Source organism: Manis pentadactyla, chromosome 7 (genome assembly GCF_030020395.1).
Source record: "Manis pentadactyla isolate mManPen7 chromosome 7, mManPen7.hap1, whole genome shotgun sequence".
In the NCBI taxonomy this organism is placed as follows: Eukaryota; Metazoa; Chordata; class Mammalia; order Pholidota; family Manidae; genus Manis; species Manis pentadactyla.
In genome coordinates this window covers 28,169,349-28,313,527 of record NC_080025.1, presented here as the reverse complement: position 1 = coordinate 28,313,527, position 144,179 = coordinate 28,169,349, and positions in this window count along the sequence as shown.

Genomic DNA, 144,179 nt, shown 5'->3' with positions numbered 1-144,179 from the left:
TTTTTTCTTATACCATGTGGCTTTGCTGGAATCATACTTTAAGTCCAGCCCTGACACTAAATCTAGTGCTCTGTCCATTATGCCACAACACCTCCCCAGACATAAGAAAAATGAAAAGCTTAAAATGCAGCTGCTTCATGGCACATAATTAACAAACCCAGTTGAGTGATCTGTGTCCAGTTTTAATCCAATGTAAAGGCATATCCAGACATGAATGAAGGACTGAGAACAAGTCCCTCAGGTATTTGCTTACTTAGGGGAGAACAGAAGAGGCCTCCTGGTAAAAATATGACTAAATGTAAATGGTGATGCAGGGAAATCAGACCTATTAAGCCATCATTGGAAGGAGTAGGTAAAGCTGGGAATACTAGGTGTCACTAAGGCAATGTGGACCTTATCGCTAAGGATCTTCCATTTCTAACATCCTATTGTGCTATAATACAGAGGTCACACTCTGTACATAAACATTATTCTTGGGATTTCAGCTATGAATATCATACTTCCTTGGGAATCAGAAGTATGAATGTGTTAGTACTATTGGGAGAACACTGGAAAGGGGAGGTTTAAGGTCAGTTCTTTACCTCCCAAACTACCTCCCAAAGCTTTTATAACAATCCATTTCCTGAAAATATAACCGATATGGAACATCAGATTCTCACCATTAAGCTCATTGTTATGTGGGTGATTTGGGTTACAGTGTTGCTTCCCTGGCAAATCCAAACACATCTTCAACCATTCAGGTTCTCCTGATTGGCACAATACTTCCACTGCCATTCCCCCATTCTTCAGATGCAAATAATTTTTCATCACTTGTGTCTGTAAACATATTCTTGAAAATATTCATTGGGTGGGTACTTAGGTATTATATTGGGGGTCCTACCCTAGGAATTGAGGCTTGCTCATTTTGGGGACCCCTATGTTTAGCACAGTGCCTGACACATACTAAATACTTACTGAATAGATGAAGATTCCTTCTATTAATAAAAGGGTCATAGACTATTGCTTTATAGACTCCACAAACTTTCTGTTACCAATTCATAATTAGAAAGGTAAATAACTGAGAATAAGTGATAGCATCTGTTCTCACAATCTGACATTGCTGCAGTATAAAAATATGTGATCATTACACTTCCCTCACTGAATACAATATACAATACATATTGTATGCTACAAAGTTACTGAAATCACTTATTTCTAGTTGCTTTTTGGTAGATTCATTAGGGTACTACATACTCAGTCATGTTATTGGCAAATAAAGAGTTTGTTTTCTCTCTTTCCAATCAGTGTGCTTTTTATTTTAGTTTTTTTTTCTCTTTTCTCACTAAGACCTCCAGGCTAATGTTGAATAGAAGTGGCAAGATGGGATACCTTTGCCATATTCTTGATCGAGAGAGAAAGCATTTAGTCTTCCATTGTTAATTATGATGTTATCTATTGGTTTTACCATAGATGAGCTTTGTCAGATTGAGGACATTCCCTGTGTTCCCTGTTACTAAGAATTATAATTGTTGGGTATTGAATTTTGTCAAGTGATTTTACATGTAATTATCATGTAGCTCTTTTTTTTTTTTTTTTTTTTTTTTTTTAGATAATTATTTTTTATTGAAGGGTAGTTGACACACAGTATTAAATTACATTAGTTTCAGGTGTACAACACAGTGATTCAACATTTATATACATGATAATTCTAAGTACCAGCTATCACCATACCAAGTTGTTACAATATTTTGACTATATTCCTTATGCTATACATTACATCCCGGTTGCTTATTTATTTTACAATTGGAAGTGTGTACTTTTTCTTGGTTGTTGTTGTTAGGGCATCTCTCATATTTATTGATCAAATGGTTGTTAACAACAATAAAATTCTGTATAGGGGAGTCAATGCTCAATGCACAATCATTAATCCACCCCAAGCCTAATTTTCGTCAGTCTCCAATCTTCTGAAGCATAACGAACAAGTTCTTACATGGAGAACAAATTCTTACATAGTGAATAAGTTACATGGTGAACAGTACAAGGGCAGTCATCACAGAAACTTTTGGTTTTGCTCATGCATTATGAACTATAAACAGTCAGTTCAAATATGAATACACATTTGATTTTTATACTTGATTTATATGTGGATACCACATTTCTCTCTTTATTATTTTTAATAAGATGCTGAAGTGGTAGGTAGATACAACATAAAGGTAGAAAACATAGTTTAGTGTTGTAAGAGAGCAAATGTAGATGATCAGGTGTGTGCCTGTAGACTATGTGTTAATCCAAGCTAGACAAGGGCAATAAAACATCCACATATGCAGAAGATTTCTCTCAGAACAGGGGGGGTGAGGTTCTAAGCCTCACCTCTGTTGATCCCCAATTTCTCACCTGATGACCCCCCTGCGACTGTGCCTGTCTTAGGTTGTTCCTCCCTTGAGGAATCTTACCCATCTCTGGCTAACCAGTCATCTTCCGGGGCCATACAGGGAAATGTTAAGTTGGTAAGTGAGAGAGAAGCCTTATTGTTTGAAATGGTTAGCTTTTTATTTCTTTGCATATTTATGCCCTGTGGCTTCTATGCCCAGCATTTGTCTTGAGGTATCTTTACCACTTGGAGGAGTTATGATACTCGGTAAATTTGATATGAGGCACGAATTCTATTTAAGAATTCGTTGTAATTAGGAAGGAAGAAGAAAAGCTATAGAAGTAGCAGGCGGGAGAAAACATGGGAAGATTGATTATTTCTTTGACATATCTTCTTGTAGAGTAACTTCAGCATGTATATATTTTAAGCTACTACTTAAATTGCGCACACACATTAACATAATAGGAGTATAGTTACATAACCAAAGCATACCTGTAATTACCAGCCATCTCCAGTGAAACCAAGAAAACCAGTTAGGCACCCTAGGCATTTGTGAAAACTTATCAATGATATGATGGTTATTATCTAACTGAATTTGAATAGTTTGAGAAAAATCAGACAAATTAAAACAACCCATTCCTGGGCACTGTTCACATCCCATATATTCTTTTAACAGTAAATAGTCTGTAGTTGTAAGATTTTGGAGCGCTACAATTTGCACTTCTCCTAATTCTTGGTTGAGTTCCAACAGTATAGATCCAGTCAAATTTGTTGTTTTACTGTATGCACAGGCCAGCTTAGATATCTCCTTCATTCCCATGGCAAGTCCAGGAGCTGGTGGGATGAGTGCATCTACAGCTGTAGCAGTGCGTGGATCTTTGTTGGGGTTTTTTGATGATCATCTTCTGGCATGAGTCTTCCCGAGAGTGCTGATGTTGGAAGTTCTCTTTCATATCGTTTCTTAGTTCATTTTCGGGGTAGCCAAATTAGGCTTTGATCCTCTGTATAAACACAAACAGACCCTTTGCCTACACTTTTATATGTCCTTTATATCATTGTGTAGAACTCATTAGAGGTCACCACATAGGAACTGCATTTTTTTTTTTTAATCATTAATCTACACTTACATGACGAATACTTACGAATACTTTGTTTACTAGGCTCTCCCCTATACCAGGTCCCCCCTATATACTCCTTTACAGTCACTGTCCATCAGCGTAGCAACCTGTTGTAGAATCACTACTTGTCTTCTCTGTGTTGTACAGCCCTCCCCTTTCTCCCACCCCGCTATGGATGCTAATCTTAATACCCCCCTACTTCTCCCCCCCTTATCCCTCCCTACCCACCCATCCTCCCCAGTCCCTTTCCCTTTGGTACCTGTTAGTCCATTCTTGAGTTCTGTGATTCTGGTGCTGTTTTGTTCCTTCAGTTTTTCCTTTGTTCTTATATTCCACAGATGAGTGAAATCATTTGGTATTTCTCTTTCTCTGCTTGGCTTGTTTCACTGAGCAAAATACCCTCCAGCTCCATTCATGTTGCTGCAAATGGTTGGATTTGCCCTTTTCTTATGGCTGAGTAGTATTCCATTGTGTATATGTACCACCTCTTCTTTATCCATTCATCTATCGATGGACATTTAGGTTGCTTCCAATTCTTGGCTATTGTAAATAGTGCTGCGATAAACATAGGGGTGCACTGATCTTTCTCATACTTGATTGCTGCATTCTTAGGGTAAATTCCTAGGAGTGCAATTCCTGGGTGAAATGGTAAGTCTGTTTTGAGCATTTTGATGTACCTCCATACTGCTTTCCACAATGGTTGAACAAGTTTACATTCCCACCAGCAGTGTAGGAGGGTTCCCCTTTCTCCACAGCCTCGCCAACATTTGTTGTTGTTTGTCTTTTGGATGGCAGCCATCCTTACTGGTGTGAGGTGATACCTCATTGTAGTTTTAATTTGCATTTCTCTGATAATTAGCGATGTGGAGCATCTTTTCATGTGTCTGTTGGCCATCTGTATTTCTTTTTTGGAGAACCATCTGTTCAGTTCCTTTGCCCATTTTTTAATTGGGTTATTTGTTTTTTGTTTGTTGAGGCGTGTGAGCTCTTTATATATTCTGGACGTCAAGCCTTTATCGGATGTGTCATTTTCAAAGATATTCTCCCATACTGTAGGGTTTCTTTTTGTTCTATTGATGGTGTCTTTTGCTGTACAGAAGCTTTTCAGCTTAATATAGTCCCACTTGTTCATTTTTGCTGTTGTTTTCCTTGCCCGGGGAGATATGTTCAAGAAGAGGTCACTCATGTTTATGTCTAAGAGGTTTGTGCCTATGTTTTCTTCCAAGAGTTTAATGGTTTCATGACTTACATTCAGGTCTTTGATCCATTTTGAGTTTACTTTTGTATATGGGGTTAGACAATGGTCCAGTTTCATTGTCCTACATGTAGCTGTCCAGTTTTGCCAGCACCATCTGTTGAAGAGACTGTCATTTCGCCATTGTATGTCCATGGCTCCTTTATCAAATATTAATTGACCATATATGTCTGAGTTAATGTCTGGATTCTCTAGTCTGTTCCATTGGTCTGTGGCTCTGTTCTTGTGCCAGTACCAAATTGTCTTGATTACTATGGCTTTATAATAGAGCTTGAAGTTGGGGAGTGAGATCCCCCCTACTTTATTCTTCTTTCTCAGGATTGCTTTGGCTATTCGGGGTCTTTGGTGGTTCCATATGAATTTTTGAATTATTTGATCCAGTTCATTGAAGAATGTTGCTGGTAGTTTCATAGGGATTGCATCAAATCTGTATATTGCTTTGGGCAGGATGGCCATTTTGACGATATTAATTCTTCCTAGCCATGAGCATGGGATGCGTTTCCATCTGTTAGTGTCCCCTTTAATTTCTTTTAAGAGTGACTTGTAGTTTTCAGAATATAAGTCTTTCACTTCTTTGGTTAGGTTTATTCCTAGGTATTTTATTTTTTTTGATGCAATTGTGAATGGAGTTGTTTTCCTGATTTCTCTTTCTGTTGTTTCATTGTTGGTATATAGGAAAGCCACAGATTTCTGTGTGTTGATTTTGTATCCTGCAACTTTGCTGTATTCCGATATCAGTTCTAGTAGTTCTGGGGTGGAGTCTTTAGGGTTTTTTATGTACAGTATCATGTCATCTGCAAATAGTGACAGTTTGACTTCTTCTTTGCCAATCTGGATTCCTTGTATTTTTTTGTTTTGTCTGATTGCCGTGGCTAGGACCTCTAGTACAATGTTAAATAACAGTGGGGAGAGTGGGCATCCCTGTCTAGTTCCCGATCTCAGCGGAAATGCTTTCAGCTTCTCGCTATTCAATATAATGTTGGCTGTGGGTTTTTCATAGATGGCCTTTATTATGTTGAGGTACTTGCCCTCTATTCCCATTTTGCTGAGAGTTTTTATCATGAATGGATGTTGAACTTTGTCAAATGCTTTTTCAGCATCTATGGAGATGATCATGTGGTTTTTGTCTTTCTTTTTGTTGATGTGGTGGATGATATTGATGGACTTTCGAATGTTGTGCCATCCTTGCATCCCTGGGATGAATCCCACTTGGTCATGGTGTATGATGGTTTTGATGTATTTTTGAATTCGGTTTGCTAAAATTTTGTTGAGTATTTTTGCGTCTACGTTCATCAGGGATATTGGTCTATAGTTTTCTTTTTTGGTGGTGTCTTTGCCTGGTTTTGGTATTAGGGTGATGTTAGCTTCATAGAATGAGTTTGGGAGTATCCCCTCCTCTTCTATTTCTTGGAAAACTTTAAGGAGAATGGGTATTATGTCTTCCCTGTATGTCTGATAAAATTCCGAGGTAAATCCATCTGGCCCGGGGGTTTTGTTCTTTGGTAGTTTTTTGATTACCGCTTCAATTTCGTTGCTGGTAATTGGTCTGTTTAGATTTTCTGTTTCTTTTTGGGTCAGTCTTGGAAGGTTGTATTTTTCTAAGAAGTTGTCCATTTCTCCTAGGTTTCCCAGCTTGTTAGCATATAGGTTTTCATAGTAGTCTCTAATAATTCTTTGTATTTCTGCGGGATCTGTTGTGATTTTTCCTTTCTCATTTCTGATACTGTTGATTTGTGTTGACTCTCTTTTCCTCTTAATAAGTCTGGCTAGAGGCTTATCTATTTTGTTTATTTTCTCGAAGAACCAGCTCTTGGTTTCATTGATTTTTGCTATTGTTTTATTCTTCTCAATTTTATTTATTTCTTCTCTGATCTTTATTATGTCCCTCCTTCTGCTGACCTTAGGCCTCATTTGTTCTTCTTTTTCCAATTTTGATAGTTGTGACATTAGACCGTTCATTTGGGATTGCTCTTCCTTTTTTAAATATGCTTGGAGTGCTATATACTTTCCTCTTAAGACTGCTTTTGCTGCGTCCCACAGAAGTTGGGGCTTAGTGTTGTTGTTGTCATTTGTTTCCATATATTGCTGGATCTCCATTTTGATTTGGTCATTGATCCATTGATTATTTAGGAGCGTGTTGTTTAGCCTCCATGTGTTTGTGAGCCTTTTTGCTTTCTTTGGACAGTTTATTTCTAGTTTAATGCCTTTGTGGTCTGAAAAGTTGGTTGGTAGGATTTCAATCTTTTGGAATTTACTGAGGCTCTTTTTGTGTCCTAGTATGTGGTCTATTCTGGAGAATGTTCCATGTGCACTTGAGAAGAACGTGTATCCTGTTGCTTTTGCATGTAGAGTTCTGTAGATGTCTATTAGGTCCATCTGTTCTAGTGTGTTGTTCAGTGCCTCTGTGTCCTTACTTATTTTCTGTCTGGTGGATCTGTCCTTTGGAGTGAGTGGTGTGTTGAAGTCTCCTAGAATGAATGCGTTGCATTCTATTTCCTCCTTTAGTTCTGTTAATATTTTTTTCAGGTATGTTGGTGCTCCTGTATTGGGTGCATATATATTTATAATGGTTATATCCTCTTGATGGACTGAGCCCTTTATCATTATGTAATGTCCTTCTTTGTCTTTTTTTACTTTCTTTATTTTGAAGTCTGTTTTGTCTGATACCAGAATTGCAACACCTGCTTTCTTCTCTCTGTTGTTTGCTTGAAATATCTTTTTCCATCCCTTGACTTTAAGTCTGTGCGCGTCTTTGGGTTTGAGGTGAGTCTCTTGTAAGCAGCATATGGATGGATCTTGCTTTTTTATCCATTCTATTACTCTGTGTCTTTTGATTGGTGCATTCAGTCCATTTACATTTAGGGTGATTATTGAAAGGTATGAATTTATTGCCATTGCAGGCTTTAAGTTTGTGGTTACCAAAGGTTTAGGGTTAGCTTCTTTACTGTCTTACTGTCTAACTTAACTCGCTTGTTGAGCTATTATAAACACAATCTGATGATTCTTTATTTCTCTCCCTTCTTATTCCTCCTCCTCCCTTCTTCATATGTTGGGTGTTTTGTTGTGTGCTCTTTTTAGGAGTGCTCCCATCTAGAGAAGTCCCTGTAGGATGCCCTGTAGAGGTGGTTTGTGGGAGGCAAATTCCCTCAACTTTTGCTTGTCTGGGAATTGTTTAATCCCTCCTTCATATTTAAATGATATTCGTGCTGGATACAGTAGTCTTGGTTCTAGGCCCTTCTGTTTCATTGCATTAAGTATATCATGCCATTCTCTTCTGGCCTGTAGGGTTTCTGTTGAGAAGTCTGATGATAGCCTGATGGGTTTTCCTTTGTAGGTAACCTTTTTTTTCTCTCTGGCTGCTTGTAATACTTTGTCCTTGTCTTTGATCTTTGCCATTTTAATTATTATGTGTCTTGGTGTTGCCCTCCTTGGATCCCTTGTCATGGGAGTTCTGTGTACCTCTGTGGTCTGAGAGGCCATTTCTTCCCCTAGTTTGGGGAAATTTTCAGCAATTATTTCTTCAAAGACATTTTCTATCCCCTTTTCTCTCTCTACTTCTTCTGGAATGCCTATGATTCTTATATTATTTCTTTTATATTGATCACTCAGCTCTCTTAAAATTCTTTCATTCCTGGAGATCCTTTTATCTCTCTCTGCATCAGCTTCTCTGCGTTCCTGTTCTCTGTTTTCTAGTCCATTAATGGTCTCTTGCATCTCGTCCATTCTGTTTTGAAGTCCTTCCAGAGCTTGTTTTATTTCTGAATTCTCCTTCCTTAGTTCTTGCATATTTCTCTGCAAGTCCATCAACATGGTTATGACTTTTGTTTTGAATTCTTTTTCAGGTAGACTGGCTAAATCTATCTCCCCAGATTCCTTCTCAGGGGAAGATGTAGCAGATGCCGAAGCTGTCTGGGTTAGTCTTGTCTGAATCATATTTTTTTGCCTTTTCATGTTGACAGGTGCTATTGACTGTCAGCTGGGAGGGCCAAAATTTTCACTTGCTACTGGCCTTTCTTTACTGGGGCAACTGCGACCCCTAGTGGCTTGTGTTGGGTAATTGCGTGTAGAGTGGGTCTTTGTGTCTTGCCTGGCTGGGAGGGAGAAATTTCCCTTTCTGTGGGCGGAATTTGTGTCAGGCTGCTTCTCTGCTTTCGCAGCGCCCGGTGGGGCGATGGATGGGGGGGCTGCTTGACTGTTTGCCTCCGTGAGGGGTCTCAGAGCTGTTGCCCAGGGGGTTAGTGCACCCGGTTTTCCCTGTAATTTCCAGCTGCTGTACTGTGACCTGGGTTGTTTCCGTCAAGCTGTTAAGTCCCTGTCCCTTTAAGACTTTCAAAAAGCCCCCGCTTTTCTTTGTCACAGGGGCATCAGCTTCAGCACCCGCTCTGAGGTCTTACCCCCTGTTCTCCCAGTATCCAGGGCCCCCTGGGCATATACTGTGTCTGCGCTCTGGCCCGGATGGCTGGGACTGGGTGTTCGGCAGTCCTGGGCTCCGTCTCCCTCCCGCTCTGCCTATTGTTCTCCCACCGGGAGCTGGGGGGAGGGGCGCTCGGGTCCCACAGGGCCGGGGCTTGTATCTTACCCCTTTCACCAGTCGCTGGGTTCTCGCTGGTGTAGCTGCAGTCTGGCCACTGTCCTGCGTCTTCTGGTCTCTCTTTTAGGGCTAGTTGTGTTTGTTGTATTTTCAAAAGTATATATGTTTTTGGGAGGAGATTCCCACTGTCCTACTCACGCCGCCATGTTGGCTCCGCCCCCCCTGTAGCTCTTTTTTTTTGCATTACTGTGATGTATGTCAGTGCATACATTGCTGGATTTGATTTGCTAAAACTGTCAGGAATTTTCACATATATGTTCATGAGGTATATTGGTTTATAGTTTCTCTTACCACAATATCTGTGTCAGGTTTTGGAATCAGGGTAACACTAGCCTCATAAACTCACTTGAAGTGCTCACCATTTTCTATGGTATAGAATAGTTTTTATTTAATTGGTAATATTTCTTCCTTAAATGTTGAATAAAATTCACTAATGAAACTATCTTGGTCTGGAGTAGTCTTTGGAATTTTTAGTCTATGATTTCAATTTTAGAAGTTACATGTAGAACTTGTTCATCTATTTCTTAGTATTGGTAGTTGTGTCTTTTACACCTTACCAATGATGTTTACTTCTTTCATAAAGTTATTCATAAGTTTCGTATATTTTCAATATTTTTAGGATGTGTAGTGATGATCCTTCTTACATTCCTGATTTTGATTATTTGTGTCATCCCTATTTTCTTAATTAGTCTGGCTGGTATTTTCAGTTTTGCTAATCTTTTCCAAGAAATCGCATATGGTTTAATTGATATTCATTATTGTGTTTGTGTTTCTTATTTCATTGATTCTGCTATTAGCTTTATTATTTCCTTTCTCTATTATTGTCTCATTTGCTATAACTTTTTTTTAGTGTTTGCTTTAGTGTTTACAATATGCATCTTGAACTTATCACAGTTTACTTTCAAATAAAATTATGCCACTTTGTGTACAATCACAAACCTTAAAACTGTAAGCTTCCATATGCTCTGTTTTTATGTTAATATATTATAAATCCTATGATATATTATTATTTTTAAGGGTGTCAATTACCTTTTGAAGATATTTAAATTTTTGAGAAATATTATTATTTTTAAAATATTTACCCCCATTTCTAGAACTCTATTCTGTTGAGTAGATGTGAATTTGTATCTGGCATTATTTTCCTTTTGCCTGAAGAAATTCGTTTCATTTCTTGTAGTATAGATTTGCTAGATATTTTCTCAACTTTTTTTTTTGTCTGTAAAGTCTTGATTTCACCTTTGTTTTTCTAAGATATTTTCTAGGTAGACTTTTATCATTTCAGCCTTTAAAGATGTTGCTGCATTTTCTGCTAGTTTGCATTTTTTCAAGAGAAGTTTAATAAAATTCTTCTTCTTTTTTCTTTATACTAATGTTCTTTTTTATCCTCAAAAGCCTTTAGGATTTTCTGTTTATCACAGGTTGTCAGGAGTTTGGCTATCATGTGTATTGGTGTGGTCTTATTTTGTTTATTCTTCTTGAATATTACTGAGATTTTGGTTCAGTAGGTTCTAAATGTTTATTCATCTAATTTGAAAAAAAAAAAAGACTTTTTTTTCTATTTTTTTTTTTTTGCCTGAAACTGGATACGTGTATTAGATGATGATATTGTCCCACATGTCATTAATCTTTTATTTATTTTGTTCATTCAGTCATTTTTCTCCTGTTGGATTTGGATAATTTCTATTGCTATGTCTTCAAATTCACTAATCTTCTGTAGCATACAGCCTGCTATTAATTCCATCCAATGTGTGTTTTTCATTTTAGATATTTCATTTATAATCTCTAGAGGGTTCATTTGGGGTTAATTTTGTATATTCCTTTTCTTTCTGCCTCATATTCATGTTTTCTCGTACCTTATTGTTCTTCTAGAGCCTATTTATTTAGCTGTTAGGAGCCTTTATCTGCTGATTCCATTATCTGTCATTTGGTGGTCTGTTTCAGTTGACTTTCTCCTGGTTTTGGGTCCTATTTTCATGTTTCTTGGCATATGTATTCATTTTTTTATTGGATGCCCAATTTGTGAATGTTGTGATTTGGGGAGCCAGATTTTCTTGAGTTTCTTTAAATAGTGTAAGTTGTTCTGGCCCTCAGTGAAGTTATTCAGGAGGAGGCAGATCCTTTTAAAGATTGCTTTTAAGCTTTGCTAGAGTGACCCTGGAGAGTTCTTTAGTCTTGGGCTAACTTATACCCACTACTAAGTTGATATCCTTCTCTGGATTTGACCTGATGTGTATTAAGTAGTTTTTTTCCACTTCTAGCTAGTGGAAACAAAACCTATGCCCAGCCCTCTTTGGGAATTATTTTTTAGTCTATTGTTTCCAGTGGTTCTTTTTCCATCCCTGGGTAGTTCTCTGTTATTAATTCTTTGTATATTAATCAGTCAAATATGTGACGGGACCTCTCTATAAACATCTGAATTTCTATCTCTCTGTATGTTATGTAGTCACTTCTCTTGGTGCTCCACCTCATTCATTCCGGATTGTTGACTTCCCTTCACTCTAATACCTGTCTTCTCTACAGAGACTGATGGAAATTCCCAGGCTCTGTTTAGGCTGCTCTTCTCTTAGGCTTAGGAGCTGTCACCCAGCATAAGTTGGGTCAGTCATAGAACTTACTTTCTTTGTTTCACTTTTTTCAGAGATCAGGTTCTGTGCTACCTCTTTTCCAATGCCTAAACACTCAAATATGCTGCGTGTAATTTTTCCCAGTTTTCTGGCTATGTAAGACCAAAGGATAAATATGACCTGTTAGCCTATTATAGCTTGAAGAGAAATTCCTGAATAGGTTATAGATAAAAGGTGAATTTATGATAGATCAATAACACAAAACAATGACCACATCAACAATACCTGGTCTTTTACCGTAGAGCAGCATTGCTCAATGGGACTTTCTGAGTTGATGGAAACATTCTATGTTTACACCATCATTTACAATAACCATTAACAGACGTGCAGCTATTTGAAGACATACTGAGAACTTGAAAATGTGGCTAATGTGTCTGAGCAATTGAACTAGTCATTGTATTTGGTTTTTGTAAATTTGAATAGTAACATGTGGCTGGTGTCCACCCTGTTGAATAACTCAGATCTAGAGCCTTTAGAAAACTGTTAGCAAGGCTGGAACAGAAAGAATCATTGAAGGAGAACAAGGCTAAATTGAAGACACGGGATAGGTGTTGATCTTTTTAGGTGGTGTGAAGTTGGGTAATGTGTGCTTAAAGCTTGTGCTAAAGCAGAGGATAGGACAATTAGAAAAGACATGACATAATAAGTGAGTGTTAAATTAACTAATGTTTCAAAAATACTTTGGAAAATATAATGAGGGACCGATATGTTGGTCTTGCTGCTAATATTATTTCCCTGGTCATCTGACGTTAAGATAAGCAACTGGATAACAGATACCACAAACAAATAGGGACATCTGTCTAAATTCCAGGCTTCCCTGCCATGTAGCATGCTTAGGGATTTCTAATCCCAAAAAGACAGTTTACAATGTCTCTGCTGTGCCCCAAAGTATATGAGGAAGTAGCAGTTAAGTTGATCAAGGATAGCTTCTTTTCAGGATGTTAAGAGACCTGGCACTTTGCCAACATGAAGCATAGAAGAAAAGGGGTAGCTGCCATTGAGCCTGCCTTCCATAGTTCCATACTATCCAGAGTGATCACCCTAAGGGCCTTAATCCCTGGAAGTCCTATTACTGAAGCTCAAATACTGAGAGTCCAGCATGTCAGGAACTGTTCCTTGTGTGCAGTCCTTATGATAACTGATGGCCTCTGGATGTGAAAAATGTACAGGATCTTCCCAATAAGTTGTTCATGGCTGCAGTAATGTCAGGCTAAATCAGAGTCAAGGGGTCCGTCCTCTCAGGATGAGGAATTACATTTAAGTGTCTATGGAAGTTTTATTTCAAGGTTATCATTCCAAGAAGGCCTCATCATGACTGACCTCTTTTTATGGGACAGACCATTAAAGAAAATAGGCGATAAATTGCATTGCTTGCCCTCCGTATTTACAGTGCAGCATATACAATTCACTAAAAGATATATAATCACACAAGCTTCTATTAGTCACTGTCAGGATGTCTGACAGTTTTGCTTGCTTGTACCCAGTCCACCAGAAGTTTTAATCAGAAGTAATGGTGTAGCTGCATTTTTCCTTAGGAAATGCTTGTCTTTAACATACAATAAGCCAGACAGTAGATATCAGCTGCTGGATTGTAAGAGAACATCAGAGACTCTAGAGTTGTCCCAAGTAGGCCACAGGAGTGATGTAGGTAGGATAAAAACACTGCGATAAATTCATTCACAGAAGGAACAGATAAAATCACAAGGAGCTCTTAAATAAGGAAAGCCGGGAACAGGCTCAGCGGAAGGAGGCACAGTAGAGGACCGTGGTCAAGAGATGGAGAGTGGGGTCTTCCTCAAGTCCTGTAGGAGGCACCGTAGCCTAGTGCCAAGGATGTGAGCTCAGACAGAGGGTCAGCTCCTTGCTCTGATTCTTGGCTTGGATGCCTTTGTTCTATGACCTTGAGCTGGCATCTAAAAAATAGAAACAATGCTTCCTACTTCCAACAGCTTTGCAGAAATCAAATGAATTAAAGTTTGTGCAAGCACAGCCTGTAAATTTAGATTAGTGCTCAGATGTGGCTGGGCAGGCAATCCTGCTGCCCAGGATTGACTTTTTCTGTGAAAATGGAGCCTCGGGAGGGGCGGAGGGGTAACTCATTCTGGGGCAAGGAAGAAGCTTAGACGACCAATTTTAAGGACCTGATGGAAGTGTAGGAGTACAGATGTGATTTGGGGACCATCCATTGCCTACCAGAGCCCATGCACATCTATTTCTGAGTCTTAGGAGACCAGCTGCAATGAACAAAGAAAAGCCTTGTTTTGCTACATGAATACTGAGAATAAGAGACTGGTTTTGTCATAACTACGTGTGGTCTGTGCCAATGTACAGCATTACCCTCTTTTTGGATTCCTACTGGACTGTGCTGCGCTGCAGAAAAACATAGCAGCTTGATTCCTGAGGTACTTCAATGCATGTACAGAAAAGCAGGGAGAGTCGTGCTGTGGTGGCTTCACAGTCTGCCTCAGATCAGTTGAATTAGTCTTGCAAAAAAGGTAATTTTCAATGCCTGTAGCAAGAGAAGAGGTAAATGGTGGGCATTGTGAGGAGATTCACAGCAGAAGTGAGACATCCCCACCGGGTTTCCAGATTTCATTTAGGGGAGGAACTGTGAGGACGTCTGGTTTGATCATTATGTTAGGAAAGGGCATTTATTTTCCTCAGCTTTTAGATCTAGGCTGGTGAAGCTTGGAGAATGTGAGGCCATAGAGGGACATGGCAGCCTGGTGTTGGCTGCAAAATAAGGGTTCAATACCTGTTACCTCCTTTCTCTTTTCTTTCTGGAGACAGACACTTATAAATGTATAGTAAAGACAGACACAAAGACATTTTCCTCTAATTCCCGTTTTTCTGCTTAAGCTGCCCCCCAAAATCTCCCTGTAGAGAATGTTAAGTAGCTATTCAGAGTGCCTAAGAAGTTGCCAAATTGACACAAACCAGGAAGCCATGGCAGCTGAGGAAGATAGTTAAACAGGGATCAGGAGTCCTGAATCTTTGCTCTGTGTCACCTACTTGTATGACTGTGAGCAAGTTATTTAATCTTTCAGGACTCAGTTTTCTTGTTGTAAAAGAGGGCTAAATGAACCCCAAGCCCTTTCTTTCTCTTTCATTCAAGTTCCTCTGATTTCTAAATCATCTGGTTCTGTCAGGAGTTCTTCAGTGAGTAGCAGAGGGAGTTAGGATGAGGGTTGACGTGGTCACAACAGGCTTAAGTGAGGTGCCGGGGGGCTCATGGACACTAAGGAAACCAGCTGACTGAAATCGAGTGTTCTTTGGGAATGACTAAAAGACAAGATTAAAATTATGGACCAGGGTCCAAAGGTGGTTCAGGCCAAGCTAAAAACCTCTCCTCATCTTGATTTCTTTCACATTTATCTGACTTAATTGGGATCGGGCCTCCTCCCAAGAAATCTGTACCACTGTCAGGCAAGGCAAGCAATGATTTTGTGTATTTTACTCCCATGTATAGTAGATAGTTAGCATTTCTGCAGAATAATAGTGATAGTAATAATTACCATTTATTGAGTGCTTGGCTAAGCTAGTCGCAAGTCCAAAATGCTTTGCATTCATTTTCTCATCCTGTTCTCCTAACACCCTATGAGGTCGGATCATTGTCTAACGCACTTTATAAATGGCGAGACCGTAGCTCAGAGATATTTCCTGTCAAAGTCCACACAGCAGGTAAGTAATGGAGCCAGGATTTGAATCTGCATCTGTTCTAACCCCCACTGCTGGGCTTTACATTGACTCCTTTGAGGCTGGGACTGTATAGCTGACATCCCAGCAAGCCATGCAGTACAGAACATATCAAAGTCTTTGAGCACTTTAATGGTAAATGAATTAATCAAAAATAATTAAACGTCTCAAGCATATTAAACACAAAATAACTAGGACATGGTTGGGTCTCCACATGAGTTCCTCCTGATGAAGCACTTTTTTTTTCACTGTGACAGAAATAAAGTTTTTCCGTAATTTGAAGCATATACAGCAATTAATTCTACATTTATATGGCCGGATTTTTTTAGAACTGTATTTTAATTTTTTAAAGTGCCATTTTAGTACCCGTGCTGTAACTGATAATTATTTTGGGAAGGGGGCAGGAGCAAGAGGATTTCAGTGGCCGCACACACAGTTTTTAATGCAGCAGCTGCAAGGCTTAAATCAACCCTGTGCCGAGAGCCCTGCAGCCTCTCAGAGGAGGGATAGTCTGGAGCTAGTGCTTCCCACTTCAAGGCCTCTGGTTTGGATCTAGTCACAGGTGACTGTGGCTGAAGGTCACCTTCACTTGACAGCTCCTTGGTGGCTTCAGTGAGTGACATAGTGGACTTGCTCAGTTTCCTTCCGGGCGGCCACCCAGACTCATTCTGAAGGCTCTTCTGCAAATGTGGGGCCAACCCTGGCATAGTACTCATCATCATGTCCCCTCAAGGTGTAGGTCACGGCTAATTCTGACTGTTATTATTATTATTATTATTATTATTATTATTATTACTATATTCACTGAGAGGCATCTAGCAAAATGCCAGTTTGGAAAAAAATAAGCACCATTAGCGTGAGTTGCTGTTGGCCAGGATGGCTGGAGGTGAGCACATGGTATGAAATTCATCTCCCTTGTTCCACCCGGCTCCTCCCCACACCTCAAAGTCCGTTGCAGACCCCAGCCCACCACACCCTCCTCAGGAACAGTGAGCCCGGGAGCTCCACGAGTTCCGATCTCCTCTCCTGTCTGTGGACAGTCTTACAGCTCATTACCATTCATGATTTCAAATTATCATGTGCTCTCTTTTTGGATGCTCAAGTAGGAAAAACAGGCAGGACATTAAGATCTTCCACAGGCTCCTTGACTCATGAACCTTGGTTTAATATAACCTCTCAGATGCTCTCATTTGAACAACCTGGTTTCCTCCAAGCAGTCCTTCCCTGAGGCCCTCATTAACATATCAAGTATAGAAGTTACCCCTAGCAGCCACACAGCACCTCTAGCAGCCACAAAGCACCGCACCGTGACTCCTAGCATGTAGAAAGCACCATGTAAGAGGCAGGTATGCTTTCTCTCGGGCCTCCTCCTTAATGATTTTATGCTGCTTACACCTCAAATGCTTATGATCCTTTAAGAGACCATTAATCCATTAATTAGATGTTAGCTTAATATTTAAATCTGTGATCTCCTAGACACTTTTCCATCAGAGCTCTACTTCAGTCATTTAATTCTGAATGGCCATGTGTTTTTAATTATTATAACTTTGACTCTTCCTTTGTTTTAACCTTTCTGTCTCAGATAGGAACCCTGGGCCCATGGAGTCCTGTGTTTTACTTGAGCCCGAAAACCTCTCCTGTTCATGTATCTCTCCCATGGGTGACTTCATTTTGAGACAATGTGTGCTTGTAGGAGGGACCTGGGCATAGCCTACGGAATCCATGGGCAAGAGATAAGGTGCTCCATGACTGCCATAGTAGGGTAATAGTGCTTAATAATAAATATATGTGGGATCAACTGAATAAACTAATGACCATGCCGTGCTTCCATGAGCGATTCCCTCCATTCTTTCCCATTCAGCTCACTCGGCCCTGAGGCAATCCCTGGCCACTGAGAACTTGACCTCACATACTTTCTGAAGGAGACAAAGCCTCCTGATTCAACCACCTGGTCCAACACATAACTGCCGCCTGTACACCACTTACCTTAGTGATACAGGCAGAAGTTCTTAGCTGCTTGTGTAGTGCTTATGATATTCTACCTTTGCACCTGGCTGTAAGAAATACTGCATAGTTTAATTTTTCTGAATCAAATTAGTTCTGAGTTTGTGCCCACACTAGTCATGGTTGGGAGAAATTCAACTCAGTAATAGTTTTGGAGACAGGTGGCTTATCTGAGTGTCCAGACACTGAAGAAATGTTCTCTAATCTTCAGTCTACTATGGTTGTTTCTGATACGTACATTGCTCAAGTCCACATGATCCAGCCACAGTATGTAGACCTGTTGTTACACCAGCATGGATGCAGAGGTCTTGATGTGTTCACATCTTTAATACCTGGCATCCGACCTCAGTAAACATACAGTCCAGGGTGCTGTAAGGGAATTGGTCCAAGCTCTCATTCCTTTCCAGTCAATCCCTTCCTTCTCTAGGACCAGCTGTTTTTGTCTTTAACTGTTAGAGTATTTTTCTCTCTATTCCTTTGTTTTGGGGAAGATCTTGATAGCTAGTGTGACCATATATCATTTAAATCAGGACCCTTCTAGGGATAAAAGGGGACATCAGTGATAACCATACCAGGAAAACAGCTATAAGTTAGGGTGTATGATGATCATATGTGTAGGCCTTCCTCAGTGAATCTTTAGGAGCTCAATGTTGATTTCTTTTTCCTGAAGGTGACAATAGGTCAAGAAGGAGCTGCCATTGGTTAGCCTTTCCTGTCAACTCAGAGGATAGAACAATTTATGTTCCCCACATCAAACAACAATGCTCTCTGGGAAGGTTAATCTCCCTGGCAGTGCATGTGTGTGAACAGAGAGAGAATGTCAGCACCCTCTTGGTCACCAAGATCTACCAAAACTACCTTAGAGGGCATTGGGATAAAGTGTCTCTGAACAGACTACCAAGGAGCAAATATTCATGAGCCTGTAGTGTCCATTTATCTTGCCTAATGGCTGCAATTTCCCTTTGCTTTATGCTCTGAAGAAGGAGTAGAGGTTGTTGCATTGTGTGGTGAAGCTGCTCCTCAAATGCAAGTGTAGATAAAAGCTCGGTTGAGATGGTCTCAGATTCAGAGTCTTCCAAGGCAGGAAATGAACAAGGCCTCTATTTCCAAAAGCCATTAAGGGCGAGTCGTAGGCACTCAAGCTTTCACTTTTACAGCAAAAAGCCTCCATCTCAGGAGCACAAATGTGTCTCCAAGGTGAACCTCGGAGGGTGGCAGAGTGTAGCGATTACTATAGCCATTTGTTTCCTACACACAGCAGCCCCCAGGTGGAGAAATGTGAGTAAGCTTGCTTTTTTTCCTCTAGATAATTTTTTTCCTCAGTCTGCACGATGCCACCGCAGAGGAGGCTGAGTGGCATTTTCCTGTCCTGCTGTCATGCTGAGTACAGCCCAACATCTATTGGTTGCTGTGGAAGCCTAGTCTCCCCAATGGACAATTAGACATTTTGAGAACATAGAATGTCAATCCTCAATCAAAAGACACAGAGAAACCCAATTATCCTACAAAGAGAAGAGAAGAAAAAATCAGCACCCTGCCCTTCTTCCACAGGGTTATAGAGGAACAATTTCTCATTCACTGTGGTAATGCTTTTGAGGTGAAGAGTTGGTTCTGTTGCTTTTGTGAAAGTAGATTTTATTTTTATCTTTTAGGTCTCTGAAAATATGGCTATACTTCTTTTGTTTACATGGTGAAAAAAATAAGACATCTTCCCATATTGCCTGAGAGATGAAAAATATATTTTGTTTTTGCTTTTAATATCCAGGCTTCCAAAATCATATTTTGTCAGATTCTTATTCAGGGCTTTCCTTTTTCTCTTTTTCCCTTCTCATCTCTAACAGGAAAAAAGGTAAAGCATCCTAAGAGGAAAATTTTACTCCCTTGTAATTAAATATATTCAAGAGGAATTTTCCATATTTGAAGGAAAGAATGTTAAATCTGAGCTGGGGGCTGGGGTGTGGGCTTTATTTCCCTCATCTGTAGCAAGGAGAATGAAAAATATTGATTTGCTCCTGAGAGATGCTGGAGCAACTTAATTAAAGTTGTTTAAATACTTTGGAATCTTTTGATGGAAAGGAGCATATAAAAGTGTGATGTGCTTTAATTTAACATAGACTTGAGAAGTCAGAAGGAAGCCTTTCCACACCCCATCCCGTTTCAGAGCAATATACTGGCAAAGATACCTTTTCAATATCCATGTATATTTGGTTGTGATAAATGTAGTCTCTGACCTTTAACAGATGTAAAAGTGAAAACACAGAGAAACTGGACATGCTGTGAGGGCTATCGCCTCTTTTACAGAGCCTCTCAGCATATTGATTGGTTGCAAGTGACTTCTGAGAGCTGACATGTGACTCTTTATATATCCATTCCACTGGGAAAGGAGTGTGTGGGCTTCTAAGATCCTGCACAGGACAAGTCACAGTGAGGATTGGAAGAGTCAATAAACCTGACCTTCTGACAGGAGGCTGGCAGGAAGCTCTGCATGACTTTTGTCAGGGGGTAGCCACTTCCTCCCTCTTGATTCTCCATGCAGGATGAAGCAAATATGTCCTCCTAATAGGAGGCTCTGAATCCATATTCCCAGCTGATGCCTCCAGGATCACGTTGGTCTTCTGTCAACAGAGTCCATAGGAAATTCAGCTGCAAGGCCTTGAAATCTCATGCTGCCAAGGACTTGATGGTTCCACTTTTCCTCCTACAGCCTCCCAGAGTTCTCTCTCTGGCAAGACTGCTTAATAAAATTGTTGAAGCTCTGTCTTTTAACCTTTACCCATGGGAGTCTGGTACACATTTCCATACTAATAGGTTCCTTTCTTGCAGACCAGGCTCTACGACTTATGGATTGGGTTATAGTAGAAAATTATGCTTGGAGCTTTATCAGAGCTTCTTGTGAGACACCCTGTATCATCACATTTGTGCTATCGGGAAAATGGTGTAGAATTTGGCAGACAGGAGGAGGTTTTACTTGAGTACTCTTGACATTGAGTTGACCTCAAAGGGGCTCTAGTGAGTAGAGTCACACACTGGGCTGAAGACAGAATAAGGAAAGTGAATCCTGCCATTCTTTTGAGTCCTTTCTTTCCTTGGCCTCTCTCCTAATGAAGGGAAACTTCAACTGTAGGCTCAACCACCCTCCTTATTTTTGAGGCAACCTCAATTAGGCTCAAATCTGCTTGTCTGATGGGATTTGCTCAGTTCATGGCCCTTTTAACTGGCCCTGGCCACCTTTATGAACTCATTGACCATTGTAACTCTTATCTGCTGTCTTTATCTCTCAGCACAATTTTGGCTTCTGTCCTAATTTTGGAGTTTGAATTTAGCTGTTTAGTATTTGAATCTTGGCTTTCTCCACTGAAAGGGATTTGGCTCTTCCTCTAGCCTTGGTGCCCCCTGCTTATTTCTCATGAGTATTTCATACCAGTTTTTATTCATGGAACCACAGACTGATCAAAGACCCTGGACTAACCTCCCAAGTGGGCTATCTATGGAAAAGTCACTGTGGAAAGAAACTAATGTGAGCAGGTGAGATTTGGAATTAATGTTACTGTGATAGACCCTGGACACTTCATCTCGATCAGTATGTTTAATCAACATGTCATCTCCTCACATAGTTACTTTTTTTGGTGATTAGTGCATCTGAAGTCTGCTCTTCTAACATATTTCCAGGATTCAGTACATGATGCCGGTACATTAGTTCTCTAGAATTCATCCTTCATAACTGCAACTATGTATCCTTTGGCCAACATCTCCCCATTCCCAGCAACCCCCATCAACACTGCTCTACTGTCTGCTGCTGTGAGTTTTTTTTTTTTTTAATCTATGCTCATCAAGGATATCAGCTTGCAATTTTCTTTTCTTGTTTTCTGGCTTTGGTGTCACAGTAATGCTAGTCTTATGAGTTTGGGAGTGTTTTTGGAAGAGTTTGAGGACTGTGATACATTTTTTTAAGCATTTGGTATACTTCACCAGTGAAGCCATCAGGTCCTGGCATTTTTCTTTATTAGGAGGTTTTTGATTACTGTTTGCTTACTGGTTATTGATATGTTCAGGTTTTCCATTTTTCCTGTTTCCATCTTGTTAAGTTGTGTATTTCCAGGAACTTCTCCATTTTTCTAGGTCATTCAATTTGTTGGCATGTAAATGTTCATAAGTCTCTTATGATCCTTTAGTTTCAGTGGTTTCAGCTGTAATGTCTCTTCTATCATGTATAATTTTATTTGTCTTTGTCATTTTTTAGGATAGCTAAAGGTTTATTGATTTTGATTATCTTTTAAAAATGCCAGCTCAGATCAATTGTTTTCTAGTCTCTCTTTCATTTATTTCTGTTCCAATGTTTATTATTTCCTTCCTTCTGCTAACTTTAGGTTCGGTTTGTTCTTCTTTTTCTAGTTCCTTGAGGTTAAAGTCAGGTTGTATACTGAAGATCTTTCTTTTTTCTTTATGTAGGAATTTATCATTATAAACATCTCTTTTGGGACTGCTTTTCCTGAATCCTATAAGTTCTGGTATGTTGTATTTCCATTTTCATTTGTTTCAAGATATTTTAAAATTTCCTTTAACTCATTGGTTGTTCTTTGACTCACTCGTTCAGGAGTGTGTTAATTTCCAGATAGTTGTGAATTTTCCAGCTCTCCTCATATTACTGATTTCTAGCTTCATACCACTGTGCTCAGAAAAGATACTTGATATGATTTTAATATTCTTAAATTTGTTAAGACTTGTTTTGTGGTCTAACATATAATCGACCCTGGAGGATGTCCCATGTGCACTTGAAAAGAATGTTTATTTGTTGCTTTAGGGTAGAATACTCTGTATATGTCTGTTGGTCCATTAATCTGTATGTAGTATTATTCCTTCTGTTTCTTTATTGATTCTCTTTCTGGGTGATTCTTCTAATGTTAAATGTCAGGTATTGACCTTTCCTACTATTATTTTATTGCTGTCTATTTCTCCCTTCAGTTCTGACAGTAAATTTGCTTTATATATTTACATGTTCTGATGTTGGGTGCATATATACTTAAAATTGTTATAGCCTCTTGATGAACTGACCCCTTTATCTTTATATACTAACATTTTTTTGTCTCTGTGAGTTTTTCTCTCAAAGTCTATTTTGTCTGATATAAGTATAGCCACCCTTGTTGTCTTTGGTTATCATTTGCATGAGATACCTTTTTCCATATCTTCACTTTCAGCCTTTTTGTGTCCTAAAAGCTAAAATGAGTCTGTACAGAGCATATTTTTGGATCATTTTAAAAATATATATACTTAGCTACCATATGTATTTTGTGGAGAATTTAAAACATTTGCCTTTAAAGTAATTACACATAAGAATTTACTCTTACCATTAAAAGAATTGCTTTCTGAGTACTTTGTAGTTCCTTTGTTCCTTTCCTTCTCTCTTTCTTTATGATTTGATGTGTGTGTGTGTGTGCATGTGTGTTGATATGTTTTGATTCCTTTACCTTTTGTGTATCTACTACAGGTTTTTTATTTGTAGTTACCATGAAGCTCACATAAAACATCTTATTATTATGAGTCTATTTTAAGCTGATAACTTAATTTGACCATATATAAAATCTCCACATTTTAACTTCTTTCCCCATATTTTATGTTATTGATGTCACTATTTATGTCTTCATATATATGGTGTTACCATTAAAAAATTATGGTAGCTATGGTCATTTTTTTTGTTTTGCTTTTTCCCTCAGACTTCTTTTTTTTTTTATTAAGGTATTATTGATACACACTCTTATGAAGAGCTATGGTCATTTTCAATACTTTTTTCTTTTAATGTTTATACTAGTTAAAAGTGATGTATGCACCACCAGGGCAGTATTAGAGTGCTCTGAATTTGACTATATTTTTACTTTTAAAGTTAGTCTTTAGTTTCATGTTTTCACATTTGTTGTGTCCATTCATTTCAACTTGAAGAACTCTCATTAGCATTTCTTGTAAGGGCAAGTTTAGTGGTAATGACCTTCCACAAGCTTTTGTTTTATATGAGAAAATCTTTCCTGTTTTTGAATCACAGCCTTACTGGATACAGTATTCTTGGTTGGTAGATTTTTTCTTTCAGCACTTTGAACATCATCCGACTTTCTCCTGGCCTGCAAGGTTTCTGTTGGGAAGTCTGCTGATGGTCTTATGGGGGTTTCCTTGTATTTGCTGAGTTAATTTTCTCTTACTGATTTTAGAATTCCTTATCTTTTACTTTTGAAAATTTGTATTGTGTCTGTGTTAAAAATCTGTTTATATTTCATCTACTTGGGGTCTTTGGGCTCCATGAATCTAGATGGTTATTTCTTTCCCTCCAGATTAGGGAAATTTTCTGTCATTTCTTAAAATAAGCTTTCTGTTTATTTCTCTTTCCCCATTCCTTTTGGGTTCCCATAATGCATAAATATATTTTTCCTTAACAATGTCCCATAAGTTATGTAGGACTTTTTCATTCTTTATCATTCCTTGTTCTTTTTATTCCTCTGATGGGGTTATTTCACACTAGTTGTCTTCAGGCTCACTGATTCTTTCCTGGGCTTGAGTCTACTGTGGAAAAGCACAGCTCATAGAGAGAAGCTATACCAAAAGACCTGCTGGAATACTGATTAAGTGTGGAGAGGTCATTAGGTCCTGACAGAGCCAAGGAAGAAGAGACCACAGTTCTGTGAGTGCAAATGCAGGCACTAACAGAATGTACATACCTCAGATGGCAGACAGTGCATATCCACAGGCTTATAGGAAGCCAGAAGTTCCCTTCTCCACAATGTCACAGTTATTAAGGCCCTCTCCATATCTCAGATGCCATCTGAAGGGCTGGGAAGAAGGGGAGGAAAGTAAAAAGTTGAGTAAACATATCATAGAATATATAATTGTCCCTACAGAAACTGTTTACATTATTGGGTCATATTATATGTATGTTAAATTGGACTGAACTAAGGCCTTCAGTTCCTGCTGCTTATTAATTGGAGTCTTAAATAGAGGTCAAAGGAGTTTTGGAGAAATGAAAAAACATACAAAAATTTGCTATTTCGCTATATTGGGAATTTTTCTCTGTTTTCAAAATAAAGAATAATGCTTACTATAGGAAGCATTAAGTGAAATTTTTTACTTTTAAGTGAATTAGGGCTGAATTCTTCTATTCCCAGCTTGTTTTGATTTGAATATTTATAGAGAATGAAAATTGAATTTTTATTTATTTTTTAGTTTCTACTGTTTTCCTCTTCAGAAATTTCTTTTGTGAGATGTATCGGTAGATTGACTAATGTCAAATCATCCTTCAATTCCTGGATTCCTTATATTCCCGGATATTTTCCAAATATCAACTTTAATTCTTAATTGGTTGACCCAAAGCCATGCTCTTTTCTTCTAGGAAGTTCTCAGAATTGCTATTGGCACACTTTCTTGATTTCCAATGCTGGTAGAAGTTTTAAACTTTTTATATCTCTTGGTCACTTCTGTAAGTTTTCAGTAGAAATGAAATTAGGCATATTTACAAAATCTACCATCTTGCTCAGTATCATCTGTTTTAATATAAATAACATTTTTTCCCTGTAAAATATCTAGTAGTGTTGACATTCCATGAAGCTGCACCACATTTATCTAAGTAACTGATATTTATTGGTGCATTTTCTTTGCTCATAATTTCTTTTTACAAAACTTTGTCCTCCATTCCCACCAACAGAATAGAAGAGGTGGGTTTCTCTGCTTTGATTCTCTAATCCAACCTTTACTGAATAATTGGATTTTGAGTAAATAGCTGACTCAGGATTCTAATCCTCTTCCTCTTGAGCATTTTAATCAGGAATTGGTTTGTGGTTGTTTTGAAGATAGGAGATCCTGGGTCCAGAGTGGCCATTTTTGGGTCATGTATGCTGGTGAGCAAACAGGGCAAGCTTCTCTGCAAACAGAAGTCCTGTAAAGCAGTGGACAGATCCCCACCCTTTGTGACCCTTTTGTGTTAGGATAAATAGCTAACCTTAAAAAAATCCTACCTTGCTTTTCTGATAAAAGAGCCACCTCCAGCATTCCTCAATGATTCTCTTGTTTCATAAAATCCCATTTTCAACATCTTTCTTTAAGATAAGCCGCACTAATGAATGTTCTTCCTATGGCAATATACTAAATAAAATCATGTGAATTGTCCAGTGTGTTTTGTCCTTCACATAGGAAAACAGAGCAAAAGTGTAGATAAAAGTGGCCTTGAGATTGATCTAGTGAAATCAGAGATAGGGAGATGGAGAGAAACAGTCCTGGTCCCTGACAGCTTTCAAAGGCTTCCCAGGTCTAATCCTACTTTTTCATCAAGCCCTTCTGAGTTTCCTGCTTTCCTCTTTTATGACTTAACTTCTGTACCCTTAGAACAATTCCCCCTATACTTCAGTAGTTTAAGATGATTTCTGTTCTGTGACCAGATCACTCCTTGATAAGATTCCACAGCTGTGCATATTCCTGGTGCATTGCTTCTGAAAAGCATGAGTGTAATAGATCAATGAAAAACTAGGTAGAATACCTGTGTTAAGTTCTAATTATTATGCTTCACTTTAGAAAGTAAAATCAGCCCTGAAAACTATATCTATTAGGTTATTTTATAATTGTTGAGGACAAAGAATAGCTTTTTCATGTTTTTAGTCCAAGCACCTGGAGTGTACCAGGAATATAAAAGGCTCTTCTAAGCCTTGGTGGGATAAACAGTGACTGATGTGGTATAAAGAAGAATTCTGTGTTCATTTCTGCTGTGCCTTAAGTTACCCTCATGACCTTAAGTAGGTCCCTTTGTATCACTCAGCTTGTTTTGCATGTCTGTTTGTCTCGTGGGTTCCTGTAAGGTTTAAGATAAATATGAGGTAAAGGACCCCCAAACATTTAAAAAACTTTGTGCCATAGAAACATGGGTAAAAACTATTGGCATAAAAACTTGCCAGATTCTTTAAACAATCTTGTCTAAGTCTATTATAAGACAAGTAGAACCGTAATATAATACAAAACCAAATTGCAATTTGGGGGAAAAATAAGACTTTCTATGATGGTCAGTATTTAGAATAAGGAGTTCTCAATTGCCATTGTAGGGATTGAAAAATTCCTGGCCCCACCTGTAAATGGGAAGCAGTAGGGGAAAGGATGTTCCTAGCTGCACCAGCATTTGAGATTCCCCAGATCTTTTCAGTGCATAGGAATTAACACATAGACTGGCCTTTATATGACTTTGAAGTTTCAACAAACACACATGGGTGGAGGGCGGGGTCAGGCTCTGTCAGCAAATGTTCTCAATTCTGATGTGAATTGATGTAAGCTGTTAATTTAAAAAATGCAAAATATGGCAAGGAAAGCAAGTTATTACCTGTTTTTTTTTCATTAAGTTGTTGCTGTTAAAGCTATAATTAAATTTCTTTTTTGCAGAATAGTTCTGGTTTGTTTCATAGTTGATGTCATAAGTAAATAGAACAATTGTTATCTCCTGGGGTTTTACAATGTATAAACAACATTAGGCTTACCTTGAGTTAAGAAAAGAGAAGGAAAACAAAATAATAAACAAAATTCAGGAACTTTCAGATAAGCAAATGGGATTTTATTTGTATGCGGTGTGATAATTTGATTTTCTAAACAAAGTAGTCAGATATTTGGAAAAAAGGTAGGCAGTTATCAGTCATGAAAATACATACAGACATTTCTATATTATAGTATATAAGGGCAAATATGTTTGTAAATTGAATTTATTTTGAATCTCATCCACTTACATGTACCCCTGTTTATTGAGTATAGACCGCTTAGCACAGGCTGTATTATATGCCCACAATGCAAAAATAAGATGATTAGAGTATATGAATTTCAATACACAAACCCAAGTGGACAAAAAATAGGACTTTATTTTTATTTTCTCTGAATCAGTTTCTCTTTTGGGTTCCATTCCTGCTGTGTTGGCATGAAGTTCCAGGTCAGTGTGTCTGGGTTTTTCCCTATCCTGTCTCCGGGTTCAGGGTTTTCCTCTATCCCACCCCACAGGTCATGCCATTTTCAAGTCCAAGGCATCCATGATGAGGGGGTGCTGGAGGGAGCCCCCATTTATTAGGTATCCGTGATGATGAGATGTATCTCTCTGTGTTTGCATGCTTTCTTGGGCCCTGCCTTAGGTCCTGAGAGGAAAGAATCTTATGAGGCTGGGGCCTTTGGTGCTTATGTGCTTGTCTTGGACCTTGCTAGCAGGCTTCCTGGGGTCCTAGTTCCTTAGTTCTATGAGCCACAGACCTCTCTTTCCCTTACAGTCCAGCAAAACACCTTTTACAGTCTGGACAAGTATTTCTTTCCCTCTTACTTCTTCAGGCACACTCTGCTTCCCCATCCCATTTGGTTCCTACAAGCTTTATAAGGTATTTTGTGGGGCTAAGTGATGGGAAAGGAAGCCCAAGATGAGATACGGGCTGCCTGTGCTCCTTGGTCCCGCCACACCTCCCTGGAGGCGATGGTGATGAGTCCCCTCTTTCCTGTGGTCCTTGTCTAGGTCAGCACAGTGCCTCAGGAACTGTTATACTTACCTTCTCCCTGATTTTCTTCCTCTCTATCCTTGTATTCTAAAGCATTCCATACAGAATTACCAAATTACTCTTCCCTGAGAGGATCTCTGATCTTGGGCTTGCTCATTCAAAATTCTTTCCTCTTTTCCCATTCCAAGTCCTTATGCCTTAGATATTTGAAATCTTCCATGTGAATGTTAACATTACTATTAAAATTTCATCTCCCATGTGTCACCTTTATTCCCCTTGTGCTCCAGCCAAGTGAGATGACCAAATACCAGGCTGTTCCCTTTCCTCTTGGCTCATGACACTCCTGCAGGACGGCCGTCTCCCTTCATACCTGTTTCCACATGACCAAAATGTCTCTGTCCTTCAAGGGCTGGGTGCTGTACTGGTCTCTTCATGAGGTCTTCCCTTACTCACAGAGAACCTAGCTGCAGGAAAGGGAATAATGAAACCAAAAATAGAGATAAGTTTATGGCTGGTACTGAAAGAGCAGAATGGAAAGTGAGTCTGGGAATAAAGGTGAACATGTGAGTGAAGTCAAAATCCCATAAGAGTTATTGGGTGTGAGTGAATGGGACCTGAGTGAGGGGTTACCTGGGACTGAGTGGCAGTATCCTGTCCGGGGCCTAGAGTGGGACTACTTGGCCGTAGGGCCAGGCACCGAGGAGGGACATGACGAGACCATCCGACGCGGCTGGCAGACATCAGGGCTCCTTCTAGCTGTGACCTTAGGCAGTGCTGCTGTTCAGCTTAGCGGCAGTGTCTGCTGAACTTATCTGAACTCCCCTTGTACTTTCATATTTCTTTTTTTCATTCTGGGTACACGTGAGTGCGACAGATGTTCATGTCAAGTCTGAGAGGTCCTGCCTTTGCACGTCTGCCAACATCTGCAAAGTAATTGTCATGAGGCCACAGTTCTCCATGAGGCCTAAATCATCCCAACAATAGGGATGAATCCAGACGATATATTTGCCCGAGTAGAAGAACATGAGAACAAATGGTATTGCTATAAAATACTGAAGCTACATTAAGATTACTACTTCTTCTCTGAACTAGAAAAGTCTTTATCATATGAGCAACCATGATTTGTTTTATAAATGAGACACTTTGGGGTGGATCTGGATAGAAACATGAGGAAGGAAATCTCTTTTGCTAATTAAAAAATATGCTTGTTTTAGATTTTGTTTTGTTTATCTGCTGGTACTTTCTTAGCAAGGTCCCTCTGCCTATTCACTGGTCCCTGTACTTCAACCAACATTGTTGGTGTTTAAGGGTTTTTTGTGAAAGGCTTTGAAAACACGTTTCTGGAAGTTTCTCCTTCCTCCCGTGGCACCCTGAAAGGCAACTGAGATTTAAATTTGCTTTCGTTCTGCCATCTTTTAGTCAAATCTGTTTTCCCCACTTAGGAATAGAATGTTCTAATGTGTTTGGACATGAGGGATCCTAACAGTTTTTATAGGTCATTAATACATCAAAGTGAATTAAAAAAACAGATGCTTCCATCTCTTAGTAAGACGCTTTCCACGCTGTAACCCTCCTCCCCTGTGTGAAAGAACAAAAGGAAGCTGATAGAAGTGAATTAAAAGTGGTCCAGGACTACATTGTTTGCCTTCTTGTCTTCTCTTTGGCTAAATGCTACACTGATTGTAGCATTTGAAATGTTATCACATTCAATAATACAAGCTTCACATGATTTGATATTTGACTTGCAAGAAGGGAGTCCAGATCTTTGTCTTTTCTCCCTGTGTGTTTTTTGAAATAGGAAGTGTCATAACCAACTTGTCTGTTTACTTTCAGCCCATTGTTTTGGGAAGAATAAGGAGAAAAGTGACTAGCATTCAGGAATAGCAGTCAAGAAAAGCACACATCTTTTTCCTTCTTCTATATCAACTTGTTTAATCAGAGCATTTGTACTTTGATGTATTATTATTATTTCTATCTATGGGGATTGATTTGTAATGTTACCTAATCAGTGTGGTTCCAGTTTTAATCTTGGAGCCAAGTAATAAATATAAAGCATTAATTTCCATAAACCATATATATTTGAAAGCTTCATTTACATAGTGAGCAATTTAGGCCCATAAATTCTAATGTGTTTCTATTCCTTTTGGGTTACTGTTTGCACAACCTTTTTATAGCTGTGGCAAACTGTAATGCTGCCCAGTGCTGACAAACGTCTTGCAGTTTTCCAATGCATAAAAATGTGTTTTATGTAACTCTCCAACACTCCCTCAGTCATTTTTCTTCTTCCTCACCCAAGATGGAGGGTAATTTCCTTTTAGCAGCTGAAATGTTCCATTTCTTTTCCCTACCATTTTCAGCATCTCAAAACTAGGCAGTTTTCTCTAGCCTAGGTTGTGGTTCTGATAGAGCTGGTACCAGTACGACTCCATCATCCCAGGCAGGAACAGTCATGAAGATATTGCCACCTTTTTATAAGACCGCAGTAAATGTTTGCCTGGCTGCCCAAGCCTTTTGAGGGCAGGGGAATTACAGCAAGACAGAAGCGCACTGGTTCGTGCTCTAACTGTGCTGCTGTCCTGCGATTCCACCCCAGTAACTTTCCCTGGAGCTAGTCCGGGTGGGTCGTGAACCCAAATCATTAGCTGCTGTGTCACAAGGTAAAATACATCAAGGGTCTCAGCTCAGTTCCTAAAAACAAGAGTGCATTTCACCCTTCCTACCTCTGTTAGGCAGGCTGAATGGTCAAAGATTAATTGGTACATGAGCAGAGTGTTACCTGTCTCCCTGGAGTCAGGTAGATGGTCGCTGTAGAGGATGCTGGCTCTACGTCGTAGAAATGAGCAGAGGTAGCGTAGCTCAGAGACGAAAACCAAAGGATCACAGCGAGGACGCCAGCCTTCAGCTCTGCCCACGCCACCAGCTGACCTGTGCTGACTCAGTGTTTCACTGCCTGAGCTGAGTGAGGGACACAGGAGATTAGGGGGTCAGACACAACCAGGTTGCATTCTTGCTGCTCTGCTAACCAGCATTGGGAGCGACGGAGGGTTGCCTAACTTCTCTGAGCCTGGGCATTCTCTGAGCCTGGGTATTAAGCATGTGCCAGTTTTCTACCACTGCATAACAAAACCAATTTAACACCCATTTACTATCTCCTAGCTTCCATAGATCAGAAGCCTGGGCACAGAATGGTTGGACTCACTACTCAGGGTTTCACGGACCGAAACCAAAGTGTTGGCATCTGGCACTTACTCCAAGCTCGCAGACTGTGGCAGACTGACTTCCTTATAGCTGCAGCGTGGAGGCCCTTGTTTTCTGCCAGTTCTTGGCCAGGACCTGCTCTCAGTGACTAGAACCTACCTGCAGTTCCCTGCCTTGTGTCCCCCCACCCCCCATGCCCACCTGGATACTCTCCCTGTTTTAGGACTAACTGTGCCATAAAACATAACCCAATCACAGGAGCAAAATCTATCACATTCAGACCCAGGGTTAGGCAGAGTACGTATATCACTGGCAGAAAATCTTGGGGACACCTTAGAATTCAACCTATCACAAAATGACAGAATTCATGTGAAAATCTCCCCACTCCAGGCAAATACTTGACGTACAGTAAATGGTGATTCCTCTATAAAATGGGGTTGAGATTTTATAGATTTAAAGGGTATGATAATTCTGGTAACTATTTTGTGCATCTCCCATTAAGAGAAAAACTCCACATAAATTATAGTTCTTTTATCAACTATACTGCTTAGCTTACCACCACGCACATGATAAGTGCTTAGTAAAGACTGTTTAAATGACTGGAGAGGCAACTTGTCCTTTCACACCAAGGAGTCAGATTGACATTTTACAGACTGTAGGCCATGATTCAGGACTCTCAGGGCATTTATAGTCATATTTATAGTTTTAACCAATATTCACTTATTAACAACTCACAAATTTTTATTTACAAACCAGACCACTGTCAACTCTTGGACCTCTCTCAACGACTGTACACCGGTCATTTTCACTTACACGTTACCTAAACATCCCAAATTAAACATTGCAAATGGAACTGCACTTCTGCCTCCCACGTCCTCCTTTTATAACTTCTCGATCAATGAATGTATCACGTGCTCCCCAGTCTGCCAAGCCAGAAACCTGAGATCCTTTATTGTAGACTTTTCTCCCTCTGACCTCCCTGATCCAGCTGGCCAAATCATGTCAGTTCTGTGTCCTGAACACTGTAATTACTCATCTTTTCTTTGTGCTATCCCTGGCCCTATTTCCTAACTGGACTCCAGCAATCGTACATTCCTACTCAGGTTTCCTATTCTTAGATTCTCCAGTCCATCCTGCCCTCCATTGTTCAAGTTATTTTTCAAAGGTATAAACCAGATCCTGTCTCTCTCTACTTTGTAATGACTCTCAGTTGATGCTAAGAAAAATATCTGGCCATTCAGTTTCTACTTCCTCTACCTGGCTTTTGACTCATCAAATCTATCTATCTATCTATCTATCTATCTATATATTTTTTTTTGGTGAAACCACCATCCAATTAAGATATAAAACCTCAAAGTCATCTTTTAAAACATAAGGCATGTTATGTTGCTTGTCATAATTCAGAAGTTTCCCATCACAAATGAAATTCAATTCCCCTTCTCACCTGTGTAATTACATAGGTGGAGCGGTGCCATCCACACTTCCCTCCCGCCACCCACCCCTCACTCACACGGCTGGCTCATGCCTCGGTGTTTTTCCGAGTTGCCTCAAATACCCCAAGGTCTTCTCTGCCTCTGCCTAGAACATTCTCATTACTTCCTTCCCCTCCTCGGGTCTGCTCAAACACCACTTCCGCAGAACTCAGTAAGCCTTTGTTTAAATGACTTGTGCTTAGGGGAGCTGTCTTGATCACCCTTTATTTAAAGCAACACCCCATCTCCGTCCTCCCCCTTGCAGGTATGCCCGTCTGACACAGCCTTTTACATTTGCTTCTTTCTGTGTTTGCCATGGAACGCAAGAGCACTTTGGATGTCCTGTTGGCTGCGTATTCCCACGTGTGCAATGGTCTCTAAAATAGGTTCTCAGACAATATTTGTGAATGGAAGGGATAAAATCTGGACCCTGTAGCATGACCGTAAAAGGCCCTTTCTGATCTGGCTCTTGCCTTATTTTTCACTTACATTTTCCACATCCCATAGCCCCTAAGTTTCAGCCAGTTCCAACTTCTTGTAGCGTTCTAAAGACACCAGATTTCCCTTCCTGGCTAAGCACATATTCTCATTGTTCCTGGAATGTCTGTGTCCTTTTCCTACATTCCAAGTGCTCATCCACTCTCAGCTGGAGTTTCTCCCTCTGAATATCTCCCTGACTCCTTCAACACGCTTAAATCTCCCTGCTCCATGCCTCCTCCTCCACACACTCTTCTTAGAATAGCTCCTAGGATAAGCAATAAACATTTATGTTTCAGCAATGTTTCTCTACCACTACTTGAGCTCTTTGGGGATATTTACATCTTTTCATTTATGCCAGCTTACTGAATAATTTGAGCTCAATATTCTTGCTACTCTGGTAACCAGCATTGTTAAAAGAAGACAGAAAACAAAAGAGGGAAGAGGTAGGGAAGGAGAGAATCAGGAAAGGGAAAAGCTGCAAAAGAAATATGAAACAGATATTGAGATAATGAAAATGTGATGGTTTGAATTCCGTTCCTCAAATGCAGAGTCCAGGACTCAGTAAAATAATCTAAAGTCAATTCATGCCTTTTCTTAGCTATTAAATCTAAAACTTAATTTACATTTAGGATTTCCAAACTCCTCCTCCGTCCTGTGCGCGTGTGTGTGTGCATGCACTCACGTGTGTGTTTCTGAAGGGAAAGGGGAGGATTGCATAAATGTTAAGCAGTGGTTGGCATATAAACCCACAGCAGGTTTAGAAACTGGCAAATGCTAACACTCATCCCTGTGATGTTTATCATAAATGCAACCAATTCTATCCTGTTTTGGGCAAATGAAGGGAAACACATTGAAAGCACAAATGTGAAAATAACCCTTTTCATGTATGACACCCAGTAAAACTCCCGATTTTTCCTCTTTTCACTTTGATTCCTTCCTTGACTGAACTTTCCTTTTGAAGTTGAACAGACCGTGAAGAGTAGAGAGAAAACTTAAGGGATGGTTGTATTAATCATGGGCTTGCTTTTTTTTTCTCTGTATTTTATGATGCTTTGACATCTTGGTGCCTTGCCCAATGGGGAGAGACTGGCCATCCCAGGACTAGTAAATTCCGAAAGAGAAAGTGACTCTCCTGCAAGCATAGCTTTTATATGCAGGCCAACCAGTCTAAAGCCCATACGCCAGCACCTCCTCTATCTAACTCACACACCAAGGCGGTGTTTTCCCTGCCCTCAGTCATCCCAGGGTCTGGTTACTAGGGGCCACCCTATAGGCCAGAGCCTGCTGAAATCATTTAAACTGTCCAATCCTAAACTTGCTCAAATTTGCCTGCTGTACTGCACCCATTCCTTCCCTAGAAACCACAATAAAGCTCTGGGCTTTTCTCCTTTGCTCCTTCTGCCTCCCAACCAACCTGCGGCTTCCCATACAAACCCCCAAGGAGTAGCGTGCCCTCTTCTCTGAAAGTCATAAAGCTTCTGCAAGCGGTGTGTCATCACCTCAGTGAATTCAAGTCGATCTCTGTGAATTCAGTATCGGATCCAGTTATGACAATGGTTCACTAGATGAACAGGAGCTAGTGGTGAATCCTTGAATCATTTGATTAATTCTAATTATCAGGTCTCTGCATGCCCCTCTCCCCCAAGAGCTGCCCGCTGTAGTAATAATACTAGAAAAATCAAGAATGTCCTGGAATTTTAATCACACCGGGATGCAGGGTGCTATGAGTGAGACAAAGGGAGGCATCTCCCGGGAAACACGGCAGTGCACTTTCCCCTCCTCTGAAACGATGCTGGGGACGAAGCCCGCTTGTTCCCAGCCATCATAGTTGTTTTCCTGAATCATGAAATTCCCATTATGAACTAAGCCCTGACATCAACTTGATTAGTATGATTATAAATCTTAACAGCAGCATGCATGCTTTAAACTGCATTTGTTAACTCCACAATTAGGTTCTGTTCTTTCCCTTACCTACTGCAGTAATTAGATATTATTTCAATGCACTGCCAATTGTTGGCCATACTTTTTCAATGAACGTGAAAGTATCATTGGTTTAAAGCCGTTGAAACAAGGTTTCTGAGAGCTCAGTGGCAATATGTTAAGTATTGATTAATTTTAGATTCAATTAAAAAGGAACAAAAATTATCCATAGTCTTTGCATATGAAGATATATACTCTGATTTATATATAACTTTCTTTGAGCTTTTGCACGTATGGGCACATCTGTATAAAGCTAACTAGTTTGGTATATTATTTGGTTATGTTTCTAAAGGTAGTTTTCTATTCTAAATAAAAAGCTTTGTAATAGAGAATTTTCTTTGGAACACATTTATGTAAATTTCATAAAGTAAAATAAATACTCGCTGAGTAGCTTGCTTTTAAATGGGCTGCAGCTCTGTGATGCTCTGTGGGCATTCTTGCAGAGATGGAGGTTTGGCATTCAGGCCTTTGTGACTGGCTTGGTCATATTTCTGAAGGGAAAGGAGCTTCCAGTCAATGGCCAGATGCAGATAATATCAGCTGACTTAGCCCCTGAGATTGGATTCGGCTTTGCCATTATTTAATTGTGAGTGAACTTAGGTCCTTTACTTGACTTCTCTAATATCCTTAGTTTTATCATCTGTAAAGGGAGAAATTAAAGTTAAAGATATCTAAGGTCTTTTCAACTGCCAACATAAATATCTAGATTATACATATAAATGGAGATGGCAACTATGAATTATTTTTTTTGTAAACATTCATTCACTAACTCACTTCTTCAGCCACTCATTATTCAACAAACACTTGTTAAGTATGTATTCAATATGAAAGAAAAATAAGATTAGTTCTTTGTTCAAGGATGACCTCTCTCTACCTCCCCATCAGAGGTTCATTAAAGAAATAACTGTTTTAATATTTGTTATAGCCAGATTCTTTGCTCTGAATTGGGGCTCATCAGAAAACACACATAAGGGAATTGTTGATTACATAACTAGTCATCGTGGTGAGATTAAAAAAGTTGTTAATTGATATTAAAAATCATCTTTCAGTTCTTACTGTTCAGCTCAATCTCCTTGGGAACTACAACCATGAGAAACTAAAGAGGAGATACATTTAAAATTTGTTTTTATGTATAATTGTTTTTATGATGAAGATGGCTGAATAATTGAATGAGATTCCAGGCTAAATGATCAAATCTTTTATTGACCTTTCAAAAGCATATTGGGCTGTCAATGGTCTGAAATAATGAGATATGGAGCTGACTTTCATAGAGACTAGTAATACAAATCAAATCATCATGCTTAAAATAATAATGATGATAACAGTAATTATATGTATCCTGGTCCCTCAGTAACCACAATCCAAAATCAGTTCAAAGATTATGGCTATCTAACCAATGAATAAGACAAGAAAGGAAGATTTAAAAAGCCCTATTTATAGACCACAACCACAGAACTAAGAAACCCCATTCTCATTTTCTGAGGAGAGATAGCCCTTAGTGATTCCCTTCAATGATTAAAACTCAAAGCTGAAGTAACAAGACACCAATGTGGTTGTTCATTCTTCTGGGACTCATTCCTCTCTCACCTTCCTTGGCTGTTAACTAACACACACACACACACACACACACACACACACACACACACATGAAAGAAAGCCAGGTGGTTGCCCATAAACATATGACAAAGGCCTGCAGCAGAATGTCCGGTGGAGAGAAGTCTAAGCTAACAGATTGACTAAATATTCAATGTGCTCCAAAATCCTGATGATCAGGACAAGCGCTTGAATAGCTAATGCACAAGCAGGTTCAATTAACCCTAATTAGTTCAGAGTCAGGCTACAAAAGACTTAATTAGCAGTTATTAGGTGCTGCTCAGAAAAGGAGCAAAAATAATGGTTGGTAGAAAGCTGTGTTTAAGAGACTCCTAGCTGAATGACACCCAAAAAAAAAGTGAAATCAATCCTCCCCCATTGGAGACTAAATGTAAAATAATAATATGGGTCTTGATTTAAATTTCATTTATTCAGAATGGATCGTTGATTTAATTACTTTTTTTCTGAATGATTCAGATACTTCAGGAGAGGAGTTTGAAAGTTGAATTCTAATGGTGTGAAGGTTACACTCTACCACGAAGAGATGGACATCTGCTGTTTGGATTGTGAGTGGCTAACAGTTCAGGGGATAGATGAAACCATTTTACTTTTATTTTTTTTGAACATTTCAAAAGTCGGTCTTTGGAGGGTCCTGCATTGAGGTCTAGGGAGGAAAGATGGATGTGCAGAAAGAGAAGGGAAATGAGTGACCCTGAGCATCAAGGTAAGCTGGTGAATGGGGCCAAGTCTGACTGGTCCAGCCTGAGTCCTGGGCACATGAAACAGGCTCCCTCTGGTGCAGCACAACCCTCCCTCCTCGGTGCTTACCCCACTTAATCACCAGCATGTTCTTCACAGGAGCTGAAAGTTAAGGATGCCCCTCTGACTTCACAATAAAATTATGTTCATCAAAAAGACACAATAACCAGATTAAGATAAAAAGCAGAGGTAAAGGAATATGATATACCCCTCTCTACCACTTCTCTTTTTCACTGACTTTTTTTAGAGTAAGTTTGACCCTCAAAGTGATAGAAAATCATCTTTCAGTTCTTACTGAAAGATGATATAAAACTTAGGTTTTATAAAACATGTGCTTGACATGATTGAGGCCAGGAATTTGCTTTAGAGCACCACAGGGTTCTTATGTTTTTATGCATATTTGATTATCTTTATTTAATGTGACTATAAATGTTACCGCTCACAGAACTATGCAGCCTTGTCATAAATTATTTCATTGGAGAATACTGTTTTAGGCATATGTAAACACAGGAAAGCTGTCTTTGAAGAGTCTACCTTAACCAGCCATTAATCTCACATAATAACTGGCTTCCTCTTAAAAAATATATAATGCCAGAGGGCCACTTAGGAAGAATGGAGGTGTATTACTTTCCTATAGCTGTGCAACAAATTACCACAAACTTAGCATCTTAAAACTATACCCGTTTATTAGCTCGGAGTTTTAAAGGTCAGAAACCCAGGCTGACTTGGCTGGGCTCTGAGACTGTCAAAATTAAGGTCAGATTGAGCTTTTTTCTGGAGACTTTGAGGAGACTCCTTTTTGAAGATCAGCCAGGTTGTCTTTTTTTCAGAATCCAGTTACTTGTGACTAAAGGTCTGAGGTCCCAGTTTCCTTGTGAGCTGTTAGGGCAGGGTCGCTCTTTGCTCCCAAAGGCCCCCCTGACATTCTTCCTTGCATGGCCTACACCGTCTTTAGTACAGCAGTGACACACAAGTCCTTTCCACACTTTGAATGTCTTTGACTCCTTCTGCCCAAGGCCAGAGAATACTTACTGCTTTTAAAAGTCCCATGTGATTAGATTAGGCCCACTTGAATTATCTCCCTCTAGATGAACTCAAAGTGAACTGATTAGTAACCTTAATGATCTCTCAAAATCCTTTGGGTCCTGTAGCATAAGATAATCACAAGCAAGAAATCTCACCATATTTGTAGCTTTAGGGATTAGGGCTCAACCCTCCCTGCACCCATACTTAGGCCTTGCAGGGAGTGGTGGTGGTCACAGGACAGCAGCAGAGGGGCTCCATCCAGTGCCAGGAAGAGCAGGTGCTGAGCACATGTCCTAGAGCCTCGGGGCAGTGGGGGGCCCCAGAACATAGGTCGGGACTCAGGGCCTCCAGCCATGCTCTGTTGTCCCATTGGATTTCACTTACAAAAAGAACACAGATTTAAGAATAAAATTGAGGAATTGTAAGATGGTGGATGCAGAATCTTAAACCCCAGCAGGGGCCTTTCTTCTCATTGAGAGACCCTCAGAGACCGTAGTGATCATATGCTATGAAACTGGCCCTGGAAATAAGCACTGTATGTGTGTTTGCTACTTTTTTTTTTAGTGATAGTAGTCGTATTTTGTGGATCTGCGACACTTAGTAGACAAAATGCTTAATTGCTTCAAAATACCTCTCTCATTCTTCTTTTGTACAAATGGACTTAAGAAACCAGGCCCAATACAGAGGCATCTTATACTCAACGAGGCTGTTCTAAATGGCTGTCTGTAACTCCAAACCACTGGCTTAAAGTATTTCTTCTCATGATGGATGTGATTTTGATATTTTACACAGAATATGCAAAACTCTCTTCTTTATTTGCTTTTTCTGTTGTTCTGGGTATTGTCCTAATTCCCAAGTTGGAAATTTGGCTTGTTTCACCATCACTGAAATTAATTAAAAATAAATCAACTTGAACTTACACTCACTTGAAGAATTTTTTTTAGCTTATCACACAATTCAATTCAAATTCCATTCTATTACAGAGTAAGTTACGAGAACTGCACATAGTTTTCTGTTTTATTCTTCCTTTGCTCTCAAAACTACGATAGACGGTACAAGCTTAATCCCAAGGAAACAAAGTGAATTGTTCACACAATTATATATTGTTTTCCTGTTATGTACAATTCTCTCTGGGTGCCCAGTGCTCAGTGATTGACTGATCTATGGAGCCAGAGTCCTGTCTTATTTTAAGCTTTGAGTATTCAACCACCTTTAAATTTTTGACAAGGGTGTTTAAAGAGTGGTGTGATTGAAATTGTAAGACCACTCAAAAACTGCAACATATGCTTTGTTCTGTGTAGGGAAAAGCAGCCCATCATCCATGAAAGGAGGAAGGGGAAAAAAACACAACAAAATTCCCTAAGAGTGGTGAGCTGAAGCAAAGATAATATGTATTGGAGAGAGAGAGAGAGAGCTGGGCTCCTGGCAATATATAAAACAATGACTCCAAGTATAGCAGTGACAGCAGACAGTGGGTCTTAATTATCTCCAGAGGGGGGCATTAGGATGTTCAGAAGCCGTAGGTTCTCCAGGCTAGAGTTTGAGTTTTCAGAGTGCAACGGCCGACCTCAGAGCAACAGCAGACCTCTTTCACCTAAAGACCACAGTGTCAATGCAGAGCCACGCTAGTGCCACTCTTCAGGTGCCGGGAGACTTGCTTATATAAATCTGACCACCTTTCCATATATATGGCTCTTCTCTAAAACATGAAATAATCCTAGTGATACCTTTGAGATCTCCAAACAGCAAGCAGGTTCTGATTCTAACACTTGTGAGATAGCTGACCAACACCATTGAATTTAATTCTACTAGCATTTACGAAGCACTTTACAGGGGGAAAGCATTACGCCAAGGAGATAGCATCATTTAATGGGGAACAGCTGGACTCTTCCACTTGGGTTACCTGGGACAAATAGCCTAATCTCTCTAAGCAAGGAGGTTCTCGTGTATCATAGCAAGAATAACTGTCTAGGTAGTGGTTGTCTTATTATGTGATTCCCTGGAAGCAGGCCCCAAAACAAGGATTGAGTACAAATAGTTTGCTTGCAAGATGATCCCAGAAACACTGGTGGGGGAGCAAGGAAAAGAGGGAAGATAAGGCATCCAGTGAAGGAGAGGCTAAGATGCAAGTTATCACTGTGCCACCTGGAGTGAGAGCGGATTCTCAAAGGATAGTTCATGGCTGACCAGCATCAGCATCCCCTGGGCACTGGTTAGAAATGCAAATGCTCAGGTCCCACTCCAGACCCACTGAATCAGAAACTCTGCATGTGGGCCCAGAAATCTATCCTCACAAACTCTGCAGGTGATTTTGATGCTCACTCAAATTTGAGAACTGATGAGCTAGGGAGCTTTGGGACAGATGCAGAACAACTGTTTCTGAGTTATCCCGTGGGGGAAATGTTAGCTGGGATATTTATACACCACCTCCGTCCATCATCACTGAGGACTGCTGGAAGAGGGTGTAGGATATAAATATTAATTCCCTAGTGCTCTTGCTTGTGGTGCCCTGGGGCAGAATGGATTCTGGAGTCAACTCTTGGCAAAGAGATGTTCCTGGCAGCTGGAAGTTGCAGGTGTATTACAATGTCCAGACCAAGGACATATGGGAAGGACACCAATAGCTACTATTGTGGAGGCTTAAGCATTGAGATAATGCACTACAAGGTATACTGCAGTGTCTATCACAAAGTCCATTGTATATTAAAGTCTAAGAGTAATACAAAATCTAATAAGCTCTAATCCCCATCTGCAGAGAGTTGATAGTTTACCAAGGGAGCTAGGATACAGACTCATTAGTAGAATCTAATAAGGCAGGATGCAGTAAATGCCACAGGTGATGGAGATGCAGGGCAGATCTGATTCGAGGAGGAAGAAAGGCTCATGATTGAGCATCTGAGATGGGAGGGTAGGCTGAGATGAAACGAGGGAAAAAAGAACACAGACGACTGTATCGGTTGCCTCATCATCACTGAAACTCCAGTGTCTATTTATCTGGATGTCTGAGCTGCTTGTACTTATTGAAAAAATGGAAATGACTTTCATTGCTAACAAATTTGAAATGTAAGGGTGCTAAAGGTTAGTATTTCTTTGCCATTTCCCATCTCAAAAAGCCTCACCAGTAATTTTCTGGGAAAGAATTAAGGCTTACTGGCTTGAAAAACACAAAAAATGTTTCAAGCAGTTGCACAGATGTGCTGCTTTCCTGGGACTTGTAGGGGAATGAGAAAGTGCTGAGTTAATTGTTTTTTGGTAGCATTATTGCCATTATAATAACTTTATAGTCTTAGGCAGAGCTGTCAATATGTACCGTGAGAATTTGCACATACAAATTTCAAAAATCAGTTCTGAGGAAGAGGGTAGAATGGAGAGAGGAAAGAAGTTAGGTACAATGAAAATAGAATTCCATATTTTTGAGGATTTTGTTACTGGGTCCCAGATCTTAAAACAAAACACATCCCTCTAATCTGCTACCCTTCTATACATATTTCCTTTGTGTCCATGTGCCTTGACTGAGGGGGATTCCTGGAAAGTTCCCTCTGGATTCAGTGAGACTGAATAAAAGCAATGGAACATTGGGAGTAAAAGGGTTTTATACAAAGCTTTATTCTCATGATGGCGGGTCAAATGCTAGAATTATGTCTGCCTCCAGCAAGTTTGCGATCTATCTCCATCTCTGTCTCTGGACTTCTCTGCCTCTGCACAACTTCCAGGCAGAGTGCTGGGCAAACCTTCTTATATAGACACAGACAACTGTGGCTCACCTGGAACTGGTATGCAAGCATTTGACTGTGAACATTGCAGCTGGGCAAGTAGATTAGGGTCAGGTGAGGATCCTGGCTATGATAACTTCCATTTTCCATACACCATGGTAGCCCCTCCTATGGACTGAATATTTCTGTCAGTTCATTTATTGAAGCTCTAACTCCTGATATGAAGGTATTAGGAGGTGGGGTCTTTGGGAGGTAATAGGGTCATGAGGATAAAGCCCTCATAAATGAGATTTGTGCCCTCATAGGAAAAGATGTGGGAGAGGTATCTCTGTCATGTGAAGATACAATGAGAAGGTGTCTGACTGCAAACCAGGAAGAAGGCACCAGACAGAAAATCTACTGGTATCTTGATCTTGGACTTCACAGTTTCTAGTGCTGTGAGAAATGAATGTTTGTTGTTTAAGTCACCCAGTCTGTAAGATTTTGCTATAGCAGCTCAAACAGACCAAGATAGCCACCAACCCCTTAGGTTTTGAGTCCTCCTCATCTATGCCAGGTTTGAACACATTCTTGATGCCACCCTCTCTTTTTCTATCTTTAGGGTTGGTGGAAAATGGTCTACAATTAAGCACATATTGGGTCTCTCCTACCTTTTAATGAAGAGGGATTTTTTCTAATTTCTTTTTTCTGAATCCTTAGAAATATTAGTGAGAATAACGCAAGGAGGGAGGACAGAGGAGTTAGTATTGTGATAATTAAGCAAGAGGGAATGAAAGGACCTTAAAGTATTTGAAGAGAGCACGGAAGGAGACTCCATTGCCAGGAGGGCTCTCTTATCCACTATAGAGAGCAGAGTGTGTGTGAAATGTGTCAGTAGAACTTGGTAAAACTTGCCCAAATAGTTGGAGACCTTCTGAGAGATTTCTTATTTCAAAACTGTAAGCATTAAGGTATTTAGTGGTGGTGAATCTCAAAGTGTGGATATGCAGTGTCTGAGATATTGCAGAGCACTTGTTTGTGTGGTTTCCTTTCTTTGCTGGTGGGCTTGTCAGCACTATATGAACCAAGCTCTCTAAGTTATTCACAGAAAAACATTCTTGCATTTTAAACTGAGAGGCAAAGTTCTGAGAATAATTTAGAAGATGTTTCAAATCACCTCTCCCTTAACTCGGGATTAAACATTATGCTAAGATTCTTTTAAAGTAGATATAAAGCATGTAAATGTCAGTTGCTTGACTATCTGGTCATCTATTATGCTGAGTCAATATTTTATAAAGGGTTGAATAGTTGCACATGACTTTGCATGTTATTTCCCCAATGTTTCCTCTAAGGGAGGACTTCACCACTGATGAAATGGGTGTTGGGAATATTTGTTACTTAAGGCAAAAGGTAAGCTAAGACTGGTGAGTGGAGGTGATCACAGCTCTATCACAGGATTAAAAATCAGTGCTTATCTGTAAAGGGGTCAGTCCACTGTATAGACTGAATAGAATTTGAAAATAGAGTGTAGAGTTCAGCAGACAAACCAGAGATTGAGAATAAAGCAATTAATAGACACAACAATCCTTTAAGTATCTCAGTCTGGAAAATAAATTCAGTGTCTTTCAAGTATACCATGCATTAATTCCATTCCTTCATTTAATAATTACTTATTAAAGAATTTCTAATATATGAAGCTAGGTACTACCGGGGATACAAAAGGCAATTCAGAAATAACCTTTGCTAGAGGACACCTAAATGGCAACACAGGTGACCCCAACTTCCATCAAAAATCAACAAATAGACTGCTATCCACAAATAATAACAGCTCTGGGAGAGCTCTGGAGCCCCCTGAAGAATTTTTGCCACACAGTGGAAGGAAAAACCTGAGAATAACCACACAGGAAGACAAGTCAGACAACTTCCTTCAGCCCGCATCATCCCACTCCCCAAGCTGGCATCGCTCAATGCCAAGAGGGACGTTTTCAGCCAGGAGTCCCCTTGCCAGAAAAGGAAAAGTGAGGACAGGGACCAGCTTCTCCAGCCTTTTGAGGTACAGAATGAAGGTCCTGTTTCTGGTTTCTCCTCAAACAGACTGATAAAGCTGATACATGTAGAATTGGCTAGGGGGAGGGAAGAAAAGCAGAACTACTAGTAGCAGCCATGCACTGGGAATAATTGTGGTTCACAGTGCCCTGTTCTGCAGTCAGACCAAGTGGCCAGTATAGCCACCTTGGGCTCCCAGCAGCTTTCACCAACTTTGTTTCCACAGGTATTTATGGCCATTAATGCCAGCTGCCTGAGCCTCTCCTCATTCTTTCCCCAGCCCTGTCCCTTCCAGAGCCCAGGAACTGCAACCAGCTTGGACCTCTGCAGCTGTGAGAGTGCAGGATGTCAGCCTAGACCCCTGCGTCTGACTCCCCCACTCCTTTGCGCATGTTTGGAGCTAGCTGTGTGCATAGGCATGCAACTGATCTTTACTGCAGTGTACACACCAGGGGAGACTATGTAGCTGTGGGAGAGCACACTGACAGCCAGAGCCCCTGCAACTGTTTGAAAAAGGTTGAAAGCTTTTCCTTTAAGATCAGGAACAAGACAAAGGTGCCCTTCTCACCCCTCTTATTCCATATACTACTGTAAGTCCCTGCCAGAGCAACTAGGCAAGAAAAAGAAAGAAAAGGCATCCAAATCAGACAGGAAGAAGTAGAATTATCTCTGCAGATGATAAGATCTTATACATAGAAAATCTAGGCTCCATCAAAAACCTGAGAACTAATCAATGAACTCAGTAAAGTTGCAGGATGCAAAATCAACATATAGAAATCAGTTGTGTTTCTATACACTAACAAGGAAATCTCTGAGAAAGAAATAACAAAAACAACCCCATTCACAGTACCATCTAAAACAATAAAATGCTGAAGAATAAATTTAACCAAGGGTGTGAAAGATCTGTACGCTGAAAACTGCAAGATGTTGATGAAAGTAATAGAAGAAGACACAAATAAATGGAAAGCTACCCCACTTTTATGGATCAGAAGAATACTATTAAAATGTGTCCACAACCAAAGTAATCTTCAAATTACTTTCTGTAATCTGAATACAATGCAATCCCAATACAAATTCCAATGACATTTTCACAGAGAAAAATAATTCCTAAAATTTGCATTGAGTCACAAAAGACCCTGTATAGCCAAAGCAATCCCGAGAAAGGAGAACAAAGCTGGAAGAATCACACGTCTCGATTTCAAAATACACTACAAAACTATAACAATCAAAGCATTATGGTATTGGCATTAAAAACAAACACATAGATCAGTGAAACACAAGAGTCCAGAAAAAAGCCCTCCCATATAAGGTCAACTAATATTTGACAAGAGAGCCTATAATACTCAATGAGGAAAGGATAGTCTCTTTAATAAATGGTGTTGGGAAAACTGGATAACCTCATGCAGAAGATTGAAATTGGACCCTGTCTTACACCAATCACAAAAATTAACTTGAACTGGATTTAAGACTTAAACTGTAAAATTCCAAGAACAAAACATTGAGATAAATCTCCTTGATGTTAGTCTTGGCAATTATTTTTTGGATAAGCATAGGCAGCAACAGCAAGAATTAAGTGGGACTAAATAGCTTCTGTACAGAAAAAAGAAACAATGCACAAAATGAAAAGGCAATGTAGGGAAGAAAGAGAGAATTTTAATGTAAAAGATAGTTTTTGCAAGGTCAGAAATTTGACAAATACTAAGCTGTATTATGCTAACTAGATGGGCTTACCAGGTGTCCCAGGGAAGGCCCCAGTTTGGAAGGTGTGTGTGTCTACCAGGCTCCTTGAACAGCTGTCGTATGAGAACTGGGTGCTACTACCTATGATACAAGTCTTCACAGCTTCCTGGAAACAGTACCAGTCAACATTTAGTCCTTTTTTCTAAGGCTGTATTAGGAACTGATCTACTTAATGTACAGTGTAACTCAAGTAATAAAATTTTAAACAGGATACAAATTTTATCCTTTTTTCTTTCATGGACGTTCATAAAAATATTCCCTGTGCTGTTAATGAAATTTCTAACTCAACTGAAAATATGCAATATGCAACACTGCCTGCCATGCAAATTTAACTTTTATACCTACAATAAGAGCACTTACAGTCCACATTTAAGCAACACTAATGTGTTGCTAAAGCTAGCAAAAGGAAATGAATTATACATAGACCTGACCATTTTCCCTTAGCTCATTGTATTATATTTAGGCAGCATGACATGTGTTCAACATATGGAATACTTTTAACCCTGACCTAGTGTTAAGTTATCTATTGCTATATAACAAACCCCAAGATATAGTGACTTAAAACAATGATTTATTATTGGTCCTCACTGTTTTGTAAGGAACTAAGCCCACAAGGGCTATTCTTACCTGAGATCATTCACATAGTTGTAGTCAAAAGGCCGATGGGGCCCTAATGAAGGCTCAGCTGAGCTGATGTCCATCATAGCTTTTAAACTCACAAGTCTTATGCCTCACCTGTGAAGCTAAGAACAGTTGGGGCATTTCTCTCTATCCACAGAGCCTCCCATCTAGCTAGAGAGTTGGGCTTCCTTACAGCATGGAGATCTCAGAATAGACTTCTTATATGGCAGTTGGTTTTCCCTTGATCCCATATGCTAAGAGACCAATGCAGACACTCCGTTTTTTTTTAATGACATCGTTTTTAAAAAATTTTTTATTAAGGTATGATTGATATACACCCTTATGAAGGTTTCACATGAAAAAACAATGTGTTTACTACATTCACCCACATCATCAAGTCCCCACCCATACCCCAAAGCAGTCACTGCCCATCAGTGCAGCAAGTATTTAATGACATAGTTTTGCAATGAACACAATGCCACTACACAGGACATGATTCCTGGGAAGCATAGTCCATTGGGGAATCTGTCTTTGAAGACTAATGATCACAATTGTCATGTATACATTATTGAAATATGATGATGGCTGGCTTTGGTAGACTCTGTTTATACCCAAATCAATCAGATAGTCAACAAGTATTAAGAATCTGCTTTGAAAAGAGTACTCAGAATAATCATTTAAAATCTGCAGATTTCATTAACAACACAGGGAACATGTTTATGAGTGTCCATGAAAGAAAAAAAGATAAAATTTGTATCCTGTTTAAAATTTTATTACTTGAGTTACACTGTACATTAAGTAGATCAGTTCCTAATACAGCCTAAGAAAAGTGACTAAATGTTGACTGGTACTGTTTCCAGAAAGCTGTGAAGATTCGCATCATAGGAATTAGCACCCAGTTATCATACGACAGCTGTTCAAGGAGCCAGATAGACACACCCTACACCTTCCAAACTGGGGCCTTCCCTGTGACACTTGGTAAGCCCATCTAGTTAGAATACAGCAATTTAAAACGTTATTTAATTAATGATTATTAATTATCTGTTGTGTGCCAGAGACTATGCTGGGTACTGATGAATTCTGGTAAATAGGTGAGGTAGATACATGAAGAGATTAAAGCTCAGAAGACTTGAATGGAAGTAGGATTGCCTTCTCCAAAGGACAGTAGAATCAGATGTCCGTACAATGCAGTGGCACTGAGAACACTTGCTGATCGAGGAAAGACAAAGAGAAACCAAACAAAATCTTGCACTGCATTTTTATAAATAAAACTTAGGATGTATGCTACAATGTGCTTTGTAGGTTGACACTAAAATTTTGAGAGGTGGATTTCTAATGTGTAGTAAAAAAAAATCCTTTACATTGTCTCTTAAAACATACCTCAACTAAAAACACATTTACCAAACATCATGCTAAAGAGCAGTAGTTCTCAAACTTATAGAGAGCCTCAGAATCAGCCGGAGGACTGGTTAAAACACAATTGCTGGACCACATCCTCAGAGTTTCTGATTCAGTATGTCTTGGGTGGGACCCAAGTATCTGTATTTCTATCAAGTTTCCAGGTCTTGTTGATCTGTTTGATGTGATGAGAAAGCACTTTTCATCCTCCCGCGAATTCACAGCCCCAGCCTGACCCTGAGCAAAACATCAGGGTAGCCTGAATTGGGAGACATACTGAAACAGACCCAACCAGTATTCCTCGAAGCTGTCAGGCCATGAAAAACAAGCAAAGTCTGAGAAACTGTAATAGCCAAGAGTTGCCTAAGGATAACAATGAAATTGTGATGTGATATATTGGGTGGGATCCTGGAACAGACAAAGGAGATCAGAGAAACATTAATGAAGTCCAAATAATGAAATTTAGTGAATAATAAGGTATCGGTATTAGTTCATTATTTGTGACAAATGGACCATAACAATGTAGGATGTTAACAGTGGGGTACGTGGGAACTCTCTTTATTATCATTGCATCTTTTCTATAAACTTAACACTACCTAAAATACAAATTTCATTTAACTATCTTAAAAAATGACATGGTTGGATTATATTCTACATATTAGCTTTTTATAATTCTGTGATTTTAGTATCTGGCTCTTGAAGTATTATTCTTTTGTGAGTTTGGGCCAGAAGCAATCTGTTTATTAAAGCACAGTTCACTGTAGAAGATGCTGAGCAATCTCGTGCCCTACTGCCTTCATCAGTCTTCCTAGAACCACTCACAGAATCCGCAATATGTGTTGATTGCATGGAGAAACTGATCATGATTATCTTTTCCCCTGATAAACAAGTAGAAAGAAATCCTCACTCAGAAATGAAAACCAGTCTCATTTTTTTTCATGAGCACAGTCTTTTAATCCTTAATAAACCCAAAAAACAAACAAATGCAAAACTTTTGACTGGATAAAACATATACCAAATTATATATATTGCATATGTCTATTAAAAGCTTTGTATTGTATTAATTGCTAATAAATTCTCTGTACATAATAACTAATTGGCAGTGTCAAAAAGTAAGCAGATTCATTCACTCTCCTTGTGAATATATATAGTATGATTATAAGTATACATAGAATATGTAAGTATACTTGCTCTACTTGGGCACTTGAGTACCTCAGCCCAGGAAGCAGTAGTTTGTAAGGTGTACATTTTCTGCATGTACTGTGGCAGGGTTACTTCAGGGATTAAACCAGGCTAGCTTTCACGTGGCAGCCAAAATAGATCTGCCTGCTTCCTGGGAGGCAGGCACCCATGAAAGGGGAAGGGTTTTTCAGATACCTTCAAGCACATCAGTTCACTAAATTAAAAATGGTGTTATGTGAATTTCCCTTACCATTCCTAAATGATTAGGATGAGAAAGAGGATTTTAAAGGCGATATATTTAGATGTAAAACTTTGACCTTGGAAATGCTCCCGTATTTCTGATTTCCTATGGTGATTTCCTTGTCAAGGTCCATGGTCTCTTTATCTACAGGGATCTCTAATTTCTCTACCCCAGGGCATGATTAGCCAAACCTTGTCTTCTCCCCTGAAGGGCTGTAAGAATAAGTAAGTAAAAAACTATCAGGGGCTCTGTGAGCTAAGACCTGGTTGAAGTATGAGAATATTATTGAAATCATCTCCACCCGGTCGGCTAAAGACGAGCTCTCAGAGCAGCCCCGTATTTGCCCACCAAGTCGGGGAGACTGCTGCATGACGCCTAGAGAGGAGGACACTTGGCTTTACTGAGAGATGACAGCAAGGCAAGTATGAAAAAGGGGAGCACTTCCCAATGATTTGAAAGCAATACTTTATTACATTAGAAAGATAAAAAGGATCTTTGATTTAATTAATACTTGATTGTTTCCTCTTTCCTTCATGAGATCTACTGTAGTCAAATTTCTTGTTTTGTTTTGAGTCGGTACTTTTCTTTGGCAAATGTGTTAAATCATACTATACTGACTCTGAATTGATGACAAATGGAGCGACTAGCTCTCATCACCTTCATATTATCTGTATATTTTATTTGTTTTAAAAAATATGCAACTTTATTAAATTGTACCAAAGGTCCAAGCCACTTAAGAGAACAAACTTTTTGCAAGAAGTATCAGATGCTTTGAAACCCCTATTGCTAATCTTAATTTCACTTGGTTAATTTGAATTGCTTAAGCTTTAAGGATACCCTCTTTGCTCCCATAAATCAAATTGTTATAAGTAGTAATGCATAGTAAAGTTGTATTAATTTGAAAATACCCCAGAAGCCAGCTGTTTTAATACTTCTGATTTGCCTTGTCCCAATGTATTTGTATTTGCTTGTGAGTGTGTGTGTGTGTGTGTGTGTGTGTGTGTGTGTGTGTGTGTGTGTGCAATGCTAAGGTACTGTCCTCACATGGTTTGTTTTACCGCTTTTGAATTCTTAGGGTTTTGTGCTGTAATGGGTGGGGTGGCAGTACTCAAAATACTTTCAGTTCAGCAGAGACTGTTTCATGGATGGAATTCTCATCCCTTTCACTGCTTGAGAATCCAGTCTACGTGATGACATTACTCGACTCTCCGTGGAATTGTTGTGTTAGTCCAGGAAAGGTTTAAAGCAACAGCTGGGTGTCTAATGGTGAGGCTCTGTCGGCTTGTAACAATAGGGGTTAGTATTCACCTGCCCCTTTATTTTACTGATGATAAAATGGAACTCAAAATCAAACCAAAACCCACGGCTTGTCCAAGCGCAGCGGAAGCACCCAGGTGCGTCTGAACCAGGTTTCCCTGCAACGGGCCCCTGTGCTGCTGGCGCCTCCCAGGAGCGCTGCCGGAGCCGCCCCCAAGCTTGTCCTTCCATTCAGGCCTGTCACACGGGGTCACTGTTTTAAAAGGCCCCTTAGGGAGTTGCTCTCCAAGAATGACCCCCTCTCTGGAGTTCTTTTTCAATAACTGAGAAGCTCTGTTGTTTATCACCAGGCAGCTCATATTCATGTAAAGTTAAGTTCACCTCCCACCCAGACTGATCACGTGCAAAAGTCATCCTGTTATTTCTGCCTCTAGGGAGCTGCCCACACCTGGCTGCTCCCACCTTTGGCCAAACTTTCAGCCTCAAGGGAGGAGTGGAAATGGGAGAGAAATCAAGGCACATGCATATCAGACCAGTTTTCATCTGAGCATGATCCTCATTTTGCTTGTTGAAGGTAAGAGGTCAGAAAGTGTAGAATCCAAAATGTTTTTCTTACATTGCAAGACACACTAAAGAGTGAGACTTAACTTCTCTCTCCCCATTTTAATTCTGAGGAAACTAAGGTCCAGAGAGTTTAGGTGGCTTTTATACATTTCTGCTGTTGTCTGGAAAGTATCTATTTACCTCATTTAAAAAATACTGAGGTTAGATTATAAGAAATATTGGTGTCTAGAGAAGCTTGTTTAAACTTAAAGGATATCATCAAACTGCCCCCATTTAGGCTGAACTTATTATGAACATATGGATTTTAAAAATAAAGAAATGATAGATTCAGGGGTATTCTATTATGGTATGTCCCCAGATATTGCACTGCTCACTTCACCCAGAGAGCCACTGTCTTCTGTTGATTCTCCATGTGTTTCTCTCCCAAAGCTGAGAGCTTCGTCAAAGATGATGGGCTTTTCTTTATGGAGAACTCTGCGTAGTTAGGAATATAAATGCAGTTTTGATTCCCTTGTAAAGCCTCATTATCAGCAGCTAAATGTCAGTTTTTGAAGTTCAAAGAAAACAAATTAGAGCTGAGAACTTCTGAGATCTCTATTAATATACTCAATTTTCATTTATGTGTGATAAACTTATAAACTTTGAGAAGCAATGGAAAATAATTCTATTAGAAACATATGCTCTTTAATTTTGTAATAACACAGTTTAAACTATCCACCAACTTTTTTTTCTTTTCCACAGGCAGTATTGCATAAGGTAACTGCAACATGGCCAAGTAAATTCTACTCAAGTATCATGCAAGTTTACATCCAGGCTACCAACTACCTTCCCAATTGCTTAGCAATACAGTATTTTATAGCGGTACTGAGCATGTACCCTGTGGTCCTATGTGTGCACTGAGTGGGCTTCTTTATTACCATTCAAGTGAAATAAAGATTAGAAAACAATGATTTACATAGCAGGGTGGCTCCCAGATAAAGAAGCTACAAAATGCAACCATCATCGGTATGGAAACTGGGCTTATAGGCCGCGTTGGGATTGACGGAGAGCGTGAACATCAGTCACACGCTCCAACTTAGTGAATGCCTAATTGTGGAAATCAATGATAATAACACAGAATTAAAGAAAAAGATAAATCTGGGATGTCATTATGGCCATGAATTTAAGCCCAAATATTTGTGTAGTGAGGGTAACATTTTGGAAATATTTTATTGTTTAGCAAGCAATTCGTGTCTGGCTTTCCTCTGTTGTATTTCCACCATTAAAGGTAGCTCAGGAGTATCATGGCCCAAGGGACATGAGTACAGTGTTCTTGAATGGTCTGTAATAAGGGAAGGTGGCAATATGACAAACTGGAGGTGCGGTTGCACAGGAAGGGAAGGGACAGTTGCTGGTGGTGGGCCGGGGGCAGGAAAGAGAGGGCTGGGGGCAGGGGGCCGGACGCGAGTCTCTGCTCTCCCCTTCAGACCGAAGCCCCTGTGGAGTAAAGGGAATGGAAGCATCTAGATTGTTCTGAGGACATCCCAGCGGATGACCTTACTTCTCTCTTCTCAGGGTAGGTAGCGCTGAGCAGGACCAAAACGATCCCAGAGGATTAAGGAACTTTGATCAACCTGAGTTGAAGGACATTCATGTCAACCTTGCTGCATTGCCACAATAGATAAGATAAAAAAAAACATAGCTAGTGATTTTAGGAAAATACCTCATTGGGATATTAACAATGACTTCCTTTGATTTATTTCATGGACAATTTAAAAAATATATACCTACTTTTCTCCTCGAAAGCAATTTATGTACTTTACAAATTAATGAGCTAAGGCAAAAAAAGTAAAGGCACAACTGACATTTTTAACTTGATGTCATGCTTTCTTTCTTTTTGAAGCATTTATGAAATACTTGCCATTTTTCAAAGTTCTAACGAACATGTGACTGTAAAGCTAAGTATACATATAGGCACTTTTAAATTAATCACCTATTATGGATAGCAGCCAAAGGAGGGGATCCGCAAGAGAATCTCTTTATAGCCTGTAGGTCTGCAAAAGGGGAGTCTGGCATCTTGCTGCTGCTTTGACATCTGTTCATCTGCGGGCTGGCTCGGTGCTCTCATACACTGGGGACAGGATAGCCAGGAGGTGGGGGGCTCACGGGGGACGGAAGCAAGAGGTGGGGGGCTCACGGGGGACGGAAGCAAGAGGTGGGGGGCTCACGGGGGGCGGAAGCAAGAGGTGGGGACTGCGGTGGGTACGTGTGCCACATGAGCCCGTGGAGGGCGCCCAGGGGAGCCAGAGCTCCTCCAGGGAGTCCCTGGCCCCACCAGTTCCTGCTCCTGCCAGGGGAGGCCTGGAGGGGTGCACTTTCTCATCAGTGATGGTCATAATGGTGTTTTAAATGAACAGAACTACTGTTTTAATAACCAGAAGTCATGGAAGATGATGAAGTCAGACTTCATTCCATTAAGAAAATCTGTTCTTCTATTCTTTAGGACGGGGGTGGGGAGGTCAGCAGAGGGGAAGTAGTAGCATTTTCATGTTTTGATGCCAGTGAGTTGAACCCGCTCACTGTCTGAAAGCAGCTGTTCCTATTGGCAGGATTAAACCTTCGCACATGAGTGTTCACAGTGTTAATTCACTGAAGGAAAAAGCACACTTTGACAGTAGTGTCATTGGGACCCATACTTCAAAGTTTAGATTGCTGTCAGTGGGGACTGAGGTTATGATGGTTTACTGTCAAGCAACATAAAACCCAAACTCAAACCAAATCAAAGTAGGTCATTGTCAATCTAAGTGATAATTTTAACTGGGTGTTTTGTCCTTATAACTGTGTAACAGTATAGATAGACCTGCACTCATTCTCAAAGCAGTGGATATAAAAAAAAATCCACAATTTCCTCCTGCCTCTCGCCCTTTCCTTCACTCAATGAATAAGTGAATTAAATATATTAAAATCGTCATCATAATTTGCTCCCCGCCCCATGAACACAGGGTTGGCTCCTCTCCGAAATAATTGCCTTCCTGCTTTTTACATGCATCAATAAACTGAGCCACTGCGGACTGACATTGGTGAGAGAGGAGGAAAGCTTCAGGTTCAGCGTTTAAAAACAAGAGCAACGAAATATTGCTGCTTATCTACGCTTTAAAGAGACAACACGCAAGCTGCATACTTGGTGCGCTTGTCTTAGCAAGAGTGGCTTTGCAAACTGAATCGCTGATGGTGTGCTACAACTTCCCTGACCAAGGAAACAGCCCTCTCTGTTATTCTCCGGGGTCTGAAGGACATTGCTGTTAAAGGCTGCCTTCCAAACAGGGCCTGTCAGGTGCAGAAGGGAGAGACTCATTGGCACGTCATGGACGATGACCATCAAGGGCTTTTTCTCTGTTTCCTTGAGGAGGCTGTGCAGGCATTCTGTTGATTCTATGGAAAATTCAGCCACTTTTTAGTTCAGATAAATGTGACCTAAATGTTTTCACTCAGAAGAAATGAAGGAAGAATGAAAGTAGAGTGGCTGACATGCATTGAGTCCTTGGTAAACCAAATGAAAGACATTTGAAAATGCATCACTGTCCTGCTCTCTTGGTTTCCTCCAGAGCAGTGAGGGTTCGGAGGTGTGTTAGCTCTTCAGAGGGACCAAACAACGAGCAACATGGAGCTTGGGGCTTGATTACTGTGCCCAGTAAGATCCAACACAGACCAAAACAATTATTGGAGAGAAAATACTGATAATGGATGGTAAATTCTAGAAAGGACCTCACATTAGATGAGAAGAGGACTGATTTAAAAGCTTCCAGAATTAGATCCTGGGACAGAAGATAATTGACATGAATGGAAAAATTGGTAAAATTAAAATAAAATATGGAGTTTAGTGTATCAGAGTTAGTTCCCTAGTTTTGATAATGCACCACAGTAATGTGAGACGGTAACATCAGGGGAAGTTGAAACAGGGTGAGGGGTAAACAGGGGCTCTCTGTACTGTCTTTGCAACTTTTCTATAAATCTAGAAGTATCCCAAATAAAATGTTTATTCCGTATTGTTCCAAACAAATACTCCATTAAAAAAAGAGAACCTGCCTAGATGGTTATTCAGTTGTCTTCAGTGCTCATGTTTCAAGGCACTTTACAATCCTCTCTTGCAATGATGGTGCTGAGAGATCTGTTAGATCCCTGCATGACTGGCCTGGGCAGCAAACCCTGCCCGTTTATTTGGTTTGAAAAATAAAAAAAGAAAACTGTCTCATTCTAATGATGTACATTGTAAGAGTGACTATTGCAGTGGGAATTGTGAGAGTCTGGGATGTTTGTACCTGGGGGCCTTGTCTTTGGAAATGGATACTGAGACCGTATAAAAGCAGATATACTGGAAGGATGGCACTGTGGAAAGCTAACCTGCTTGAGTCCCAGCTTCAAGGTGGCCTTCATGTCCTGATAGAGGTAAAGTGAATGCTGAAAGTGGCTGAGATTCTAGGGAAAGACACTAGCCCATACTGTGTCCCAGCCACTAAAGAGAGGTGGGTATGTTGTTCCAAAGGTGTTTCCAGCATAAGACCAGTTAAATGAGCTGTCAAGATAGCCCTCCCTGTGGTAGAGGTGACCTCCTCAATGTCATCTGCCTGCCATCCAGTCGCTGAGACTTGGCAGCCTCCAGAGGGAGCCCTGCACTGTATGGAGACAGATGATTACCCACCCACGGTGATCTGAAGGAAGGCAGAACCACTGTCCTGCTATGGCTGAAAGGACCCGAAATGCTCATTGCTCACTCCTTTCATTAGGATAGATTCTAGAAAGCATCTTTTAAAATGTTGCTTCAGTGGAACAATGCGTCAGCAAACAAACCATCAGTGTCCCATTAGTAGCAAGATTAAGGAAGACTGAGAATATCAAGCCACTTTTGATTCACTGGGGGTCAGGAAAGGGCAAAAACCTGAAGCTGAGGACATTCATGACTCCCTCCTCCATCAGCCCTCCCAGTGTAACACTTCATCATTCCCTCTGACCTTCACACGTCCCAGCTCTCTGTCTCTGTGAATTAGGGATTAAGGATGGAAATAGTTCCAGGTAAAATCTAGTAGCAGGAAAAGTCTTGAAAATAGTCTTAAAGTGGAACATTTAGAACTGATAAGCAAAGTTTGTGACACCAAATGAAACTGTGTGGATCAGCCCAGGGTCCTGTATCCCTCTTTCCAAAAATGGATCCTATTTTCCTTGGGAGGGACTTCCTTGCCCGGCTACCAGCCAGAAAGAAAACAATAGTAGAGGAGAATCAGATTTGCAGTCTAATTCAAGGACGATGCAGTTATTCTTTTCCTGAGCAGTCGTCATCCTCTGTCAAGAAATAGAAGACCTTCCACTTCAAAACAAAGTCCAAAACTGGTTAATTAGAATACTTGTATGTCTAATTAAAATTGAGAATGGCTCCTAATTATCAGTTTCATTAGCATTAATTATTATTTCAAGTGGATAAGCATAGATTATTGCCACAGATTAAAGTGTATTTTAAGGTCAATTCACAAAGGTATTTTTTCTTACACTAAAGTACAGTGGAGATGCTATTAGGCACCCATCTGATTCAGGGTTCAACATGCTCCTATTAAAAATTATAATGTTCTACCTGCAGTGAAATGATTTTAAAATTCCCATAGCTTTCCCAAAGGCAGAATATTGATATTTACCTCTTTTAGAAAGACGTACTTCACACTGGGAGTGCTTACAAATGTTACCTCAATTAGCTGTTTTCATAATGAAGCTGACAGACTCAAAACTGATCATCCAGAACAGTTCCTATAAGTAGCAATGACAGTTTTGATGTCCCCCTACAATTCTGGCATACAGTGACAGTGACAGCTTTGCCCTCCATCTCAAGTTCTAAAATGTCAATAAGTACCAGCAATTAAGGGCCTCAAAAAAAAAAGTCTGTGTATTCTAAATATTGATCTAGGTAACAGTTATAAGGAAATATACATACATATATAGTATGTAAAAATTCATTGCATGGTACATTAAGATTGTGTGGCTTACTATAGCTATGTGATAATTCATAAAAATGAAGGCAAAATAAGCCTATAAGAGCACAAGCGATGCACTAAAAATAGACTATTCTCTTAAGAATTTAAATTCAAACATATCCATCTTATTTGCCAAATTTTCAAAATTCTGATAATTTTTTTTCCTTTATGTGCAATGTATTAATGGAAAATGTGAACTTAATGGGTTGCTAAAACGTGCTTTGCTGTTTTATTAGTGTCTCATCTGGTAAATTTTTCTGGATCTCTAATATTCCTTTGTCCCTATTAAGTTGGCATATAAACCCCTATCTCTACCAGGTTCAGTGAGCCTCTTCATCCCAGGGCTCCCGTATGTGTGTAAATGAATCTTGTCTTTTCTTCTGTTAATCTGTCTTTTGTCAGTTATCTGTACATCCCCAACACTGGACCTAAACTGCTAGAGGAAATCTTCTTCCTCCTCCCAACACAGCCTATCAGATGATGTTGTAGCACTTAATAAAGAGTATAAAGTACTTTTGAACAGTATATTCTTTTCCTCTTGTATACTTTGTACTATTATCATGCATTTCACTTCTACATGTTATAAACTCAGTGTGCTTATTACATTTGCCCCAAGCAGACTTATCTTTCAAAGAGATTAAAAACTGAGAAAATAATATTATTCAGCTCATTTCTATGACCAGCATTATTCATTGCTTTGTATGCCTCATTTTGCCTGAAAAAAAAAGTTCCTTTAACATTTCATGTAGAGCAAGTCTGCTGGCAATAACTTTTCTCTGTTTTTATTTGTCTGAAAGTATTTCATTTTCACTGTTGAAAGAATATTTTCACTGGATATAGAATTCTGGGTTGACATGTTTTTTTCTTTCTTTAAATATTTAAAAAATTTTCCTGCATTGTCCCTGGCTTACATAGTTTCTCATAATTGTCTTGTCATCATTCTTTTTAAGTTCTGTATGTAACATCTTTTCTTCTCTGTTTTTAATATTTATCTATTTATTGCTTGTTTTTGACAGTTTGATTATGAAATACCTTATTCCTCATAAAATTGGTAGAGCTTCTTGGATCTGTAAGTTGTTTTTTTTTAACCAAATTTGGAATTATTTTCAACATTTTTTTCTGAAAATATTTTACTCCCCCTTCTCTGGCAATCACATTACACATGTTAGATTTTTTGGTATTTTCCCATGTGTCATTAATGCTTTTCATTGTTTAGTACTTTTTTTTTCCCCTCAGTGCCCCATTTTGTACAATTTCTATTGCTGTGTCTTCGGGCTTATCCGTGTTTTCTTTTGTATGATCTAATCTGTTGTGAAACACATCAACTATTAATCCTACCTAGTATATACTCCATTTTAAATATTGTAATCTCATCTCCAGAAGTTTAATTTGGTTCTTTTTTGTGTTATCTAACTCCCAATCATATTCACATGTTCTATTCTTGAACTATAAGAGCATATTATGATAATTGTTTTTAATATTCATATCTGCTAAATTTATAATCATTGTCATTTCTGAGTCCTTTTATATTGATTAATTTTTCTACTGTATCATATTTTGCTACTTGTTTGAACACCTGGTAATTTTCTATTGGATGTAAGCATGATATTGTGATTTATAACAAATATACATTTGGTCTTTATCTGTGAATCCTGGCTCATAGCTCCCAAAACCTTTGGAATTTTCTGAGTGATAAGAGTAATGGGAATATATTTTTGTTACATTTGGTCATTTCTCCTCAGTTTCTGAAGTCTTCAGAGTCACAAAGATGAAATGGGTATCTTATTATTCAAACAAGCCCCTTTCTGCCACAACTAGATTATATTAATGAGGCAACTTTTGGAAGGCACCTAAGGATGGGGGCCAGTTGCCAGGAGAAACAACTATGAGGGTTGGAACTTTCATTCCTGCCCTTGATTTCCAGGGAGGGAAGATGAGCTAGAGGTTGAATCAATCACCAATAGCTAATGATTAAATCAACCATATATATGTAATGAAGTGTCCATAAAAACTTGGAAGGAGGGAGTTCAGAGAGACCCCAGGTTGGGGAACCAGATGGTCTCCACATGCCACCATGCTGGGCCCTGAGTTCCATGAAGACAGAAGCTCCTTTGCTTGGGCCTTCACCTTATTATTGCCTCACCTAGCTGTTGATTCATATCCTTTGTAATAAAAAATAATTTAATGGATAAATGAGTTTCGTAAGTCTGTGAGCTACTCTAGCAAATGAACTGAACCCAAGGAGGGAATCATGGGAACCTCTGATTTATTGCCAGTCATTCAGAAGCATAGGTAACAATGTGGGTTGGTAATGGGCTACTGAAGTGGAGGCTGGTCTTGTGGGATTGAGCCTTTAACTTGTGGGAGCTGACGCCATCTCCAGGTAGGTGGTGTCAGAATTGAGCTGAATTCTAGGACATCCAATTGAGTCTGGATACTTGCTTGTTGTGTGGGGAACCCCACCTCTTCTGTCTGCACACAGACATAGTAGAGTTGAGTGCATGACCTAAATAGTCAGCCACTGTGAATTGTTTATTTTTGAACTCTGGGCTGTGTTTTAGTCCTTGAAATGGTATTGTACTTTTTTTCCAGACAATAACAGTACAGTTGTTGGTGTCAGTTTGATCACTTCAAGTCTTGCCTTTAAGGTTTGTTCAAGTGGGTGTGTTTGAGTCTTCAGTCTTAGACTAATTTAGTTCTGTTCCTCAGGTGATGTCCTCTCAGGACACTATATGAAGCTCTATGCTTTAAGAGATCATTCTGTCTGGTTGGATTGTAAAAGATTCCCAGTCTTGTAAAAGCTTGAGACTTATTTGTCTTATGGCTGTCCATGGTTTCTTCCATAGCCGTGAGTAGTTCCTTCCCATACATGCCACTGATTGGAGGCAACTCCCTATCTATGCAGATCTCTGAAGTTCTCTCTGTGTTGTCTCTACCCTCTGGTAATCTTCTTCACAAATTTGTGGGGTTTTTTCCACACTTTTTGGCTCTGATCTCAACCTGTTCAGCTCAACAGGACCATTGGGTTGCTATCCCCTCCCTGTGCTACGGCCAGAACACTTATCCTAAGCAGTAAGTTGGGTTGACCTTTGAGCTTATTTCATTTGTTTCTCTTCTTTCAGGAGCCACAATCTTGAACTGCTTATTGTAGAGGCCTGACACCCATTTTTCATGGATTTCTTTCCAGTTTTCTAGTTGTTATAAAGTGTGAGGGTAAATCTAGTCCCTATTAGTCACTCATGTCTGAAATAATTCTTACTCTTGATCATTTCTTAAATGGAGTGAAGATTCAAAAAAAAAAGGGGGGGTCATTTACTGTGAAATTTACATAAATTTAATGGGAATAGCTAAGAAATTGAACAACAGAATGAGTATCCTCATCACAATAAAAATAGGAAGTCAAAATTCGACTGTTTAATATCAATTCCAGCATTTAGGCTCAATTAAATCAATTGTTCAGGTGCAAATGGAAGGGGAAGTCAGGCATGGGAGCCCTGACTTAATAACAGTTTATGTAAAAAATATCTCAGGGATTTTGATAATTTTAGAAAAGTTCTGTGCAGGGTGATTTATTAAGGAGGTGGGTTTTTTTTAATGCAGTCTTCAAAAAAAGACCTTTATAGAAATATGTGTCCAGATCAAAGGAGTTTTGATTATCAGTAATTCTATATTGTACTGTTTATAACCCACTTTTATGTATATTCTCCATTACCTTTAAGTGGGGCATTGTAAAAACTAAATGTTTCTGGAAGAAATTCCTTGTCTACAAGAATAGGCTAGTACAGCATTTTTCCAATCACCAAATAGTGATCCAGAAAGCAAAGTTTTACCACCTCATGTGGTCTATTTTCCATCTCCCCCTCTGCAATACTAGTTAGGGTTCTGTTTCATTCTCTCCCCATTGATTTTTCTTCACTTCTGGAGTTGTTAGACATTTTTGATAATTTATTTGATCATAGAGTAATTTTATCTAGAAGTCACTGATCAGAAAAATGTGGAAGGAAAAAGTAAGATATGTATGAATCAGGAATCTTTGGGTTTTAACTGACAGAACCAAATTCAAATACAGACAAAGGGAATGGAGATTATGTATTGGATGACTCAGTATTCTTAAGAAGGTTATTCTCTTCAGATTGATCCATGGATTCTATGCAGTTCTTATCAAAATCCCAGCAAGCTTTTTTTCATAGAAATTGTACCAATATGTACATATGTACACATGTGCATGTACATACACAAAATTGAACTTAGATTCTTAACTCACACCACAAACATTAATCAATTAAGATGGACCATAAGCTTAAATGTGAAATCTAAACTATAATATTTTTAGAAGCAAACAAAAGACAATAATCTTTGTAACCTTGGATTATGCAAGAAATTCTTGGGTATGACACAATAAGCATAATAATAATAAGCATAATTTAAAAAATTAATAGATAAGACTTCATCAAAATAAAAGTATTTTGCTTTTTAAAAGATACCATTATGAGAATGGAAAAACAAACTACAGAAAATGAGAAAATATTTGCAAATTATGTATTTAATAAAGAACTTGTGTTCAGAATGTGTAATATACTCTTACTACAATTCAGTAGGAAGACAAACAACCCAATTAAAATATGGGCAAACTATTTGAATAGACAGTTCACCAAAGAGATATATGAATGAGCAGTACACACAAAAAAGTTAAGCATCATTAGTGGCAAAAGGAACGCCAGTTAAAATCACAAAGGAACACCACTACACATGTGCCCAATAGTTTGGCTATCACAAAAGCTTTGACATTATCAAGCATTTTCTAGGATGTAGTGAAACATTGTTGATAGGAATGTAAAATGGTAGACTCACTTTGAAAACAGCTTTTTCTTCCTTAAACATTTAAACATAAACTTATCATACAACCTAGCAATTCTACTCCAAGGCCTATCCAAGAGAAATAAGTGAAAACTTGTCCACCCACAAAGATGTGTAGGCAAACTTTTTTAGCAGCATTATTCATAATAGACAAAACTGGAAACAATCCAAATGTTTGTCAACTGGCAAAAAGATAAATAAAATGTGGTTTATTCATATAATCAAAATATTATCCAGCAATTAAAAGGAAGAAACTATTGATAAACTCTGCAACATGAATGAACCTGAAAAACATTATACTGAATGAAAGAAGCCAAACTCGAAAGACCAGACATTTTATGATTCTATTTGTATAGAATATACTATGGAATATATTAGTATAGAACATATATGTACAGAGAGTACATCAGTGGTTTCCTGGAACTGTAGGTAGGAAGGGTAATTGACTGTAAACCAGCACAAGAAAATTTTTTGGTGCAATGAAAGTAGTCTAAATCGAATTGTGTTAGTTGCATTGTGATCATGTTAGATTGTGATAGTTGCATAGTTCTAAAAATTTACTAAAAATTATTGAATTATATACTTAAATCAGGTACATCTTATGTAACTTACTTCTTAATAAAACTTAAAATATAAGAATGAAAAAGAGAGATAATTCAATCATACACACTGGGGCATGTGTTCTCTGGACATAGCTAGTTCTCTGACAACCCCAGTAACCCTTGACTTGAATACCATGTATCAATTGCTATGCCTCTCACCTCAACTTCTGTGTTTGTGTGTGTGTGTGAGTTTCCATGGTTTTGATCTGTACTTCCTACATACCACTTTCTCTTCATGTCAGGAAACATGGCTCCTTGGCTTTTATTTAATAGCATCCTTCGTGAGGAGAGACTGACACTAATTCTCTTCTTCATTAAAAATTCCAGGAAAGCACAGTGATTGTCTTGGTTTGAGTTCCAATCATTGGAATTGTTCCAATGTTCAATTATGTCAGTCAATAATCAGCGGTGACTAGAGGGCCAGGCTCTATTGTGTACGTGTGTGTGTGTGTGTGTGTGCGCGCGTTGTATATGTGCTCCTAACCAGACACACACACACACACACACTCACACACACAAAATCTCTTCTCCATCTAATTTATTTAATCTTAGTTGATCTTTACGATAATTCTATGAGGTAGGTGCTGATATTGCCATTTCAGAGAGAGGGAAATTGAGGCATAGAGATGATAAAACATACCATGAAGGCCATGTAGCTAAAATGTTGGTGCCAAAATTTGAACCATGTTTGTCAAACTTTTGTTCTTCTCCCGAAGCAACACCTCTCCTTTATCATTTCCTGTCATAAGAATCTGAGTGCTACTTCACTCCTACAAAGTTTGAGAGCACCTCTGTTTTTTTCCTAAAGAAAACATGATTTTCTGAACCCATCCTAAACACGTATTCATCTCTGAAATCTGAATAATGGTTACTGTCTCTCAAAACCAGAGCTTTCATTATCACGGTTTCCGTGTTAGCTTCTTTTTGCTCCACACCACTAGTTCTCTGCTTTTCTCTAGGCGTTCTAATGCCTAATTTTCAACAGTTTCCCTCCAAAGGAAAATCGCTATTGGTATGGTAAGCTTTTGGAGTTTTATTATTGATTTATGCCTTGGGTGAAGAGGTTAATTAAATGTGAATTTTAAGCTGACAACATGATTAGGGCAGTGAAGCAACCAGAATTCATGAATACTTCCAGAGCCATTAAAACTATTTAAGTTGGATGATGACTAAGGCTGGGGAGTAGAGGTGGGGAGACAGACCAGCCCTCTGAAATTTGTGACTGAATTAATGAAATTCTGAAGAATAACGGATATTTCCAAGGTTTTTTATCTTGCATTTATATTGGCATTAGCATGGAATATAATACATTCCTAATAAACCACCCTTCCGTTTTCTCTTTGTTTCTTCTATTTCAAATTGCATCATAGAGCCTGGAGCTGACTACATCAACAGGCCAGACTAGGGGGAGGAGGGGACTCATGGGCTAACAACCCTCAGAGTCCTCAAGATGACTTTGTAAGGCTTGAGAAGGTTATGTCGACTCAGCATTTCATTCTCCCTGTTTTTCAAGAAGACTTTTTGTAGGTCTGAGTTTGAGAACCTGGCACAAGTGTGGATCATATCTCAAAAAGCTGCAGAAAAATCATTATGCAGCAGTAATTGATATCAGGAAATAAGGAATCTGGGCTTGGTTTCAACCCAGATTATAATTCCATTGATAAATTAAATTCAACAATTAAGTTGTTGATATAATTCAAACAACTGTAGATTTATACACCATTTGTATCTATAAAATCCCCCCTCTAAATCCCAGGCACATAGTGGTCAATCAGTCTGGGTAGTGAATGAACTCTAGGAGACCTCAAAAATTAAATAACAGTGATTACATAAACATAATCATTGATTTAAGGAACATAGGCAAAACGTGTAAATTCAAGGAAACTAAAAAATTACAAAAGACAGGATACAAAGAAACTAAATAATTACATGGTTATAGAAAAGGCATCTATTACAGAAACAAAGCAAATGATTTATGACACTTTAGTGCTATTGCAAAAATATATCTTAAACACTACAAACATTATGATAATACTTACTGCATTTTAGTTTGCAGTGGGTATAGCCCCCTTAAGGAATAACTCAGTAACCATAAGGCAGGATATAGAAATGAAGCAACATGCCAAATGGCACAGTAACATTTCAGAATCAATCTTAGAACACTAAAGAAAGTTATTGTTACTGTGATTCCATCCAGGCAAATATCTATTGTGCTGAAATAACAGAAAATATATGGATGTATATACTGAGTTGGAATCAAAGACTCAGCAAAATGGAAGTAAAAATCAGCCTAGGAATCAGATATTGCAGATGAAAAGGATTAGAAATCCTAACAAATGCTAAGCTAACTGCTAGATAAGGCTGAGGAAGGAGTATTGAAACATTCCCTGTGAAACCACCTCTAATGCATGGCAGAACGTTCTGTGTTTTATAAACGCTGAGCAATGGCAATAGTTAGGTTCTGGACGATGAGGCACTGACGCTTGCCTTAAAAGCTGCAGCAGATCAAGGCCTGAGGGAACAATGTCCAGGGCTCAGATGCCTGTTTCAGAGTGGGATAGTTCTACTGTCTGGAGAGGCGTGCTGCTGCGACCTCACGGTCACCAGAATGGTAGAAATACCTCAGTCTTCAAGTTTTCCTTGAGTGTCACACTTGTGCTTCTGATGGTCCTGATCCTACCCTGCCATTCACTTTTCTTGGCTCCAGGTAGCCAGTCTTGCCCTCACACACAGGCCATGTCTACACCTCCTGCTGGTCTGAGGCAGCAGGGTTTTAACCTTAGCTCTGTTGACATTGTGGGCCAGATGAGTCTTTATTTAATGGGCTGTCCTGTGCATTATAGATGTTTAGCATCATCACTGGTCTTTACCTAGCATCATCACTGGTCTTTACCTACTAGATCCAGTAGCACCTCCAATTATGCTAATAGAAATGCCTTCACACATTGCTGTATGTCTCCTGGAGGGGCCAGAATGGCTTGTACTGGTTGAGCACCACTGCTTTAAAGGTTGCTACTGGCCTTGGAAATCCAACTTACAGCCTTGCTAAGTCCAGATTGTATACTTATCAAGACCGCAGAAGACATCTGAAGATTAAAGAAGATTCTAATGCAGAAAAAAATTCAATTGGCTTCTAGGTCTGGCTGTTCTCAGGACCCAGAAGCCCCTCTGTTTGAGTCTCTAACAGGAGGCCTAGTAGGAGGCTGCAGAGCAATCTCTTGGCCTAACTAGAGGGATGCTTTGCTGCAGAGCTGCTCACTACCCAGGAGTACCCTTGAGTTTCTTTTTATTTCTAGCAGACTCATCTCAATGGAGTCAGGGCTAGAGAAAATAGTTTTCTCCCTATCTTCTGTGTCATAAATCCTTTTTTTTTCCCATGTTCTGATTCATTTCAGGAGAGTTGACAGAGTGAATATCCATTCCCTTCTGGGGAAACCCTACTTTATACCCATGTGTGTGTCCTTGCTATATATATATATACCCTTAACAGAAAATTACTTCAGAGCATACATACCTAGTAGCACAAAAAATTCACATGAAGCTGCAACTGGGTATCATTTTAATATCTTCTCCTTCTGAATTATATAACTAAATGGTGACTTTTTTCACTTCTATCATTATCAAAATTTTCCCCTGTGTGTGTGTGGAGGAATTAAACCACATGGTGACAGAGAGTAATATGAGAGCAGAAGGTGGAACCCGCGGGACAGAGATTTCACGTCAGCAGGTGGGATGAGATTCTAATGCTCGGAGCCACTCCCAGGGTGGCGGGAGGCAGCAAGTCGCAAGTCCCTTCAGATGCTTCCACCACAGGCTGGAAGATACTGGGGAGGGACCCACAGGTTGGATGGGCCGTTGTTCAAGATGATCCTTTGGTTAGACGACTCTGGACACTAGAAGATGATGAGAACATCATACAATCCAACTGGCCAAAAGTTCCAAATTTCAAGAACAAATCACCCTCAGGAAAAGTGACCTACTTTTTTGGATTCACCTGAATAGCAGGTTCTGCTTAATAATGTTAAGATGCATTAACAAAAACCAGGAGACCAATTCTTTGTCTTACTCTGGCGTCTGTGTGTGTGTGTGAATTCTGTTTATGGTGGGGTCATTATTAACCAGTTTGGGGTCACGATTAATTTTTTTTAAGTTTATTAAAGTAGTTACAGTATTATTAGGGTAAAATGGTCACATTACCACAAATCAATGGCTATACAAAAATAAGGATGTGACTTAGCTTGGAGCCCAGCAAAGCTCCTATCTCCCATTGTCTCTCTTCTGCAATGCTCCCCCTTCCCCTACTCAGGTCTGAAAACAGTATCATGTCCCTCTGCCAATAGGCAACCCAGAGAGAGTACAGGTGTCCTTACCTGCAGCTCCGAAATCTGTAAGGTGGCTGTGCGGGGGAAGGGTTGGAGTAAAGGAGAGAAGGAGTGCAGGGAGCTCAGTGCTAGGAACTTCCTGAGGGAGCGATGGATTTGGAAGGCAAGGACTCAGAGTAGGGATTTAATTCACATTTAGTTTAGTTCTTGTCTGAGCTAACGGCCGGTGAGGTAGAAATGTTAGCGACATTATTTTCCCAACTATTCCTCCCGCCCTCCGACAGGTTACCTTTTCTTCAACACTGGGCCCAGAAATGAACTTGGCTTTCTTGAGCTGTATCTGCAAATCTTTACAACAATGCACCATGGCAATCAGCAATAAAATGTTACTTTTTCTCCTTGCCCCGGGCAGAGTGTGCGTGGGTGGCTGAAGAACACAGAGAGCGGCGTCTGAACGGTTTCCATCCTATAATATGCTATTGATATTTGTTTTCTGGTGACAAGTGGGGAAAAACATGTTTTCGGTTTTGTTGATTTCCCAGCCTCTAGAATATTTATTTATCTATTAAAATGTTAGATTTAGAAAGAGCAGATTTCCCAGAATACCCGCTTGCAAGATAACCGGAAAGAAGCACAGAAACTTCCTACTGTAGATTAATAATCATAAATTTTAAAGCCTTGAGAGGGAAAATGCAGAAGCAAAACTGCTTTTTTTTTTATCTACATGATACCTAGGAACTCTTTTCATTTTGCCACTGATTTACAGCACTAAACAAAGAGAAAATCTTATGATTATATATACCTTATGATAGCTCAGTCGAACAGTTCAGGCCCCAAACCCCATTTCTGTGACTGATTTTGTTGAATTATTTGCAATGGATTTCTGCATCAGCCAGCAACTAGCTAATTACTAAATGTCCGTATTTTTTTTGTCATACATAAGTATACAGACATTTATGGAATTGGATTAACTGCAGCAAGAAGAAATATTTAGCAAACAATTGCTTAAAAGGTACTCTGGTTAATACAACGGCTGATTTGGAAGGTCTCTGAACTAGAGGAAATTTCCCTCCCACTGCTCATCAGAAAAGCAAAAAATGCACTTTGTAGTTAACATTGCAACATTTCCAGAATCTCCCTCCCAGCCTTAGTTCATCTCTGTATCAGTAGGTGTTGCCAAGGGGTGAAAAGACGTATTCCAGCTCCATATCAATAGGTAATTACAAGGGGGAGTGAGGGCTTATCTGGACTGGAGAGGGTGGGTGCAGCCCCTTTTTGCAGCCAGGTGGTGAGAGCTGGGCAAGCAGAAGTGGCTGACTGCTTGTAAGCAATAGACGGATTTCTCCCACTTTATTTCTCCCTTTGACTGATTTTGGTTCAAAGGTATTTTGCCCCAAAGTCAAAGACATGTTGTCCCATTCCCAGGAGTCACCTAGGAAGTCTGGTCATTAATGCAAAATATGTCACTGGATATCCGCACATCTTTGATACCTTTTTAAACATTGTTATCAGAGATTAATGACAGAATATTTTGAAAATTCTCAATTAAGTTAGCTCTGAAAGATTTTGCTCATTTCTGAAAAAAAAAAAAAAAAGACAATTTAGTCTCAAAAGATGAGATTTGAATTTGATAACCAAGGTGGGAATTTACTCTACTAGAGCCAGGTTTACCATGCAGTAACTAGACCCATTTTTATCCAGGATGTAGTAGATAAAACAGGATCATTGATTAGTCCTATTAAAATACTCTCATCATAAAATCATGATCAGTTAATGCAGAGTTTATTGTTTTACTTTTTCAGCACACACACACCACACACACACACATAGTGTGTATTCACTGTTGGATTGGGAGAAAAGATAAGCTCACTCTGACTCCTTCCATTTGTATGTTGGTATCTGTTCTTCCAGATACATGTAAGAGAGTGTCTTGCCTGAGGGTTTCAGCCCTGAGCAAGTTCACTCTGGATTCAATGAGACGGAGAAATAACAACAGAACATTCCTGGGGTAAAAGCGTTTATACCCAGCTTTATTCTTCCAGTGGTAAGTTGAGCACTAGAATCCCGTCTGCACCCAGCAGTCTGCAGGTCTGTAATCCTCCTCTGTCTCTGCCTCCACCCAGAGCACTGGGCAGAGCTCTTTATATAGTGATATATATAGCTTTATATAGATGGTATATATAGTGATGTACTCAGTCAGCAGTAGTAGCCCATTGCCTAGGCTGTGGAAGCAGTAGCCTAGCAGGAGGCCCATAACATCATCCAGTAGTTTCAGGTCAGGTGAGGTTCCTGGCCATAGGAACTTCCATTTTCCCCACAGAGAGTCATAAATGTACATTATTGGAAAAGACTTTCAAGAAAAAATTTAAAAATAAATTAAATACAAGTTTCTTCAGTAGGCCAAATTTAATTACAGAAGAGCCCTCAATTCTCTCAGACACAGTATATAGACAGTGGCCACTCGCAGGCCATCTGCACTGCTAAACTGCCTTGCATTGAGGTAGGTTGTATAAATATTCCATTCACCAACTAGCTTTCAAAGTACTAGGGAGCAACAATTGCATTATTACATTTTTCATAAATTTTTATTTCATCCTCATTTAGTGATTGTAGCTTAGATGATGCTTAATAACTATGTCATAAATATAGTTTCATACTGGCTCTAAAGGAAATTCTAAAGAGGAATTCTAAACACATTTTTAAGATTATTAAGGATTGATAGCATTAGTGGAATAAGTTTAAGATTTTCCAGATTTCCTTCTTTAAGATATTTATACATACATTGTCTTTACATGTGGTGGATAAAATGAGAGTTCCTGTGGTCAGGATTCTCACCTGGCCGTGGTTGACTAGCTCACTGCCTGTGGGCAATACGTGGCTGTTGACTCTACAAAAAGAGCTCCGCCTAGTGCTCTGGACACGACATGGTGGCAGGGCTACAAGGCTGCAGGAGGGCAGAGCAGAGGCTGGAGTGGTGGCAGCACTGAGGACAGGGGCCCAGAGGATGGCTGTGCAGGATGACTGTGCAGAGAGGTCTGGAGGATGGCTGTGTGGACAGAGGGGCCCAAAGGATGGCTGTGAAGACAGAGGGGCCCAGAGGCAGAGACTGGCTTGCTGTATGCACTCTCTCTCTGAGTGGACGGGATTTTAGTGACTGACCTGCCACCTGGAAATAAAGTTGGGTATAACCCTTTCACCCCAAGAACGTTTTGCTGTCATTTTCTTTGGTCACATTGAATCCATAGCAAACTTGCCTGGGGCTGAAACCCATTGGCAAGACGCATGTAAAGTGAACCATATAATTTCATTTACCCACTAAGCCAGTCTTTTTTTAAAATCATATCTCCTATAATGTACTTTAATAATAGAAACTGTTAAAAAGGTGATAACAGGACCAAAATGGAGTCATTTGTGCTAAACCTCACATCAGCAAACCAAGACTTAATATCTAATCTCATTGTAGTTTCAACTTCCCCTAACCCTCTCCCCCCAAATGTAACCTTTAACAATCAACATGGAATTACCTGGTCACCTCTGGCAAGGTAATCTACTCAATAGGCCCTTCCATTTCCCTTAGGAAGGCAACCTTGCCTGAAACAATGCATGCTTTGTTAATAATTTCCTTTTTCTTCCCCTTTTCAGCCTTAAAAAACCCTTTCTTTCCTGTAGCTTGGCAGAGCTCCTTTTCACTTGCTAGACAAGATGCTGCCTGATTCATGAATCATTCAATAAAGTCAGTTAGATCTTTAAAATTTACTCAGTTGAATTTTCCTTATTTAACAAAACAAATCATTCTTTTAGCACATTTAATCTGCTCCATGGGATTCAACAGCTGAAAACTGAATTCAAATTTGAGCTCGCTTTTTAGTTGCAAAAACTTGGACGTGTTACGTGATGTTCCACAACCTCAGTTTTCTCATCTGTAAAAAGGAGATATTAAATACCCTTTAGAATTAAGGTACGTTTAAGGAGGCAATGTCTGTGATTATCTAATACAGGTCTGAACATTTAGTAATAACTTTATGAATATTAGCTCTTTGCCTTACTTCAGAGCAAAATGCATTTTTAAAGACATATCATTATATTTCTATGAGAAATGAAGTTTCTTGGAACAAATCCATCTCCTCTGTTCATCATAACACATCCAGTCAACCCTCTAATTGAAAACAGTTTTCAATCAAATTTACTATGCACAGCTGAAAGTAATAAAACTGTATTTGCTTTTTAAACATCTATCATTTTGGCTTAACTTTTGTATGCCAAATTTTTTTTATTTTGGCCTCCATATGTCTAATATTTTCTGTAAAATTTCATGGGATTTCTTGCTGCCATATTTTACTATATCCTTTGCTAACAATTATTCAGAGCTGAGGTTTTCTAAAATTAGAATGGAAGCTCTCTGAGGTCTTCTGTTTGCTTGGTCAGTATCTTATTCATAAGTCGCTACATGAATCATGACAGGATGAGAATTCTTTCTGTGGCTGTCAATGCAGAGACAGAATGCTAAGCTGAGCTCTATGGTTTAAAATGTATATCCTGCGTTGTCAAGGTTATTAGATTTGAAGTGTTTGACTTGGAAAGGATTTGGGCAGAATTTGATAGACAACTACTAACATAGGCCTGGAACTCAATTCACTTCTGAGAGGAGACAGTTCCCATTTCCTTTCTTTCACCTCCTTTGTCCACGGGATCCAAGGACCAGTCACCCAGTAGACAGATGTTCCACGGAGAATATGCACAGGGCAAGCTGATGCAGAAGAAATGCCCCCCTCTCTGGTGGAGAGGCAGCTTCCATTCCATTTCAAGCTCTACTTGAAATCAATATGTCATCATACACAAATATGGTGCAGGGAGAGAGGCAGTGGATACACACCCAGGAAAAAGTAATTTGGAAACATTAGTTACTTTGAAATGAGCTGCAAACCAAGGAGACATGAACATTTCACAGGGGATTTCTTTGCCTCAATCAGTGTCCTTCTTTTTTCTTACTTGAAGTAGTTTTATAGACAAGCATGGTTACTTGCCTGGGAAAAGTTCGAATCCCTGTAACATTTTCTGACTGCTTGTCCAGCTCCCAAGCTCTAATTGTCTACTTTTACCTGCAATCCAGATCATTTGCCTTGGGGAGAAAGTCCCTGGTAAATTTAAAAACAGGGGGAAAAAACGTGTGCTTCAGTGCATCCCTCATGTAATGTGTTTTGCACTCAATTGTTTTTCAGCAGTGTAACTGTCCTGAGAGTAAACTTTTTACGTTCCCATTCCTATTACCCCTCAAAAATTCAATAAACTAGTACGACAAGCAAGCAGATACCCAAAGCTGAGAAAGGGATCAGAGCAGGATTTACAAAATTCTCCTCTAGCTTTTCAAGCCACTCAGTTTTCCATAGATCTCTCAACTTTTTCTTTCTTTTTCTGTTTCTGCTCAGCAACTTTGAAACCTTTCACCCCAATGCTTTACCTTCCAAGCTTCCCTCTGGGACACAGCTCCCTGTTCGCCTGTGGAGAAGCCCTGTTTTCTTCCCTAAGATCTCCCCACTCGTCCTCTCGCTTCAGACCTAGCCCAGATTTAATGAGCTGTATCTTTTATACCTTGATGGCAATTCCGACCCTCTTTACATAAGGGAAATATTTTGCTTTATTTTCCAAGAATGATGCTACATTTGTGCTGAACCAGCTTCATTCTCTCATTTGACTAGGAACTGAAGTTTACCTTTTGGCACTTGAAACAGAGACCCGCTAACTGGTCAATGTGGGGATTGGATATGTAACCCCGACCTCATTAACATCGTGTGCCAGCTAATTGACTGACCTGGTCCTAACCCGGGGCGGCTCCATTCTGCATTCTACCCCCAGTCCTACTTCTATATTTTTTAAGAGCTTGGAGGGTAAATATTTAAGTCTGTTATGGAAACATATTTTAAGAAGAACTGCGGCTATTTGTATTGAAAATGCTTTTAAAAGATGTGCATTAAGAATGCTTGTTTGAAAGCCTGCTAACCTAAGGTTACTGGGTTTTTATTGTTTTTTTGTTTTTTGGTCTGTATATAGAAACAAACATTTGCAACATAAATCTATGTAGTAAAGATTAGCGTGACCTCAAACAGACTTTCCAATCCTTCATCTTTGTTAGTTGGTACAGTTACTTGCTGTATTAATTCAGTCAGATGTGAAAGGAGACCTTGGTTATCCAGATGGATCTAATATTAAGTGCAAAATTTAGGACATACTATGTTATTTATGGCTGCTTAATTTAGCCAGTTTAGAAGTCCTCATATTTTAAAGAACTTACTCAGCAAATTCCCAAAGATTGGTTTTTAATTCAGCTTACTCTTGTGTCTTTATTCTCATCTGTTCATTCATTCATTCTTTCATTCAATATTTTTTGAATAATTGCAATGTGGATGGCACTAGGCTAACAACTGTGTGAAGATCTAGTGGGAGAATTGAGACATGCGAATAATTATAACAGGCTGAAACACATAAAGGACTGTGAAAATTTATAGATGAAAATACAAGGAATTCTAGTTAGGGAAGCCTATGAATGACTCTAATGAGTGGATTGCCTTGCCCATAATATAAAGAAAAAGAATTTGGACAAAAGGGAGAAAAGGAAAGAACCGTATCTGAGTCTATCAGAGAGCAGAAACCCCTGTTAGGAGTGGGACTGATTTGTATGGTTGGGGTAAAGTGTACAGAAAAGTAATAGAAAATAAAATTAAATATGAGCACTAGATTAATGAGTGTTGAAAATCAGGTTGTCTTTTTAGTATGGTAATCAAGAATGTCTTAAAAATTTTTTTGAAATGATTTCTTTCATTTGCTTTTTAGCAAGAAAATAATCGATACAGGGATCAAAGAAAAATAATCAAGCCACTATTAGCCTCAAAAAGGCTATTCAATCAACTGAGGAAAAAAGTAAAGAGGTTCTGAATGAGGTAGCACAGCAGAAGCAAAAAAGGAAGGAGCAAATTGAGACATAGTATAATTGAAATTGTGAAGACAGCACAGACCAGCTTTTAGAGTGATGAAGGTCAAAAATTAGACCAGTTCCATCTTGTTTATGAAGTAATACAAAGAAAAAGTAGAGAAAAATGGGGAGGAAAATTAAATTAAATGCTCTCTCATTCACATAATCCTCCAACAGAGGTTATATGGTCTCTTCTTGGATCATTCAAATGTGTTAAATTGCTTTCAAGTAAAAGGCCATTGACTCTGAAGTCTGATTGCTTCAGTATGAAACCTGACCACCCACTGGAGCAAAGGATGTCCACCTGGTCCCCATAGCAAGATTTGATAAAGGTCAATCAAAGGCACTCTTATGTTTTCAGCTTCATTGCAATGAAGAGGTCTTGACTTGCAGGCTTTTCAAAGCTGGGTATTTTATTATACATCATATTTGTCCAAGAATTATCTGCATAAGTCCTGTGCTGGATGCTAGTCTCTGCTCCCAAGAAACTCATTGACCAAGGGGGAAGGAGACCATCTTTCCTTCAGTTTATTTCACTTTCTTGCTACCTACTTAGCCCATAATCCTTTGCAATCTGACTTTTGACCCCACCATTTAGCTGAGACACCTATTTCAAGTTATGTCAGTATGTCACCACACTGAATCACTTCTACTGGAGTCTCATTTACTGCCCTCTATCTGAGCTATTTGAAATTACCGGTTATCTTCTTAGTTTCAGATCTACTTCTGATACTCACCACTCTCCCCCAGTACTTTCAGTGCAAATAAACACAAAACAAATAATGATTTCTTTTGCTCTCACACTAATTATTTGACCTTCCCTCTACCAGTTTTTCTGGCAATTCTCTTTTTCTTTCCCATTCTTTCTTTGGCCTTCCCCTCTCTTTAGTTCCTTTAATGTAGATTTCTGCCAGAGTTTTTATCCGAGTTCTCATCTCCTGTTTAAATGCTCATTTCTTTGTTGACGTCTTCTACTGTTACAGGTGGACTCTCTCCCTCCCCCCACCCCAGCTTTATTGAGATATAATTCACATATAACATTGTGTAAGTTTAGGGTGTATAATTTGATGATCTGATACATGTATATATTAGGAAATTATTACCACAGTAAGATTAACGTATCTATCATCTCACATAATTATTTTTGTTCTTGTTATTTTGGTGGTGAGAACACTTAAGATCTGATCTCTGAGCAACTTTGAAATATATACTACAGTGTAGTTATCTATAGTCACCAGATGCAACTGTTAAACATCTTGCAGAAACAAAAGTGTACTTGGAGCTCTTGGTAACAGCAAGTAGTTTGTGAAAGATTGAGGGTGCTGGAGAGAAGACTGGTGAGGTAGGCACAACCAGTCCTGGGGAGTACTTCCATGTCAGAATAAAATCATAGACTGCATCCTTTAGGCAAAGGAGAACAATTAAAACATTTTTAACAGGGTGGTGATAGCATTACATCTTTTGTTTGTTTTAGAAGAACTGCCCTGTAGCATAGTAGAGAATATTCAAAGCAAGAATGACGGTTTTCAACTAGCACTCGACCCCCATCAATTGACATTGTGTTGAGAAGGATTCTTAGGCTGTGTTCAGGCTAAACTGGAAAAAAGCCATAATAACACACCCAGGTATGACTGTCATTCCAGGGACAACTTCCAAAAGACGTGCCTCCCATCTCTGCATCACTTCCAAAAAATACACCTCACGTCACCACTCAATATCTAGAAAATGTGGAGTGCATTGAGGTCTTAGTGGATATAAAAGTCATCTGAAGATTCAGCTTCCAAGAGAAATAAGATTGTTTTCCATTGTTAAAAATGGCTGTGGCTGTGAAGGGCACAACAGTGGAGAAATGTAGATGATCACCATACATCTGCCCTCAGAGAGCTGGCAAGGGAAGCAAGTTAGGAGAAGCAGTTAGGAGGCTGCTGCTGAAATGCAAAGGAGGAAGGACAAAGTTCTCAAGTAAGTAAATGTCAGTGGTGCTGGAGAGAAGAGGGTGGATTTGGGTGATGTTAAGGATGTTGTTGGCATCATTGATAGGACCATGGGATCACACTCATTTAATGGGCAGGTGGAAGAAGAGCCCAATAAGAAACTGAGAATGAAGGGTCTACCTGGAGGCCTGAGAAAAGCTCAGAGAGAGAAGCGTCCCCAGAGGTGTATTCCAGTTCAGAAAGAATGAAAAACACCGCAGAGAGGTGAGGTCTGAGATGACTGAAAGCTGTCCGACCCTGGAAACTATACGGTTTCAGTGTACAAGTGGGAGGGAAGACAAGTTAAGTGTTTTTATTTCCTCACCTCCCATTCACCCCTTTCAAGGAGTTAAGCTATAAAAGTGAGGACAGTGAAGCTATGGTAAACATAGGGTCATATCCCTTTTGCTGTGTTTTTGAGATGAGAAAGATTTGAGCATGTCCATAGATAAAGGAGAGATCTGTCTGGGAGGGGGACACAGATGATGCAGGAGAGAAGCATCTGAAATGCCGGAGAAGTGGGAAAATCCTGGAAAGGGAAGGAAGGAAACAGGAAAGTGGGTGGAGGTGCAGATCGGTGCTGGGGGAGAAGCTGAGGAGCTCAAACGTCATAGACTCATTTTGTTCAGTCAACTAGGTTCAGCTCCTGAGAAAGACGTGGAATAGAGGACTTAAGAAAAATAGTGATGTTTCTACTGAATGTTATGGTAACTTAAAGGCAGATGAGAACAAGAAGTAAAAGATCATTTGAATGTTTCTGAAGACCCAGCTGTGGTTTTCACATGGAGTCAGTATTCCTTATCCGTGATAGTTCTCTTAGTGTGCTGAACTCTTACTACACCTCTTGGTTTGGAACAATGCTGTTGAGGCCTGCTTCCACGCTGATCGGAGGTTGCTCTCTGTGGGAGTGGGGGCCTAGTTGGGTGCGGGACACCCAAGGTGTCAGGTAAAGCTGATTATTTCTCAGTGAGTCCCTGAAGGATGTCTTGGAACTTAGTCCGCAATAACAATTCTTCTAGCTTTACATAGTTCTCAGACCTCATCTAATTATCCTACCACATCCCCACAGAGCCTGATTATGTGGAGTCCTCACTGGCCAAATAACATCAAAGCTGTATAACCAGCTTGGCCCTTCTACCCCTTCCCATGAAGCTGTATTTCTCTAGGTGCCTCCAGACAAAAAGCTTCACTCTTTAGGTTAGTTCTGTTCTCATTAAGCACACACATCTTTCCCCAGTAAAAACCCATGAGTTTCTTCCTCTGATTAATACCAGTGAGCAATTCCACCCCAGGACAGAAAGCCAGTAGGCTATTTCCAATAACTCTACATGCTCTGCTTCGGATGTGATGAGATCGACTGCTAGACTCCCTGAGCTGTGGAAGTGCAGCTGTGGTTTGCAGATACCAAATGCCAGGTAGTACCAATGCCGGTAAAGTTCGTGTTTGCCCCCTTCAGAGGAACACACCAGGGGATCTGTGATTACTGAGGACTCTTATGGATTGTGGCTGGTGATTCTTTAATGTAGAGCCCCCACAGGGTTGGCATTTTCATTGCACACATACACAGCTGTGTGTGTGGTACTTGTATGTAGTTACATACATATGGATGTATATGTCTACAAACACATACAATAAAGAATTCAGCTTTTAGAAAACTTAAGAGCTCATGTATACATGAGCATTGTTCTTCGAGGTAAGGGAACCACATTTGGGCCGGGAGGAGAAGATGGTCTAATCGCTGTCATCACTGTCAGTCTCACGGGGGCCACTGCTGTTGATTCCTGTGAGTGGAGTCTGTTGCTTTAGGTCTGAATTTGTTCTGCTGAAAGTTGGACTCAGTGTAGGTCCACATGCCTTCATCAACAATTAGGAAATCTGCCCCCAAGCTCTGAAAGCCAGAAATGTTTTTCTAAGTATGGATAAATTCATTTGGTGGCAAAAACTGACTTCAGTAGATGTGATTTTATCTATAGTCTCAATTTCCTCACTTACAGTGAATGATTTCCTGCAGAAATATTAATTTTGTGGTTACAGGGCTCTCTATCCCCATCTTCTGATCAGGGAGTTACATATTATATGTACTATAAAACTTCTAAAAATCTGAAACATGCTGAATAGTAAAACACATCCTTCCCTAAAGAGTTCAGATAAGGGATTGAGAGTCTGCGCTTATGTACATTCTGCCAAAGTCCAACTGCTATTTGCCTGAACATTTAGTGACATTTTGATGATCTTTTCACCTTTATTTTCTGTAACTCAGTGATTCTTCAATTTTACTGAGCGTTGGAATTCCCTGGAGATCTTCACACCCTCCTGTGGCCTGCCTCCCACCCCCAGACATTGTGACTTCATTCAGATGGGGTATAAATGATCTGGCTTCCAGCGTTAAAAGCCGCTCCTGGGATTCCAGTGCACCATCCAATTTGGGGACTGCTGTTCGAACCTGCTGCAGTTATTTCTGGGAACATGCAGGTCTGTGGAGCTGAGAGCCTAGAACTCTTGAGGGATGCTCCGTGACACTTGAATTAAACTTGATGGCCTGGCCGCCAGTTGTGGTAGTGCACCAGGTGAGCTTTGTTGGATGGAGGATTTTGTTTTCATTCTTCTGCCTGGGGTCTTCTCTGTTAGTCACCGTATTACCATGGCATTTTTCACAAACAAAGGATATTGTGTTCCAATATATCATCAGCCTAACTATATACAGTCTAGGTTGTGAGTACTTACAAATATGAATAGTAAATACAGTAAAGGGAAGACTTCCCAGTAAACCTTGTGGTCAGCTTCATTTCCAATTGGTTCCCGATCCTGCCTCCTATTTATTCACTTGGACAAACCTAATAACCCCCGAATTACTGCCTTCCCCAGATGCATGCAAACTTATGCCAATTTTGCAAAGATAAGGGAGGCCTGATTAAGTGTCTAGAGCATACTTGATTTCTTGAGTGAAAGAAACCACTTTTTCAGGGTTAAAAATGGGAATATAAAAGCACACAGATTATTACACTGAAAAAAAATGGAGAAAAATTTAAATGTTTTTCAACTGAGGCTGAGGGAAAATTCTCCTCATTGGTAACTGAATTACAGTGTAGCAAATTCACTTCCGTTTATGGAAAATGTTTTTTATTGTTAAAGGAGGCAAATGGATTAGTGATAAACTTTGTTAGCAGGAAGCCTGTGGCAGTCATTTTCCTGAGGGAAGAATGACTAAAAAGTATACATTCAGTATTTTTCACAACTTACAAGGAAAAACTTGCTTTTGCGGCTGACTATAGGCTAGTTCTGTTACCTAGAGCTTCAAAACCAGAATTTGTTTTCATAAGCAGATGCTGTTTTTCTCAGCATTTTGCATTGCTAGCCATCCAAATAGCAATTAAGTCACAGCCAGCTTCAGGATTTGTGAGGCAATATCGTTAGAGCACACCTTTAGTAAGCTGGCATTCTCCGAGAGGTATTTTCTTTTTTTTTAACCTGTTTTGCTTACCTAGAAACTGGAGTCCTGATCGCAATTGTCAACTGGAGGCCACAAAAAAGAGAGAGATGTATAATAATTGGGAGGACCTTTTATTTGGGATATCATAATAAGCACACAGGATTGCTTGAGAATGATGTGGTCCATACTGCGGAGTGACCTGTTAAGTTCACCATAAAAGCAAACTGAAGAATAAACATAAACTTAGGACTGTGGACAGTATGCTTGTAGTTCCAGCATTAGTATTAAGTCCTGATGCACTATGAGAGAGAAATGGCATTTAATAGATCTGGGACCGTCTTTTAATAATCCTGGACCCTCATTTAATAATCCTGGTCTTGACCTCTCGGCTCATCCTTGTCCGTGCCCTAAACTTGCCTGCCCTGAAATAATTATTTTCATATATTGAAGCTTTGGACCATTTTTAGGGAATGCTGTCTGCAGTTGCTCATACTTCCCACTGCATCAACTATTCCTGGATCTACAGCTACTGCTGTTTCAAATGGCCACTACCCAGACCCAGGCAATGCTGAGAGATGAAGTTTGAACTGTTTCTCTATATGCACAGTGTGCTATACCAGGAATGTCTTCTTTCTATCCCTAGTATGGTAGTTTGTAGAGCTTGGCTCATCCGGCCCCCACCCCATCCTTCCCTGAGTGGGACCCCCGTGGTGTGAGAACCCTTCTACTTCAGTGCTGGGGGGCTGTGAGGGCAGGGGTGGAAGGGCTGGGAACTGCCAATATCTTGCAGGATTTTTTCAGAAAGGCTCCCCTGCTGTCCATAGTCACACTACAGCACTCTCAAATCTGATCCCCCTACCCATGCTCCTCCAGGCCAGCACGCATCAACCGTGTCACCAAGGATTGGAGGTTTGTTGATTTAACCATTTCACTCTGACTCTGAGTGAGAAATAGGAGCACAAACAATAGATTTAGAGTCTGAGGGTGAAAAAAATCTCAATATCCAGATGTAAGCGTGTACCCCAATGTTTAGAAGTCCAGCCATGAGCACTCCCACTGTTGTTCATTCAGGAAATGTTGATGGTATTTCACTTTGGGCCAGGAAGCATGTTAGTTGCTGGGAATTAAAGGGGGTCAGGAAGCTCTCCCTGTTGCCAAGGAGTTTCCCTCTGAAAGTCCAGGCTCTAGATCACAGCTCAGTGTCCAGCTGTGTGCCTTCTGTGTAGTCATGCCAGACTATCTTCTCTGGAGAGAACCATCTCAGGGGTAACTACCACTTGGCCCTGATCCAGATCCCTGGAACCTAAAACTCGCTTACATTAGAAGTAATTACCAGTTCCAAATTCCTGGGTCCCAGATCCCAGAAAAAAAGATGCCAGTGCATTCCTCAAAAGGAAATCTGGTTTCCTCTATTACTTTTAAAGTCTTTTTTTTTTTTTTCAAGAAAGAAATCTAGCTGGGGAGACAATCTGACAGTATTCTTTTTCTTAAAAGCAAACAAAGAAAAATGTTTAAATATGAGAAACATTGCATAAACCCCAGTGCTGCAGTCTGGGCATGGTGGGTGTGTGGAAGCTATTGAATTAAATTGGGCTGAATGGAAACCCAAGTAGTGCTGTGTGCCCTGCAAAGGAGTCCTGCCTAATAAATAGGGCTGATTAATTGATAGTAAATAGTTCTTTCTAGATGTTCTTGAACATAGTGAGTTTTTGATTCACGCTCCCTTCAACACTTAAATCTCTCTGGCCAGAGTATACAGTTACAAGACCAGACCTACGAGTAGTCAGTATCCTTACTGTGCATCCATACCAATATTTCACTCCTTATCTTACCAGAATAAAAATGTGGATGCATCCAAGATCAATCTTGGTAGCAGAGCTAGAAATCAGCCATGAAAGATAGGAATGCTGGCACCCAGTCCCTCGTGACAACCCAAGACCAGACACCAGCCCTGCTTCCAAGCGGAGGGAAGGTGATGAGTGACATGGCACTGGCGCCGGTGTGTATTTGATGCTCATTATGCCCATTACTTCCTCTTGCCCCAGTACCTAAACACTGCAAGGCACAAGGAGGACAGAAATTGACCCTGGAGGTTAATACTTTTAAGAATTCATTTTGTTGAATTTTTACATAACTATGTTGACCCTAACTAAAGCATTTCCTTGGGATTTAATGACTAGATGGGGCTAATTGAGGATGTGTACACCAGCTGGCGACCCATCTTTGAGATCCAAAGATGCCCAGATTGGGATGGATTAAATACCATCCAGTAAAATCAGGAAATATCAAGCATTTATGTTCAGAACAGTATGTCTCCCCGGAAGCCGAGTCAGCTGAAGCCATACCATGCCAGCTCCACCGCAGAATGGGGGCTATCCGCATTGGTCAGAGTGTCTAATTAATGAAGCCATGTCAATAGAGCAGCACAGTCTTCCCCAAGAACGCCTTTCCTGCCTCACAAGTTTAGTAAAAGATCTCAGCAAGGTATAAACTGCTGTTATCCATCAGCTCGGAGGCCCTGAATCTGCGTGCCCTGCCCATCTGTGTTAGTTTCCTAGGATAGCTGGTGGCATAAACAACAGACACGTGTTCTCTCCCAGTTCTGGGGACAGATGTCTGAGATCAGCAGGGTTGGCTGTTTTGAGGGATTGTGGGGAAGAATCTGTTCCCTGCCTTGCCCCTGACTTCTGGTCATTTACCGGCAATCTCTGGAGTTCCTTGGCTTGGAGGTACATTTCCCTGATCTCTGCCTTATGTTCATATGAACTTCTTCCTGTGTCTATCTCTGTGTCCACATTTCCCCTTTTTATAAGGACACCAGTCATAATGACCACCCCAGTGACCTCATTTAACTTCATTACTGTGGTAAAAATCCGATTTCTAATCAAGGTCACATTCTGAGATACTGGGCTTAGGACTTGACTATAGCTTTCTGGGGGAAACCAATTTCAGCCCATACACCAAGCATCCACTATGCCCAGTGTCCGTTCCCATTCTGATGTGATCTCCATGATGTTAGGTCATAGGCAGAATATTAATGTGAAATAATTGGATCACATGGGTTTCTGTGGGAACAGAGGTTGGCTAATGAGTGGACAAGCAGTGCTGAGTACTTCCTTCTCTCATCAGTGAGACCATTCCTAGAAGATGAATGCCCAGGACAAAGCAGTACTTGCTATCTTTCTAGGTCATGCTGTACACGTGGGCATGTACAGCTCCCTGCACACACACACACACACACACACACACACACACACACACACACATATCTAAGGAATCTGCTTTAGAGTAAGTATTATCCAGGGCAAACCCTGAAAAGAAACAGCATGAAATAGTGACGTGCCACATATGCTGTATACACAAGAAAGATCCTTGCCAGTAGCTTATTAAATATATATATATATATTTTTTTTCTGGGAATTGTAGAAATACATTTTATTTACAAAAGTACTTATATATTTCAAGAAACCAATCTCAACAGAACTCTTTTAATTCATTGAAAGCTTCCATAGTAGAAAAATGAGATGTTAAAGTGTTAAGTATAAACAGAGAGGCAGAGATAAACAGACACATAGAAAGCTTATATCATCAGCCATACTTCAGCCTCAGGTCAAAAGTAAACATGAACATAAAAAAACATTGTTCCACATATCAAAAAGATATTCTCCCCAACAAATATAGAATTTTTATATTGGTTTAAAGTAATAGTTATATTATGTTTGAAGTTATATTAGTTTGAAATTAGTCATAGGACATTAACTAGATTTTCCTTTCTTTTTTTTTTTTTGTGAGGGCATCTCTCATATTTATTGATCAAACGGTTCTTAACAACAATAAAATTCTGTATAGGGGAGTCAATGCTCAATGCACAATCATTAATCCACCCCAAGCCTAATTTTCGTCAGTCTCCAATCTTCTGAAGCATAACGAACAAGTTCTTACATGGAGAACAAATTCTTACATAGTGAATAAGTTACATGGTGAACAGTACAAGGGAAGTCATCACAGAAACTTTTGGTTTTGATCATGCATTATGAACTATAAACAGTCAGTTCCAATATGAATACTCATTTGATTTTTATACTTGATTTATATGTGGATAAAACATTTCTCTCTATAGTATTATTAATTTTAATAAAATGCTGAAGTGGTAGGTAGATATAAGATAAAGGTAGAAAACATAGTTTAGTGTTGTAAGAGAGCAAATTAGATGATCAGGTGTGTGCCTGTAGACTATGTGTTAATCCAAGCTAGACAAGGGCCATAAAACATCCACGGATGCAGAAGATTTCTCTCAGAACAGGGGGGGTGAGGTTCAAAGCCTCACCTCTGTTGATCCCCAATTTCTCTCCTGATGGCCCCCCTGCGACTGTGCCTGTCTTAGGTTGTTCCTCCCTTGAGGAATCTTACCCGTCTCTGGCTAACCAGTCATCTTCCGGGGCCATACAGGGAAATGTGAAGTTGCTAAGTGAGAGGGAAGCCTTATTGTTTGAAAAGGTTAGCTTTTTACTTCTTTGCATATTTATGCCCTGTGGCTTCTATGCCCAGCATTTGTCTTGAGGTATCTTTACCACTTGGAAGAATTATGATACTCGGTAAATGTGATATGAGGCATGAATTCTATTTAAGGGTTGTAATTAGGCAGGAAGAAGAAAAGCTATAGAAGTAGCAGGCGGAAGAAAACATGGGAAGATTGATTATTTCTTTGATATATCTTCTTGTAGAGTAACTTCAGCATGTATAGGTTTTAAACTACTACTTAAATTGCACACACACATTAACATAATAGGAGTATAGTTACATAACCAAAGCATACCTGTAATTACCAGCCATCTCCAGTGAAACCAAGAAAACCAGTTAGGCACCTTAGGCATTTGTGAAAACTTATCTATGATATGGTGGATATTGTCCAACTGAACTTGAACAGTCTGAGAGAAATCAGACAAATTAAAACAACCCATTCCTGGGGAATGTTCACATCCCATATGATCTTTTAACAGTAAATAGTCTGTAGTTGTAAGATTTTTGGAGCGCTACAATTTGCACTTCTCCTAATTCTTGGTTGAGTTCCAACAGTATAGATCCAGTCAAATTTGTTGTTTTACTGTATGCACAGGCCAGCTTAGATATCTCCTTCTTCATTCCCATGGCAAGTCCAGGAGCTGGCGGGATGAGTGCATCTACAGCTGTAGCAGTGCGTGGATCTTTGTTGGGGTTTTTTGATGATCACCTTCTGCCATGAGTCTTCCAGAGAGTGCTGATGTTGGAAGTTCTTTTTCATATCGTATCTTAGTTCATTTTCAGGGTAGCCCAATTAGGCTTTGATCCTCTGTATAAACACAAACAGACACATTGCCTACACTTTTATATGCCCTTTATACCCTTGTGTAGAACTCATTGGAGGTCACCACACAGGAACTGCCTTTTTTTTTTTTTTTGGTATCATTAATCTACACTTACATGATGAATATTATGTTTATTAGGCTCTCCCCTATACCAGGTCTCCCCTATAAACCCCTTTACAGTCACTGTCCATCAGCATAGCAAAATATTGTAGAATCACTACTTGCCTTTTCTGTGTTGTACAGCCCTCCCCTTTCTCCCACCCCCCCATGCATGCTAATTTTAATATCCCCCTACTTCTCCCCCCCTTATCCCTCCCTACCCACCCATCCTCCCCAGTCCCTTTCCCTTTGGTACCTGTTAGTCCATTCTTGAGCTCTGTGATTCTGCTGCTGTTTTGTTCCTTCAGTTTTTCCTTTATTCTTATATTCCACAGATGAGTGAAATCATTTGGTATTTCTCTTTCTCTGCTTGGCTTGCTTCACTGAGCATAATACTCTCCAGCTCCATCCATGTTGCTGCAAATGGTAGGATTTGCCCTTTTCTTATGGCTGAGTAGTGTTCCATTATGTATATGTACCACATCTTCTTTATCCATTTATCTATTGATGGACATTTAGGTTGCTTCCAATTCTTGGCTATTGTAAATAGTGTTGCAATAAACATAGGTGTGCATTGGTCTTTCTCAAACTTGATTGCTGCATTCTTAGGGTAAATTCCTAGGAGTGCAATTCCTGGGTCAAATGGTAAGTCTCTTTTGACCATTTTGATGTACCTCCATACTGCTTTCCACAATGGTTGAACTAATTTACATAACCACCAGCAGTGTAGGAGGGTTCCCCCTTCTCCACACCCTTGCCAACATTTGTTGTTGTTTGTCTTTTGGATGGCAGCCATCCTTACTGGTGTGAGGTGATACCTCATTGTAGTTTTAATTTGCATTTCTCTGATAATTAGCGATGTGGAGCATCTTTTCATGTGTCTGTTGGCCATCTGTATTTCTTTTTTGGAGAACTGTTCAGTTCTTCTGCCCATCTTTTAATTGGGTTATTTGTTTTTTGTTTGTTGGGGCGTGTGAGCGCTTTATATATTCTACATGTCAAGCCTTTATCGGATGTGTCATTTTCAAATATATTCTCCCATACTGTAGGGATCCTTCTTGTTCTATTGATGGTGTCTTTTGCTGTACAGAAGCTTTTCAGCTTAATATAGTCCCACTTGTTCATTTTTGCTGTTGTTTTCCTTGCCCGGGGAGATATGTTCAAGAAGAGGTCACTCATGTTTATGTCTAAGAGGTTTGTGCCTATATTTTCTTCCAAGAGTTTAATGGTTTCATGACTTACATTCAGGTCTTTGATCCATTTTGAATTTACTTTTGTGTATGGGGTTAGACAATGGTCCAGTTTCATTCTCCTACATGTAGCTGTCCAGTTTTGCCAGCACCACCTGTTGAAGAGACTGTCATTTCACCATTGTATGTCCATGGCTCCTTTATCAAATATTAATTGACCATATATGCCTGGGTTAATATCTGGATTGTTCAGTCTGTTCCATTGTTCTGTGGCTCTGTTCTTGTGCCAGTACCTAATTGTCTTGATTACTATGGCTTTATAGTAGAGCTTGAAGTTGGGGAGTGAGATCCCCCCTACTTTATTCTTCTTTCTCAGGATTGCTTTGGCTATTCGGGGTCTTTGGTGTTTCCATATGAATTTTTGAATTATTTGTTCCAGTTCATTGAAGAATGTTGGTGGTAGTTTCATAGGGATTGCATCAAATCTGTATATTGCTTTGGGCAGGATGGCCATTTTGACGATATTAATTCTTCCTAGCCACGAGCATGGGATGAGTTTCCATCTGTTAGTGTCCCCTTTAATTTCTCTTAAGAGTGACTTGTAGTTTTCAGAGTATAAGTCTTTCACTTCTTTGGTTAGGTTTATTCCTAGGTATTTTATTTTTTTGATGCAATTGTGAATGGAGTTGTTTTCCTGATTTCTCTTTCTGTTGGTTCATTGTTAGTGTATAGGAAAGTCACAGATTTCTGTGTATTGCTTTTGTATTCTGCAACTTTGCTGTATTCCGATATCAGGTCTAGTAGTTTTGGGGTGGAGTCTTTAGGGTTTTTTATGTACAGTACCATGTCATCTGCAAATAGTGACAGTTTAACTTCTTCTTTACCAATCTGGATTCGTTGTATTTTTTTGTTTTGTCTGATTGCCATGGCTAGGACCTCCAGTACTATGTTAAATAACAGTGGGGAGAGTGGGCATCCCTGTATAGTTCCCGATCTCAGAGGAAATGCTTTCAGCTTCTCGCTGTTCAATATAATGTTGGCTGTGGGTTTATCATAGATGGCCTTTATTATGTTGAGGTACTTGCCCTCTATTCCCATTTTGCTGTGAGTTTTTATCATGAATGGATGTTGAACTTTGTCAATGCTTTTTCAGCATCTATGGAGATGATCATGTGGTTTTTGTCTTTCTTTTTGTTGATGTGGTGGATGATGTTGATGGACTTTCGAATGTTGCACCATCCTTGCATCCCTGTGATGAATCCCACTTGGTCATGTTGTATGATCCTTTTGATGTATTTCTGAATTCGGTTTGCTAATATTTTGTTGAGTATTTTTGCATCTACGTTCATCAGGGATATTGGTCTGTAGTTTTCTTTTTTGGTGGGGTCTTTGCCTGGTTTTGGTATTAGGGTGATGTTAGCTTCATAGAATGAGTTTGGGAGTATCCCCTCCTCCTCAATTTTTTGGAAAACTTTAAGGAGAATGGGTATTATGTCTTCCCTGTGTGTGTGATAAAATTCCGAGTTAAATCCATCTGGCCCCGGGGTTTTGTTCTTGGGTAGTTTTTTGATTACCACTTCAATTTCGTTGCTGGTAATTGGTCTGTTTAGATTTTCTGTTTCTTTCTGGGTCAATCTTGGAAGGTTGTATTTTTCTAGGAAGTTGTCCATTTCTCCTAGGTTTCCCAGCTTGTTAGCATATAGGTTTTCATAGTATTCTCTAATAATTCTTTGTATTTCTGTGGGGTCCGTCGTGATTTTTCCTTTCTCGTTTCTGATACTGTTGATTTGTGTTGACTCTCTTTCCTCTTAATAAGTCTGGCTAGAGCCTTATCTATTTTGTTTATTTTCTCGAAGAACCAGCTCTTGGTTTCATTGATTTTTGCTATTGTTTTATTCTTCTCAATTTTATTTATTTCTTCTCTGATCTTTATTATGTCCCTCCTTCTGCTGACCTTAGGCTTCATTTGTTCTTCTTTTTCCAATTTCGATAATTGTGACATTAAACCATTCATTTGGGATTGGTCTTCCTTTTTTAAATATGCTTGGATTGCTATATACTTTCCTCTTAAGACTGCTTTTGCTGCATCCCACAGAGGTTGGGGCTTAGTGTTGTTGTTGTCATTTGTTTCCATATATTGCTGGATCTCCATTTTGATTTGGTCATTGATCCATTGATTATTTAGGAGCGTCTTGTTAAGTCTGCATGTGTTTGTGAGCCTTTTTGCTTTCTTTGTACAGTTTATTTCTAGTTTTATGCCTTTGTGGTCTGAAAAGATGGTTGGTAGGATTTTAATGTTTTGGAATTTACTGAGGCTCTTTTTGTGGCCTAGTATGTGGTCTGTTCTGGAGAATGTTCCATGTGCACTTGAGAAGAATGTGTATCATGTTGCTTTTGGATGTAGAGTTCTGTAGATGTCTATTAGGTCCATCTGCTCTACTGTGTTGTTCAGTGCTTCTGTGTCCTTACTTATTTTCTGCCTGGTGGATCTATCATTTGGGGTGAGTGGTGTGTTGAAGTCTCCTGGAATGAATGCATTGTAGTCTATTTCCCCCTTTAGTTCTGTTAGCATTTGTTTCACATATGCTGGTGCTCCTGTGTTGGGTGCATATATATTTAGAATGGTTATATCCTCTTGTTTGACTGAGCCCTTTATCATTATGCAATGTCCATCTTTATCTCTTGTTTCTTTCTTTGTTTTGAAGTCTATTTTGTCTGATATTAGTACTGCAACCCCTGCTTTCTTCTCGCTGTTGTTTGCCTGAAATATGTTTTTCCATCCCTTGCCTTTTAGTCTGTACATGTCTTTGGGTTTGAGGTGAGTTTCTTGTAAGCAGCATATAGATGGGTCTTGCTTTTTTATCCATTCTATTTCCCTGTGTCTTTTGATTGGTGCATTCAGTCCATTAACATTTAGGGTTACTATTGAAAGATATGTACTTATTGCCATTGCAGGCTTTACATTTGTGGTTACCAAAGGTTCAAGGTTAGCCTCTTTAGTATCTTACTGCCTAACTTAGCTCGCTTATTGAGCTATTATATACACTGTCTGGAGATTCTTTTCTTCTCTCTCTTCTTATTCCTCTTCCTCCATTCTTCCTGTGTTTTGTGCTTTGTTCTGTGCTCTTTCTAGGAGTGCTCCCATCTAGAGCAGTCCCTGTAAGAAGTCCTATAGAGGTGGTTTGTGGGAAGCAAATTCCCTCCTCTTTTGTTTGTCTGGGAATTGTTTAATCCTACCATCATATTTAAATGATAGTCGTGCTGGATACAGTGTCCTTGGTTCACGGCCCTTCTGTTTCATTGCATTAAATATATCATGCCATTCTCTTCTGGCCTGTAGGGTTTCTGTCGAGAAGTCTGATGTTAGCCTGATGGGTTTTCCTTTATAGGTGACCTTTTTCTCTCCAGCTGCCTTTAAAACTCTTTCCTTGTCCTTGATCTTTGCCATTTTAATAATTATGTATCTTGCTGTTGTCCTCCTTGGATCCTTACTGTTGGAGGTTCTGTGTATTTCCGTGGTCTGTTTGATTATTTCCTCCCCCAGTTTGGGGAAGTTTTCAGCAATTATTTCTTCCAAGATACTTTCCATCCCTTTTCCTCTTTCTTCTTCTTCTTCTGGTACCCCTATAATATGGATATTTTTCCTTTTAGATTGGTCGCACAGTTCTCTTAATATTGTTTCATTCCTGTACATCCTTTTATCCCTCTCTATGTCAGCTTCTATGCATTCCTGTTCTCTGCTTTGAATTCCATCAATGGCCTCTTGCATCCTATCCTTTCTGCTTATAAACCCTTCCAGATTTTGTTTAATTTCTGTGGTCTCCTTTCTGGCATCTGTGATCTCCCTCCCGACTTCATCCCATCTCTCTTGCGTATTTCTCTGCATCTCTGTCAGCATGTTTATGATTCTTATTTTGAATTCTTTGTCAGGAAGACTGGTTAGGTCTGTCTCCTTCTCTGGTGTTGTCTCTGTGATCTTTGTCTGTCTGTAGCTTTGCCTTTTCATGGTGATAGGAATAGTTTGCAGAGCTGGGACGAGTGACGGCTGGAAGAGCTTCCCTTCTTGTTGGTTTGTGGCCCTCCTCTCCTGGGAGAACAGTGACCTCTAGTGGCTTGTGCTGTGCAGCTGCGCGCAGACAGGGCTTCTGCTTCATGCCTGGCTGCTATGGAGTTTATCTCTGCTGTTGCTGTTGCTGTGGGCGTGGCCTGGCTCGGGCAGCTGCTCCAAAGTGGTGGAGTCGCGTTGGAGGGGGAGCGGCGGGGAGGCTATTTATCTCCTTAAGGGGCCTCCATGCTCCCTGCAGCCCAGGGGATTAGGTTGCCCAGAGATCTCCGGATTCCCTACCTCTGGATTATGTGTCCCGCCCTGCCCCTTTAAGACTTCTAAAAAGCACCTGCCAAAACAAATTGACCACAAAAAAAAAAAAAAAAGATTTTAAAAATTAAAAAAAAAATAATAAAAATAAAAAATGGCCACTCGTTTTTCTTTATTCTCCAGTGCCATCCTCAGGCTTCTGCTCACCGGTCTTGCTGCCCTGTTTCCCTAGTATTATGGTCCCTATCCCTTTAAGACTTCCAAAAAGTACTCGCCAAAACAAAACGGCAAAAAAAAAAAAAAAAAATTGGCCACCGCTCACTTTTCTTTTGTTCTCTGGCGCCAGCCTCCGATACCTGCTCACCGGTCTTGCTGCCCTGTTTCCTAGTATTGGGTTCCCTGTCCCTTTAAGACTTCCAAAAAGTGCTCGCCAAAACAAAACAGCAAAAAAAAAATAAAAAAAATTCCTCTCGCTTTTCTTATGCCCTCCGGTGCCAGGCCTCCAGTACCCTCTCACCGTTCTTGCTGCCCTGTTTCCCTAGTATCCAGTGCCCCACGCACGCACTGTGTCTGCGCTCTGGTCTGGATGGCTGGGGCTGGGTGTTCGGCAGTCCTGGGCTCCGTCTCCCTCCTGCTCTGCCTATTCTTCTCCCGCCGGGACCTGGGGGGAGGGGCGCTCGGCTCCCGCGGGTCCGGGGCTTGTATCTTACCCCCTTCGCGAGGCGCTGGGTTCTCGCAGGTGCGGATGTGGTCTGGATATTGTCCTGTGTCCTCTGGTCTTTATTCTAGGAAGGGTTGTCTTTGTTATATTTTCATAGATATATGTGGTTTTGGGAGGAGATTTCTGCTGCTCTACTCATGCTGCCATCTTGGCTCCACCCTGATTATATATTTTTATATATGTTATTGCATTGGTTTTACATAATAAAGTTTTTTATATATAAAAATAGAATTTATGTTTAAAAAATAAAAGTTACATGACAGAGTTGTTATTTATAGCTGAAAACCTGTGTCTTTTTGCACATGAGCTGGCAGATTGGCCTCTTTCCCCTTCAGTGACCACATAGCTCTAATGATCTGGCTCTGGAAGCACCTTGGGAACGCCTTTGGTTTGTGGGGCCCCATGAGGTAACTGCTTCTGGTAGTGACAGTCATTCCCTAGGTTGACGGCTGGGGGCAAGGCTCATAAATGCCTGTAACTCTGAGTGCAGCCATTAGAAAGCTGGGAAGAATAGCAGAGCAAATGCTGAGTTATTAGTTTTCTGATTTGTTTTCTCTCAAGTTCCAAAGTTCCAATAGAGGGATCTTTAAGAATATCAAAACCAGCTAATAAGCCACCTATGCACCAAAGGTAGTGCCTGTGATATGCATGGAAATTAAGTTTTTCCCCAAGGTGGAAATTAAATTTTAAAAGAAGAACGGGTGATCTTTTCACAAGCAATGATCTGTGAGCTATGCTTTCCAAAGGTGTATTCTTTGAAATAGTTGTGCCCGCATTGCACACACACAGGGAGGCCGCCTTTTGAAGTTGTGTGTCCGCCTTCTCGGCTTCGGTATGTAACACACCCTGCAGCCCTTTCCGGTGGGTGGGCTTCCTGCGCTTCGTGCTTGCTCGTGACACCTAACCACATCCTCCCTGTCTTTACAGGGATGCTGCTGAAATGGCTGAGCCCGAGGAGACACCTGGTGGAGAATGGCAGCATTCTTCTCTCTGGGTAAGGAACGCTTATTTCTCCCTTTCCAGTATTTCAGTCTGTAAGAGATCAAGGAAATGTCACAGAATCTTTGTATTCACCTGTTGGCAGTCTAGAGATGTAAAGCAATTATGCAAGCAGTTAAAAGAAACTGAGGTAATTTAGCCTTGTAATTACTCTATGAACTTTGTTATTATTTATTTATTCACTCATCTGTGTATTCATGGGGCACCAGGGAAGCAGAGGTCTTGGTCCCTGAGGGAAGCTCTTGTATTGAGCTATGGAGGCAGGACGTTCAGGCATCAAGGGCGGGGATTAAGGGTGTAATTGCGTGGGATTGAGACCATGTATAAATGCTAAGTGCTGGAAAGCAGACACGAGGTGAATAGGGCAGAACTCACAAATGGATGGATTACAAGTGAGTGCTAAGAAAGTGGAAAATCTGGCTGAGCAGAGAGGGACAAGCAGTCACTAGCACTGAGTATATGGAGAAAGAAAGGTGACATATACGAGCGGCTGGAGCAAAGGGCAACAGCCTATCTGTGGCAGAGAATATGTTAGGGAATGAGAGGCTGGTTGGATTACCCTGTAAGGCATAGTTTACTAGAAGAAAGTTTCTTAGCTTCATAACTGAAAAGCTGCCTAGCTTAAGATGCTGTATCTAGTAGGCAGGCTGGCGTAATAGAGCATTGGTGGCTTTGGCATCCAGAGTCCGCCTCTGCCTCTAGCTAGTTGTGTAGTTTTGGGCAACATGTCAGTTAGCTACTACTACCAAGCCCGGCCGAAACTCAGTGGCGGAAGACGCCGGGCATTCATCAGTCCTCACAGGTCTGCTGGGCAGTCGATCTAGCGTGGGCTTGGCCGTTGTGGCTCTGCTCCTGTTCCTCTTTTCCTTCTCCTGGGATCCACGGGCTACCCTGTGCATGTTTTTCTCATGTTGCTCGTGGAAGGTCAGAGTGTAAATGCAAACATAAAGACCTCTTGGGCTGAAACTCAAAGCTAGCACGCCATTGCTTCCCTTGGGTTCTGTCAGCCAGTGCAAGTGCTAAAGACAAAGTCAGAGTCAAGGGGTGGCAAATATTCCCCATGTCTTTCATGGGAGGACCTTAAAGTCACATAACAAAGGGACTGGTACAGGGAGGTGTGAGGAAGTTAGCTGGTAATGCAATTTACCACGGCAGGTCCCTTAAACTCCCAGCCATATTGTCCTCATCTCTGAAACAGAGCAATAATGTCTGTTCCTTCACCTCCAGAATTATGAAGATAAATACAATAATCCTTGTATGTGTGTTTTTACTCAGCAGTAGAACATACTGAAAAGTAAGGGATAATTTTTTGCACTGCTTGTATTCTGGCCATTTAGCAAACATAAAATTCCTTCAACAACGAGCTTCCCCCGAGCCTGCAATGTCATCCTCTAAGCTCCAGCAGGACACTCTGTATAGACTGTCTTCCCACTAAGTGCTTCCTGAAGATAGAATGGAAGTTTCTACATATTATGTTAACATTCGCAAGAGTTATATCCAGAGGGATAATTGGAAAAACAAAACTCTCGTGTGTTGCTGATGGTTTCTTCATAAATGTTCCGACAATGTAGGAGATACACCATCCATCAGAAAAGTGCTCTTGAACGCTTCTTTCCCTGGAGTGATTGTGTCCATTGCACACACCCCTGTCACTTCTCTTTATGCCCAAGGCATTAATGGATGACAGTTGGCTTGAGCTCCAGTAGACAAATGGAAGGATGTTAACTAGGACTCATGCAGAACTCTTGTCTTTTTAGCATCATGATCTAGTTAAAAGTGAGTCAGCCTCCCATTTGTGTTCAGAGTATTGCTCAGATTTATTCATGTATATGTTCAGAGTTATTAATTCATTCAAAAACTATTGACCCCTGAGGTTAACTAGTATAGAACTCAGCATTATTTAGGATATAAGATAATATGTTACTTTCACGTTTGAGCAGCTTGGACTCCAGGGCATGAAAGACACTTCTTAAGAAAGCAAGTAAGGAGATTTCAGTGGTTTTTAGTCATCTGGATTAACTGAAGAGAAGAGAATGAGTTTCCTGGTTTTCTGTGGCAAGGCAGAAATCCCTACGCAATGCAGTTTAATCGGGGTTGGCTTGCAAAGGAAGGTGGACCCTTCCAGATAGCAGCTGCTGTTCCAGTGGGGACAGTGGCAGAGGGACAGCTTTACACACCTGTTCTACGAGCACCCGTTCCTAGCTTCACAGTTAATTCTCCAGAGGTATTTTTGGTGGAGACTTAAATGGGAGAGCTGTGGGTATTAATATAATCTGAGATTTCAAAGACAGAGAAGTGACCACAATGCTTTGGAACTGAAGTCTGTTCAAAGCCCAAGCCCTGGGGAGAAGATCATGCACTGAAGATGAAAGAGGAAAAGACACTAGAAAGAGACACATTTGCCACTCCCAATGACATTTTTCCACTCCTAGTGACTAAAGGTGTGTCTGTGTTAAATTAAGCCTTAATACGGTGTATTTCTGTTGTCACCCTGCAGCTAAATTCCCTTAAAAGCGGAGGCACCATTCAGGTTCCTCGAATTTGGATTAGTTTGGATTAACATAAAACTTGTGAGTGGATCACAATAAAATCTTTTGGAAACACATCTCTTCCCCCGGATATGCGTGGCCATTCTCTCCTCTCTCTCTCTCTCTCTAGCTCCTTCTCTTTCTTTGAAAAGCAGCACCTTGCAGTTCCTTTTTCTAAGATAGAAAAAAAAAATCAATGATCAACAAGAGTCTAGCACTCGAGAACAACCCAGAAATAACACATCAGTCTGTGTGTGTGGTAAGAAAGGCAGCTATCATTTCCGGCTTCCACAGGACAATTATGAGGAGCAGTGCAGAAAATGTGACTCGAAAAAGGTGAGGAAAACACCAAATTCCACATAGAGTTTGAAGACCCTGGGATTTGTATTTGGCTGGCTTGCATCCATTTTCTCTTTGTGGCTCTGCTGTACTCCTCACCTCACTGACACTGAGCAGCTCTATGCCTGTCTCTGCTGCAGCGTGGGGGCAGGGGATCAGCCCGGTAAGAGATGGCCTGGGGCTGCAGACACCTGACTTGGGGTTCTCCAGGTATGAGTGGCTAGAAGCTATGGTGTTACTGCAAACAGAAAACAAATCCAAGTTTCTTGTGGGCAGTGGAAAAAGCCTAGACTTGGAAGTCAAATAGATGTGGTTTATTTATTTATTTTTGAACTGTGTTATTGGAAGATGCTTAGCATACAAAAAGCTGTACTTATTTGGTGCATACAACTTAATGGGTTTGGAGGTAATTATATACCTGTGAAATCATCATCACAGTCTATGCCATAAACATACTCGTCACCTTCAAAAGTTGGCTTTCACCCTCTTATTTTTCTTTTTTTCTTATTTTTTTTTTTTTAAATAATTATTTTTTATTGAAGGGTAGTTGACGCACAGTATTACATTACATTAGTTTCAAGTGTACAACACAGTGGTAGAACATTTATATACATAATTCTAGGTTCCAGCTATCACCCTACCAAGCTGTTGCAATATCTTGACTATATTCCTTATGCTATACATTACATCCCGGTTACTTATTTATTTTACCATTGGAAGTCTGTCCTTTTTTTTTGTGAGGGCATCTCTCATATTTATTGATCAAATGGTTGTTAATGACAATAAACTTCTGTATAGGGGAGTCAATGCTCAATGCACAATCATTAATCCACCCCAAGCCTAATTTTTGTCAGTCTCCAATCTTCTGAGGCATAACAAACAAGTTCTTACATGGAGAACAAATTCTTACATAATGAATAAGTTACATAGTGAACAGTAAAAGGGCAGTCATCACAGAAGCATTCGGTTTTGCTCATGCATTATGAACTCTAAACAGTCAGTTCAAATATGAATACTCATTTGGTTTTTATACTTGATTTATATGTGGATACCACATTTCTCTCTTTATTATTATGATTTTTAATAAAATGCTGAAGTGGTAGGTAGATACAAGATAAAGGTAGAAAACGTAGTTTAGTGTTGTAAGAGAGCAAATGTAGATGATCAGGTGTGTGCCTGTAGACTATGTGTTAATCCAAGCTAGACCAGGGCAATAAAACATCCACGTATGCAGAAGATTTCTCTCAGAACAGGGGGGGTGAGGTTCTAAGCCTCACCTCTGTTGATCCCCAATTTCTCACCTGATGGCCCCCCTGCGACTGTGCCTGTCTTAGGTTGTTCCTCCCTTGAGGAATCTTACCCGTCTCTGGTTAACCAGTCATCTTCCGGGGCCATACAGGGAAATGTGAAGTTGGTAAGTGAGAGGGAAGCCTTATTGTTTGAAAAGGTTAGCTTTTTACTTCTTTGCATATTTATGCCCTGTAGCTTCTATGCCCAGCTATATATTTGTCTTGAGGTATCTTTACCACTTGGAAGAATTATGATACTCGGTAAATTTGATATGAGGCACGAATTCTATTTAAGGGTTGTAATTAGGAAGGAAGAAGAAAAGCTATAGAAGTAGCAGGTGGAAGAAAACATGGGAAGATTGATTATTTCTTTGACATATCTTCTCGTAGAGTAACTTCAGCATGTATAGGTTTTAAGCTACTACTTAAATTGCGCACACACATTAACATAATAGGAGTATAGTTACATAACCAAAGCATATCTGTAATTACCAGCCATCTCCAGTGAAACCAAGAAAACCAGTTAGGCACCTTAGGCATTTGTGAAAACTTATCTATGATATGGTGGATATTGTCCTACTGAACTTGAACAGTCTGAGAGAAATCAGACAAATTAAAACAACCCATTCCTGGGGGCTGTTCACATGCCATATGTTCTTTTAACAGTAAATAGTCTGTAGTTGTAAGACTTTGGAGCGCTACAATTTGCACTTCTCCTAATTCTTGGTTGAGTTCCCACAGTATAGATCCAGTCAAATTTGTTGTTTTACTGTATGCACAGGCCAGCTTAGATATCTCCTTCCTCATTCCCATGGCAAGTCCAGGAACTGGTGGGATGAGTGCATCTACAGCTGTAGCAGTGCGTGGATCTTTGTTGGGGTTTTTTGATGATCATCTTCTGGCATGAGTCTTCCAGAGAGTGCAGATGTTGGAAGTTCTTTTTCATATCGTATCTTAGTTCATTTTCAGGGTAGCCCAATTAGGCTTGGATCCTCTGTATAAACACAAACAGACCCTTTGCCTACAATTTTATATGCCCTTTATACCCTTGTGTAGAACTCGTTGGAGGTTACCACACAGGAACTGCCCTTTTTTTTTTTTTTGCTTTGTTTTTGGTATCACTAATTTACACTTACATGATGAATATTATGTTTACTAGGCTCTCCCCTATACCAGGTCTCCCCTATAAACCCCTTTACAGTCACTATCCATCAGCATAGCAAAATGTTGTAGTATCACTTCTTGCCTTCTCTGTGTTGTACAGCCCTCCCTTTTCTCCTACCCCCCCATGCATGTTAATCTTAATACCCCCCTACTTCCCCCCCTTATCCCTCCCTACCCACCCATCCTCCCCAGTCCCTTTCCCTTTGGTACCTGTTCGTCCATTCTTGAGTTCTGTGATTCTGGTGCTGTTTTGTTCCTTCAGTTTTTCCTTTGTTCTTATATTCCACAGATAAGTGAAATCATTTGGTATTTCTCTTTCTCCATTTGGCTTGTTTCACTGAGCATAATACCCTCCAGCTCCATCCATGTTGCTGCAAATGGTTGGATTTGCTCTTTTCTTACGGCTGAGTAGTATTCCATTGTGTATATGTACCACCTCTTCTTTATCCATTCATCTATTGATGGACATTTAGGTTGCTTCCAATTCTTGGCTATTGTAAATAGTGCTGCAATAAACTTAGGGGTGCATCTGTCTTTCTCAAACTTGATTGCTGCATTCTTAGGGTAAATTCCTAGGAGTGCAATTCCTGGGTCAAATGGTAAGTTTGTTTTGAGCATTTTGATGTACCTCCATATTGCTTTCCACAATGGTTGAACTACCTTACATTCCCACCAGCAGTGTAGGAGGGTTCCCCTTTCTCCATAGCCTCTCCAACATTTGTTGTTGTTTGTCTTTTGGATGGCAGCCATCCTTACTGGTGTGAGGTGATACCTCATTGTAGTTTTAATTTGCATTTCTCTGATAATTAGCGATGTGGAGCATCTTTTCATGTGTCTGTTGGCCATCTGTATTTCTTTTTTGGAGAACTGTCTGTTCAGTTCCTCTGCCCATTTTTTAATTGGGTTATTTGTTTTTTGTTTGTTGAGGCGTGTGAGCTCCTTATATATTCTGGACGTCAAGCCTTTATCGGATGTGTCATTTTCAAATATATTCTCCCATACTGTAGGGATCCTTCTTGTTCTATTGATGGTGTCTTTTGCTGTACAGAAACTTTTCAGCTTAATATAGTCCCACTTGTTCATTTTTGCTGTTGTTTTCCTTGCCCGGGGAGATATGTTCAAGAAGAGGTCACTCATGTTTATGTCTAAGAGGTTTTTGCCTATGTTTTCTTCCAAGAGTTTAATGGTTTCATGGCTTACATTCAGGTCTTTGATCCATTTTGAGTTTACTTTTGTATATGGGGTTAGACAATGGTCCAGTTTCATTCTCCTACATGTAGCTGTCCAGTTTTGCCAGCACCACCTGTTGAAGAGACTGTCATTTCGCCATTGTATGTCCATGGCTCCTTTATCAAATATTAATTGACCATATATGTCTGGGTTAATGTCTGGATTCTCTAGTCTGTTCCATTGGTCTGTGGCTCTGCTCTTGTGCCAGTACCAAATTGTCTTGATTACTATGGCTTTATAGTAGAGCTTGAAGTTGGGGAGTGAGATCCCCCCTACTTTATTCTTCTTTCTCAGGATTGCTTTGGCTATTCGGGGTCTTTGGTGTTTCCATATGATTTTTTGAATTATTTGTTCCAGTTCATTGAAGAATGTTGCTGGTAGTTTCATAGGGATTGCATCAAATCTGTATATTGCTTTGGGCAGGATGGCCATTTTAACGATATTAATTCTTCCTAGCCACGAGCATGGGATGAGTTTCCATCTGTTAATGTCCCCTTTAATTTCTCTTAAGAGTGACTTGTACTTTTCAGAGTATAAGTCTTTCACTTCTTTGGTTAGGTTTATTCCTAGGTATTTTATTTTATTTTTTGATGCAATTGTGAATGGAGTTGTTTTCCTGATTTCTCTTTCTGTTGGTTCATTGTTAGTATATAGGAAAGCCACAGATTTCTGTGTGTTGATTTTGTATCCTTCAACTTTGCTGTATTCCGATATCAGTTCTAGTAGTTTTGGGGTGGAGTCTTTAGGGTTTTTTATGTACAGTATCATGTCATCTGCAAATAGTGACATTTTAACTTCTTCTTTACCAATCTGGATTCCTTGTATTTCTTTATTTTGTCTGATTGCCCTAGCTAGGACCTCCATTACTATGTTAAATAACAGTGGAGAGAGTGGGCATCCATGTCTAGTTCCCGATCTCAGAGGAAATGCTTTCAGCTTCTCGCTGTTCAGTATAATGTTGGCTGTGGGTTTATCATAGATGGCCTTTATTATGTTGAGGTACTTGCCCTCTATTCCCATTTTGCTGAGAGTTTTTAACATGAATGGATGTTGAACTTCGTCAAATGCTTTTTCAGCATCTATGGATATGATCATGTGGTTTTTGTCTTTCTTTTTGTTGATGTGGTGGATGATGTTGATGGACTTTCGAATGTTGTACCATCCTTGCATCCCTGTGATGAATCCCACTTGGACATCTTGTATGATCCTTTTGATGTATTTTTGAATTCGGTTTGCTAATATTTTGTTGAGTATTTTTGCATCTACGTTCATCAGGGATATTGGTCTGTAGTTTTCTTTTTTGGTGGGGTCTTTGCCTGGTTTTGGTATTAGGGTGATGTTAGCTTCATAGAATGAGTTTGGGAGTATCCCCTCCTCCTCAATTTTTTGGAAAACTTTAAGGAGAATGGGTATTATGTCTTCCCTGTATGTCTGATAAAATTCCGAGGTAAATCCATCTGGCCCGGGGGTTTTGTTCTTTGGTAGTTTTTTGATTACCGCTTCAATTTCGTTGCTGGTAATTGGTCTGTTTAGATTTTCTGTTTCTTCCTGGGTCAATCTTGGAAGGTTATATTTTTCTAGGAATTTGTCCATTTCTCCTAGGTTTCCCAGCTTGTTAGCATATAGGTTTTCATAGTATTCTCCAATAATTCTTTGCATTTCCGTGGGGTCCGTCGTGATTTTTCCTTTCTCGTTTCTGATACTGTTGATTTGTGTTGACTCTCTTTTCTTCTTAATAAGTCTGGTTAGAGGCTTATCTATTTTGTTTATTTTCTCGAAGAACCAGCTCTTGGTTTCATTGATTTTTGCTATTGTTTTATTTTTCTCAATTTTATTTATTTCTTCTCTGATCTTTATTATGTCCCTCCTTCTGCTGACCTTAGGCCTCATCTGTTCTTCTTTTTCCAATTTCGATAATTGTGACATTAGACCATTCATTTGGGATTGCTCTTCCTTTTTTAAATATGCTTGGATTGCTATATACTTTCCTCTTAAGACTGCTTTTGCTGTGTCCCTCAGAAGTTGGGGCTTAGTGTTGTTGTTGTCATTTGTTTCCATATGTTGCTGGATCTCCATTTTGATTTGGTCATTGATCCATTGATTATTTAGGAGCGTGTTGTTAAGCCTCCATGTGTTTGTGAGCCTCTTTGCTTTCTTTGTACAGTTTATTTCTAGTTTTATGCCTTTGTGGTCTGAAAAGTTGGTTGGTAGGATTTCAATCTTTTGGAATTTTCTGAGGCTCTTTTTGTGGCCTAGTATGTGGTCTATTCTGGAGAATGTTCCATGTGCACTTGAGAAGAATGTATATCCTGTTGCTTTTGGATGTAGAGTTCTATAGCTGTCTATTAGGTCCATCTGCTCTACTGTGTTGTTCAGTGCTTCCGTGTCCTTACTTATTTTCTGCCCAGTGGATCTATCCTTTGGGGTGAGTGGTGTGTTGAAGTCTCCTAGAATGAATGCATTGCAGTCTATATCCCCCTTTAGTTCTGTTAGTATTTGTTTCACATATGCTGGTTCTCCTGTGTTGGGTGCATATATATTTAGAATGGTTATATCCTCTTGTTTGACTGAGCCCTTTATCATTATGTAGTGTCCTTCTTTATCTCTTGTTACTTTCTTTGTTTTGAAGTCTATTTTGTCTGATATTAGTACTGCAACCCCTGCTTTCTTCTCACTGTTGTTTGCTTGAAATATGTTTTTCGATCCCTTGACTTTTAGTCTGTACATGTCTTTGGGTTTGAGGTGAGTTTCTTGTAAGCAGCATATAGATGGGTCTTGCTTTTTTATCCATTCTGTTACTCTGTGTCTTTTGATTGGTGCATTCAACCCATTAACATTTAGGTTGACTATTGAAAGATATGTACTTATTGCCATTGCAGGCTTTAAATTCGTGGTTACCAAAGGTTCAAGGTTAGCCTCTTTAGTATCTTACTGCCTAACTTAGCTCGCTTATTGAGCTGTTATATACACTGTCTGGAGATTCTTTTCTTCTCTCCCTTCTTGTTCCTCCTCCTCGATTCTTCATATGTTGGGTGTTTTGTGCTGTGCTCTTTCTAGGAGTGCTCCCATCTAGAGCAGTCCCTGTAAGATTTTCTGTAGAGGTGGTTTGTGGAAAGCAAATTCCCTCAGCTTTTGTTTGTCTGGGAATTGTTTAATCCCACCGTCATATTTGAATGATAGTCGTGCTGGATACAGTATCCTTGGTTCAAGGCCCTTCTGTTTCATTGTATTAAATATATCATGCCATTCTCTTCTGGCCTGTAGGGTTTCTGTTGAGAAATCTGATGTTAGCCTGATGGGTTTCCCTTTATAGGTGACCTTTTTCTCTCTAGCTGCCTTTAACACTCTTTCCTTGTCCTTGATCTTTGCCATTTTAATTATTATGTGTCTTGGTGTTGCCCTTCTTGGATCCTTTCTGTTGGGGGTTCTGTGTATTTCCGTGGTCTGTTCGTTTACTTCCTCCCCCAGTGTGGGGAAGTTTTCAGCAATTATTTCTTCTAAGATACTTTCCATCTCTTTTCCTCTCTCTTCTTCTTCTGGGACCCCTATTATACGGATATTGTTCCTTTTGAATTGGTCACACAGTTCTCTTAATATTGTTTCATTCCTGGAGATCCTTTTGTCTCTCTCTATGTCAGCTTCTATGCGTTCCTGTTCTCTGATTTCAATTCCATCAATGGCCTCTTGCATTCTATCCATTCTGCTTATAAACCCTTCCAGAGTTTGTTTCATTTCTGCGATCTCCTTTCTGGCATCTGTGATCTCCTTCCGGACTTCATCCCATTTCTCTTGCTTATTTCTCTGCATCTCTGTCAGCATGCTTATGATTCTTATTTTGAATTCTTTTTCAGGAAGACTGTTTAGGTCTGTCTCCTTCTCTGGTGTTGTCTCTGTGATGTTTGTCTGCCTGTAGCTTTGCCTTTTCATGGTGATAGGAATAGTCTGCAGAACTGGGACGAGTGACGGCTGGTAGGACTTCCTTTCTTGTTGGTTTGTGGCCCTCCTCTCCTTTGAGAACAGCGACCTCTAGTGGCTTGTGCTGTGCAGCTGCGCGCAGACAGGGCTTCTGCTTCCTGCCCGGCTGCTATGGAGTTAATCTCCGCTGTTGCTGTGGGCGTGGCCTGGCTCGGGCCGCTACTCCAAAATGGTGGAGTCGCGTTGGAGCAGGAGCTGCTGGGAGGCTATTTATCTCCGTAAGGGGCCTCCCTGCTCCCTGCAGCCCAGGGGTTAGGGTGCCCAGAGATCCCGGATTCCCTACCTGTGGATTAAGTGACCCGCCCTGCCCCTTTAAGACTTCCAAAAAGCACCCGCCAAAACAAAACAACGCCCACCAAAAAAAAAAAAAAAAAAAAAAAAAAGGAAAAAAAAATTTTTCTAATTAAAAAAAAAAAAAGGTGGTCGTTCGTTTTTCTTTATTCTCCGGTGCCAGCCTCAGGCCTCTGCTCACCGGTCTTTCTGCCCTGTTTCCCTAGTATTGGGGTCCCTATCCCTTTAAGACTTCCAAAAAGCGCTCGCCAAAACAAAACAGCAAAAAAGCAAAAAAAAAATGGTCGCGCGCTTTTCTTATGTCCTCTGTCGCCCAGCCTCCAGTGCCTGCTCACTGTTCTTGCTGCCCTGTTTTCCTAGTATTGAGCGCCCTGCACTCTGGCCCGGATGGCTGGGGCTGGGTGTTCGGCAGTCCTGGGCTCCGTCTCCCTCCCGCTCTGCCTAGTCTTCTCCCGCCGGGAGCTGGGGGGAGGGGCGCTCGGCTCCCGCGGGCCCGGGGCTTGTATCTTACCCCCTTCGCGAGGCGCTGGGTTCTCTCAGGTGCGGATGTGGTCTGGATATTGTCCTGTGTCCTCTGGTCTTTATTCTAGGAAGGGTTGTCTTTGTTATATTTTCATAGATATATGTTTTGGGAGGAGATTTCCGTTGCTCTACTCACGCCGCCATCTTCCGCCCCTTTATTTTTCTTCTTATTATTTGTGTATGTGTGATAAGAACATAACATAAGGTCTACTCTCTTAGCAAATAGTTATGTATACAGTATATAGTATTGGTGATAGTAACGTGCATTGATATATTAATGCAAAATAGTGCTATTAATTGTAGGTACTATACTATACAGTAGATAACTAGAATTAGTTTATTTGGCGTAACTGAAACTTTGTAGCTATGGTTTATAATCCGGGTTTACTACCTTGGCCTAAGACTAGTGTCTGAACTCATCTGGGTCTGTTTTCTCAGGAAATAAAGCAATTAATGAAAAGCACAAACATTCTTGTGAAAATTACATTGGGTAAAATGTATATGAATAACCCAGCAAGATGGCTTGAACAAAGTAAGCACTTACTACACCAGCTCTAGGTGTGATATTCAGAAAACAGGAGGCAATCTTTGATATATTAATTATTCATATGAGGATTTAGAGTCTTCTAAAGGCAAGAATGTCACATGGATTTGTGTGCCAACTCTAAGTGATTGGCAGTATCTGCCTGGAGAATTGGGATGAGAATCGTTTGGAGACAGAGCTCAGTAAGAAATTATGTGGTGATGGACTTCTGCTGTCTGTTGTGAGTGAGGAAAGAGCGTCTGAGGGCAAATACCCCATGCACCTACTATTTCTAGGTAAAGGCAATAGGCAAAAACAACACACATGCCTGATGTCCAAGAATCACATGGCCTAGTGGGAGGTAAGTACCGATAAACGAAATGTTACAAAAGCTACTCAACTCTCTAGTACCCTAATAATCTGGGCAGATGTCTGTTAGTCTGCTTACTCCAGAAGGAGGTGTCACTGAAAGTTTCCCAAAGGGATGATTCATGAACTATTGCAGATAGCATGCGGAGGGTGGAGGAAAAGGAGCATGTATTCCTACCAGAGGAAAGAACACAAAGACAGGGTCAGGAAAACCACAGCACGGAGGCAGAGAGCATGAAAGCTTATAAATTTAGAAAACAGCCTTTGTGTGAAGTGGCTGAAGGTGAGATTGTGGAAGCAGGCAGGCTGTGTACCACGTGAAACCTTACTAAGGTACTTTATTGGCTTGTAAAGAATTGTGGTGGGGTTGCAATACAGTTTGTAGCTCCCAGAAATTCCCATTCACATGCACTAAAAAACAATATCTTTGACTTTTTGCAACTTAAAAACTGATGAGATGCTATAAATTTTTATATCCACTTGCATTCTCCTGCCAGGACCTGTACCATCTCAGTGATAGGGTAGGTCCTAAGATGAAATAAAATTGTGTGTACTTACAGTTTACTGTTCGAATGGAGTCTTATCATCATTAGTATAGGCAAAAACAGCAATGGGAAGGAAGGATTTCTTGTGGACAGCTTTTGTTCATTTGGCTCCTTGGCCTGTTCTGTCCTTTCTTCCTCATTTACTAAGTATTCTCTAATGCCCCTGGGAAGCCTGTACCAACTTCCCCTCAAAAAATGTACCATCCTCTTCTCCATGTGCCCAAAGTACATGGTTGTATCTCTGTCACGATCTTTATTCTATTCAGCCAGAATCTTGTTAGTTTTTTCATATTTATAGAAGAATAGAAAATCTATTTGGTAATCTTGTGGAAGGCAAGAACCAGAGCTTATTTATCACTGTACCTGTCACAGGACTCAGCCCTGTGCTTAGCACATAGCAGGTGCCCAAGAAAATTGAATGATGATTGTTATTTGATGTTTGAAGTTTATTCATCATTATGATGGAATTGTTTACCTACCAAGCTTGCATTATAGTTCATAAAACTGTGCTTCCAAGTACTTGACATATCATCACGTTATTTGTATTCCAAAACAGTTAAGGAACAAAGGCCATTGATGAGTTTAAGTCACATTTATATGGTTTATAAAAATAAGATACAAAACAACTCAGGAGTACGATTTTATTTACCACTGTAGCACATTAATACAGGAAACCAACTTAACTTCCAGTAGACATGTTAAGATTGTCAGTTCCCAGAGTAAAATTCTCCTGGTTATATAAAGATGCTGTCTGTATCAGGACATCATACAACTGCCTGCTCCAGGAATGCAGGCAATGCAGAGGGTGGAGAAAATGTTGGGGAAAAAAGAATTATTAGGAATCATTTGGCTTGTAGTTGGGAATCACTGACCAAGAAAAACAATAAAAGGTGTATGGTCTAGGTCTGGGCATTTGTCCTTCCTAACTTCTAAATTTCATCCCTTGTATTCACGATGGCTTCCAAGAAAGTGTTAAGGCATTCACTCAGTGAAATAGATGGGGTCATTAAATCGGTAGATTAATTCAATAAAGGCAGGGTTGACCTGGTGCAAGGGATTAGTTAGGACACAGAGCTCGCATGTTCCACTCAGAAAGCATGTTTGAGCTCTGGACTCCCCAGGGACCAGAGGCCATGTGTAATGGGGAATAAACCACAGGACGCAAACTGAAGGAGGACAGATGGGCAGCTTGGACTTGGAGATGGAGCCTTGGGCTAAAAGATGGAAGAAATTGTGATAGAATGTTGCTATAGAAATATCGAGACTTCTGATATTTTCTTTAAATTTCAGTTTTCCAAAATAGAGTATCAGAAACAAAGAAACTACTTCTCCCACCAGTGATTTTAGAAGTCAGAGCCCTCCGTGCCCCGTGAGGATGGTCTCGCCTCGTTAGCGTGGTATTGCACTGGTGACGCAATGCTTACTGCAGACAACTAGGATGGCCAGGACTGACACCCTACTCACATTTTTTTCAGCCCTGTCACCCTCTCCAACAGCAGCCTGTGGACTCGAAGCCTGTGTGCTTCTTTGGGCTGCACCGAGCCCCCGGTGCTGCCGCCAGCCAGTGCCCCATCCCTGTGTGCTTTGCGTGCTCTGAGTCAGCCAGCGGAGTTCCTCCTTCCGGGTCAGGTTGCTCCAGCAGTTTCCTGCTCTCCTTCCAAATCCCCCTCCTTTCTGGCGAGTAGGCAAAGGCCAGAGAGTACCCCTAAACCAGCAACGTCCTTCAGTCACCTCTAAGACTGTTTAAACCGCCTCTAAGTCCCTCGCTTTCCCAGGACTTTTCCCAGATGCTTGGGCCCTGCCTCTGTGCTGCTTTCGGATTTCCGTCGTGGAGCTGCTAAACACTTGGCTGTCCATGCTTGGACCACAACAGGGTTTGAAATCACATTCAAAGGGATCAGCAGAGTCCTGACTCTTCTGTCCATTCTGAAAGCCTCTTGCTTTCCATTTATCCAGGTGTTTATTTTTTCTCCCTAGTCCTAAATTTTGCCACAAGTCTGCCCTACTGTATCACCATTTGCAGTTCAAATTTCTTTTTAGAAGTCACTTCTTTGTGGCTGCCTCCTGCATCACTGTCACTATCATCCACCTAATTTTGTAAGGAGGACGATGGAGGAGGTCGAGTGACTTCTGTAAGGTCACACAGCTAGTAAGTGGCAGTTCGAGTAAGTCACTTGATGCTGATTGTTAATTTGATATAAAAAAATGGAAGCAATTATTAGACTAGTGAAATCACTTAGTGTCCAGCACATAGTGATTACTTTGATTCAGAAAATACTCAAAATAACTTCCAAATTCACAATTTAGGGCCATGGAAGAGAGGGTCTAGATGTTAGTCACGATGACACAAAACAGCAGAGAATTGATGATCTATCACCCCAAGCATCCGCCTTTCAGGGAAACTGTTATCAAGTCAGGAAATTACATAAACATTATGAGAATGTGACTCAAAGTATTTTTTCTTAAACTTAATAACAAAACAGTCAGTTATGCATCTCTGGATTCTCATTTGTTTTCTTGCTTCAAGGACAAACTGAATAGTACATCTTCGGGGAAATGTTCTCTATTAAGAGTGATTGACAAAATTTCCCGGCAAGTTAACTGGCCGCAATGTAAATATATTCTCACATAAAGGAATGAATGTCAATGAAGGCTGCACTGTAATGAAGCAGAAGCCCCACAGCCCGACTGTTTTAACTAGGTGACATATGTCATTTAAAATACATGTTTTCTGACCCCACATTTAGTATTTGAAAGTTCAGATTCTCCCAATTTTGATTCCAAGAAAGATAGTCTCTGTCAAATTTTTTATTGGGGAGATCACAGAGTGACCTCTTCAAACTGAATTAGTTTTACTCAAGTTCAATACTGGAAAAATGGGTTAGATGAAGATACGGCTCTGGTTAATGATGATGTCCTCATTCTACTCTGATTCCATTAAATTTTTCAGAAAAGGACTGATCTTTGGGAGCTTGTCAGAACCTCTTGAAATTTTTTCCCTTTCACTTGGGCTTTAAATCTTTCTTAGTGAATTGCACAATGCCATTGATTAGCTGATATTTAGTGCTTCTTAGAGTTTTGACTTGAAAGATGGTAATTGCTAGCATAATACTGCCATGAGTTTAACAGAAGAAAAATAAAGTCAAAACACTTTACTTTGGCTTTTTCTAAAATACTATTTTTTTCCTGTTTGGTAAAGCATTTCAAGTCCTTTGCTTCAAGCTGATCTCAGTAATTAAAATAATGATTTTAAAAAACTCTCAAAAAGGATGATGCATATTAAAATTCATTAAAATGCAATATTCCCAAAACAGAATATTTTATCATAACTATGCATGGAGAGGAAAATGGGAAGGAAATTAGGAGCTGACTCCATATCCCTTGCCCATGTATGTTTACTACAGTTTAGTTGTTTAACTGAGAACTTGACACATTAACAAGTAGTTAGATGGCTGTTAGTTCAATTTCTTTTTAAATACTTGAGAAAAGGAGGGAAGAATGAGTGGAAAAGAAGAAAAACCTTACTTGCTAGCCGTTCATTAGAACAGCAGCCATTTCATTCCATGAAAGTGGTAGTTTATGGCCACTTTCATGGACTAGTTAGGAACTAATGCAGTTAGTTCACTGCTAAACAAAACTAGTCCACTGGCATAATGTGGTACAAACCCATTTACTTCAGAAAATAAGGACTATATCTAAAGTTAAAGGGGTCATTTGTAATCAAACAGGTGGTGTCATTCACATAAGTCACTTGGTATTATGGAAATACAGCAATTGGATAATTGGTGGGCTGTCCCCCAGACTGGGATGTTGTCATGGAGACAGAACCAAAGTGAGGCTGGCTCAGAACATCCCTCACCGAGCCAGGCTGCTGCAGCCCAGGTCTCACCTGTCTGTAGCCAGCCCTGGGGTGTGGTCAAACAGGTAAGAGGTTCTCCCTGTAAGCTACTTCAGCAACACTCTGAATAGAGATAATTGCAAGAGGCAGGAGGAATTAGGAAGAGCTGTTACATTCTAAGATGTCTGATTTCAAAATGCTCCAAAATACAGGGCAAGTTCCCCAGTACCACAAATCAAAACCACTTTCATAATCAATTTATTATTTCTCCTAGTTAATATTAGTAATAATTTTAACAAATTAATGGTTCTGTCTGAAAATTCCATTTTGATTCCAAATCAAACCTTTTAATCATGCCTTAGCTTATAAACATAGCTTAGCACTTTGCCTTAATAAATGAGACTCTTGAAGCTATTTAACACATTTTGCTATTTATGTCTTGCTGCTCCAAGTTGACTAATATCATCTAACGGATAAAGACTCCCTATGGTCTTTCTTTTACCTCTAGTCTATCCATTTCCCCCACTCCATAGGCTCAGTAAATATTTTGCTGATTTAATGGGGCTTAACTGAATGTAGCATTTGGCCGCACCTGTTCAGTAGCTTTTCCTCTATGGCACATGCTTCTGATTTTCCTATCGCTCAGCTGCCTTCAGACCGAGGACCTGCCGTATTCTTATCACTCACCCCTTTACAACCGGCACCTGATCCAGAGCCCAGCCACTGACTGAGTTTTTGCTGCCTACTCACAGAGTTGACAATGATCCTAATTCTAAGAGTCACGTGCCCTGGATGATTTTTTTTTTCAATGTCTGGATCCATCATTCACCTGAAAGGCACTTCTCCCTTTAGGCTGGTTGGCTGGCTGGACTTGACTTGACTTTAATGCGTGCTTTGCAAATCACTTTCACCCACTGGGGCATATGCCTGTTTCTGACACTTGTATGTGGCCAGGGTCTAGTTCAAGGGCTGACCTCCTGTACTCACCTCTCCACCTGCTCGAAGTCATGGGGCCCCACTTAATCTAGCCCGGGGACAGAATATAAATGGTTTATCCTCTGGCTCCGGGAAAAAGGGTGAAATGAAAATCTGTATAAATACGGGCAGTCCTGTAGTGCCCACATTCCTGAGCACCCACTGCTGCCCTAGCTAAGTGAGGATACAGCAGGAGTTTAGTAGATACGACAACCGGAGCTACAGTCAGGTGATGAGTGAGCGTGGTATCAACCCCACTATTTGCAAACTGTTGCCAGACTGGCCTGAATGTTCTCTGTCCATGTGAAATACCACTCTTGGCAACAAAGCGGTATTTCAGAGCCAATTTTAAAATGCTCCATTTCTTCTCAATTATTAACTAGTTCTTTTTGTCATATATTTTCCAGTTGGTTAGTTAGCCTCAAGGCAAATGACAGAAACCCATCCTGTAGGAATGTCATTGATAAGAAATTTCCAGTAGAATTTTCCCTCCTTAGAGTTTGTGTGTGTGTGTGTGTGTGTGTGTAGGGACCTTCTGAAGACATGAACACATTATTGAGTTAGATCATTATGATACCTGGTGAAGGCCTCAAATTAAATACAGTAGTAAGCATCCACTGTATTTGATCTCTATTTTTGCTAAATGTCTGTAAGTTGCACTTTGAGAGGGCTGAGGGCCTGGACCATGGGACATGCATACATGGGCTGGGCTGAGGGGTGAGGAGAGGTCTTGCCACGGTTGGCAGCATGGTGCTGTCAGCTGAAGCAGATGGAGGCCACACCGCATAAAGGCCCAGGTTTGGAGGGGCTGAAGCTGCACCGGGAGACACTTCAAAAGGTGATCAAAGCACCACCCTTGTGTATTTCCCAGTCTAGTCAAAGTCTTACATGGGTAGTGGGTTAGAATTTTTATTGCTGCCTGTGCCACTAACTAGCTCTCAAAATTGTTCTTCTTGCCTTAAACTGGGCCCTTTAAGAATCAGCACTCAGACTGATTCCAGCCATAGAAGCCAATCTCAAAACCCAGCAAGATCTGGAAGAAGATTAGAAAATGAGGAAGATATGTTATTACTTTGACTCTACATAGATTGAGAACCTAGTAGTATTCATCAAAGGATAACTAAGATACTGTTTTGGAAACACAGAAGTGATAGCCAGTGTCTGCTATTTTAGAAAACCTTGGAAGAAAATATAAATGAAGAAAATACAGATGATTTTATTTTTCCTCGGGGAATATTTTCTTTTTTACACAGCATACAATGAATATACATTTCTATATTTTTAAAAAACTAAGTTGATGAAATTTGGTTCTGAAGGAATGGAGAGAGACAAGGAAATCAGTAGAATGAGACAGACCATATATTAACTTTTCTTAAATAGAAAAGGTTTGATGATAACTTCTTAGGCTGAGAGGAAAGATTCAGAGGAAAAGGAGAGTGTGCCATGTGTGAGATAATGTATCACCATCCCTGGGATAAGGAGAGGGGTGTCAGTAAAAGCCATAGAGGAAGAATTGGTCCTGAATTGACAGAGATAGAATTTACTTTGCGTCTTGAGGAAAGAGGAAAGTGTTCGGAAATGGGATCTGAGTCTGTGGAAGAAGTTTACAAGCATGTGTTGGAGGTAGTTTGTGCCTGATGGGTCAAGTTTTCTTTTTGAAAATAGAGGGGGCGTTTGTTAAGTTTTGAGCAATATGGGAGCTGATAAGGACAATGTGAGTGCTAATGGCTTAGAGCAGTTCCTACGAAGAATGGGAGAGAGAATAGACAAGAATGAGCCAAAGTGCGGTTAAATGTCCAGGAAACTGCGGCCAGCCTTGGCTTTGCCAATGTGGGGTGCATACTGCAGTATTAATAGCGATCTCTAAGTATTCCTAAGACCTTTGGGTGATGGCATATCTTTCCTAACCCCCAATATTAATTAATTCCCCAAATTTGGCCCTGTTTTACCTCCTGACATGATTTACTCAGCTAAGTCTATGACAGGAGCCCATACTTGAACGCGGTCATGCGTTCTTCCCGGTCCCAGGAGGCATTAAGCACACCCCCACACCAGGCTGCTGAAGCTACATGAAAATAACTCGGACCATCCTTCTGAGTGACGTGACCTTCTGTTCTTTTCCTGGCCGGCCTTCCCTCACCTGATCATTAGCTGCTTCTTCCCTAAGCATTCCCCATGCCTGGCCCACATATGGTTCTTCCTCCCAGGATCTTGTTCTTCTATACTTATTAGAAGCTATAACTTTATATTTTTACAATTATTTGCTTAAAATTTGCTTTCCCTATCAGACTGAAAACTTCATTAATATATGGGTATGACTGTTGTGTTTATTACCATATCCACAGTGCCCAGTGCAGGATCTAGCATAGGCTTGGAAAATAGTTCTTATTCAATTAATTGATGAATGTGAATGAATGATTGAAGGGTAGATGAATAAATGAAACCATTGTTACTCTTCTTTTCTTTTCATGGCCAAGTCTTAAACTTCTTAAGTTGAGCTATTTTACTCTAAATCTTCCTTTGCTTCATAGCCTCCCAGCTTCTGACATCATTATTTAGTTGCCTGTATATGAATTCCAAGTAACCCAGGTCAATCCTGTTATCCATTATCTGAAAGTTTTCACTGCCTTGGCCTGCCTTCCATATTGCAAGTACTGGAACCCTTGTTTGAATGAACCATATCTAAGTTCAGTATGATCTCTGACACTGTGTCTATGTGGGCTGCCTTTACCTACCTTGGGCTCAGTCAACAATCAGATTTACCAGCTGCATAATGCGCTTCAGCACACTTTTCTGCGTCCTACAAACCAGCCCTATGTCAGTCAGATTCCACTCACTTAACTCAGTCCTGATCAGCTTCGGTGGTGATACAGGTGGAAAGTAAGTGTTCAAATGAAATTAAGGGAGTCACTCATCCTGCAGAGAAGTGTCTCACCAAAGAGAAAAGGGGGTGGGGGGCTTACATCAGCAAAAATGGTGACATAGGGAACTCCAAAAGTCTGTCCCTTCACAAAAAGAATGAATAAAATGGCAGAACTATTAGAATCAACTTTTTTTGAACTCTGGAAATTAACCAAAAGTTTGAAACAATCAGAGAAATCCTTAAACAAGAAAAAACAGGTGAATCTCAGTAAGAGAGCTTTTTGCCACTTTAATTTACCCTGACTCCATCTCCCAGAAGTCTGTATCTGGTAAAACTAGCCTTCAAATAGGAAGGAAAATGAGGAAATTTTTTTCAGTGCCCATTGCTTCAGAATTCCCAACACATCTATGAGATACCTGATATCCTTTCAAAACATTCTTTGCTTAAATCAGCCAGCACCAGCATCAGGTATTTGGGACAAATAACTGGCTGTGACAAAAATCTTTGCCGAAGCCATCTGATAAGCCTAGGTGAGCTCCTTGAACCTTGTCTGGGGGTAACTGCTGAAAGCTGGAACCTGTTTATCTGGCATCCAAGGTCCCAGTCAACTGCTTCCCCCTGCCTCTGAATTTTTCCCACGGTCACTTCTCCCTGACATTTGCAAAGTTTGTCTCTTCAACCAAATAATTTGGTTCTGTAAGTTCCACAGTTTATTTGCTCTAATATTTATTTTCCCTTCAATTCTTACCTCTCCTATCCATCAACACCCAAACAGAATTTCTCCTCTTCAGGAAAATCTGCCTGAACAGTCTTTAAACTTGTCCTCTCCTAGATGCTATCTCAGCGCTTTTCTAAAAGCCACATCGTATGGCACCATCTGAATCCACGTTTTAAAGAATTGTTCTTGTAGCTCTTTATTTTTCCATCTTGCTTGTTATTCTGGAGTTCCTGAACTTCTTCAGGAAGTTCTTCTCTTAACACTTTGGTGTATGGTTATACCTATTCCCTACATGTGGTATTTTTTTAAATTTCCAATGTTAAGGACAGTTGTTGAATGATGAACATTTTTGTGTGACCAAAGTTGTGTGATGATCTAACACAACACAAATTTAATCATATCAGTTAGAAACTATTACCTGTGAGACAAATAAAACTCCTTTGCGGTGCTTGAGTGTCCCTGCATCTCCAGCCCCAAGAGCCTCTGCAGTGTCTTTTATGGCCACCCTCTTCATGCACTATGTCTTTGACCTTGCTGAACTCCTTGGGCTTCTTGGAAAGCTACTTCTAGCATGTATCTGCCTTCACATATATGGCTTTATTTTTCTCAGATTTTCCTTTTCCTGACACATAGAAAATTTACATTCTCTACCTCTCTGACCTCTTTTCTTAACAACTCAAATCAAGTTGGCCAAATGGAGAGCAATAAGCGTGCACTCTGATCCCAGCCTGGACGCTAACCGTGTGTGTCCAGGATGGCCACTGACCTCAGTGGGTCTCTGTCTCTTCTCAGTATCATGAATGTTGAGATCATTCTAAGGACAGTCACAGTGGGGAGCCATGAAGATGACCAGGAGCTCAGAAAGATCTCAGAATCTCCAGTTTATTTACTGATGATAGCTTTACCCAAGATGCTTCATGTTCTGCATTTAGAACTGCTGACTACTGCATGCCTTTGTGGGCACTGAGATGCAATTCATTTTCTAAACCATGGAGAATTAGTCTCATGGTATCCCCCATCTTGGAAGTGAACACTCACAAGGCTAGAATGATCACGGGCTCCAGAGACTGGGAAATAAGCTCATCTTGTGTCCATGGCCAGGGAGAGTAAAAATTTGGCAGGAGCAGAATAGAAAGATGACAGATTTGGAAGCTGGGTGCAGGAGCGCTAAGTGCCTAGGGGAACGCACAGTAGCATATTGCCTCTGTACTCTTTCTGGAACAGTTGCTGCCAGCATGGGCAGACAAAACTTATTTATTGAAGAGCATTGTTTCGGCTTTCCTACAGCTGCATCAGACAGTGCAATGAGGCTTCTAAGTGCACATAAAACTATCGACTCAGGGAGAATGGTCTGCAACCTTCAACACACACTCTTTTTAGCACATGGAAAGACCAAACACAGAAGACTTGCAGAGTAACCTCTAGTAAAATGTGGCTGAATTCTGCATTAAGTAACTGAATGTAGGCTTTCTTATTTCAGGTTGGATGGATGTTGGTTATCTAGAAAGGAGGGTAGGGGAGATGAGAGGTAAAATTTTGTGATTAGACAAACCTCCATATTCAGCTTGACAGGGGGTAATACTAAAATGGCTTGTGACTTTTACGAAGCATGCTGCGATACTTTCCGTTAACATTCCCTTTAGCTTTAATGGCAGGTAATAAGTGCTGGCAGATGACGGCCGTTGTGGCTGCCGCTAGTCCAGCTTGTTCCATGGAAGGCAGAATCAATGTGAGAATCCATTCCACTGAAACGTGGGCAAAATCTATTTGGTGGGCAAAACATGAGCTCTAGAAGCCGGCCATTCAGTGCTCCCTTATGTTTTATTTTGAACCTATGTTATAATAATGTGATGAAATCTGTTTCTGGGACAGGGACTCCTTCAGCGGTGGTGACAACTGTGCGACCACTAAGGGAAAAATGAAGACTGACAGTCTGTGGCTTTTGCAGCATCTCTTAAGGCTTTGATGTCATGATACATGCTGGCATCCTGAGATAGGGAAACTCCCCAACCAGCTCCGGTGACTACAGTCACAAAAATTGGTATAACCCATAGCCCTTTCCGTATGAAAACATCATACTTACTGTTCTCTCGGGGCGCTTCCCTCCTCTGCTGTCATAATAACCAACAACGCTAGAGTGGCAGAGCCAGAGGCCGGGAAGTTTGCCTGCTGCCTTCTCTTTACCCTGCGGCCAGCAGAGTCTCTGGCGCATCAGAGGCCCTCAGTGAATATTGCTGGGATGAAAGAACACCCCATAATGAACAATGTGGCATGCAACGAATGGCCCTGGGAAAGTCAGCCTGCAAAGGTGATCTTCCCCCAAGTTGAAGGAATTTGACTTAATCATCTCAGGTAGTGATGAAGCCTTTCTCTTCTGGCCTCTAGCCTGTTAGATCCATATTTTCACTAGAGATAACGCTCAGACTCGTATGTGTCCTCCCCAGAATCATCTGGTCTGTCCAATAAGGAGAAGCTTATAGAAAAGTCTGTGGGAAGAGTTTTTTGATTTCTATATTTGTTAACTAGGCCTTATTTCTATTTGGGAAGAAGGTTTTGAGATATCTGCTGAAGAAACAGGTGCCTTTGGCCCAGATTCCAGCCATTCAGCTTCTTCATATCCTTGAACACTATGCCTTTTAACTTTCTGGAATAACACAAAAACAAAGAAAAGAAAAGTAATAAAAATCTTTTGATTTAAAGTGAAAAATATGTTCAAAGAAAAGCTATTGGAAGAATGAAATGTCTGGAAAAAGAGTAAAATTTGGGAAATGCAAAATACTTACTGCTTGGTTTGGATAAGAGTAGGTAGACTGTCAAACTTTAAAACCATTATAGCCCTTTGAGTTTCAGAAATCAGATCCTGGATCAGACATCAAGTAATTCCAAACCTAAGTGTGATCAGAACAAGAGGAACTGATACACCATCCCAGCTTCTCTTTCTTTCTTTCTTTCTTTTCTATTTTGTTCAGCAAATCTGATGCTCAACGGGAACAGGTGGCTGGGCAAGGACTGCGCAGGACAGAATTCAGCCTCCAGGTTCCCGGCCCCTGTTATCTTTGCTACTTTACCGTTTTGAAGAAGCCTGGCCTAAATATATAGAACTGCTAGCCTAGATCTTTCCATTAGAGAGATAATTTTGCCCATTCTTAAACCATGCTATTTTTCATTGTGAAAATTTCACAGCAGACAGTGTACTAGAGCCCTGAGACAAATGAAGCAAAATCCTTTCTGTCTCCTGATAGATTATATTAACAACAGACAGCAGAATGACTGCATTTGTAGCTCTCCTCAGCCTTCTCAAAATTTAGTCTTGTGCTCCTTGGACAGCTCTTCAAATCAGAAGGAACAGGAAATAATCTACTGAGCATACTTTTCTTTTTTTTTCCCCTGCTCTCTGCCCTTTTGTAGCTCTGCCTACTTTTGTTTTTCAGTCGTGATGACATTGGAAAAGAGAGGGAATGACCACTAAAACTGAAGAAAATTCCAGGATAACCTGAGACCCAGACTTGGTGACTCTGTTTGAATAGGCAGCCAGATATGAGCAAGGAAGGAGTGAGGATTTCCACTGGCTGTTGTTTACTTTCTACACATTCTATGTAAGCTGTTCTTGCAGGATGTGTGGCCTGAGAAAAGCCACCGGCCCAAACTAGCTGGTTCCAATATGGAGAAGTTGACCCAAACTTCACCCCAAAATATATTATATACTTGTTAACATAGCTTAAAAATCACACCCCTCCATGCCATGACGGTTCCTGTGAGAACCAAAGATAGCCCCAAGCTCCCCCACCTGGCGTGAGGGTAGAGTAAGCCGGAACGCCAAGAAGACTCAGCCTGTCCCCTTTGAAACCTATCCCCACTTAGGAAATATTCATATCTCTTTGCATGGAAAAGCTCCCTATTGTATTCTCTATGCACCTCATTCTCAAGTTTGCCCAGGCTCAACTCTTAAGCATGTACTTTCTGTTTTCTTTAAGCTCTCATTTTCCAATAAACTCTTAAAACACAACCACTTTTACATCTGTCCTTGAATTCTTTCTTGTGAAGAGACCAAAAAACCCATCTCTGGTAACATTTACTCACTCTAATGACCAGAAACTTTGAGGAAGAAAGAGGTGGCCAGGGTACAAAACAATACAGCTTCCATGACAGACAACAGTGACTTGATCTAGAGCTGTGCTCCTTAAACTTATTGAAGCTCTTGGGGGAAGGGGATTCTCCACTCCAGGCAAACTCCCCATGAATCTGTGAAACGAGGACAAGGGGAAGGGCAGGTTGGGAGAAAGGGTTTTTATTGCTCACAGCTCACTTGGGGTTCACTAGCCATCCCCCACTCTGACTGTCCCCTGCTGCTGCACACATGCTCGCTTTCTCTGCCCACTCCTTCCAGAAGGAACTCCATGGGAGGGTCCCTGGTGACTGGTAGGCAAACCAATTACACCAGGAATGAAGGGGAGGATAGAATGGCTGTTTTCTCTCCATCCCTTGCCCCAGCTGCAGCCCTACTGTGGCCTACTGATACGCAAATAGGGTGGGAAATTCTGGGTGCAAACTTCCATTTACCCTATACTTGTGCAAAAGAATCACCTGGGGTCTTGTTAACATACAGGCTGAATTCAGCAGTTCTAGGTCTAGGTAGGGCCTGAGAGTCTGCATTTCTGATGTGCTCCCAGGTGATGCTCAGGTTGCTGGTTCAGACATCCTTCAGCTGCAAGGGTCTAGAGACTGGCCTTTATTAGGTAATAACTTATGACCAAGGCAAGTCATTTAAACTCTGGGAACATCAGATCTATTTATTTCCAACTTGGGGCTAACACTATCAGTAATATGAATACCTATCTCACAAAGACACATAAAGTGAGAGCTATATGTTTAGTTTATAAATATATGTACATGTATATAGCAAGCACATATTGTAATGCTTCACATAAATATTGATTAATCACTGGTCCATCCAAACCATCATTAATTACAACAAAGGGCAAAGTTAACCCTTTCTACTGTTAATCTGAATTTCATGGTTTTCTGCTATTCACATTAACAAGGTTTCACCTGCTGAAAAGTCCAGAAGGAAAATGAGTGGTAGATAAGGGCTGGTGGTTACACAGAGACTTGCTCTGGCCCCAGTGGCCATGGCCCTTTATGTGAGAAATCCCAAGACCTGAGGCTCTGGGGGAATCTTAACCTCAGTGCCATTCAGATGGCCATTTGATCATTGTTACAAAAGAATGGCTAGATAAGAAAAACAGAAAAGAATGTCTAGATAAGAAAGACAGGAGATTCTAAAACCAGTTTAGAGGCAAACACAAGACAAAGCAACACTCCCTTGGGAACAGGTGTGATGAACTGAACAAACACTGCTGGTAATTCAGCTGAACTCAGTGCTTCCATCTCTTTCTCTCCCTCTGACACACACGCACACACACACACATACAGTCAGGAAAAGAACATAAACCTGAGAAAGGAGCTGGTTTCTGAATGTCCCGCTTCAGTCAGAACTGATAGGGAGTCACTGCTTTTTGAAATGGTCTCATTGCTGACTTGGTTTATCACATGAATGGAACAAGTAATTAGTCCTTGATATAACCAGATAAAGTATACAACTTAAAAGAAAATCTATTTCCTGTAATTGAGCTCCTCCCTATAGATCTTTGTGTAGGGAACTGATTGGCTGAAAATATGTGTGTGTGATTGCAATTAACCAGGGTATGGGCCAGTCTGGCTGAACTCAGAGGTCAGCCTCAACTGCACTGCAACAAAATACAACTTTGTAATAACAGCCTCTTGAAGGCAACCAACATTGGGAAGGTACTTTACTGGCGGGCAAGAGAAACAGGCTATGACTAACATTTTTTTTTTTTTTTTTTACTAACATTTTTAAAGGGGGAATCCATAGGAAAGGTGAAGGGAATGCAACGAGGTTGAATGGGGATGCCAGCACTAAGCTTGAAAGATGGGAGCAAAGCAGTTCCACCAGGTGTTAGCTCCACAATTCCCTCAAACAAGCTCTGAGACTTCTGTCTTATCCCTGAGAAGCAAGAGTCCCAAATGAAAGTCTGATGAGCCACATCTTGGGTGAAGGTGCATTGACAGGAAGTATTTGGACAAGACTAAAATGCAGAGTTGTCAATTTCAGAGAACTTCAGTTCCACTGAAGGCTGGGCAAGTGCAGACAGTAAAACAAACTTTAGTATGTACCTGAATTTGAGCAGACGAGCAAGGGGTAACAAAGTTCCCAAGATGAATGCAAGCTTTAAAAACTTTCAATCAGGACAATATATTTGGAGATATAATGAACAAGTTTGAAATTCCAAGAGTGGAGAAACAGGATTGACCTTAGCCTATAAATGTATATCATGTTTTGGGATAAAACCTATAAGAATGGAGACTCTGTTGAAGACACATAACTATAGAACTGAATGTGGCCACATGTGTCGACCTGACTTAAGTCTTGACCTGAAAGATAAGGCTGTAAAGCAATAAAAAATTCACTGTTTGCTTCAGGGAATCTCTGCAAATCCATTTATGGAAACAAACAGTTTGCTCATATGGATAAATAATTCTCCTATCAGGATAAATAAATTCTTCCCTTGGGCAAACAGCTCAGTTATCAAACAAAGACTTCCTTTATTAAGATTGACTTTAAAACCATCACCTCACAGTGTCCACTAATCTTGAAGTATTAAAAAAAAAAAAAACCTTATCTGAATCCAGTAAGCCCTCTGCCTGAAAGACCTGCCTTAAATGACAAAATATTTCAAACATCTTCACCTTAACTCCCTCTTCTGGGACACTGATTCCTAAATATTTAGCCATGCTCCATCAGGGTCGTATCCTGACTGCAGTGGGCCAAATAGACTGAGGTTTAGTTCATCAGCACGTTTTCTGGTGCACTCTGGGGAGTCCAGCACTGTCGGCTCTGCCCGGGTTCCTCCATGCACCGTCACTGCACCACCTTAGGAAACCTCCTCCCTGTGCTGAGACTCTCCGAGACAGGCAGGAGAGATGCAAGACCAAGCATAATGAACCGAGGGTGGAGGGAGGGGTGGCATGATCCTGTTATCTTGTCAGCTCTCCTTATGAAGAAGTCTTTCTCCAGCCAGAGAGAGTGCTCATTCCTTCCGTGGATTTTCAAGGTGGCTCAGACAAGTATCAATGTATATAATAAGGTGGCTTTATGAAGGTAGAAACCGCTCCCTTTCTTTTCTCATAATTGGCAGGGGGAAAATAAAGAAACTGAAACCTCAAGATTCCTAAATATTTAGCCATGCTTATTACAAATTCAGAGAGCCCCAGTGCTGAGCTGGCATGTCAGTGAAAGCTGTCAGTGGCACTCTGGGCCAGAGAGCATTGCGATCTCTGAGCCTGCTGTGGCGCTTTGGGGAACAGGCTCCGGTTTCTTACAAAGAAGTGAAAGCCAAGCAGTGGAATAACTAATTTAGCTCATTCTGACACTATTGTTTTCAAGAGCTGTGACCATTGTTGACATTTCCATGGCATTTTAAGGCATTCTACAAATATCTTATAAATACTACCTAATGCAAAGCCTGACCTTCTACTTAAAATACAGCTACGAGATTTATTTTTTCTTTTCCACATATCTCTTCTTTTGTGCTGTCCATGTATGGTTATTTATTTATACCACTTCTACTTCCACCAAAATGATTTGAGGCAGCTTACAGGAAAGTAAAAATAAAATGAAGCCAAAATGTGCACCCCACTAGGAGTAAAATGCAGGTTGCATACACATTTCATAAAATTTTTGGCAATATTTACTATTCCTTATCCCTCTGGTTCAATGTGCTTAGCATCTAATTGCAAATTGTTATTCTAAGATGATTCTGCAGTGTTGAAGGAAGAAGGAACTCTGAATCCAAATTTCCAAATCCAGGGAAGCAAAATTGTTTTCCTTCAATTTGTCAATTCCCTGAAAGAACTTAATTTTCATTGAAGATGTCAGACTATTGATGATGACTTAATTCAAAATATGCATCTCACACACAGCCACACACATACACATAATATTAATTAATACATCCAATTCTCTTTCTTCTGTTTCCACTTGCAGTGGGTCATTTAACTCAAGGTGTGGCAGACGTTTCTGGAATAGACCACAAAGTAAATATTTTTGGCTTTGCAGGCCATGTGTCTGTTAAAATTACTCAGCTTAGCTGTTGTAGCACAAATGCAACAAGAGACAATATGTAAAAAATTGACGTGGCCGTGTTCCAATTAAATTTTACTCATAAAAACAGATGAGGAGCTATGTGTCCATTGCCGCACTTTGTGGACGCTTTTTCTAATGCTTTACATTATTCTAATCTAGGTTCAGAGTAAAAGGATATGTTGAGGAAATGAAACAGACAAGAAAAGTGGACAGAAAATGTCTTTTGGTTGTGTTGGTCTTATTACCTCTGTTTCTCTCATTTTGTTCATGAAGACTGTGTTTTCAGTTTTCCTGTTGTAGTGGTATGAATAGTAGCCCCAACAATATGTCTACATACTAATCCCTGGAACCTATAAATATTATCTTGTTTGGTAAAAAGTGTCTTTGCAGATGTGGTAATATAAAAGACCTTGAGGAGATCATCCTGGTGATCTGAGTAGGCCCTGAATTCCATCACAAGCAGCCTTGAAGAAGAAATGCAGAGGGAGATGAGACAGACACAGGAGGATGGGGTATAAAGATGGAGGCAGAAATTAGAGTGATGTGGCTACAAGCCAAGAAATGCCAGCAGTCACCAGAAACTAGAAGAGGCAAGAGACAGATTCTTTCCCAGAACCTCCAGAGGACACACTGACCTGTGAAACTGATTCAGCCTAGTGAAACATGCTAAGCATCTGACCTCCAGAACTCTGAGAGGATACATTTGCATTGTTCTAAGCCATTACATTTGTGGCAATGTATTATGGCATCCATAGAAAAGTAATATATCTATTATCTCCTTTCTCTGGATTGGAAATTATTCTCTTTCTGTTCTCTTATCCTTTACCTAAAATGCATATGTGACTTAGCAGTGTATAAATTTAACCAGCATCTATATATCCTACCAGAACCATATAGGGAAATAAAAATACTTTAATTTCAATCATACCATTTCAAATTCCACACTATTAACCTGTCTTTTAATTTTACTTATAATTAATTCCCTAAGTTCATTCTTAAAATTATATTATTATTTTATCTTTTCTTTACAGTAATGCTTAATTACTTCTTTTCTCATACTTACCAGTTTTTACCAATTTATTTGTTTATTGATTCTAGCTAATCTTTATTTCTTGGTTTAATTTTCTTGTTATTATGTGAATCCTTTAGGAGATCATTCAGTAAGTCCATAGACGGCTTTGTTTTATTGAAAAAAAATGCAGTTTGAAATTGCCTTTATTAAATGATAGTTGAGCTGGATATAGAATTCTAGGTAGACAATTATTTCTTCCAACACATTGAAGATTTCATTTTATTTTCTTCTCATCACCATTGGGTTGCAAAGATGTCTGCTGCCAGTTGAATTTATTTTTCTTTTGTAGGTAATCTATCTTTTCCTTATAATTGCTTTTACAACTTTTCTGCTTTTCTAAAGGAATTTTTGTCTAGGAGATCAAAACTTAGTGGGCTTCTTCAGTCTGAGGATTCATGTGTATCTTCTATTCTAGAAAAGTTTCAGTTTTTATCTCTTTAAAAATTGCAATTATCGTATTTCCACTCTCTTTCAATTTCTGAAACATTAAAGATGTATGTGTTAAAACTACTTATGCTATCTTTTATGTCTTAATATCACTTTTCTATTTTTCATTTATATTTTCCTCGGGGCTGAGTTATTAGAATTTCTTCATTTTAAAAATTTTGGTTACTTAATTCTCTGTCACATCTTTTTAATCCATTCATTGAGTCATTACTTTTAATAATTGTACTTCTCATTGCTACTTTGGTTTGGTTCTTTTTTTTTTTTTTTTGTAGATAATTATTTTTATATTGAAGGGTAGTTGACACACAGTATTACATTACATTAGTTTCAGGTGTACAACACAGTGATTCAACATTTATATACATGACAATTATTCTAGGTACCAGCTCTCACCATACCAAGCTGTTACAATATCTTGACTATATTCATTACAACCAGGTTACTTATTATTTTACCATTGGAAGTGTATACTTTTTTTTTTCTTTGTGAGGGAATCTCTCATATTTATTGATCAAATGGTTAAAAACAAAAAATTCTGTATAGGGGAGGCAATGCTCAATGCACAATCATTAATCCATCCCAAGCCTAATTTTCATCAGTCTCCAATCTTCTGAGGCATAACAAACAAGTTCTTACATGGAGAACAAATTCTTACATAGTGAATAAGTTCTTACATGGTGAACAGTACAAGGGCAGCCATCACAGAAAACTTCGGTTTTGCTCATGCATTATGAACTATAAACAGTCAGTTCAAATATGAATATTCGTTTGATTTTTATACTTGATTTATATGTGGATACCACATTTCTCACTTTATTATTATCATTTTAAATAAAATGCTGAAGTGGTAGGTAGATACAAGATAAAGGTAGAAAGCGTAGTTTAGTGTTGTAAGAGAGCAAATGTAGATGATCAAGTGGGTGCCTGTAGACTATGTGTTAATCCAAGCTAGACAAGGGCAATAAAACATCCACGTATGCAGAAGATTTCTCTCAGAACAGGGGGGTGAGGTTCTAAGCCTCACCTCTGTTGATCCCCAATTTCTCACCTGATGGCCCCCCTGCGACTGTGCTTGTCTTAGGTTGTTCCTCCCTTGAGGAATCTTACCCATCTCTGGCTAACCAGTCATCTTCCGGGGCCATAAAGGGAAATGTTAAGTTGGTAAGTGAGAGAGAAGCCTTATTGTTTGAAATGGTTAGCTTATTATTTCTCTGCATATTTATGCCCTGTAGCTTCTATGCCCAGCATTTGTCTTGAGGTATCTTTACCACTTGGAAAAATTATGATACTCGGTAAATTTGATATGAGGCACGAATTCTATTTAAGTGTTGTAATTAGGAAGGAAGAAGAAAAGCTATAGAAGTAGCAGGCAGAAGAAAACATGGGAAGATTGATTATTTCTTTGACATATCTTCTTGCAGAGTAACTTCAGCATGTATAGGTTTTAAGCTACTACTTAAATTGCACACACACATTAACATAATAGGAGTATAGTTACATCACCAAAGCATACCTGTAATTACCAGCCATCTCCAGTGAAACCAAGAAAACCAGTTAGGCACCTTAGGCATTTGTGAAAACTTATCTATGATATGGTGGATATTGTCCAACTGAACTTGAACAGTCTGAGAGAAATCAGACAAATTAAAACAACCCATTCCTGGGGAATGTTCACATCCCTTATGTTCTTTTAACAGTAAATAGTCTGTAGTTGTAAGATTTTGGAGTGCTACAATTTGCACTCCTCCTAATTCTTGGTTGAGTTCCAACAGTATAGATCCAGTCAAATTTGTTGTTTTACTGTATGCACAGGCCAGCTTAGATATCTCCTTCCTCATTCCCATGGCAAGTCCAGGAGCTGGTGGGATGAGTGCATCTACAGCTGTAGCAGTGCGTGGATCTTTGTTGGGGTTTTTTGATGATCATCTTCTGGCATGAGTCTTCCAGAGAGTGCTGATGTTGGAAGTTCTCTTTCATATCGTATCTTAGTTCATTTTCGGGGTAGCCCAATTAGGCTTTGATCTTCTGCATAAACGCAAACAGACCCTTTGCCTACACTTTTATATGCCCTTTATACCCTTGTGTAGAACTCATTGGAGGTTACCACACAGGAGCTGCCATTTTTTTTGGTTTTGTTTTGTTTTGTTTTCTTCTGTTTTGGGTATCACTAATCTACACTTACATGATGAATATTATGTTTACTAGGCTCTCCCCTATACCAGGTCTCCCCTATAAACCCCTTTACAGTCACTGTAAATCAGCATAGCAAAATGTTGTAGAATCACTACTTGCCTTCTCTGTGTTGTACAGCTCTCCCTTTTCTCCTACCCCCCCCGTGCATGCTAATCTTAATACCCCCTACTTCTTCCCCCCTTATCCCTCCCTACCCACCCATCCTCCCCAGTCCTTTTCCCTTTGGTACCTGTTAGTGCATTCTTGAGTTCTGTGATTCTGGTGCTGTTTTGTTCCTTCAGTTTTTTCTTTGTTCTTATATTCCACAGATAAGAGAAATCATTTGCTATTTCTCTTTCTCTGCTTGGCTTGTTTCACTGAGCACAATACCCTCCAGCTCCATCCATGTTGCTGCAAATGGTTGGATTTGCCCTTTTCTTATGGCTGAGTAGTATTCCATTGTGTATATGTACCACCTCTTCTTTATCCATTCATCTATCGATGGACATTTAGGTTGCTTCCAATTCTTGGCTATTGTAAATAGTGCTGCGATAAATATAGGGGTGCACTGATCTTTCTCATACTTGATTGCTGCATTCTTAGTGTAAATTCCTAGGAGTGCAATTCCTGGGTCAAATGGTAAGTCTGTTTTGAGCATTTTGATGTACCTCCGTACTGTTTTCCACAATGGTTGAACTAACTTACATTCCCACCAGCAGTGTAGGAGGGTTCCCCTTTCTCCACAGCCTTGCCAACATTTGTTGTTGTTTGTCTTTTGATTGGCAGCCATCCTTACTGGTGTGAGGTGATACCTCATTGTAGTTTTAATTTGCATTTCTCTGATAATTAGCGATGTGGAGCATCTTTTCATGTGTCTGTTGGCCATGTGTATTTCTTTTTTGGAGAACCGTCTGTTCAGTTCCTCTGCCCATTTTTTAAATGGGTTATTTGTTTTTTGTTTGTTGTGGCGTGTGAGCTCTTTATATATTCTGGACGTCAAGCCTTTATCGGATGTGTCATTTTCAAATATATTCTCCCATACTGTAGGGATCCTTTTTGTTCTACTGATGGTGTCTTTTGCCGTACAGAAGCTTTTCAGCTTAATATAGTCCCACTTACTCATTTTTGCTGTTGTTTTCCTTGCCCGGGGAGATATGTTCAAGAAGGGGTCACTCATGTTTATGTCTAAGAGGTTTTTGCCTATGTTTTCTTCCAAGAGTTTAATATTTTCATGACTTACATTCAGGTCTTTGATCCATTTTGAGTTTACTTTTGTATATGGGGTTAGACAATGGTCCAGTTTCATTCTCCTACATGTAGCTGTCCAGTTTTGCCAGCACCATCTGTTGAAGAGACTGTCATTTTGCCATTGTATGTCCATGGCTCCTTTATCAAATATTAATTGACCATATATGTTTGGGTTAATGTCTGGATTCTCTAGTCTGTTCCATTGGTCTGTGGCTCTGTTCTTGTGCCAGTACCAAATTGTCTTGATTACTATGGCTTTATAGTAGAGCTTGAAGTTTTCGAGTGAGATCCCCCCTACTCTATTCTTTCTCAGGATTGCTTTGGCTATTCGGGGTCTTTGGTGTTTCCATATGAATTTTTTTAACTATTTGTTCCAGTTCATTGAAGTATGTTGCTGGTAGTTTCATAGGGATTGCATCAAATCTGTATATTGCTTTGGGCAGGATGGCCATTTTGACGATATTAATTCTTCCTAGCCACGAGCATGGGATGAGTTTCCATCTGTTAGTGTCCCCTTTAATTTCTCTTAAGAGTGACTTGTAGTTTTCAGAGTATAAGTCTTTCACTTCTTTGGTTAGGTTTATTCCTAGGTATTTTATTTTTTCTGATGCAATTGTGAATGGAGTTATTTTCCTGATTTCTCTTTCTGTTGGTTCATTGTTAGTGTATAGGAAAGCCACAGATTTCTGTGTGTTGATTTTGTATCCTGCAACTTTGCTGTATTCCAATATCAGTTCTAGTAGTTTTGGGGTGGAGTCTTTAGGGTTTTTTATGTACAGTATCATGTCATCTGCAAATAATGACAGTTTAACTTCTTCTTTACCAATCTGGATTCCTTGTATGTTTTTGTTTTGTCTGATTGCCGTGGCTAGGACCTCCAGTACTATGTTAAATAACAGTGGGGAGAGTGGGCATCCCTGTCTGGTTCCCGATCTCAGAGGAAATGCTTTCAGCTTCTCGCTGTTCAGTATAATGTTGGCTGTGGGTTTATCATAGATGGCCTTTATTATGTTGACGTACTTGCCCTCTATTCCCATTTTGCTGAGAGTTTTTATCATGAATGACTGTTGAACTTTGTCAAATGCTTTTTCAGCATCTATGGAGACGATCATGTGGTTTTGTTTCGTTTTGTTTTGTTTTTTTATTGAAGGGTAGTTGACGCACAGTATTACATTACATTAGTTTCAAGTGTACAACACAGTGATAAAACATTTATATACATAATTCTAGGTTCCAGCTATCACCCTACCAAGCTGTTACAATATCTTGACTGTATTCCTTATGCTATACATTACAACCCAGTTAATTATTTATTTTACCTTTGGAAGTCTGTCCTTTTTTGTTTTTTTGTTTGTTTTTATTATTATTATTAATTTTTGTGAGGGCATCTCTCATATTTATTGATCAGATGGTTGTTAACGACAATAAAATTCTGTATAGGGGAGTCAATGCTCAATGCACAATCATTAATCCACCCCAAGCCTAATTTTCGTCAGTCTACAATCTTCTGAGGCATAACAAACAAGTTCTTACATGGAGAACAAATTCTTACATAATGAATAAGTTACATAGTGAACAGTACAAGGGCAGTCATCACAGAAACTTTCGGTTTTGCTCATGCATTATGAACTATAAACAGTCAGTTCCAATATGAATACTCATTTGGTTTTTATACTTGATTTATATGTGGATACCACATTTCTCTCTTTATTATTATGATTTTTAATAAAATGCTGAAGTGGTAGGTAGATACAAGATAAAGGTAGAAAACATAGTTTAGTGTTGTAAGAGAGCAAATGTAGATGATCAGGTGTGTGCCTGTAGGCTATGTGTTACTCCAAGCTAGACAAGGGCAATAAAACATCCATGTATGCAGAAGATTTCTCTCAGAACTGGGGGGTGAGGTTCTAAGCCTCACCTCTGTTGATCCCCAATTTCTCACCTGATGACCCCCCTGCGACTGTTCCTGTCTTAGGTTGTTCCTCCCTTGAGGAATCTTACCCGTCTCTGGTTAACCAGTCATCTTCCGGGGCCATACAGGGAAATGTAAAGTTGGTAAGTGAGAGAGAAGCCTCATTGTTTGAAATGGTTAGCTTTTTATTTCTTTGCCTATTTGAGCCCTGTAGCTTCTATGCCCAGCATTTGTCTTGAGGTATCTTTATCGCTTGGAAGAATTATGATACTCGGTAAATTTGATATGAGGCACAAATTCTATTTAAGTGTTGTAATTAGGAAGGAAGAAGAAAAGCTATAGAAGTAGCAGGCGGAAGAAAACATGGGAAGATTGATTATTTCTTTGACATATCTTCTTGTAGAGTAACTTCAGCATGTATAGGTTTTAAGCTACTACTTAAATTGCGCACACACATTAACATAATAGGAGTATAGTTACATCACCAAAGCATACCTGTAATTACCAGCCATCTCCAGTGAAACCAAGAAAACCAGTTAGGCACCTTAGGCATTTGTGAAAACTTATCTATGATATGGTGGATATTGTCCAACTGAACTTGAACAGTCTGAGAGAAATCAGACAAATTAAAACAACCCATTCCTGGGGAATGTTCACATCCCTTATATTCTTTTAACAGTAAATAGTCTGTAGTTGTAAGATTTTGGAGTGCTACAATTTGCACTCCTCCTAATTCTTGGTTGAGTTCCAACAGTATAGATCCAGTCAAATTTGTTGTTTTACTGTATGCACAGGCCAGCTTAGATATCTCCTTCCTCATTCTCATGGCAAGTCCAGGAGCTGGTGGGATGAGTGCATCTACAGCTGTAGCAGTGCGTGGATCGTTGTTGGGGTTTTTTGATGATCATCTTCTGGCATGAGTCTTCCAGAGAGTGCTGATGTTGGAAGTTCTCTTTCATATCGTATCTTAGTTCATTTTCGGGGTAGCCCAATTAGGCTTTGATCTTCTGCATAAACGCAAACAGACCCTTTGCCTACACTTTTATATGCCCTTTATACCCTTGTGTAGAACTCATTGGAGGTTACCACACAGGAGCTGCCATTTTTTTTGATTTTGTTTTGTTTTGTTTTCTTCTGTTTTGGGTATCACTAATCTACACTTACATGACAAATATTATGTTTACTAGGCTCTCCCCTATACCAGGTCTCCCCTATAAACCCCTTTACAGTCACTGTAAATCAGCATAGCAAAATGTTGTAGAATCACTACTTGCCTTCTCTGTGTTGCACAGCTCTCCCTTTTCTCCTACCCCCCCGTGCATGCTAATCTTAATACCCCCTACTTCTTCCCCCCTTATCCCTCCCTACCCACCCATCCTCCCCAGTCCCTTTCCCTTTGGTACCTGTTAGTCCATTCTTGAGTTCTGTGATTCTGGTGCTGTTTTGTTCCTTCAGTTTTTTCTTTGTTCTTATATTCCACAGATAAGAGAAATCATTTGCTATTTCCCTTTCTCTGCTTGGCTTGTTTCACTGAGCACAATACCCTCCAGCTCCATCCATGTTGCTGCAAATGGTTGGATTTGCCCTTTTCTTATGGCTGAGTAGTATTCCATTGTGTATATGTACCACCTCTTCTTTATCCATTCATCTATCGATGGACATTTAGGTTGCTTCCAATTCTTGGCTATTGTAAATAGTGCTGCGATAAATATAGGGGTGCACTGATCTTTCTCATACTTGATTGCTGCATTCTTAGTGTAAATTCCTAGGAGTGCAATTCCTGGGTCAAATGGTAAGTCTGTTTTGAGCATTTTGATGTACCTCCGTACTGTTTTCCACAATGGTTGAACTAACTTACATTCCCACCAGCAGTGTAGGAGGGTTCCCCTTTCTCCACAGCCTTGCCAACATTTGTTGTTGTTTGTCTTTTGATTGGCAGCCATCCTTACTGGTGTGAGGTGATACCTCATTGTAGTTTTAATTTGCATTTCTCTGATAATTAGCGATGTGGAGCATCTTTTCATGTGTCTGTTGGCCATGTGTATTTCTTTTTTGGAGAACCGTCTGTTCAGTTCCTCTGCCCATTTTTTAATTGGGTTATTTGTTTTTTGTTTGTTGTGGCGTGTGAGCTCTTTATATATTCTGGACGTCAAGCCTTTATCGGATGTGTCATTTTCAAATATATTCTCCCATACTGTAGGGATCCTTTTTGTTCTACTGATGGTGTCTTTTGCCGTACAGAAGCTTTTCAGCTTAATATAGTCCCACTTACTCATTTTTGCTGTTGTTTTCCTTGCCCGGGGAGATATGTTCAAGAAGGGGTCACTCATGTTTATGTCTAAGAGGTTTTTGCCTATGTTTTCTTCCAAGAGTTTAATATTTTCATGACTTACATTCAGGTCTTTGATCCATTTTGAGTTTACTTTTGTATATGGGGTTAGACAATGGTCCAGTTTCATTCTCCTACATGTAGCTGTCCAGTTTTGCCAGCACCATCTGTTGAAGAGACTGTCATTTTGCCATTGTATGTCCATGGCTCCTTTATCAAATATTAATTGACCATATATGTTTGGGTTAATGTCTGGATTCTCTAGTCTGTTCCATTGGTCTGTGGCTCTGTTCTTGTGCCAGTACCAAATTGTCTTGATTACTATGGCTTTATAGTAGAGCTTGAAGTTTTGGAGTGAGATCCCCCCTACTCTATTCTTTCTCAGGATTGCTTTGGCTATTCGGGGTCTTTGGTGTTTCCATATGAATTTTTTTAACTATTTGTTCCAGTTCATTGAAGTATGTTGCTGGTAGTTTCATAGGGATTGCATCAAATCTGTATATTGCTTTGGGCAGGATGGCCATTTTGACGATATTAATTCTTCCTAGCCACGAGCATGGGATGAGTTTCCATCTGTTAGTGTCCCCTTTAATTTCTCTTAAGAGTGACTTGTAGTTTTCAGAGTATAAGTCTTTCACTTCTTTGGTTAGGTTTATTCCTAGGTATTTTATTTTTTCTGATGCAATTGTGAATGGAGTTGTTTTCCTGATTTCTCTTTCTGTTGGTTCATTGTTAGTGTATAGGAAAGCCACAGATTTCTGTGTGTTGATTTTGTATCCTGCAACTTTGCTGTATTCCAATATCAGTTCTAGTAGTTTTGGGGTGGAGTCTTTAGGGTTTTTTATGTACAGTATCATGTCATCTGCAAATAATGACAGTTTAACTTCTTCTTTACCAATCTGGATTCCTTGTATGTTTTTGTTTTGTCTGATTGCCGTGGCTAGGACCTCCAGTACTATGTTAAATAACAGTGGGGAGAGTGGGCATCCCTGTCTGGTTCCCGATCTCAGAGGAAATGCTTTCAGCTTCTCGCTGTTCAGTATAATGTTGGCTGTGGGTTTATCATAGATGGCCTTTATTATGTTGACGTACTTGCCCTCTATTCCCATTTTGCTGAGAGTTTTTATCATGAATGACTGTTGAACTTTGTCAAATGCTTTTTCAGCATCTATGGAGACGATCATGTGGTTTTGTTTCGTTTTGTTTTGTTTTTTTATTGAAGGGTAGTTGACGCACAGTATTACATTACATTAGTTTCAAGTGTACAACACAGTGATAAAACATTTATATGCATAATTCTAGGTTCCAGCTATCACCCTACCAAGCTGTTACAATATCTTGACTGTATTCCTTATGCTATACATTACATCCCAGTTACTTATTTATTTTACCATTGGAAGTCTGTCCTTTTTTGTTTTTTTGTTTGTTTTTATTATTATTATTAATTTTTGTGAGGGCATCTCTCATATTTATTGATCAGATGGTTGTTAACGACAATAAAATTCTGTATAGGGGAGTCAATGCTCAATGCACAATCATTAATCCACCCCAAGCCTAATTTTCGTCAGTCTCCAATCTTCTGAGGCATAACAAACAAGTTCTTACATGGAGAACAAATTCTTACATAATGAATAAGTTACATAGTGAACAGTACAAGGGCAGTCATCACAGAAACTTTCGGTTTTGCTCATGCATTATGAACTATAAACAGTCAGTTCCAATATGAATACTCATTTGGTTTTTATACTTGATTTATATGTGGATACCACATTTCTCTCTTTATTATTATGATTTTTAATAAAATGCTGAAGTGGTAGGTAGATACAAGATAAAGGTAGAAAACATAGTTTAGTGTTGTAAGAGAGCAAATGTAGATGATCAGGTGTGTGCCTGTAGGCTATGTGTTACTCCAAGCTAGACAAGGGCAATAAAACATCCACGTATGCAGAAGATTTCTCTCAGAACGGGGGGGTGAGGTTCTAAGCCTCACCTCTGTTGATCCCCAATTTCTCACCTGATGACCCCCCTGCGACTGTGCCTGTCTTAGGTTGTTCCTCCCTTGAGGAATCTTACCCGTCTCTGGTTAACCAGTCATCTTCCGGGGCCATACAGGGAAATGTAAAGTTGGTAAGTGAGAGAGAAGCCTCATTGTTTGAAATGGTTAGCTTTTTACTTCTTTGCCTATTTAAGCCCTGTAGCTTCTATGCCCAGCATTTGTCTTGAGGTATCTTTACCGCTTGGAAGAATTATGATACTCGGTAAATTTGATATGAGGCACAAATTCTATTTAAGTGTTGTAATTAGGAAGGAAGAAGAAAAGCTATAGAAGTAGCAGGCGGAAGAAAACATGGGAAGATTGATTATTTCTTTGACATATCTTCTTGTAGAGTAACTTCAGCATGTATAGGTTTTAAGCTACTACTTAAATTGCGCACACACATTAACATAATAGGAGTATAGTTACATCACCAAAGCATACCTGTAATTACCAGCCATCTCCAGTGAAACCAAGAAAACCAGTTAGGCACCTTAGGCATTTGTGAAAACTTATCTATGATATGGTGGATATTGTCCAACTGAACTTGAACAGTCTGAGAGAAATCAGACAAATTAAAACAACCCATTCCTGGGGAATGTTCACATCCCTTATGTTCTTTTAACAGTAAATAGTCTGTAGTTGTAAGATTTTGGAGTGCTACAATTTGCACTCCTCCTAATTCTTGGTTGAGTTCCAACAGTATAGATCCAGTCAAATTTGTTGTTTTACTGTATGCACAGGCCAGCTTAGATATCTCCTTCCTCATTCCCATGGCAAGTCCAGGAGCTGGTGGGATGAGTGCATCTACAGCTGTAGCAGTGCGTGGATCTTTGTTGGGGTTTTTTGATGATCATCTTCTGGCATGAGTCTTCCAGAGAGTGCTGATGTTGGAAGTTCTCTTTCATATCGTATCTTAGTTCATTTTTGGGGTAGCCCAATTAGGCTTTGATCTTCTGCATAAACGCAAACAGACCCTTTGCCTACACTTTCATATGCCCTTTATACCCTTGTGTAGAACTCATTGGAGGTTACCACACAGGAGCTGCCATTTTTTTTGGTTTTGTTTTGTTTTGTTTTCTTCTGTTTTGGGTATCACTAATCTACACTTACATGACGAATATTATGTTTACTAGGCTCTCCCCTATACCAGGTCTCCCCTATAAACCCCTTTACAGTCACTGTAAATCAGCATAGCAAAATGTTGTAGAATCACTACTTGCCTTCTCTGTGTTGCACAGCTCTCCCTTTTCTCCTACCCCCCCGTGCATGCTAATCTTAATACCCCCTACTTCTTCCCCCCTTATCCCTCCCTACCCACCCATCCTCCCCAGTCCCTTTCCCTTTGGTACCTGTTAGTCCATTCTTGAGTTCTGTGATTCTGGTGCTGTTTTGTTCCTTCAGTTTTTTCTTTGTTCTTATATTCCACAGATAAGAGAAATCATTTGCTATTTCTCTTTCTCTGCTTGGCTTGTTTCACTGAGCACAATACCCTCCAGCTCCATCCATGTTGCTGCAAATGGTTGGATTTGCCCTTTTCTTATGGCTGAGTAGTATTCCATTGTGTATATGTACCACCTCTTCTTTATCCATTCATCTATCGATGGACATTTAGGTTGCTTCCAATTCTTGGCTATTGTAAATAGTGCTGCGATAAATATAGGGGTGCACTGATCTTTCTCATACTTGATTGCTGCATTCTTAGGGTAAATTCCTAGGAGTGCAATTCCTGGGTCAAATGGTAAGTCTGTTTTGAGCATTTTGATGTACCTCCGTACTGTTTTCCACAATGGTTGAACTAACTTACATTCCCACCAGCAGTGTAGGAGGGTTCCCCTTTCTCCACAGCCTTGCCAACATTTGTTGTTGTTTGTCTTTTGAATGGCAGCCATCCTTACTGGTGTGAGGTGATACCTCATTGTAGTTTTAATTTGCATTTCTCTGATAATTAGCGATGTGGAGCATCTTTTCATGTGTCTGTTGGCCATCTGTATTTCCTTTTTGGAGAACCGTCTGTTCAGTTCCTCTGCCCATTTTTTAATTGGGTTATTTGTTTTTTGTTTGTTGTGGCGTGTGAGCTCTTTATATATTCTGGACGTCAAGCCTTTATCGGATGTGTCATTTTCAAATATATTCTCCCATACTGTAGGGATCCTTTTTGTTCTACTGATGGTGTCTTTTGCCGTACAGAAGCTTTTCAGCTTAATATAGTCCCACTTACTCATTTTTGCTGTTGTTTTCCTTGCCCGGGGAGATATGTTCAAGAAGGGGTCACTCATGTTTATGTCTAAGAGGTTTTTGCCTATGTTTTCTTCCAAGAGTTTAATATTTTCATGACTTACATTCAGGTCTTTGATCCATTTTGAGTTTACTTTTGTATATGGGGTTAGACAATGGTCCAGTTTCATTCTCCTACATGTAGCTGTCCAGTTTTGCCAGCACCATCTGTTGAAGAGACTGTCATTTTGCCATTGTATGTCCATGGCTCCTTTATCAAATATTAATTGACCATATATGTTTGGGTTAATGTCTGGATTCTCTAGTCTGTTCCATTGGTCTGTGGCTCTGTTCTTGTGCCAGTACCAAATTGTCTTGATTACTATGGCTTTATAGTAGAGCTTGAAGTTTTCGAGTGAGATCCCCCCTACTCTATTCTTTCTCAGGATTGCTTTGGCTATTCGGGGTCTTTGGTGTTTCCATATGAATTTTTTTAACTATTTGTTCCAGTTCATTGAAGTATGTTGCTGGTAGTTTCATAGGGATTGCATCAAATCTGTATATTGCTTTGGGCAGGATGGCCATTTTGACGATATTAATTCTTCCTAGCCACGAGCATGGGATGAGTTTCCATCTGTTAGTGTCCCCTTTAATTTCTCTTAAGAGTGACTTGCAGTTTTCAGAGTATAAGTCTTTCACTTCTTTGGTTAGGTTTATTCCTAGGTATTTTATTTTTTCTGATGCAATTGTGAATGGAGTTGTTTTCCTGATTTCTCTTTCTGTTGGTTCATTGTTAGTGTATAGGAAAGCCACAGATTTCTGTGTGTTGATTTTGTATCCTGCAACTTTGCTGTATTCCAATATCAGTTCTAGTAGTTTTGGGGTGGAGTCTTTAGGGTTTTTTATGTACAGTATCATGTCATCTGCAAATAATGACAGTTTAACTTCTTCTTTACCAATCTGGATTCCTTGTATGTTTTTGTTTTGTCTGATTGCCGTGGCTAGGACCTCCAGTACTATGTTAAATAACAGTGGGGAGAGTGGGCATCCCTGTCTGGTTCCCGATCTCAGAGGAAATGCTTTCAGCTTCTCGCTGTTCAGTATAATGTTGGCTGTGGGTTTATCATAGATGGCCTTTATTATGTTGACGTACTTGCCCTCTATTCCCATTTTGCTGAGAGTTTTTATCATGAATGACTGTTGAACTTTGTCAAATGCTTTTTCAGCATCTATGGAGACGATCATGTGGTTTTGTTTCGTTTTGTTTTGTTTTTTTATTGAAGGGTAGTTGACGCACAGTATTACATTACATTAGTTTCAAGTGTACAACACAGTGATAAAACATTTATATGCATAATTCTAGGTTCCAGCTATCACCCTACCAAGCTGTTACAATATCTTGACTGTATTCCTTATGCTATACATTACATCCCAGTTACTTATTTATTTTACCATTGGAAGTCTGTCCTTTTTTGTTTTTTTGTTTGTTTTTATTATTATTATTAATTTTTGTGAGGGCATCTCTCATATTTATTGATCAGATGGTTGTTAACGACAATAAAATTCTGTATAGGGGAGTCAATGCTCAATGCACAATCATTAATCCACCCCAAGCCTAATTTTCGTCAGTCTCCAATCTTCTGAGGCATAACAAACAAGTTCTTACATGGAGAACAAATTCTTACATAATGAATAAGTTACATAGTGAACAGTACAAGGGCAGTCATCACAGAAACTTTCGGTTTTGCTCATGCATTATGAACTATAAACAGTCAGTTCCAATATGAATACTCATTTGGTTTTTATACTTGATTTATATGTGGATACCACATTTCTCTCTTTATTATTATGATTTTTAATAAAATGCTGAAGTGGTAGGTAGATACAAGATAAAGGTAGAAAACATAGTTTAGTGTTGTAAGAGAGCAAATGTAGATGATCAGGTGTGTGCCTGTAGGCTATGTGTTACTCCAAGCTAGACAAGGGCAATAAAACATCCACGTATGCAGAAGATTTCTCTCAGAACGGGGGGGTGAGGTTCTAAGCCTCACCTCTGTTGATCCCCAATTTCTCACCTGATGACCCCCCTGCGACTGTGCCTGTCTTAGGTTGTTCCTCCCTTGAGGAATCTTACCCGTCTCTGGTTAACCAGTCATCTTCCGGGGCCATACAGGGAAATGTAAAGTTGGTAAGTGAGAGAGAAGCCTCATTGTTTGAAATGGTTAGCTTTTTACTTCTTTGCCTATTTAAGCCCTGTAGCTTCTATGCCCAGCATTTGTCTTGAGGTATCTTTACCGCTTGGAAGAATTATGATACTCGGTAAATTTGATATGAGGCACAAATTCTATTTAAGTGTTGTAATTAGGAAGGAAGAAGAAAAGCTATAGAAGTAGCAGGCGGAAGAAAACATGGGAAGATTGATTATTTCTTTGACATATCTTCTTGTAGAGTAACTTCAGCATGTATAGGTTTTAAGCTACTACTTAAATTGCGCACACACATTAACATAATAGGAGTATAGTTACATCACCAAAGCATACCTGTAATTACCAGCCATCTCCAGTGAAACCAAGAAAACCAGTTAGGCACCTTAGGCATTTGTGAAAACTTATCTATGATATGGTGGATATTGTCCAACTGAACTTGAACAGTCTGAGAGAAATCAGACAAATTAAAACAACCCATTCCTGGGGAATGTTCACATCCCTTATGTTCTTTTAACAGTAAATAGTCTGTAGTTGTAAGATTTTGGAGTGCTACAATTTGCACTCCTCCTAATTCTTGGTTGAGTTCCAACAGTATAGATCCAGTCAAATTTGTTGTTTTACTGTATGCACAGGCCAGCTTAGATATCTCCTTCCTCATTCCCATGGCAAGTCCAGGAGCTGGTGGGATGAGTGCATCTACAGCTGTAGCAGTGCGTGGATCTTTGTTGGGGTTTTTTGATGATCATCTTCTGGCATGAGTCTTCCAGAGAGTGCTGATGTTGGAAGTTCTCTTTCATATCGTATCTTAGTTCATTTTTGGGGTAGCCCAATTAGGCTTTGATCTTCTGCATAAACGCAAACAGACCCTTTGCCTACACTTTCATATGCCCTTTATACCCTTGTGTAGAACTCATTGGAGGTTACCACACAGGAGCTGCCATTTTTTTTGGTTTTGTTTTGTTTTGTTTTCTTCTGTTTTGGGTATCACTAATCTACACTTACATGACGAATATTATGTTTACTAGGCTCTCCCCTATACCAGGTCTCCCCTATAAACCCCTTTACAGTCACTGTAAATCAGCATAGCAAAATGTTGTAGAATCACTACTTGCCTTCTCTGTGTTGCACAGCTCTCCCTTTTCTCCTACCCCCCCGTGCATGCTAATCTTAATACCCCCTACTTCTTCCCCCCTTATCCCTCCCTACCCACCCATCCTCCCCAGTCCCTTTCCCTTTGGTACCTGTTAGTCCATTCTTGAGTTCTGTGATTCTGGTGCTGTTTTGTTCCTTCAGTTTTTTCTTTGTTCTTATATTCCACAGATAAGAGAAATCATTTGCTATTTCTCTTTCTCTGCTTGGCTTGTTTCACTGAGCACAATACCCTCCAGCTCCATCCATGTTGCTGCAAATGGTTGGATTTGCCCTTTTCTTATGGCTGAGTAGTATTCCATTGTGTATATGTACCACCTCTTCTTTATCCATTCATCTATCGATGGACATTTAGGTTGCTTCCAATTCTTGGCTATTGTAAATAGTGCTGCGATAAATATAGGGGTGCACTGATCTTTCTCATACTTGATTGCTGCATTCTTAGGGTAAATTCCTAGGAGTGCAATTCCTGGGTCAAATGGTAAGTCTGTTTTGAGCATTTTGATGTACCTCCGTACTGTTTTCCACAATGGTTGAACTAACTTACATTCCCACCAGCAGTGTAGGAGGGTTCCCCTTTCTCCACAGCCTTGCCAACATTTGTTGTTGTTTGTCTTTTGAATGGCAGCCATCCTTACTGGTGTGAGGTGATACCTCATTGTAGTTTTAATTTGCATTTCTCTGATAATTAGCGATGTGGAGCATCTTTTCATGTGTCTGTTGGCCATCTGTATTTCCTTTTTGGAGAACCGTCTGTTCAGTTCCTCTGCCCATTTTTTAATTGGGTTATTTGTTTTTTGTTTGTTGTGGCGTGTGAGCTCTTTATATATTCTGGACGTCAAGCCTTTATCGGATGTGTCATTTTCAAATATATTCTCCCATACTGTAGGGATCCTTTTTGTTCTACTGATGGTGTCTTTTGCCGTACAGAAGCTTTTCAGCTTAATATAGTCCCACTTACTCATTTTTGCTGTTGTTTTCCTTGCCCGGGGAGATATGTTCAAGAAGGGGTCACTCATGTTTATGTCTAAGAGGTTTTTGCCTATGTTTTCTTCCAAGAGTTTAATATTTTCATGACTTACATTCAGGTCTTTGATCCATTTTGAGTTTACTTTTGTATATGGGGTTAGACAATGGTCCAGTTTCATTCTCCTACATGTAGCTGTCCAGTTTTGCCAGCACCATCTGTTGAAGAGACTGTCATTTTGCCATTGTATGTCCATGGCTCCTTTATCAAATATTAATTGACCATATATGTTTGGGTTAATGTCTGGATTCTCTAGTCTGTTCCATTGGTCTGTGGCTCTGTTCTTGTGCCAGTACCAAATTGTCTTGATTACTATGGCTTTATAGTAGAGCTTGAAGTTTTCGAGTGAGATCCCCCCTACTCTATTCTTTCTCAGGATTGCTTTGGCTATTCGGGGTCTTTGGTGTTTCCATATGAATTTTTTTAACTATTTGTTCCAGTTCATTGAAGTATGTTGCTGGTAGTTTCATAGGGATTGCATCAAATCTGTATATTGCTTTGGGCAGGATGGCCATTTTGACGATATTAATTCTTCCTAGCCACGAGCATGGGATGAGTTTCCATCTGTTAGTGTCCCCTTTAATTTCTCTTAAGAGTGACTTGTAGTTTTCAGAGTATAAGTCTTTCACTTCTTTGGTTAGGTTTATTCCTAGGTATTTTATTTTTTCTGATGCAATTGTGAATGGAGTTGTTTTCCTGATTTCTCTTTCTGTTGGTTCATTGTTAGTGTATAGGAAAGCCACAGATTTCTGTGTGTTGATTTTGTATCCTGCAACTTTGCTGTATTCCAATATCAGTTCTAGTAGTTTTGGGGTGGAGTCTTTAGGGTTTTTTATGTACAGTATCATGTCATCTGCAAATAATGACAGTTTAACTTCTTCTTTACCAATCTGGATTCCTTGTATGTTTTTGTTTTGTCTGATTGCCGTGGCTAGGACCTCCAGTACTATGTTAAATAACAGTGGGGAGAGTGGGCATCCCTGTCTGGTTCCCGATCTCAGAGGAAATGCTTTCAGCTTCTCGCTGTTCAGTATAATGTTGGCTGTGGGTTTATCATAGATGGCCTTTATTATGTTGACGTACTTGCCCTCTATTCCCATTTTGCTGAGAGTTTTTATCATGAATGACTGTTGAACTTTGTCAAATGCTTTTTCAGCATCTATGGAGACGATCATGTGGTTTTGTTTCGTTTTGTTTTGTTTTTTTATTGAAGGGTAGTTGACGCACAGTATTACATTACATTAGTTTCAAGTGTACAACACAGTGATAAAACATTTATATGCATAATTCTAGGTTCCAGCTATCACCCTACCAAGCTGTTACAATATCTTGACTGTATTCCTTATGCTATACATTACATCCCAGTTACTTATTTATTTTACCATTGGAAGTCTGTCCTTTTTTGTTTTTTTGTTTGTTTTTATTATTATTATTAATTTTTGTGAGGGCATCTCTCATATTTATTGATCAGATGGTTGTTAACGACAATAAAATTCTGTATAGGGGAGTCAATGCTCAATGCACAATCATTAATCCACCCCAAGCCTAATTTTCGTCAGTCTCCAATCTTCTGAGGCATAACAAACAAGTTCTTACATGGAGAACAAATTCTTACGTAATGAATAAGTTACATAGTGAACAGTACAAGGGCAGTCATCACAGAAACTTTCGGTTTTGCTCATGCATTATGAACTATAAACAGTCAGTTCCAATATGAATACTCATTTGGTTTTTATACTTGATTTATATGTGGATACCACATTTCTCTCTTTATTATTATGATTTTTAATAAAATGCTGAAGTGGTAGGTAGATACAAGATAAAGGTAGAAAACATAGTTTAGTGTTGTAAGAGAGCAAATGTAGATGATCAGGTGTGTGCCTGTAGGCTATGTGTTACTCCAAGCTAGACAAGGGCAATAAAACATCCACGTATGCAGAAGATTTCTCTCAGAACGGGGGGGTGAGGTTCTAAGCCTCACCTCTGTTGATCCCCAATTTCTCACCTGATGACCCCCCTGCGACTGTGCCTGTCTTAGGTTGTTCCTCCCTTGAGGAATCTTACCCGTCTCTGGTTAACCAGTCATCTTCCGGGGCCATACAGGGAAATGTAAAGTTGGTAAGTGAGAGAGAAGCCTCATTGTTTGAAATGGTTAGCTTTTTACTTCTTTGCCTATTTAAGCCCTGTAGCTTCTATGCCCAGCATTTGTCTTGAGGTATCTTTACCGCTTGGAAGAATTATGATACTCGGTAAATTTGATATGAGGCACAAATTCTATTTAAGTGTTGTAATTAGGAAGGAAGAAGAAAAGCTATAGAAGTAGCAGGCGGAAGAAAACATGGGAAGATTGATTATTTCTTTGACATATCTTCTTGTAGAGTAACTTCAGCATGTATAGGTTTTAAGCTACTACTTAAATTGCGCACACACATTAACATAATAGGAGTATAGTTACATCACCAAAGCATACCTGTAATTACCAGCCATCTCCAGTGAAACCAAGAAAACCAGTTAGGCACCTTAGGCATTTGTGAAAACTTATCTATGATATGGTGGATATTGTCCAACTGAACTTGAACAGTCTGAGAGAAATCAGACAAATTAAAACAACCCATTCCTGGGGAATGTTCACATCCCTTATGTTCTTTTAACAGTAAATAGTCTGTAGTTGTAAGATTTTGGAGTGCTACAATTTGCACTCCTCCTAATTCTTGGTTGAGTTCCAACAGTATAGATCCAGTCAAATTTGTTGTTTTACTGTATGCACAGGCCAGCTTAGATATCTCCTTCCTCATTCCCATGGCAAGTCCAGGAGCTGGTGGGATGAGTGCATCTACAGCTGTAGCAGTGCGTGGATCTTTGTTGGGGTTTTTTGATGATCATCTTCTGGCATGAGTCTTCCAGAGAGTGCTGATGTTGGAAGTTCTCTTTCATATCGTATCTTAGTTCATTTTTGGGGTAGCCCAATTAGGCTTTGATCTTCTGCATAAACGCAAACAGACCCTTTGCCTACACTTTCATATGCCCTTTATACCCTTGTGTAGAACTCATTGGAGGTTACCACACAGGAGCTGCCATTTTTTTTGGTTTTGTTTTGTTTTGTTTTCTTCTGTTTTGGGTATCACTAATCTACACTTACATGACGAATATTATGTTTACTAGGCTCTCCCCTATACCAGGTCTCCCCTATAAACCCCTTTACAGTCACTGTAAATCAGCATAGCAAAATGTTGTAGAATCACTACTTGCCTTCTCTGTGTTGCACAGCTCTCCCTTTTCTCCTACCCCCCCGTGCATGCTAATCTTAATACCCCCTACTTCTTCCCCCCTTATCCCTCCCTACCCACCCATCCTCCCCAGTCCCTTTCCCTTTGGTACCTGTTAGTCCATTCTTGAGTTCTGTGATTCTGGTGCTGTTTTGTTCCTTCAGTTTTTTCTTTGTTCTTATATTCCACAGATAAGAGAAATCATTTGCTATTTCTCTTTCTCTGCTTGGCTTGTTTCACTGAGCACAATACCCTCCAGCTCCATCCATGTTGCTGCAAATGGTTGGATTTGCCCTTTTCTTATGGCTGAGTAGTATTCCATTGTGTATATGTACCACCTCTTCTTTATCCATTCATCTATCGATGGACATTTAGGTTGCTTCCAATTCTTGGCTATTGTAAATAGTGCTGCGATAAATATAGGGGTGCACTGATCTTTCTCATACTTGATTGCTGCATTCTTAGGGTAAATTCCTAGGAGTGCAATTCCTGGGTCAAATGGTAAGTCTGTTTTGAGCATTTTGATGTACCTCCGTACTGTTTTCCACAATGGTTGAACTAACTTACATTCCCACCAGCAGTGTAGGAGGGTTCCCCTTTCTCCACAGCCTTGCCAACATTTGTTGTTGTTTGTCTTTTGAATGGCAGCCATCCTTACTGGTGTGAGGTGATACCTCATTGTAGTTTTAATTTGCATTTCTCTGATAATTAGCGATGTGGAGCATCTTTTCATGTGTCTGTTGGCCATCTGTATTTCCTTTTTGGAGAACCGTCTGTTCAGTTCCTCTGCCCATTTTTTAATTGGGTTATTTGTTTTTTGTTTGTTGTGGCGTGTGAGCTCTTTATATATTCTGGACGTCAAGCCTTTATCGGATGTGTCATTTTCAAATATATTCTCCCATACTGTAGGGATCCTTTTTGTTCTACTGATGGTGTCTTTTGCCGTACAGAAGCTTTTCAGCTTAATATAGTCCCACTTACTCATTTTTGCTGTTGTTTTCCTTGCCCGGGGAGATATGTTCAAGAAGGGGTCACTCATGTTTATGTCTAAGAGGTTTTTGCCTATGTTTTCTTCCAAGAGTTTAATATTTTCATGACTTACATTCAGGTCTTTGATCCATTTTGAGTTTACTTTTGTATATGGGGTTAGACAATGGTCCAGTTTCATTCTCCTACATGTAGCTGTCCAGTTTTGCCAGCACCATCTGTTGAAGAGACTGTCATTTTGCCATTGTATGTCCATGGCTCCTTTATCAAATATTAATTGACCATATATGTTTGGGTTAATGTCTGGATTCTCTAGTCTGTTCCATTGGTCTGTGGCTCTGTTCTTGTGCCAGTACCAAATTGTCTTGATTACTATGGCTTTATAGTAGAGCTTGAAGTTTTCGAGTGAGATCCCCCCTACTCTATTCTTTCTCAGGATTGCTTTGGCTATTCGGGGTCTTTGGTGTTTCCATATGAATTTTTTTAACTATTTGTTCCAGTTCATTGAAGTATGTTGCTGGTAGTTTCATAGGGATTGCATCAAATCTGTATATTGCTTTGGGCAGGATGGCCATTTTGACGATATTAATTCTTCCT